The following is a 125,650-nucleotide window of genomic DNA, read 5'->3' as shown; positions in this document are numbered from 1 at the left end:
GAAAAAAACCTTCTTTCCTTTGCCTTTTCAACTTCTTTTACAAATTCCTCCAAACGTTTCTGCTTTAGGGCTCATTTTTATTACACATGATGATTTTACAGTATGATAAAAATATGTGTGTTCCTGAGATGCTCATGGGCACACATTTATAAGACAACTGAGATGCACAGGAGTTATGTGCGAGGGAGGCTGCTTACCTTGTGTGGTGCTCTGTGTCACTCAGGCTTGACGTTTGACTTGAAATTTCTGTTCTTGTAAGGTGTTTTTCCTGTGTGAGTTAATAGCTCATTATGCAAATTTCGGAGTACAAGTTGCATGTGGAAGTGCAAATTCAGGTAATAAGAGCACTCCTCATGTAGAGGAAACCTATAATGATCTAATTGTTTTCCAGGCAGGAATTTCTTAGCTTAATATTTCGGGCTGTTTCTACATTGTTCCAACCCTCAAATTTAATGCAAATTTTTTATTTTAACTGATTTTGCGATCCATTTCTCATGCTGATAAGCTTTGACTCATAGTGTGGAGCCAGCATCGTACGTTTTAAGTTTATAGCAGTATGGTTTGCTACGTTTTGTGAATGCCCAAGATGAAGGTTTTCTGGACTTACTCTGTGTATGGGAGGATTGTTGCTCTTGCGAGGTGATGCATCCAGTATAACGAATGTGATTTGGAATGCGTTATAATTGCATGCAGCAATTATGCTCGTCTGTGTTATAATTGCATGCAGTTTGACTGATACATACTGTATGTCCCACGTCCTTATATTGCAAGGACATCAGTGTTTTGACTCATTTTGGGCTGTAGCTCACAGCATCTTCACTTTTTTTGTTTGTATTGGCATTTCAGTGCTTCTCATGACATGTTAACAGTTGCGGCTTTTATCAGGCAAACGCTGGGAAGACACACCAACAATTACTCTCTTTAAAGTCGCCGAGGCGTCTTTTTATAGCCATGCTATTTCATAATAACCGGGGCTTCTGGGAACAGTGGAACATTTTGCGTGTGATTGTCATGTTCATGGCAACCATGGCTGTGCAAAATTTTTTTCTCTCAAATATTTTAGATGGGATTCAGGGCAGCATAACAGTATAGTTTATTACACAAAGATTATAAACTAACAAATGAAAAGCAGACTGTTTTCATTAAGTCTTTGCTTCTAAATTTGATTTCTAATGTTTGTCAGAATTAAAATTTTAGTGTGAGGTTGATCTTAGGAACAATATGCGGAGGGAGAGAGGGGGTTGCTTAGCAACCTCAAGATCCCACTTTTCATTACCGCTATAAGAAGGACCAGACTCAGCAGGACTGTAGCATTATCTGAAACAAACTATTCTGCTACAACATGATAGTTCATCTGAAGTTAAACGGTGAAGACTGTCTCAAAGGCAGTATGAAAAACTTGGTATCTAACACGACATCATCGCTGGATACTGTGTGACCTCAAAAGAAGGTAGTGGCCTGCAGGGCAATACCAGGTTTTCTAAGTAACTCCGAGGGAATGGCAGTGGAGGACTTGTGCGGACTTTCATTTCTATTTCCCAGTGTTTTTGTCCCATAGCAAACAATGCAAAAACACAAATCGCTTTTCAGTTCTATGTACGTCTCATCCCCCAATAGCCTTACGCCCTGTCTTGCCAGGTTAGGCTCCGGCTCACCCTGACCCCGCTTGAGACAACCAGTTTCAGACAGTGTGTGTGTGTGTGTGTGTGTGTGTGTGTGTGTGTGTGTGTGTGTGTGTGTGTGTGTGTGTGTGTGAGCTCTATGTACAAAACAAGCAAAACTACTAAGATTCTTAAGAATACTACATAGGACATGAGGCAACCCAACCTAAACGTAACATAAAGCCCTCGAATCCTCCTTGATTCTTTAGCATCCATACTCTCCAGAGCTTCTCCAAAATGTCCTTATGGTCAGATCTTTAAAGGTTTGTTCATTTGTTCAGACTGGCCATGCCTGGTACAGATTTTGTCCCAGAGAGCCCACACCTGGTGTGGCTGTGAGTCCTGCCTGCTACAAAAGTATTTGTGAAGAAACTATTTGTTGTTTTCAGCAAAAGCCATTGACCATAACCATGTAGTCTTTAAAGATGCATGTGGAACGAAAGACCTGATTTCATTATCTACTACAGGACGACATAAACATACAAATCCCTTGCTTTTCCAGAGTAAGGGCAGAAAACTAGTCATTACTTAGGCAATCGCTTGAAATGTTTATACAAAAATGTAGTGGTTTTCAAAAAGCCTTGCTTGTGTCCCCTTATTTTAGAGGCTTCAAACATCCACGTTTCTCACTATGCGGGAATGTAAATCAGTTACAACGTGATACTGCATGACTTGGTATCGATGATGAAATTATCTTTCATAGACCATGTTGTCAATGACAACTACAACAGACGCAACTGGAGAAAATTCAAAAGTATTAACATTGTCATATGACAGAATGATGTGAGATGATGAGTACTGTGAAAAATGAATTTTCCACCTTTCTGAAATTTTCCATCTTTGCAGAACTCGTCTAACATGAAGAACATTACAAAGAAATATTAGTGTTAGGTAAAGGAAGCTCAAAAAACACCAAATGGAACCAAAACAAAAGCTTATTTAATGCAATAATGACAGCAATACATCAAGCATGAACAACTCTTTCCGTGTCTGACGTGCAACAGCATCTCAGTTGGGCGTTATTCACAACTTTTGACTTGGCTATTAAATACTGTATCAGAAATGTAGTTTTTGTTGATTTCCTTGTATGTTTGGGACTGTTGTCTTGCTACATGACCCTGCTGTGCTTCAGCTCAGAGACAGAAGACCTAACATTTTCCTTCAGAATTTGTTGATACAGAGCAGAATTCATGGTTTATTGAGTAATGGAAAACTGTCCAGGTCTTGAGGTAGCAAAACATCCCCAGGTCAGCACTCACCCACTACCAAGCTGCACTGCTGGCAGGATGTTATTACTGTCGAATGTTGTGTTTGGTTTTGCTAGATGTAACTTAGCTCATGCTGTCCAAAAACTTCCACTTCTGATTCATCATTCTGCAGAAGATTTTTCCAGGACATCAAGGTACTTTTTGACAAACTGGAGACAACCTTTCATGTTATTTTTGGAGAGCGGCGGTAACCACCTTGATATCTTCATGTACCTCATTTTTGCACATTGTCTGTTTTATTGTGGAGTTATGAACACTGAACTTTTTTGAGCCAAGGGAGACCTGTAGCTCCCGGTATATTTTAGTGTTTTTTGACTCCATTGATGAATTCACACTATGTTAGAGAGATATATGGCATAGCATTACATTTTACCACTCTGCTGCCCTTAAAGTGCTGCATGGTATAGCCCCATGAACCTTTAGCTTGACTTTTGGTGGTAAGGGTCTCCATTGCTAAAAATTTATACTTGACAGGGTTGACCAGAATCAGAGGTCATTATTTATGAAAGTATTCATGCGTGTGACACTATTTCCTCATTAAATTGGGCTGATTTTTCTTGGGGGCATTTCCATAATCCACACATGATCATGTGATCACGTTTGTTTACATTTGCGCATTAAAAAAATAAATGAAGAGAAACGTTGTTATAATTTTTTCTCTATCAGGCTCCCTTGATATACTGCTAAAAGCTAAAAGAAAAAAAAAATCTAAATCAAATATGAGTCAAAAAAGCCAGAAAAACTTGGAAATCAGAAAGGGGGCAAATAATTTCTCACTGTAAGATCAATAATCAGTATTTTATTTGGTTACCAGAAGCCTGAAGGATATACTGTACTCTCATCGCACTACAGCTTTATCTCTAATCGAAAGAACGGCACTGCAATGGTTTACAATTCAGCCAATATCACTTTTTCAGATGACTAAGGAATACATCGTTGAAAAATACATTTCCCATGAATGTGTGATTATTAAAAATTTAGATGGAAATAAAACTGGAAATCCTGAATCACAAACAGTGGTTTAAAATTTCATTTGTAACGAGAGCGTAAGAGAAAGTAGAAAAGGCAATTAATGTTTTAGTTACTAAACCAATAAGAACATTTTAATAATTCTTTGTCTTTAAAATATTTTTTTTTAAATACCGCTTTGTAGCAATATAAAAAAGAGCACATTTTGCCTTGACACATAAGTGTTTGAGGCCTTGCTTAGGCTGGGAAGCGCAAAAGAGAATGCAGTAATTCCCCTTGGAGCAAGTTTGTTTTTTGGGATCGCCCGCGTTTCCAATGGCCGTCTCAGCGCCGCCAGCATGTTGTGCGTCTGGTCTGCAGGGTTTCCCTGCATTTTCACGGTCCAGGTGGCTTCAGAGAAAACGGAGCGGGCACACATGGATCCGTGTTAATGTGTCCTAAAATACTGCATGTGTGCAGAAACCGTACACTCACCGGCCCCGTCGCACAATGCTTTCAGACATAAAAGACAGTGAGGGGGTGGCAGATCTCCATGACGACGAGGTGTAAAAGAGCAGACTCATTTCAGGGGGGGCAGGTGCAGCGAGATATCAGCTGTTTACAGCCCAGGATCTCAGCTTTAGCTGTTGTGGGGATTCATCTCCTGACAGTATGACTTTCTATATGTGGTGTGAACTGGTACACCGATGTACATTACTGCCTAAATGCTGGGTCACTACCTACAGATCATACGAGTGTGTTGGATATTACGGTAGAAAATATCATTTTGTCCTTGCTTTCATAACACGGTTTCAGATTCCTTCCCTAGAAGGAGCAAACTGGTGATGGACTGCGGTCCAGCAAGCTTTCGCTGCATGCAGCACGCAGGAAAAGTAGCGTCTGCTGGTTTTTGCTATTTATTACGATGACGAAGAGGCACAAATCGACTTCTCCAGTGTTTAAGCAGCTTAACAGTAACACCTACCCCGAATTACTGGAATAACACACTCCAGAAAGCTAATAATATGGAAAACGCATTTTTCAGGTCACATCTGGCACGTGGATTATCCGTGTCTTGCATATTAGACTTGTTTCAGTGGAGCTGTGAATGGAAGTGCGTCGAAGAAACTGTTAACACAGGGATGACCACTGCAGTGGTGGACCGCAGGCCACACACACACACACACACACACACACACTTTTCCCACATGTGCACCCGACAAACTTGAACACAGAATCACCTCCCACATACACGCTGTTTAAAACAGATTTATTTTCCTATAGTGGTTGATATTTATGCATGAAACAAATTATGTTGCCTAGTAACCATCAGACGGTCTAATTCTCCTGGCGATAAATAACCGAGGAAAATACGAAGCCAGGTAAAGTCTTGTGGTCATTTATAAAGGATGCCTTGCTATTACCAGAGAACATCGCTGACATTTTTCAACGATTCAGATGAAATCCGGAGGTTTTATCGAGGAAATGCAGACAGTCTCAAGGTATCGGCCCAGTCTGTCACATGACCTCATGTGAGCAAGGCGGTTATATCTTGTGAACCGGCAGAAGCGCTCACCACTATCATTTCAGCTGTCACTGGACGCTAGATACCCATCCTTATCTTTTTACTACTGAGCAACAGCACTGCAGTATTATTCCTCGACCAGCATCCATCTGCAACCTTTTTCTTAATGCCCTCTGATAAAATGTGCAAATAGGTCCACCTAGTGAACGCAGTATGTCACCACATATTCCGCATGGACACACATTTGATGCTACGTACCAAGCCAGTTGCAAATGTCATGATGTCATAAACGCAGTAAATGTTTGCAGAAGGCACTCAGCACAACTCCAGTTAAGCTAACAGTCCCTAAGATGCCTTAGAGGTCACATCACCATATAAATTTACAGCAATTATTAAAAAAATGCACTGAAAAAGAAAGACAAAAGACAATTGATATCAGTTATTAGAAAATCATAAAGATTTCTGGGATTTGAGGAGCACAGCTGGGCTAGGAAGAGTGACCCAGAGCATGCGTGAGACAAGCCCTGTGTCCATCCCCTCCAGGTGTCCCCTCCTTCAGAAGGACATGCAGTCTGCAGGTGAATCGCTATTTACGTGACAAAGGTGTGCCTTTGTTGAGCTTGCTCTGTTCTACTTACAGATAGCACGGATTGCCAACGGAATACCGACCTGAAAGAGTTGATGATTTTACAAGAAATCCATTGTAATGTAATTGCTGCTTATGGCCTGTTTGGACGAGACACTTCTGGCAGCGCAGTAGGGAGACTCCATATTTCACTGGAAACATGATGGCTTTTGTAGATTACGTGTGATTATCAGTTCTCCTGAAGCTACAGACACCAAGGTCACATGTATTTCCTCATCCTTATCAGGACTGAGACTTGTTCCCTCCGTGCTCCAGCTGTGAATGAGATTCAGCAGGCTCGATAAATTTACCGTCAGCACATTCTACTGGGAACAGCGAGACAGTACATTGTCCTCTCTGCTCAGGGGTTTCATCCAGCTTTTTTCAGCATAGTTAGGAATACTGGCATGATTCAGCCACCATAAGATTGATGAATTTAGCCAAAACTAGGATTATTCTTTAGTGGATGCCTCATCCAAGGAGAATTAAAATAATATGATTATAGCAAGACTGAATCAAGGCTTTCAGTATGAAAAAAAACATTTCCTTCACAGATGCTCCAGCAGAATATTGACATGATCAAAAATGTATGAGGGAATGTTAGCTCATTATACTACTACTTCAGTTGTATGATATTGGTCATAAAAAGGTCTGTGATGGCTGTTGAGTTATGCATGAAAAAAAATCTAAAATTTTGTGTTTTGGAATTCACATCTTAGACCTGAATCTAATGTGATCTGAATCAGGGGCAGCTTCCTTTGGAGCCAAAGGTTGCAGGTTTGAACCTCACCTCCAACTGTAGTACCCTTGAGCAAGATACCCTAAATTGTTCCAGTAAAATTAGCCAGCTGTATTAACAGCTAAATAACTCTTAAGTACCTTAAGACTGTAAGTTGCTTTGGAAAAACATCAGCTGAATGAATAAATATAGAGCCTCTGTGGGAGGAATTAAACCAAATGTTTTCTTAAATCTTCAGTGCATTACCAGAGGATGCATTACAAAATAATGACTTAATACTTGATGAAAATTTTGCATTTATGAGTTGCATGTTTGATACAAGCAATACTTAGCCTTTGGGCACTTAAAGCCTAAGCTTTGCACCCTCTCCTCCTCATCTTTTATTTATGAGTGTTTGCTCACCCGCAGATTAAAGTGAACGTCACACAGACTGCTAAAGGGAACTTAGGCTGTCCTGCCAAACTGGAAACCAGGGTTAGGGATTTGAGAAACGAGTGGCAGGGTCTGATAGAGGATAATTATACTGAAGCTGCAAAAAGACATGTTTTAGGGCATTAAGACAACCACTTTAATTAGAATTAATCTGTTTTTAAAGGCTGTTTATAAAACATAAGCAAATTAAGTGCCTTCTAAATCTGAATGACATTCGCTGTTCTGCCTTTATGTCCACTGCCTGCTGTGATATGGTGTCAGGACAGAGGTTAGTACTGGACATCCGTGAAAACGCAGTTCCAGTTGTAGACTTAAGCTGCTAGCGTAGAGATTAATTTGGTCCAGGCAAAGACATTTCAACAAATCAGTAGCATCAAGACTTTGTCACAATACATTTTGAATAATTCAGATAAAAACCACATATTGAAAATAAAACTACTTAAAACATTTATTTACATAATGTTATGCTAGTATGACAATGTTTAACAAAAGGGGATACAAAGTAACAACAGGAAGTGGTATTTAAAAACCAAGCACTGGAAAGTAGACTGAACACAAAGTAAAATTAAAGGCTCATCTCTGACACCATGAGGGCCTATCAGATACTGTTCTATCAGCTGTAACTAACTGACAGTCAACTTCATGGGGTATATCTTGGTGGGAGCTGAGTGGGCTGATGTTCTCCTGGCAAACATGAGGGCTGGTAGTTTGTGCTAGTTTGTTCTCCTGGGGGCTTCCTGTGTTCTCTGCATCCTGGATGTCCACAGTCTCTTCCTCGTGTTTTTTCAAATCATTTCCAGACTCTTTGCCTGAATCGGCTGAACTCTCACTGACTGATTTGCTTCTCTTTTTCTTTTTTTTCTTGCTCTTCTTCTTCTTACTCTTCTTGGAGTGTTTATGGTGTCTTGGGGAAGAATTGCCATTGGGTTTGGACGTATCTGGCTCCTTTGAGCTTCTACTCTCACTTCTCTTGCTCCTTTTTCTTAAGGAATCTTTGGTGTTGGCTGACTCCTTGCTTCCTTCGCTCATCTCTCCATTTCTGCTCCCATCTCTTTTCATTTCCCCACTCCTAGACCACTTGTTGAGCCTGTCCCTTGAAGAGGGATTCCTGTCCTTGCTGCGGCTCCTCTTCTCCTCTTTCCTGTCCTTCTTCTCGCGACTAAGGCTCCGACTCCTCCTCTCCTCCTTCCTCTCCCTCCTTTCACGGCTATGGCTCCGATTCCTCCTCTCCCGACTATGGCCCCGACTCCTCTCCTCTTTCCTCTCCCTCCTCTCGCGACTACGGCTCCGACTGCTCCTTTGCTTCCTCTTGTGGCTACAGATCCAACTCCTCTCCTCCTTCCTCTCTCTCCGTTCACGGCTATGGCTCCGACTCCTCCTCACCCTCCTCTCGCGGCTACGGCTCCTCCTCTCCCCATGTCGTCGCTGCGACTTGTCAGGGCTGTAGGTGCAGAACCTGCGGGATCGGTCTCTGCGTTCTGAGTACCTTTCAGAGTTCCAACCCATGAAAGTTCCTCCTCGGTCAGGTGATGTATTCAGGTCGCGATCTGCCTCCCAGAACTCATTGCCAGGGTTTCTGTACACATGCAGGAAGTTGCAGTGCTTCCCTTTGGGACACTTCCGCCTGTCAAACAATCCTAAAAAGTGCGACAAAATTTGCAGTTGAGAAGTAAACACAAAAAATAGGGGAAAACACCTAGAGCAAATAAATCCTCAATTTTCAAAATATTTCATTTGCCTCTTCTGGCCTGCCTACCACATATGGCTGTTTTCCACCTAGTGACCGGGGAGAATTCACACTGGAGCTGTCTACCAGCATACCAACGTCCATTGAACATCAAAAGGGCTTCCTTGCACTGCTCCTTCCTACAAAAACACATGTCAGAATGACGCACAGGACATATCAGCATCAACACAATTAAGCAAGAACTTGGTACACAATAAAAACAAAACAGACTACACATAAAACCAAAATAAACCATTCCTTGCTTTCTGTTCTTTAATATATAAAACAGTATCAAGCAGTCTTATTCTGCACAGACAAAGGAGAAAAAGCTTCAACAGTCACCTAAAATAATGTTGCAAGGGATTTTTCAAGCATGAAATGCTGCATCCATATATGCAAGAGGTCAACTCCATGACATATCGAAGCTACTGCCCCTTTGGTATAGCATCCACCAGACTAACAATTAATCCAGGGGTATCTCTCTCAGTCAAATGTATGCTACAACTGAGGCTTCCAGGACAAATAAATGCCCAATTTATCTTTTATTCCTGCCTAAGTTTATCAAACTTTAAAACTAACTATAATTGCTCATTTGGTGATATTTTAGTATAAACTGGTATGTTTCTGGTCTCAGGAATGCAGTTTTTTTTTTTAACCACTAAAACTAATGGTAGCAATGTCTTCAGTTTAAGAGAATTCACCTTATGAAAGGTTTTCCAAGGAAAAACTACCTTTGTAAAGCAGGAGAAGACTGTACAATAATTGTGAAAAACATTTTTTCTCCATTTCATTGATTGATTTGTTCAACTTACGTGTCATACTGAACATAGACATTTCCTCTCAAGTGTGGCTCAAAGTTGCAGCTAACCTAAGAAAAACAATGAGGTTTTTTAGCTTCATTTTCAGTGCATCAGTGCCATGAATTCCATCACCCTTAAACAATGATTGGTTTCCAACACCTCAATCTCTTACCTTGAACTGCACTACCTTTCCTGCAGTCCTGAATTCCGGAAGCACATCCTCATAGAAGTCCAAAAATTGTTGATATATTTCTTCTTCGCTGTACTCTAAACTGGCATCTGTGTCGTAGTCATCCCGTCTGCTCTGCTCCATACCAAAGGTAATGAACATCCCCCTGATCATCAAAGTGGTGCTGCACGTTGGGTGAACATGCTTACGCGAGCACCTGATCCAAAACGGAGTGTGTCAAGGGAAAGAGGTAGAAAGCATTTTAGACCAGGAGATCTGACACTTGTGCTTCAGCAGCGACACATCTGTTCTTGAATTTCCTGTTTAAATTCCATATAGTCATAAAAACCATCAGAACTATGAATGCTGTCATATGTATACTTGTCTTCTGCAGAGGATACAACATCTATTGTAAAGTATTTTCAGTAGTTGCGGTATGTACTACCTCACAAGCACCAAATAAGGCCACTTTGTTTGAATAATTAAGAAATATAATTTTAAAAAGGGAAATGAAATTAACAAACCTTTCTCCAAATCTACAAGCTCCAGTCTTCAGGAAGAAAGGACAGTTGGCCTTATCTTTCTCTGTCCCATAGTCAACAGGGGCTTCAGGGTTCTTCCAAGGTTCACCATTCTCTAACTAATCAAAGAAGTAAAAGGCAAATTACACAGAAATCAAGTAATTTATTTCCACACTTCAGCCTGGAAGAATTTAAAAACCGCCAGTGTAGTGGTTATAATTGTAAACAATTCTGTCTATTACTATATATATGATGGGTACCTGGCTCTCAGCTTGGTCCAGCATTCTCTGTACAGCTTCCTATAAATGGTGTAAACACAGGACTGGTGAAAAACCTGCAGTTGGACAGCTGATATCTGTTAGTGTTAGTTAAGAACACATTTTATGTAGACAAAACAGCATGAGCAGGATGAGCACCCCCTCTTTCCACATATGCAAAGGAAACATTAAATTGACACAAACATGCAGACATATTTCCTGACTTGACGCTGGTGTTTAAACAAATAATTTAACGAAACTCAGAACAAAAACCAATTTTTTCTGGCTTTCAGATTGTTGACTGATCACTTTAGCACATAAGATCTCCACAAAAAAGATACATTCTTCTCCTGTGGCAACAGGTAACTGCAGGATTGTCACTCTTTGCGTGTATCTTAGTTAAGGAAAGCAACAACACAGCAAACATCTAACAGAGAAAGCACACTAAAACTAGGGCAGTTAGAAAAAAATATAAACAAAAAGCTTTAAATGTTTGAAAACAGCTGTAAACGTAGGATTCAATTCCAGAAAGAGCAGGCTATGGTGTCCAACATCCAGTTCATATGTATAATTTTGACTAAGACCAAAATCAATTTTTTCTATAGACACACACAGAGTATACAAAACCAATCTAAATGAAGACAATGAACGACCGCTTGTTACACAAATCATTGATCTAACAAAGAGGATATGTTGCTTCTTATGGCTATCCTCCTACTGCATGGATCACCTCTCTCTCTCTCTTCTCCTGCTGCTTCTGCTCCCTTTCTTCTTGCTCTTTCCTCTGTCGTGCCTCCCATTCCTCCTTTATTCTTTTCTGCAAAAATGAGAAAAAAATGAGCAGATGTTAACATGTGCAGCTGATTACGATCGTACAGCATAACAGTAAAGAGAACCGCTCCAGGAGAGGCGAGGGTACTGTAACTAACGAAGGCCTCCGTGGTACCGATGAGGGAGAGCAGCCCTTCCCCAGGAGTCCTCAAGCGCTCCCTCAGCATTTCCTCACCTCCTCTTCCTCTTTCTTCCTCCTCGCTGCCTCTTCCCGCTCTTTTTTGACCTGGAACTCCTCCTGGGCCACTCGCTCCCGCTCCAGCCACTCCAAGTGAAGTCGCTGACTGAAAGACACACCAACGCATCAGCTGCCAGCCTTACGCAAACCAGCTCGGCTGCATATGCAGGAATCCATTTCCGAGGTGTGCTTGAAAATCAGGAGCCCACGTACCGCTCCTCTTCAGCTTTCCTCTCCTCCTCCTCCTCACATTCTTCCTGCGACTGGTGCTCTTCTCCATTTTCTTCCTGTAATTCTACAAAATATTGACATAGAGACACGTTAACAACCCCAAATTTTCACTGCAGAACAGGCTAAGGCAGCGGGACTCAGTGGGTGGCACTGCAGGCTGTTCTGTAGTGTGGAGGAGTATGCTGGTTCGAATCCCGCCCTGCTGTTTCATACCTGATCAAGGCGCTAAACCTTCATTTAATACAGTAAGGATACGCTGCTGAACGAACGGAAATGTAAGACGTTACGTAGTCCGTTGCGACAAGACGCCACGAACACAAACAAAGCGCTAATAATATTGAATTCAATATCAGTAATAATCAGTGGCCTCCTACCCGCGTCTCGGAGCCTTGCGAGCGCTTGCCGCCGTTTCTTCCTCCTTTGCTTTTGGAGAGCCGCGCGCCGCTGCTTCCTGCTGCACACGGAGGACATGATGAGAAACACAGCACTGCAGGCTGCAGCAGCGCTCGATTAGCTTAGCCGCGCGTCGGCTGTACTGCCTAGTATTGCAAATTAGTGACTCCGCCTGCAGCGTTTGTGAACACATACACTAACACTACTCCCTTGAAAAAAAACATAGAATCTATACACATCCATACTAGACGACTAACTCTCTTAATAGTTTGTACTTTAAAACTGACCCAGACCCTGGCTCTGCCGGCGCCGCCATTTTGTGTCGTATGTCGTCAGAAGTTTGTCGTACCAAAGCAATAGAGCAGTTCTGGCGTTATTTAACAAAAACAACTAAGAATGACGGAAGCATTAATAAAATCTATTACTAATAATATGCTATATTAATAAAGCTGTAAAATTGCATGTTAAATGCTAATGTTTTTACTGGGATTCTGTAAAATCATTAAAATATTTCTGTTATGTTTTGCAGCCTTCGTCCGACATATATAAATAAACAGCAGAGATAACAGCTCTGATGCGAAATTTATTGAAATTTTTCGAACAGAACATAATTCTTTTCGAGCCAAGCGTGTCATGGCGCATGCGCAGTCCACGCGTTCAGGCTCGCTAAAGCAATAGGGAAGAAAACGGTTAAGCGAAAAAACTTTTTTAAAAAATGTGTGAAAAAAAACTTTTTCGTGCATCCCGTGCACCCTTTCTGTGCAAAAGTGCGGATAAAGAAGTTACAATAAATACATCTTATTTCCCCTCACATATAGTCTTTCAAGAGGACAAAGATATTGTTAGCCTTGGCTTCTTGTCATTTTATTTTGGCCTATATTTTTACTTACCTCAGTCTACTTATGTATAATGTTATCGTAATCTAAGACTGAGTGAGACAGCTATATACTGTATGTTCAGTGATGGAGGCACACGGCCCTGTCTGTGTATAGTAAAGTCCAGTGTAATACAAAGCTTGACCACATGGCCACTGGCGTTTCCAAAAGCTGCTGAACTGTGGATGACCTTCCTTGACAAGGTTTACCTGGATCACAGTCTATGAAGTGTTTAGGCGAGTCACAGACTATATGTATTTAAATTGTTATGTTATATAATACACTTTTTAAGAAGGATAATTTCATGCAAAGTTCCATTTCCCATTTTTTTCATAAAATTCTGTGGTAACTTCCTCGCCTTTCATTAATTTACATGAATTATGTGAATTCCAGAAGAGACGAAGATGACCATCAAAGGGCTCCGGAACAATAAGGTGGCTGGACTCGATGAGTTCAACCCAGAGCTCCTGAAAGCGGGTGGTCAGCCCCTGGCTGTACAGCTGACCTGCCTATTCAACATCTGCTGGCGCCAGGGGAAAGTCCCCGAGGATTGGAGAAAAGGCGTCATTGTTCGGCTCCCCAAGAAAGGCAATGTCACCGACTGCGCAAATTGGCGAGGCATCACGCTCCTTTCGGTTCCAGGGAAGGCTTTCTGCGCTGTTCTTTTACATTGTCTGCGCCATGCCATCGACCAACGGCTGCGAGAAGAGCAGGCGGGTTTCCGTAATAGCCGTTCCTGCTGCAGGCAGATCTTCACCCTACGAAATATCATCAAGCAATGTGTTGAATATCGCCATGCAATTTATATTAACTTTATCGACTTCTAAAAGGCATTCGATAGTATCCATTAAGACTCGTTGTGAGCGATTCTTCGGGTCTATGGCGTCCCAGAAGCCTTCGTCACCGTCTTTAAGAATCTGTATCTTAACTCCTCATGCTGCGTAAGGACCGACGCAGGGCACACAGCTTTTTTCGAGATCACTACCGGCGTCCGCCAGGGCTGCATCCTTTCACTGATCCTCTTTCTCGTCGCCCTCGACTTTGTCATGAAGAAGGCAACAGCGTACATTGGAGCAGGCATCCCTTGGATGGATCAAGATCGCTTGAAAAAACCTAGATTTTGCCGACGACGTGGCCCTGCTTGCCGAGGACGAAACCCAGCTCCAAAACGCAACCGAGAGATTCGGCCACAAAGCCAGTAAGATCGGCCTGCGTATCAGCTTGGAAAAATCGAAGCTCGTGAAGACCGGACCCGTAGGCGTGCCAGCCAACATCACCGTTGATGCGACACGACTGGAGACAGTGGAGAAATTCAGCTACTTGGGGAGCATCATTTGTCACGATGGGAACACTTCGGGAACACTTCGGCTGTGTTCCATCGTCTCCAGCACATCTGGATGTCAACTTCAGTCTCCCTCAAGATTAAGTTACGACTATACGTCTCCATTGTTGTCCCGACCACAATCTACGCATGCGAAACGTGGAAGCTAACGGTGAACACTGTTCGCAGGATAAGCGCATTCCACCACCGATGTCTCTGGCGGATTCTCAAGATCCGGTACCTCGACCGCATCACCAACAAAGAAGTCTTGCACCGGGGAAATTCCAGCAGCCTTCAAGTTACAATCACACAACGACGACTCAGGCTAGCAGGGCATATTCTACAAATGCAACGACATCGTATTCCCTGGGTGGCAATGCACTGGTGCCCCCCGGAGGCCAGGCATGGCCGGGGCTGTCCCCGCACCACCTGGCTCCGAACCTTCATCAACGATCTTAAGTTTGCTGGCATATCCTGGAACGAAGCTGAAGCGCTGGCAGGGGAACGGAAGCGGTGGAGAGACTTCGTTGCCCGATGTGCCCAGCATCATGGGAGGATCTAAGACTAAGACTAAGATGTGAATTCCTCTTCAGATGACCTCTTCATTCTCTCTCATTAACATATGAATCGCACATTAAAACACATGACCAGATAAACAATTCTACAAAATGCTTTACTGAAAATATACCAGTACATTTTTACAATGTCTTAAAAGGAAACATGACCCCAGGTCTTCCATCCAGTGTAATTTTCCTGAGGTACACTTCTTGTATAACCTGAGGATCAAGCACATGACATCGCAGAAGAACTGATATTTATCATTCAGCATCCTTGCTGAAATGGATTGTTGGTAACAGAGCTGACTATAGAAGTAGAATTCATATTTATACAGTACAAATGTTAAATACGTTCTTGTATCTGCACACAGCCTACCTTATATGAAATGGAATCTCAAAATATTAGCACATATTAAGTGAACACTGAATTATAGTAACAGCTATCAGCGGTTCTCACCAACTGTTCTATCTGCAGCAGGCCCCGATTGCTGTATTTAGTACACCAGAACATCATTTCCTTCTCCAGCTTCTTCATCTAAGATTCAGTTTGTCCAGTGCCATTGTTTTCACTGGTTCATATTACATAAATAGCTGGCTATAGAGTATAGAACTGATGAAAAGCCCCTGCCGTGCTCACATGCCATATTCATCTAATGAACTTTGAGTAAGAAACCAACTCTTCGTCCAAATTAAATTCGCAAATAGGGCACCAACTGTTTTGCTGAAACACCTGTAAATATATACACCAACAAAAAGTAATGACAGAACTTGGCTAAAAATTACATTTCTTAGCGTTAGGGTTAGGGTTAGTACACTGGCCATACATGGCATTGTCTGAAAAGCATATCTACAATATGAGTCCACCTCCCTGGGCTCATATTATTCGGATAGAGCCTGTCTGCCGGCTCCACTTTCTCCTGTTGTAGTTTCTATATTTTGTGGTGTGTCAAGATGTGTCCATTTGCATCTCTAATTCATTGAGTATCATCTAAAAAATGTAGGGTGACTTCCTTGCACTTTTCATCTTACTCGTGAGACCTCTAGGTGTTCTCCTACATGAGACAGGGAACATACACCCTATTTTATGCGCCAGGAATTAATGCAGGAAGTACAACATACACACACACACATTTTCAGAACCGCTTGTCCCAGACGGGGTCACGGGGAACCGGAGCCTACCCGGCAACACAGGGCGTAAGGCCGGAGGGGGAGGGGACACACCCAGGACGGGACGCCAGTCCGTCACAAGGCACCCCAAGTGGGACTCGAACCCCAGACCCACCGGACAGCAGGACTGTGGGCCAACCCACTGCACCACCGCACCCCCTAACCGCTTGTCCCATACGGGGTCACGGGGAACCGGAGCCTAACCCGGCAACACAGGGCGCAAGGCTGGAGGGGGAGGGGACACACCCAGGACGGGACGCCAGTCCGTCGCAAGGCACCCCAAGCGGGACTCGAACCCCAGACCCACCCGAGAGCAGGACTGCGGTCCAACCCACTGCGCCACCGCACCCCCTTCGCACAACATACAATGGTAACTAAATGAGAACAATTTTAGCAATGTGTGCTTCAACCTGAAGGGTTTTACTGTGGTGCTGTAGCCCTCTGCAAAGGGTCTCCAGCTTGCTGTGGGCCAGGACAGCTTTGTTGTGTTCACCTTGCAAGTGGATCTTCAGCGTGATTATTTGTGAATGCTTCTTCTGCATTCTCTTCACCTGCTTCGGCATGTAGCGACTCTCCTCCAGCTGCCAGAAAACAGGCAAGCGGATGTACAATTGGAACTACTGAGTAAAACTTGTTGTAAGCTGTGAAAAACATCTGCCAAGAACAAACAATATGTTTTCACATATAAAAAATCATACCCAAACTGTGAAATCTAGTATCATGAAAGTGTCAAACTCAAAAAGGCAATTTCAGCCTTGACACTAACTGTACTGTCTGTAGTACTGTATGGAAAATATATACAGTAGCACCTTAATCTTATACTCAGCATGTCTGCAGACTTCTTACAGAGAACATCCAGTTTTTCCTCAGGGGTGGCCAACATGCTCAAAGCTTGCATAAGTACAAGAACTTTGTGCACTATACAAATTTCAGAGACAAGAAATTTATTTCTCATCTGAATGTAATCCAATATGAGATGAGAAAAATACTGAAAAAGTTGACACTTTTCCACTGGTCTAATTTTATTCCTCTAGTAACTCATGTTGCTGCAGTAATTTTGGTATAAATTAAAGAGATTCAAGAGATTCAAATGAAATACAAATATAACTAATTTATAATATAATATAATATAATAAAATATAATACACACACACACACACACACACATTTTCAGAACTGCTTGTCCCATACGGGGTCACAGGGAACCGGAGCCTACCCGGCAACAGAGGGCGTAAGGCCAGAGGGGGAAGGGGATACACCCAGGACGGGACGCCAGATATAACTAAGTTATACAAATCTATTCTATGTATAACAATGGAACACAGCTGCCAATATGTTATTACAATGTGTTATTATTATTGTTGCCCAGTTCTTTCTTGTCGTTGTGACTTTCAAGATCATCTCCATTTGGTGGATTATCATGTCCAGCGGTCCTCTCACTGTGGTCCTCAGTGCAGCAACAGACAGGATGTTCCTCAGGTACTCTACTTCAGCAGAAGTCACTCTTCAAAAGCCTTGGCGTTGACATTTCTGCTCCACATGATGCAGTGGCCTCTGTGATCTGCCTCCAAAACTGATGCATAAGGAAACAGTGAGGGCACCTTTAAAATCCCTCCTTGACATGACATGCAGTCCAGGAGAATTGGTGATGCTGAACTGCCCAAAGTGTGTGAATGGGTGAGTGACTGTGTATATGTGTGTGGAGGGGGTTAAAGCATGACTGGTTTAGTCCTCATTTCTGTGTAACTGACAAATAACAACAGGGTCCCACAATGGTATACTGCACAGCTTGAGTTCCAGAGCCCACATGCTTTTTGTACACACTTGCCCATGTCAAAAGCTTGCCGCCTGTTTGTGACTGTCCTGCAGTAGACACAGCAGGCACAATACATAAGAGGCGGATCGCGCAACTGCACAGATTACCTGTGTGCTCCCTGCGACTAGCGTGAGCCTCCCGCCATGTTGTGATGGAAGCATGAGAGATGGGGACTCCGGGCCCACGACAGATCTTGTTGCCCGTGGTTTCATTTTTTAACAGAAGTTAGATCTGCAGGTATGTTTGTAAGATCCTCTACCTAACACAAAGCACACTGTAACCACCTATTTTCAGTAGACATATGAAGCAATAATATGACTTCCTTGCATTTAGTATGTATTGTACATTGTGTAATTTATACATCTAATTTTTTCTTTTACTGGATATATAGTGTCATTGGTTTCTTTTATTTAGAAGTGAAATTAAAAGTAGTTATTTTCTTTTATTTAGATGACATTTGTCAAGAGCAGTTACAATGATAATATTTACAATGAATTACGCACTCATACTTCAAGGTGTTCTTCATTGATTCCTTGTAAGTGCCTTGATCAAGAGTAGGACAGCATAAGTGGGATTAAAACAAGGAATCCTCAGGCTACAAGGTGACAGAAATACTACCTGCTGCCTCCAAGATTGTTGTTAATCATAGTTTACTTGTAGTTTACAAACCACATCACATTGTTTGCATATCAGCATAATCCATACAGCACTGGATGGCATTCTGAATGAGCCACTACATTATGTATATAAGGGCAAGAAGCCATTTAGACTGATACATGAAATGTCCACTTGACTTTTTCATCTCAAAAGTGAGACTTGGTTTCATGTATATCAAAATCTCTCTCCAAATGTCACTGCATGTTTACAGAAGGCAGGTTGACTGCAGATATCCCATAGCTGATGACTGTCTTCAGTTCTTCATCAGTTTTGGGAAATTAAGGTTGAGGATCCAAACACAGACAGCCTAACAGTCTGCCTTCAGCATTTCCTCAATCTCTCTGTCCCAGCTGTCATCCGTGCTTTGAAAGTCAGTCACAACTTCATACTTGTCCAGCTCCTGCTGCAGCTCTCTCTCCCAATCTGCAGTCTCTCCTGGAAGATAAAAAGCATCCAGACTTAAGACTCCACATTCATGCATTCAGATAACTGGTTTAAGTGAACCTCAATTTGAATTTGTAAATGTATAAACTAAATGGCCTATAATATTTTCAGGACTAATCCAGGACTAATCCATTAGATGGCTTCAGAGCAGAAACATGCCTCAAGCTTTTGTGCTCAAGATCAGTCTATGTGATGTGTCATTGTTGTCATGGTAGCCTAGATGTCAGATGAATGAATTGAGCGAAGGAGGCTGAAAAATAGCTTAAGTTAGAATCGTGAAGAAACACTTCTCCTTCTCAGAAAATAAAGAGCAAGTGAGTGCAATTTTAAACATATCTATGATAATGTATGAAACATGGCATTAAAGGTACAGCTAATAAACAGTGAAAATGAAAGAGTGAAATATATGAGGTGTAGAAGACTTTGGACAGTGTTAAAATGTTATTTTAATTTACTTGTTCATAGAGAGAGGGGGTTGGACCCAAGCTGTCAATATTACAGTAGAGATAAACAAATATTTTTCACAGTAAACCAATTTTATTGCTAATGTAAACTGGAAATTTCCACTGCCTTGCATCTCTGCTGTGCTCAATGCCATCTATTTCAAAATCATTTTGAATTTAAACTGACAAATAACTGAAACCCCCTTCTTCAAAGACAATTTTAATATGCAAAATATCTTTTACTAATATTTTTGAACTGCCAGTAGCAGGCTTGGTGTCTGCAGTACTTTTAATGGTGAGTACTAACTCTTCATATAGGCTACTGTATCCTTCTTGTCCAGGACTAGTTGCTCCATGTCCTTCTGCAGGTCCTCCTGATTGATGCTGCATAGGTCAAAGGTATCGCTCACAAATTCAGACATGCCAGGGCTAGTTGAGATGCTCTCATCCAGCTGTCAGAGAAAGGACTTGTCATTAGTACCACTATTCACAAATTTCCAATAATTCGAACAATGCCAGCCTCAGGAAACAAGTTACAGCATTCTCTCAACATATTCCCTTTTCATTCACAGCATTTATAGTGAATGGCACAAGTAAAAAAATATGTACATTTAGTACTGCAATAATATGAAAAACCAATCAGCCTAGTAAAACCCCAAAAACTTTTTTAAAATGGGAAATGTCATTAGTATCACCAGCACAATTTTGCATATAAATATGTAAGCTGGAAACAAATATGAAATAGACAGGTTATTACACTGACCATAATATAAAATTCTTTCTGTTTCAGTATAACATTTTCTTAGACCTTAATGATATACTTCAGGAATCTTTGTAGTTAACAAACTTACACTACACTTACTGTTCAACTAGCTATATTACAAACTAAAATCAGATCAGAGACATGGGACTGTAAAATACATTCATCCAGTTTAGTGCTTATGCCATTCTCACTATACATATTACTGCACACATAGTATTTCCTTACCTCACTGGCATTCTGGCTGTGAGTGGTCATGGGAGGTATTCTCAGTCCAATGTTTTCTGCATTGTAGAAATTATTCAAAACTTTTAAACCTTGGTAAAAAAAGCTATATAGTTAGAAATATCTGCCCCATACATAATATAATAATGTTAAGCAAATAACTACCAATGAGTTGTAAATCTGGAATTAATGGACATTTACATAATGTTTTAAAGGAGAACTTTTTACGCATTCATATATGGCTCTTGCAACAGTACAAACAATTTAACACTTCATGAGTTTTTCGAATAGACCTTTTCATGAGGTACATATACAGTAATGAGGGAAAGTGTTGGTACATCTGTGCAGCCTGGACAATACTTGTATGGGGCAAAAGCAGCAGAAGAGTCAAAGCAAACACTACCCCACAAGTGTACATCTCTGGGAACTGATGCAGAAGAGCTGGGTAGACATGTCAACCAGCATGTGATGTAAACATGTCAGACATTTTTAACCAAATGCCCCGTGAAAAAATTAGTTTCCAACAAGTGAATTCACACTTTTCACAGGTACTGTATGATTTTTCAGTGGGATTAATTTGCAACTGTGAAAGTCAACAACATGTAAGCAGAACACTTCCATCTCAAAATATCCCGTTCTTCTGCCAGACCTGATTACTATTTACACTGGACACGGGTCATAATGACGCATGGTACCTGTGAGGACAATGCCATCCAAATTGGTGTCCTTTCTCCCTGCCTTCTCTCTTCTGGTGGCTTCCTGCTGAGCGGCTAGTTCACTGAGTTGAGCAGACTGCTTGATCAGAGAGATGCGGTAGAAATAATTCCTCCAGAAAACATCTTCCTTCACACTGAAATTAACAGCCAATTAGTTCACCATTAATAATGTCCCAGTATGGGACAGCTGAAAAGAGGGCAAACACTTATTTTTCTGTTTCTTCTGATTTTTTGAAACAGAACAAACACACAAAGCAATATTACAAAGATAACTAAACAAATGAGCTCTCTTTCCTGAGCTCTTTCTGTGCACTTAAATGATGTCACCTTGTCTTAAAGTACGTAAACTGGAAGTTGTATGTATGTAAGAGGAATACAAAAGCGAGAATGTGATGGCCAAACTGCAATTCAGAGGAACACTCACTGCTTAGGAACAAGATCAAAGCGCATCATCCTGAGCAGCTGATCCTCCTGCAGCATCACCAGTGCCACAGGGTACATCTGGTCAAGGTCAAAGTGGAACGGAATTCCAGCAGGGGGGTCCCGCAGGAAGTTCCTTCTGTCCTAAAATAACAAAGCAACTTGAATTTCTAAAAGAAGATTTCATGCTAGTTAAAAAAAACACCATATGTCATTTAATTCCCTCAAATGTGGTCAGAATATGCTTGTGATGGACTGACACACCATCCGGGGTATACCCCCTTCCGCCTGAGCCCAATATTTCCAGGATATACTCCAGTCCACTGCGACCCTGCTCAGGACATGTGGTTACTGAAATGGGATAGGTGTATGATCAGAATATATTGAAGAAAACTGTCATCACTACTCACAGCAGATAAAGCCAGAATCTGTTGCTGAATGGTCTCTTCATCATTAGTTCCCACCCATGGTGGCACTGCTGCACCTGAAAATACAAGGCAAACAAACATGAATAAATCATTATTGGCTTGTGGTGATGTTAAAGCTCATTATACATCGAAGTCATACAGATATCAAGTCAGTTTCTACTAGTTTAATTCTATAAGAGTTTCATTTTGTCATTTGTTTCTGTTCATGGCTAATAGGTTGAATTTGTGTTTTACCTCCAGCTGCAGTGTCCTTGAGCAAGGTACTTACCCTAAATTGCTCCAGTAAAATTACCCAACTGTATAAATGGATAAATAATTGTAAGTAGCTTAACACTGTAAGTTGCTTTGGAGAAAAGGATGTGTTAAATTAATATATATAAATATGTAACTGCCATTGTGTACTTCACCTAATACTAGGATGAGATTTCAAGTCTCATAGTAAAAGTCCCATGCAACAATATCTGCTACAACAGCTTATTAAAACACACAGCCTTTTTTAATACTATGGGCTTTTGATTGAGTACCATGGCATTTTTTGCTTTTATGATGCCATTCTACTTCCACAACAGGTGGATAAAGAATTAACATAAAAACAAGGAAAAAGAGTGTGGGCCATACAATTACTAAAAAAGAAAGCTATTTGTCCGTACTGCATTATTTAATCCAATATAACAAGACACTCTGTGGGTAGTGCAGCTGCTGCACATCTTTCAGGCTGTGGTAGAAGCTGATATAAGGACAACGTAATAAAAATGTTAAAAAGTTACAACAGCAAAAGTGTGTTCTTTAAAAACAGGTAAGACACTTCCAGTGCTTCCCTGTGTTTCCTCTCTTGCAAAAAATATGTCATGCAAAAAATTACTTTTTTTGTATTTTATTTTAGGTGACATTTTCTATCTAGCAACTCTTTATTTTGCCTGTGAAAAATAATGGTAATTTGACCCTCTCAAAACTGGAATAATTTCATGGTATGGTGTAAATTTTAATAATAATAATACACTCACTTGTTGTTCTTGATTTCTTTTCCTCAACAAATCTTTTCTGTTCTTTCTGGAAATCTCCAAGAATTGTCTGGGGAAATGATTTTGATCACAGAAAACTGACTGTTCAGAAAGACTTCCTTTTAAAAAAAAAATGTTATACTGCATATTGGTTACTTTCAGCAGCATTGAATGATTCAAAATTAAGAGAAGAAAAGATTTAAAAATGAAAAGCTTAAACATTCCAAATCATGTGTCAATACTCATTCTGATTTTATCCACAAATTGACAGTAAAAATGTGGCATTTTTACCTTATCAATAATATTATCGATATTCTCTGTATCCACACTTTTCTTGAAGGTCTGTGCCGTTTCTGTGACCGACTCCACTATCCTTTTTGTAGCGTTACTTGCAAAATCATATACGTAACCTAAAGAGATAGTGGTGATTAACTTTAAAATTATAAATTAAAATTAATTTGAAACTATTAATTCAACACAATGTCTCAATTAAATAGTGTAAATAGACAACAAAAGACGAAGACATGATAATTCAATTCACACAACATGAGCACATAAAACGAGTATTGTTTTACAGAGGTTTATTTTTTCCTTAAAAAAAATACTAATTAGTGTGATAGTGAATTACACTGACACAGTGGAACGGAGTTTTTGAAGGGACAGCTGGTAGTGTAGTGGTTACAGCTACTGCCTTTAGATCCAAAGCTTGCAGGTTTAATCCCCACCTCTGGCTGTAGTACCCTCAAGCAAGGTACTTACCCTAAATTACTCCAGTAAAATTACCCAGCTGTATAAATGGGTAAATACTTGTAACCTTAACATTGTAAGTCACTTTGGAGAAAAGTGTTAGCTAAAAAGGAGTAAATCTGAACATTTTTCACTTAATTTGTTTTACATATTTTCTTCTCTAATCTGGGTAACACAGAAATTTGACGGTGAACACAGGATGAGCAATGTTGCATTTGCTTATGTCATAAGTCGTCAACAACTGCCATGTTTATGATTTAATTTCTACTTTCATTAGTCTCAGAAAGTTTTATTTTTAATGCAGCCAGACATCATTAAAAATAATATATACACATATATAATTATATAATGTATATATGCATTGTGCACGTTTTTGCAAAGGTAAACCTGTCTGTTAGTGAGCTGATAATAATGGTCACTTTTCAGTTATGAACAGAACGAGTTACGAACAGACTTCCGCTCTGTGTCCGTTAAGTGGAGTCGTCACTGTCAAAAGGCCGTTCAAAGTTAGTTAACAGACTGCAGAAAAGGTAAACATATCCGCGGTAGCTCTTTAAAAGCAAGTTCAAGTTTTATCTGTCACATACACAACCTAAGTACGACGGACGTGCAAGTGAAATGTTTTCCCGACTGTCCGAGATGAATATGCATATGCAAGCAGAAATTAGGAACATAATGTAGGAACGAGGAATAAATATATGAATAGGAAAGAATAAATAAATAATAAAATAAAGAAGGAGCAGCTGGAATGGCAGTTTATTTACTCCACAAACTACCAATCCGTCACAAATCCATGCAGAGTTACTGTCTGAGGCAACGCTGCTACTTCGCAAGCCGCACGAGCCCAGACTGCTGTCCTACCGCCCAGAGCGCGGGTCCAAGGAGCGGCGTCGAAGCGCGCAGTGTACGCTGTGTATCCGTGCGCGCTCCCCGCCTCTGTCTTCACGCCGCTTCCTTCAGTGTCTCCAGCTCCCTCCGCCGCCGCCGCCTCCTCCTCCTCCTCCTCTCTGTATCCAGGCGCCCTGCTTCCCAGCCACGAGCCCCACACCTGAAACATGGTGTCGACACGCGACGCTACTGTTCAGATACAGCATTAACACGGAGCGAGGATCGTTCCTCCATCGCCCGTCAGCCCTCACTCATCATGACAGCGATGGAGGAACGCGCTTCCTGCTCCCATTTCCGCGTGCGGCACTCACTTCCTCGGCCGCGCGTGCAACAAGCGTGTGCCTCCGCGCGACCCCTGCCGACCGACGGCCCCAACCACACCTGCGCGTGCTGATCACAGCGCAGAATTTTACACCGTCGTCATGATCCGAACGGCGCGATTGACACTCGGGGAACGCAGAGAACAGTTAAGACGGAAAACACAAAATACACTGAACACAAAAGAGCTCATCATGGTCGGAGCATTCCTATTTATACAAGTAAAGAGGTTTCCAGAGGTTTGGCACCATTGATTTCGACTTTTTTTATTTGGGAATACAAAATTATGTATCTTTTAAGGGTAAAAAAAACCGTTTCTGCCTTACTCACACTTATTTAGCTGGTCCTATCCTTCGAAGCCAGTTGCAGTGTTTACTGACCTACAAGTACCAATTTACACACCTTATTATATTGTATTTTTGGCTGGATCAATTTTGGAGTAACTACTTAAGTAGAGGCACTCCAGCAGAAAGGTGGGATTTGAACCTATAACCTCTTGAAAGACAGCACTGCTCGCCACCTGCTGGCAGGTTGTTGCATAAGAAAAACCATCGAGATGACTGTATTTGAAAGAGGGTATTCAGTTAAAAGCAAATTTATTCGTGTTAAAATGTGGGTTCTCAGACTTTTCTGGTTCACAACTCAGACTTTCCGTGTTCGACAGCAAGGAAATGCGGAACCGCGCAATGTCCCGATAGGAGGCGCTCTTGTTCTGTACGTTTTTCCTTCCGCAAAGGAATTGCTGTACTGTACTGTGGTACCGCAAGCTTTTCATTTCGTGGTTTTCAGAATTTGTTCGCTCCGTGTTGGTGTATTTAGCACCTCAGTTATTCTCCTGTCTCACTGGAAGGTGTTACTTGTTGTTACTTGGCGTCTGTGAGAAAGAGACTTATGTCACTCTCTCGTAAATCTGTTTTACATTTACATTTATTCATTTAGCTTTTCTGCAAAACGACCTATATCTCATAGAAAATATGTGCATTACTTTAGGAGAAAGAGACATAGTTGCAGACGTGTGATTCTTAAGTAAAGTTTGTTTCTTTTCACTATGCACCAATGTTCATCACACGAGTAGCTGCATAAAACTCTGACGATTCCTGATCGCCTTCTTACAATTAAGAAAACAAAACAATTTAATATAAACATGCCATTGTCGTGCCAAATTACTTATTTCTATTTACTACTAAATACAGTAATACTATAACGACCCGCGTACTGTGTTTACGCGGGAAGACTTGCTGAAAGTAAATAGTTGCATTGTGGGAAAAATGTGAAATGTGAGCGCGCAACCACTGGGGGAAATGATGGGGTGACATGTTTGCCAGTGTGTTGGGACGCAGGTGCTAACGAGGTTAGGAAAGCTGGCTTGAGGCACAGGTTGTGGAGAAAACAGGGCCCTTGGATGAGAGTATTATTTCCTTGTGTACTGGTGTTCTAATAAAATGTTGAAGATGAATGCTGTGTCCTTCTTCACCCTGTCCAAACCTTCTGGGTGTCACAATACTAACAGTAAGCCCTATGTCAAATTTAGAGTTAAACTCTAGATAAAATTGAGATATAAGATTCTTAGCCAAAACCAAATATTCATGTAAGATAGAAGGCATTCATTCATTCCTGAAAAACATTTGTCCTAATTCAGGGTTATGGTAAGACAGAACAAACTCAGAAACAAAATAACTGATTTGTCTTGAGGAATATCTGATATATGCCTAAGCATTTCTGGTGATGAAATAAATATGTTCTTTGTATTTGATCATTTGATCACTTGTGAAACATTAAATTGTTTGGCTGCTAAAGTGAGAACAACTGACGAAATGATCAAACTGTCAGAAGGCAGTAACATAGCAGGGAGTCCCAGGAGCAGAAGCAGGGCGCGCAGAAACACAGCTGCAGTGCAGTGTTAGTAGAAGGCCGATGTGGTCTGCAGTGCAGTGTTAGTAGAAGGCCGATGTGGTCTGGCAGCATGGTGGCACAGTAATCAGCACTGCTGTTTCTCAGTTCCTGGGTAGTTGGAGAGGGTGTGGGTTTGAGCCCTGCTCAATCTCTCTGGAGTTTGTATGTTCTCTCAGTGTCTGCGTGGGTTTCCATCGGGTGCTCGGGTTTCCTCCCACAGTCCAAGGGCATGCTGTTCAGGTGCATTGGTGGCTCTAAGTCATCCATAGTGTGAGTGACAGAGAGAGTGTGTGTTCCACTGATGTATGGATGAGTGACCCAATATAAGTAGTGTATCTAGCAGTGTAAATCACCTTGGTGAATAAGGTGTGTGGGCTGATAACACTACAGAGTTCATTGGAAGTCACTTTGGAGAAAAGTGTTTGCTAAATGAAGTAACGTAACAAAACAAATTTCAGCTAAACACTGGTGTCTCACTGAGTATTGCTTTATTGGTGCATTTGGGGGTTTTGGAAGTACCATGTTTCACTTAAAACTTTGCTGTGTAAATTCACAGCATATGAAAGCTATTTTAAACTCACAATGATGATAGGTGCTATGGAAACCTTTGCGACCTGATGCAGTTTGATTCAAGATCTGTTTCTGAGGCCAAGTTTTTTGGTGTCTCTGTTCCATTGACAAAGTTCAAAACAAAGTTCTGGCCAGAAAATGTATAGTTCTGCTGAAGAAATATTGTTATAACATATAAAAGACTGTTCCAGTTTCAACAGGAAATTTTTAATTTCTGAAATTAGAAGAAGAAAAGAAGGAGAAGGGTATTTATCTTGCAACCTGATACATAGGGGTTGTGTACAGCATATGCTGTATATCTGCACGGCATGTGGGTATGAAAACAGTGGCACTATATGTGTCCTGTCTACGTGGACTGTAACTGCATTTGTACAATAACGATTTTACACCGTTCGTTCTCTCACGGCTGTGTTTCCTCTTTGCAAAATCCCTAAGAATAAAACAAAGTGCTGTAGACACTTCTGGCACTGTGGATTGTAAGTGAGGGACCGCTTCAAGTGAAAATGTCAGCGGCTCTGGAGCGGAGGCCCAGTGAGCGTAAAGGATGGAGACTTGTGGATGTCCCTCTTGTGGGAGCGGCCCCCTGGGGATTCACACTGATGGGAGGTCGGGAGCACCAAGAACCCCTCGTCATAACCAAGGTAAATTTGTTTTGGTGAGAAAAACACATGCAAGCATACATACAGCAAGATGATCACTTAGGCTTGTTAATCAGTTTACTGGATACGAAGTACACCGTTACCTTCTGTGTTAACTGTATGTTGATTGCTGTTATGGAAATCATAAACAGAACTCTCCTAAATAATCACATGAATTTTATGAAAGATTCATACGTATTAGTTGTTAAATCCTTTAATACAATATGGTGCGAACCACAGACTAAAAGGGTCTGCTAAATTAATAAATGTGACACTTCACCTTTCCTCCATCATTTGCATTTATTTATTCAGCCGACACTTTTCGCCAAATAACTTGTAACATTCATCTACTTACAGTTTTATACAGCAATTTGAGGTACATACCTTGCTCAAGGGTAGTACAGCTGGAGGAGGGAATGGAACCCGTAACCTTTGGGTCCAAAGGAAGTAATACTAAGCACCACGCTAGCAGCTGTCCCTGGTCTGTGTAACTTATTGCTGGGGAGGAGTTAGAGCAGTGGTTGCTGGTTCAAGTCCTAGGAGGACCCTATTACAGCACCATATGAAATCAACATTTTCTCATTACTGTTTGAGAGTGGAAAGAAGCATGTTTATTATAGTATGGGATGCGAACTGTGTGTGTATGGCGTGTGCATGGCCACCTCCAGCGCCGCTGCAGTAACAGAGCTGTAGTCACACCTTGGTCTGTTTCACAGGTGGAAGAAGGCAGTGAGGCAGAAACCGCTCAGCTGCGGGTGGGGGATGAGCTTGTCAGCGTCAACGGGGTGGTCTTGAGCGGCTACCGGCAGGAGGCCATCTGTCTTGTCAAGAGCTCCTACAAGACCCTGTCCTTAGTGGTTAGGAGGTACACCAGCTAATCAATACTGCTGTTTTCTGTTGCTATTTACCCTATTCTGTCCCTCAGTCCACCTGCTGTAGAACTCCCACATGGTCCCCATCACAGGATTCAAAGGTGGAGGACAGTGAGAAGTTGAGGTGGGCTGTGTAGGATGTTCTTTTTTTTTGCTTGATCAAGAATAGGAAGAAACTTTTTCCTGCACTAGAAGGATGGTGCAAGTAAGTTGTTTTTATGTGGACACAACAACACAGCAGTCAGTTTTCTTTGTAAAATAGTATAGAGCTGTTTGTTTACTCAAAACATCAGCTAATTAACTTTATTTTAGAAATTAGTTATTAAAGTCATGAAGATTACAGTTAGTGCAGAATATTGCCTTCCCATCTCTTCATTGATTTTTTTTTTTTTTATCAGAATCCCTGTAAAAAGGAATCTTATTGAGAGAAAATTTGTACCGTTGAAGAATTTATATTAATTACAGTTTTGTAATTTTGATTCTGAGGGCAGCTGGTAGCATAGTGGTTAGCGCTACTGCCTTTGGACCCCATGATTGCAGGTTTGAGTTTTAGCTGTAGTACCCTTGAGCAAGGTACTTCACCCGAATTGGTCCAGTAAAAAAAAAAAATTACCTAGCTGTATGAATGGGTAAATAATTGTAAGTAGCTTAACATTGTAAGTTTTTTGGAGAAAAGCATCAGCTAAATGAATAAATATACTTTTCAGACTGCTGGTAGTGTAGTGGTTAGAGCTTCTTGCCCAAGGGTCACAGGTTTGATTCCCACCTCCAGCTACAGGACCCTTGAGCAAGGTACCCACAGTAAAATTACACATCTGTATAAATGAGTAAATAACTGTAAGTAGCTTACTATTGTAAGTTGCTTTGGAGAAAAGTGTCATGTACTGTAGATGTTTTAGTTTTGGGATTTGTGGCAATGTCATGTGCAGTCACAACCTGAGGAAAGGCCAGAGGCCCCCCCGCCCCTTTGTGGGTAGATGGAGATGAGGCGAGAAGAGGAAGTGTGTTTGTGTTTGCTGTGAAGGTGCAGGTCTGGTCTCACCTACAGGTACCCCTGCTAATACTCCAAGGTCATGCGGATGGGGGGCTGGGGTCAGTGAGGTCACTATGGCCCCTCCACCCACAATCACAGATCCTGAAAATTGTGATCTGAACTTTCATTACAGACGTTGGTATGATGAACAACTTAGGCTCATTGACAGCTGATTTCTTTATACACTTTTTACTCATTTCTATATGTGCATGCAAAGTGTTGGGACTGTGTACACTGTCAATATGACACTTTTTACCACTGTCAGATGAGCAGTAAATTATGACTTGCTTTCAAAAACAGTTGCAGCAGTTTTTATATTTTTGTCTTGCAGTAACTGCCGCGGTGTTACATTTTAAAACAATTTATCATTCTTTTTACTGCCGTATGGTGTGGTTGAATGTCACTTCGTATACGTATACAGTAGACTGTAACCCCGCGTAAGAAAATTGGTTATTAGTTAATAATGAATGAATAGCTGGATGTTTTTCAGTGGTTTATTTAATTCTGTTTTGACACAGAATAGCCTGTGGATGGTACTGTTTGCAAACTGGAGTCACTCAGAAATTGTGAACTTATCAAAAATACTATAATGGCTTACTGTCTGTCCAGTATTTAGGATTTTGGTTATGCTTTTTGAGTAATATGAGTTATGTACAGCAAATTATTTCATTAGAAAAAGAATAATAAAAGATTCCACAGAAAAGTAGCAGTTGGACAGATGTATTGGACTGACTTGTATTAATGACTTACATTTTCCTAGCACTGAAAACTTGATGTAAGCCATGTTGTAGAAGCAGAATTTTCAAATAAATATAATTTTCTTTAGTGCATATCTGCCCCAAAGGGGGCACGGTAGTGCAGCGGACTTGGCTGGGTCCTGCTCTCTGGCGGGTCTGGGGTTCAAGTCCCGCTTGAGGTGCCTTGCAAATGATTTGTATATTAATGTAGTCAAACTCGGAGGAATTGGTGTAACAAGCATTTTAGGAATTAAGTTATTACAGGTGCCTAGTGTCCCATCCTGTGTGTGTCCTCTCCCTCTCCAGCCTTGCGCCCTGTCTTGTCAGGTTAGGCTCCCGTTCACCGTGACCCCGCTTGGGACAAGCAGTTTCAGCCAGTATGTATGTGTGTGTATATCTGTCCCTGGGTACTTTAATGCTCACCATTCGTTTTTCTGTTTAAACAGCAGCAAGGGAAAGCGCCAAGGAGGGAGAAGTAGGTGGTGTGGTGGTTAAAGGCCTTAATGTGTGCACAAAACATTGCTATCTCAAGTCCAAAATGAGGAACTGATATTCTAGACCCCAGAGGACTGGTCTGAATTGCTTAAGTAAATGACATTTTGAAAGGAAAAATTAAACAGTTTGAAAATTCAATTCTGTTGTTTGTTTTAGAACAAGTCTGTGCCCCATTTTTCTTAACTGATTTCTCTTTTTATCTTCATGAAAAGAAATTTTTGGAATACTTCATGGTTTTACAATTTCAAATGATAACTGGGATATGAAAGGAACACCAGGAGGAACAAGGTCTTGCTTTGTTGTGCCATTAAATCACCACTATTACATCAATTTCCATAGTCATGTTACTGATACCAGTTGAACCAAGGTTGTGTGTAGATACAACATTCATTAAACTGCAGGTCATATACCGTCCTGTGTACCTTCTTCAATATACTAGGAGTGACTAATGTATTTAGGCAACAGCATTTTATTTTGTTTTGGCTATACTGCGCCACCTCATCTGTGAAATTTGTTTTGTTCAGGCTTGAATTTGTGACCAACTGTCCTTGTATACTTTTTTTTAAATCAAGTTACAGACACACAAATATGCCCATACCTTAAAGGGTTACATGCTTTGCCAAGCTTGTTTCATACAAAAAGCAGATTATTATGACAATTCTCATTAAATTACAATGGAGTGCAAGCAAAATGAAAGCATATTGGTAAAAAGAGCTGAGAGAATTATACGTGAAGGATATTGCTGTAAAGTGGTGGGTTTAGTTATTATTATAATACGTACAATTCTCAGCAAGGAAACAAAGGCACTTATTTGAAACCATTAATTAAATAAATTGCAGTCCTAATTTATAATACTGTCATTTCTGTCATAATACAATGAAGCATTGCATTATGCCAGTTTAAAGCTTCGTTTTAATATGGTAAATGAAGTTATGGGAAAAGCACATAAAGTATAGTGCTCCTAACCTACAAAAACTCAGAGCAAACCCAAAATTTTATTAGATTAAATTAGATCTTGCAATAGAGTTGTCTTTGTATTATTGTTTGTAGTCATGGACACTGTTGATTCACTAATACCAGTTGCATGCACGAAGCCATATTCTGTCATTTGTTTCAAAGCATTTTATACCATTGAAGTTCTGTTCTGGGATTGTTGCCTTTCTTTTGCAAACTCCAAGAATGTTTTTTTTTCAATAACATTTAATGAACACATTATAATTCTAATAAATATAAAAATAATTATAATTATCATTAAGTTGCCTTACAATCTAATAATGGATATACAGTATTTTGGTGTCTATGTCATTGATAATTCATATTTTCAGTTATTTAAGATGAAATCCAGATTGTTTGAAGAAAGGTCATTAATGTGCTAAATATTCACTGTGAACTGAAAAATACCTTGGCCTTGCAACCTGAAAATCAGATCTGGTTGTATTTTCCCTTAGTGCATTTCTAGTCATTTAAATTATAGACTTCCATTCCCATGCTGTACAGATAACTTGTCTTGAACCTTGTGTACATTTTTGTTTTCCAGGAGAATTGTAAGTGTGAGCAGGCATCACTCCTGTCACCCCACCAAGGTCACAGATAATCAGGCAGAATCTGCAAGGACCCAAACAATGCCCATACCAGTCAGGGAAATGAGATATGATTCCAGGTCAGCTCAATAGCAACACAGTTTATGTGTCATAAAGAACTGTTCAGAGTTTTTCTAATGTTGCTATTGTGCAGAGCCAGAGCAGAGATGTTTCTGTAAGACACATTTTGTGGGATTGTCTCATATTTTCTAACATAATGAAATTAGCCACGATTTTATAATCCACTAATATACTGGAGTACTGAGTATAAAGTAACTAACAGTCAGTTACTGTTTGAAGATGAGTAAAACTATTGCTTGTGTGATTTATAGCAGCTCTGATTGGAAGCGCCCCGGTTGCTGGGATCCAAACATCGTGCAGCAAGTGTCCAGCTCCCTGAGCAGCATGGACTATATAGAGCAATCCTCCCATGGATACTGCTCTAAAGGCCTTAGGAATTCCACAGATAACACAGATTCTCTGGTGGGCAGCTTGTATGGCTCTGCCTACAGCTCTTTCTCCACCTGTTCCACTGCAATGAATCAGTCTTTGACTTCAGAGAACATGACCTACAAACCAAGCCAGTGGGACTCGAATAGTGGAGTCAGCAATGTAAGGCTTCCTCACAGGTCCAACACCAGCCAGCACGTGCACGAATGGCCAGGGTTCCAGCAGTTATCCATCAACACTAGAAGTCCAGAAAGCTCCAAGACTCAGGATCCAACAGAATACAACAACTCCAGTTCTGAGAGACCTCCCTTGGGTCCAGTATGGCACATCCCCATTAAAAAATCCAAAGCCCCATCTCCACCACAAGCCTCAAGTGACAGTTTTGCACTGACCAGGGCTCACGAGAAGGGATGGACACTTGACGTGCCTGGAAGCGATGGGCTTGACTTTCATGTCAGTCAGAAGTCTCAAGACCAAGGTCTGGAGAAGGGACTCTCACAGAACAATGATATAACCCATATAGGCCATATTAACAATAGGAGAGGAGCTGGAGTTAAGCCCTCTTCTACCCCACCATTTAAGAGTGATACAATGTCTCCTTATACTTCACCTGATAGCCATAACAATGACCACCTGATCCGGAACAACCATCATTCCTTAAACAGCACTGATCTGCAGCAAGGCAAACCTGTCTGTAACCCTGTGCTGCATGATCAGCACAAAGTGGGTAATGAAATCACCCATTTTCCACAAACCAGTTATACATCAGTGTCAAAACCACATAATTGGAGCAGCAGTTACAGCAATGTAGAGGAGTTTCCTGCTGACAACATCACTCCACTCTTCAAGTATGCCCATGTGACGTCAAGTGCAGCTGTGTCCAGTACCAGCATCAGTGAAAACTTAGACCACAGTAAGCACAGCCAGAACTGCTTCATGACAGCCCAGCAATCTGTACATTCCTTAGCAGTGCCCCAGGCATCAGTGAAGGTGGGGGACATAGAAAGAGGAACAGGCCACAAGATGGGTGACCACAGTTCTGTGGATTTCCAAAACGTGAATAAAAAGAATTTTCTTCTGTCTCAGGAACAACAACTGTACCTTGAAAGTGATGAGTATGAACATAACAGTGGGCAGGTTCGCAATCAGTCACCACATTTAGGTGTTATAGTAGAAACTCCTCCAGAGAAGCCCAAGACAGAGAACAGGAAGAGCAGTGGCAAGAGTGGAGAAATACAGGAGACTGTGGATCCTCAAGGTCGTAAAGAGATGCAGGCAACACAAAACTCACATTCAACAGGGAGTGAATGGTTTGTCAACAGTCTGAACAGTGAAGTGCAAACAAGGAGAACACAGGTGCAGAAAAATAAAATTATAGCGACTGTAACAGACTCTAGGACCAAAGAGGATGAGACTGTCTGTAAAGATGAAGGCAGCTGCACCCCTTTGTCATCCCCTGAGGGCTCCATTTCCTACAAGAACCACCTTAAGGCTGCTCAAGCCCGAGTTCTTAGAGCTACATCTTTCAGCAGGAAAGACTTAGACCCCATGTTACCTGACCATCTTGGGGGTGATGTGTCAGATGGGGACATTGTTCCATATCTCATGCACCAAGACAAAACATCCATGCATGCATGCTCAAAAGTTTTGCAGGATGAACCCAGTCCTGCAAATGTTCAGGTGCCTCGGCTGGGCGGTCGTAAGCGCTTTCCAGTTGAGCAGAAAATGCATTCTTTTTCAGCACCAGACAGAATCAATGAGGTGGGAGTAGAAGACGAGATCTTTCATCCTGAAGCTGATCGATCATCTGTAAATGAACACAGAGAATTAGAGACAACTGACAAACCAGCTCTTCCCAGGTCAATGATGAGGTCTGCCAAGCAGAGTTCCCCTGTGGATCACCCTGAGGTCAAATCTGGCAGGAAACTTCACCCAGGAAAGATGGAGGAGGGCTATGGCAAGACCAAAGCCCCCTTTAGAGGACACCCACTAGGCAAAAGCCATAGCAGTTTCAGTTCTTTCGACAGAGTTGGCTTACAGGGTTCAAAGTGGCAGAGAGCTCCAGCAGGGCACCAGAACACCCGGAATATTAAGAAGAACCCTCTGGAACTCGTTACTCCTGGGACATCTTTGTCTACTGACAAAGTCCAGGATAAACATGTGGATAAATTGAATAAACCCTCATACACCTATAAAAACCATGATACTTCAACATCTGAAGATTTCTACGAAAAGGTCAGAGCTAAGTGGTGTAATACTTTAATTGTATTGGATGATGACAGTTAAATTTTATTTTTTCTTATAATTTTTATTAATGTTTTTTCTCATTGCATTTGAATGATAAATGTTAGTGCTAAGTGGTGTAATTTTATTACCTCTTAAATTATTATTAAAACTTACTTGCTCCAGTGATCATGGAATAATATTGTAAACATAGAAAACAGTTTTTTTTACATGAATTAAACAAGCTGTATACAGCACACAAAGGCATACTCCCTCATATGCAAATATTGAGTCAGTTTGGCAGTAGCAGTTTACAGTGCTGGAAAAAAGATGAAATTGTTCTCCTACGAGTGGAAGCATTCAGATTATGTGTTAATGGCTGGCGTGGGTATTTTCCTTTCCATCTAGAACCATCCAGTCCGAGAAAGGGGATTTACAGACAGTTCTCTGCCAGAACCTGCTAGACAGGAAAAAGCAGCAAGGTGAGAATTTGAAGCATAAAACTCCATGTTTATGTACTTGAGAGTAAGACCATTTTGCACCATAAGGGTGTTTTAGTAAAGGTACTTAAGGAATCACTGACACTCAGACCCCCAGAGGTTTATTTTTCTCCTTTACCTTTCGGTTGGTAGTTTTTTCTTTTCTTTTCATCTGTTGCCTTACTTATAGCTTTAATACCTACTATAATTATTGTAGTAATTTAATGTATAGCTAACCTTTTATTTGTTATATCTCCTGATCCTTTGTTCAGCGTTCTGTCAGTGTTTGAGAAGAGTGTTCTGTAAAAATCAACTAAATTGAACTTAAAGCATGCATGAAAGTGAATACACAAATGTTCTACGCAGTTATGCATATGAAACTTGTTCACATCCAATGAATTTAATCTGAGGTTTTGATGACAGTTAGGACATGAGTAGCAGTTAAATGAAATGACATCTGAACAAACAATGTGACAATTGTTGAGAATAAATGGCTGAGGTATCCATGTTGGACTAAGTTAGTTTATCTGATGAGACTTTACCTCTACGTGGTGATATTCCCCGGTTTAAATGCAAAAGAGTAATGCAGCCTTACTGTCACCAGATCCTTGAAAAGCACTTTATCAGCTCTTTGGGGACTCTACATCTTTTCTGGTTCCTTTTTTTTAGGCTCTATGACCGAAGACACAGTGATAGTACTTCACCAGATGTCTTAGAGCCACCTACAGAGAACACTCCTATGGATGACCCAGAGAAGAGGACTTTGTTCAAACATCCCTACCGCCATCCAAGTGAGAAACCCCACTTAAAGGACCCAGAACAACCAAGTGGATGGTCCCCCAGCAAAGTGTTCCATGAACACTCTGCTCACAAGAAGAAAGGACCCCTGGAACAGAAGCAGTGCCAGTCTAATCTGGATGGACTGAAGGCCACAGCACCACTGAAAGACCCCCAGGAGTCCTCACATGGTTCACGAAATGACCAGGCATCTAAGCACAACTCACCATGTGCAGAGCTGCCTCTAGACCTTGTCGTTCCTTGGGGATCACTTGCTCCCTGTGAGAACCCTCATCAGGGCATAGGGCCAGAAGATGAGCTGGGAGCGCTGGAGAGAGCCCGCGTTTCCTCTTCTTCATTCGTGGAGTGTAGACTCAAACTTCAGCTGCACACTCGCTCTCAGCAGTTTTCTTCTCACGAGATCAAGGTCCAAGTATCTGTCACCATACAGGATGAATGCAGGTAATGCATCTCAATAAGTTAGAAGGGGAATGTTTGTTTAAATTCCATTAAACTTGGTTTTGTCTGCAGTGTTTTTAAAAAAAGAAGCTTTTGTATTGGACACTGTAATGTGAAATGGACAAAATGTCCATTTTACTCTATACCAAAATCTGAAAATATATTCATTTCAGACCTTTCTCTGTCAGAAGTTATATACATCAGAACATGCTTAGGTATTTAACTCTCATACTTTTTACTGGACCAGTTTGCTTCAGTGGAGATTTTTTGGTCTTATGTTGTTTTAGCTGTGCTAAAGCACCATGTTCCTTCTTCAGTGGTGTTCGGCAGAAATTTCTAATAATATACTAATGTATGTCTGCATATGTGGACCCAGAATGGACAGCATGTTGGAGAATGCCACTGTAGAAGAGGCTGCCATCATGGCTTTTCCTGCCAAGGACATGGAGGAAGAGCAACACCACCACAAGCTGCCCAGTGAAGTATCCTCCAGCCACCAGCCGCTTGCCCCCAACATGGGGCAGAGGGGTTTGGAGCATAGGGCTGCTGAAAGTGGGGTCCCAGGGGTGAGTCTGCAAAAGAGGCCGCACCACTTCCAGAGGGGGTCGTCACAACCAGGACTGAGTAGGACAACAGAGGAGCGGTGAGCAGTGCACAAACTCACAATTTAATTTTTGAATAAATGTTTCTTACAAGAAAGGGGGTGCAGTGGCGCAGTGGGTTGGGCCACAGTCCTGCTTTCCGGTGGGTCTGGGGTTCGAGTCCCGCTTGGGGTGCCTTGCGATGGACTGGCGTCCCGTCCTGGGTATGTCCCCTCCCCCTCCAGCCTTACGCCCTGTGTCACCGGGTAGGTTCCGGTTCCCCGTGACCCCGTATGGGACAAGCGGTTCTGAAAGTGTGTGTGTGTGTGTGTGTGTGTGTGTGTGTGTGTGTGTGTGTGTGTGTGTGTGTGTGTGTGTGTGTGTTTCTTACAAGTTTTTTAATGCATCATTTCAAGATATTTAAACAGCAATTCTCAGCCTAAAACCCCAAGGAATTGTCAACATACTGAGATTCTGAATGAATCATTTTTTTTGGCCCTACATAATACTCATCTATGTTATTATGCAGACTGCATTTAACTAGAATCATGGTATATTCATTTATATCATGACTGTATCACATGCTGCCACACATCACACCAGAATGTTACAGAACCCTCACAAGCTAAGAATACAGCTGCAATTCCCTAATGCAGTTATAAAACAGTAACTTCAGATTTTTTTCAGCTCAAAATTTTATTTTGCTAAGACAACACTGACGATGGAGTATTTCTGAAAAGTGACATGTAGGAACAGTTAATAATAATCTTGTTTGCCTATACAATATTGATGAATTGATTGAAAATGTTGTGGTTAGATGAATTACACTTAAGTTCTTTCTACGTTGTACCTATTCCCTGTTCATCATCTCTTCTGACCAGTGTCTCTCATTGTCTCAGGTGGGAGAAGGACATCAGAACAGATGCAGCCTCCAAGGTGACAGACTCCATGTTCTCAAGTTCCACGGCATCTGCAGAAGAGTCAGAAGAGTTCCAGATGGGGACAAAAGGGATGCAGGACTCAGAGGTGTCTAGATGTCTTGATGTGAAAGCATCAATTCCCTTCCTTGAAATTCTTCCGCTGATGTAGGAAAACAGGCAAACAACATGGTGCTCTACTTTGTTGTCGTTGACTAATTTCTCTCCTAATCAGGGTTTATTGTTGATTGATTAATTCCATTCAGCTGTGCATTCTTACTGACATCAACAGGCTGCATGCTGAAACATAGGTTGTGTTTGGTCATCTTCTAACAGCCGTTTTAGAAAATAAATCAGTGAAGAAACTGATCTTTCTTGATGGATGGCCCTTTGTTTTGTACAGCTGATTGGCAGCCTGACCAGGAAGCTGCAGGTACTGCGAGAGGCCCAGGACAGTGTGCAGGAGGACATACGAGCCAACAATGTACTTGGGGAGGAGGTGGAGCAAGCCCTCCGGAAGCTTGGCAAGCCCAGCGAGCTGGACAAGTTTCGTATGTTTGTTGGTGATGTGGACAAGGTGGTCAGCCTGCTGATGTCACTAACCAGCCGCCTGGACAGGGTGGAGAAAGCCCTGAGCAACCTTGGGGAGCAAGTATCTCCCAAGGAGAAGGTAGGGCTTATGAGCTAGAAATGATAATGAGGTTAGTCATTGTGGTTTATAAAGGTGACACAGGCTGTGGTTTAAATTTGTTGTTTTTTTAATGTTTGTTTTGAAAACATTAACTCCAAAAATTCCTTCTACAGACAAAAATAACACTGATGGAATTTCAGAATTTCTGAATAACAAGAAACCAGCAACCTTTAAACTCCAGATAAATTTGTAATTTTTATATGTAGTAGATGTTTCTTAATTAGGTTAGGCATTTTTTAACCTTAATTACACCACAGATCCACGTTCACACATGTGCCCTATTGGCTACTGGCTGTACTTGCTCAATAGTTGTTCCACTAGCTAGCTCCCTCTTGCCTCTTGTTAGTTGTTGATCCATCAGCTGGCTCACTAAGAAGTGTCCTTGCTTTGGCATAGCACTCCCTGCTGGAGAAACGAAAGCAGCTGATTCGGCAGCACCAAGATGCCAGAGAGCTGAAGAAGAATCTGGATCACCGAGAACATCTGGTGTACAACATCCTGGCCAATTACCTTAGTGAGGACCGATTAGCCAACTACGTGCACTTTGTCAAGATGAAGTCTGCACTCATCATTGAACAGCGTAAGCTGGAGGACAAGATCAGACTGCGGGAGGAGCAGCTCAGGGTTCTGATGGACCGCCTTCCACTAGAGAGCAGATACACTTCTGACGAAGATCTCCTTTTCCGTCCAGACCTCCTAATTTAGGTAGTATAACAGGTTTGCAGCATGCAACAGAAAGGAGGTGTTCTGTCGAGATCAGAGTAATAGAGAACTCGTATCTGAGTCCTGAAGGGTTTTTATCATTTCTGAATTGGCAATAAGAAGGAATTCTGGGAGAAATGCAATTTAATGGCCTTACAAATTCTAAAAAACTGCAGGGGGCAAATAGCAACAATTTTTCTTCATATTTATTTTAGATGTAAAACTTTAGAAAAATTCTCTTAAATTACAGAATGCTGTTTTGCCATTTTATTGAGGTATAATTCTACAGTTTAAAATATACTACTACATACACTGAAAGATCATCATATGGGATGCACTTCAGATAACTGCTTAATATGCAAATTAGTTGACTACTTGAGCTGGCACATCACAGGTTCTCAGTTTTGAGCTTCACATTCTCATTTTTAAGGCAATTTATTTACATTACAATTAGTATACCCTTGTTGAGCTATTCACTAAAGTTGTGTACTTGTTCTTATAACCTTAAGTTTATATGTTGAGTAACTGTAACTGAGAAATAAAGATACATTTTTCATCATGAAAAATGCAAAAAAAGTTAATTGATGGTGACAGGAATGCATATTTTCCATTCTTAAGTTTTGAGTTAAATAAATTATTTGAATAATTCAATGTGTTTCAGTGATTTAAATTAGACTAAAAAAGGGTGAATGTACCATTATTTTCCATTTGATCCTTTGTCCCCTGAAAAGTTCTAATTGTTGCTGCAACGTGGATGGAAAACTGAAGTGTGCTAGTACACTAAAAGGTAAAATTTGCCCTTTCCCAGGCATTTGAAAGATCAAGGAGAGGCGTTTGTGAAGTTGTGAAGATTGCTCGTAGATTTGTATTAACAATGTGCATACATCTGTGCATATGTCTGTGTAACAAATTTGATATTCTCAATTCTAATGCTTATACATCAAAATTAATTACAAACTCAAATTAAAAGAAATTATTGAAAAACATTTTTATCCTAGCCAAGCCTTCATTCTTCATAGTTTTTCATCTGTTGAAATCCAGGTAAACAGGGCTTTTTATTTTAAGATGAATTCCATCTTCTCCATAACATTTTGGCAAATAGAATTACAATTATTCATTTAGCTCATACTTTTTTCCTCAGTGACTTAAAATGTTAAGCTACCCACAAAAGTATGTACCATTGTTTATACAGCTGGAATTTTTACGGAGGAAATTTAGGGTATATATCTTACTCAAGAGTTCTTCATCAAGAGGTGGAATTCCAACCTGCTACCTCCATATCCACAGGCAGCAAGCTATGGGTGCACTTCCAAGGACTGCATTACCATGGCAGATAGTTTTTGTCTAGGAGAATATTACTGTCATTTTACTGTGCAATGTATACACACACACACACACACACACTGGCTGAAACCACTTATCCCAAGCGGGGTTATAGCGAGCCGGAGCCTAACCTGGCTACACAGGGTGCAGGGCTGGATGGGGAGGGGACATACCCAGGGCGGAACACCAGGCCATTGCAAGGCACCCCAAGCAGGACTCAAACCCTAGACCCACCGGAGAGCAGAACCCGGCTCAACCTACTGTGCCATCGCAACCCCCCCCTTGGAAAAAAATACACACACACACACACACACACACACACACACACACACTCTTTCAGAACCTCTTGTCCCATACGGGGTCACGGGGAACCGGAGCCCACCCGGCAACACAGGGCGTAGGGCCGAAGGGAGAGGGGACACACCCAGGACGGGACGCCAGTCCGTCGCAAGGCACCCCAAGCGGGACTCGAACCCCAGACCCACTAGAGAGCAGGACCTAGTCCAACCCACTGCGCCATTGCGCCCCCCCTGGAAAAAAATAATTAGGCAAATTTCATTGTGATTTTTAAAAAACTGAAAGAATGTGTGATTACACAAAGTCATATATAAATCATTCAAAATTACTACACAGAAATTGTAACATCTTCAGAAAGCATTATGAAATTTTATGTTTTGATGATAAATACATTTCACCAGTGCATTAAACATAATTTAAAGCTTTTAAATATACTTTCCATCTATTTTCTCTCTATGTGCTGTTTTCCTCTCTCTCTGGCAGGTAACACTAGTGTTTGTTTTACCAGGTCTCCAGGAGACAGGGAGCATTGACTGAGAGTGTTGACTACAGACTTTACCCTTCATGGAAACAAGATGTGAAACCGATACCCTCTTAGGAAAAACAGGACTCATCCTTCATCATATTGCAATCACACCACGCCTCCCTTAACCACCACTTTATTTATTAGAACGTCTGGTCAGAAAAAGGCTTTTTCGCTTGGACAGTCGAGAGGATAATTACAGAAATATGCTTTACTTGGTTCACACATCTCATCTGCAGTTTATGGGATTCTGTGTTGGAAGTGTAGGGTGGATTCTATCTGCAGTGACCACTGGATTGATCCAGTGGAGGGTGTGGTATGTGGCTGACACCTCCGTCATCACCTCAGGGGTGGCTTGGGTTGGAATTTGGAAGGTCTGCTTCTACAGTCGCCTGCTGGTGACCTCGGGCAACGAGTGGATATTCTGCCAGTCTATGAAGACCTGGGAACTGTTTGTACCACCAGAGATCTGTGCTGCTCAGGTGCTCATGCTGGCAGCTGTGATAGCAGGTGTCTGTGGGAGTTCTAGTGCAGTGTACGGCTTGAGGAACATCTACTTTGGCATGGAGGAGCAGAAGCCCATCCGAACGGCATTCAATCTAGCTGGTGCTCTGTACCTTTCGTCAGGGGTGTGTTCCCTTGTGCCACTGGCTTGGAACATCTGGTCAGTGGCATGCAACGACGCTATAGCCTTCCCACCCAGTTTCCACATGCCCTCCACCCCAGTGAAGCAGGAGGTGGGGGAAGGCATTGGTGTTGGGATCATCTCCTCTGCACTGATGCTAGCAAGTGGTGTTGTATTCCTCTCGTACAGGTTTCCTGTCTACCCATCACAGGGTGAGCACCCTCTTGGGCCACATAAAGGTGAAGCATGTGCTCCCAGTAATGGCTCATCCTTCACGGGAAGGTATGTATCAAACAATATTTGTAACAGTGAAGCTGGCCATCAGGTCTGTGGGAACCCGACATTCCAGTGTCATGAAAGTCTACAAGATGTATGAACTTTCAGGGATTTTAACCCTTGGACCTGAATAATATAATATGAAAGTTATCATTTTCTTATATAAGTACATGTATTGCATTTAAAACTGCCGTACCTAAAACAACTTCTTTCAACCAAAAACAGATGGCTTCACAGATTTGTTTAGAATGAATCCTATCAAATATGCCAATGTACAGTTATTGACATAACATCTCATTATTGCTGATGTACTCTATTTCTAGGGATGTACATTTTTAAGGCCTTACATCTTATAGCCCCTTGAAAATGTGTTTTTTCATGTAATATAGCAATGAGCATGGTTTTTCAAATGCTATGTTTTTATTGAAAATGAGATTATACTGTTCATAAACTGTCTCTAAGATTGCTTTGTTCCAGTGCATTGATTCTAATTGGTTTTGCACTATACATATACAGAGCTCCTGTGGGTTCAAATCATGTGATGTTTGTAGCACTCATTGCCTTGCAACTGATCTCCAAAGACTGCAGGCAGGTTATGTTAAATGTGGCTATATTTTCTATACATTTTTCCTTTTCTGCCATCACTCTATCCTATAACAATGAAGGCTATTATTATTATTATTATTATTATTATTATTATTATTACCTCATAGTTTCCCATATTTACTGCCCTAACTTTTCCTTTTTTGCTATAATGTTTTGATGTGATATATGTAAATGATTCTTTTTAAGTTTATTGAAGTTTGATGTCCAGGGGTAATTACTGTATGCTGGCCCATTAACGTTTTAATGAATATGTTTCCTGAGGATTCTTGCTCAGTCAGAATATTTAAGATGTACTGCACTGTGTTCTATGATTATTTTAATAACTGAGTGTGGATTCCCTCCAATTGGATGACATCCCATCTGGGGTGTGCCCTGCTTATCCTGGGGTCCTATGCTTCTGCAATAGGCTTCAAATCACTATACAAAATATTACAAATAAGGACTTGACATATTCAGATAGGCTTTTCTTGTGTTTGTTTTATTATGGTGATCACTAAATATTTAATTATAAAGGCTGATATCAGTTTTCTCTGAGGGCTGAATTTGCAATGCACAATCTATTAAATGAAACTAGAGTAAAGCAGTATGAATGCCAGGAATAGCGAATGAAGATAATTTCCTAAGATCCGCCCATTGTTGTTGGCCATCCTGATATCCAACAGCCAAGAGAAGCAAAGAATTTTCCCCTGCAGGGAGTACTATGGGTAACTAGTTTGTTATCTAACAGCGCCCTGTCTAGAGTACCGTGGGAGGATACTTACACTTATCAGCAGATATATACTGATCAGGACCCTGACCAGTGATTTTCACGGGGGCCTTTCCATCTCTTATCTGGCCTGGAAGTTTATTTATGCCAGTTTATTGTTTTTTTCTTATTTCATAAACAGACAGAGGGTTCTTTTTTGAATTGTACCCGCTTAAGTGTGTTTTCCAAGACCCTATACTAATTTGTAAGGTACTGTATTTTATATTGCCCAAACAGAGAAATATTTAAGAATGACTGCTTTTCAGTTTCCTGTGTATGTTACCATGCCCTGCATACTAAGCAACATCTGCAATTTAGTGTGTGTGCTGTAAAGAGAGTGTGTGTTCCACTGATGTATGGATGAGTGACCTATTGTAAGTAGTGTACCTAGCAGTGTAAGTCACCTTGGTGAATAAGGTGTGTGGACTGATAACACTACATGGAGTTCACTGGAAGTTGCTTTGGAGAAAAGTGTCTGCTAAATAAATAAATGTAAATTAAAAGTACTGCTACTTTGAAATAAATACATCACAGTGTTATATGAATTATGCTATTAATTTAATTTGTTTTGTGGTCTCATCTTTTTCTTTAACTTATCGTACATTTCGTAATTCCGGCACCTTTTACAGCTTGACTTGCATTTAGACATTATGTTAGGTTCTGAGACACTATATTGTTTCCCATGACATTTCACACATGTATTTAGTATGACAGCTAGTAAAATGACACAGGTGGGGAATAATGAATTACATTCATTCTACGACTTCAATAAATTCCTGGAAAAATTGTGCTTTTCAGATTAATCTTTTATCCATTTATTAAGGTACGTGTACATGTCTTTCACTTAAGTATTGTTTTTGAATACCCTATCTACCGCTGTTGCACAAAGACTGGGGGAGGCATATAGGAAGAAAGTGTGAACAGTCCACTTTGTTAGTCCATGCTTGGGATGACAAAGAGTATATTAGCCTAGACCTTTCAGGTCTCCAGAAAGCTCATAATCATTAATCAGTATATTAGGCAAGAGGAGGGTGTGGTGGCGCAGCGGGTTTTGCCGGGTCCCACTTTCTGGAGGGTCTGGGGTTCAAGTCCTGCTTGGGGTGCCTTGTGATGGACTGGCATCGCCGTCCTGGGTGTGTCCCTTGCGCCCTGTGTTGTCAGGTTAGGCTCTGGTTCACCGCGACCCCGCTTGGGGCGAGTGGTTTCAGCCAGTGTGCAGGTGTGTATATATTAGGCAAAGAAGAATGGTCACACTTAAGGTCTTCTCAGTATAGGGCAGAAACACCTGTAGCTGTTGAGTGATGAAGAAATACATACGTAAATTACTAACATTTCACTTCCCAGGACTCTACACAGTATTCTGTGGCAGTTCTTAAAAAACAGTGATGAGAACGCAGTCACCTTACACCTACAATTAGAAAACACACACATTTTCGGAACCGCTTGTCCCATACGGGGTCGCGGGGAACCGGAGCCTAACCCGGCAACACAGGGCGTAAGGCCGGAGGGGGAGGGGACACACCCAGGACGGGACGCCAGTCCGTCGCAAGGCACCCCAAGCGGGACTCGACCCCCAGACCCACTGGAGAGCAGGACCTGGTCCAACCCACTGCGCCACCGCGCCCCCCCAATTAGAAAACAAATACTTGTATTTCTCAGAATAAAGTCAAAAGACAAAAAAAATGTGCTTCTTCACATTGATTTATTGTACAATTTATTGCTCAAAATATATTAAGGCATATACTGTGATATTTAGTGTAGTATAATAATGTATATTCATTTACATTTATTCATTTAGCAGGCAGCACATGATGCAATGAAGACAGTAAATGTTTTAAACATTTATACATAGTCATGTTATGTATGGTTAATATTTAATTTCATGCTGAAACATTTTGTCAGAGAAGAAGTTCTGATTTGAGAAGACAGGTTGGCAGTGCAATAATCTCTGGCATGTAACAGGCTCTTTTATATTCTGATAAAACACAGAACAACCACATTTGTCTTCTAGGTCCCTGGCGCTGCCCAATGCATTTCTGTATCTTTTTGTTCATAATACAATACACACTATCACTTCGCATAGAATTATATTATTAATTAAAATTGCACTTCAGCTGTCAATTGCATTTATTTTATAATTCATTAGTTGGACAATCTTGCTTCTTCCGACTTGTTAGTAACAATTGCATTGCTTAGAAGCAGCAGTAAAACAGTATATATCTGCATTTGCTTGTGGATTTAATATTAAAAGTCAATACGGTTAATATTTCACAAGACAGAATGGACCTATATAAAGATATTGCTAACATTTTCAATGTGCAGGGTCATTTGTCATTTTATTTTGATTTTGACCTCATTTTAATTTTGAAACTATTGTAAGAAAAAAATAAAACTAACAGGTCACATTAATTTGTAAAATATTCTGGGCTCTGATTATGACATTCAAAATCTTTGCTGTGGTAAATATGCACAGTATACTGGGCTGTCTTTAAAATGTGTCATATCACTTGTGACATTTCGATAAAGTTTGCAGGGGATAATGGAACCATTTCCATGACCTTATCTGCTATTTGCCTATCTATAGCAACTTGTTTTAGAGGAAACAACTTAGTTTGCTTGTCGAGCTGCAGAACTTACATAGAACGCAGTGCTTGGCTGTGCAGATAGCTCGCTTCCCACTGCAGGCGGCATAAAGCAGGAGGCACAATGTGCTGTCCGGCCAGGAAGCTGCCAGTCTCTAGGGTGTGGCAGCATTGATATGCTGTGCTGAATGATTCCCGTTGTAATTTTCCCACTTTCATCAGGGAAAGAATTCAGGTGACAGTTTTTTCCTCTGATTTTCCCCTGTTACATTCTATTCAGTAGTACATATGTATGTTACATAGTGTGTGGCAAAGCAATTGATGAACGATCTAATCTTTAAAAAAAAAATTAAGAAAAAAGCAGTTCTGAAGAAAACGGGGTAGCATTTCTATTGTTCCCTTCCAGCGCCATTCAACACAGCTTGCATTAATGTACCATCTAGAGGCCCAGCACTTCTGTCCACTGTGACTCCACTAACCCACAGTTACATGCTTTTACCATATAAACTGTACATGTACATTATATTTTGTTTCTCTATCAGTCTAAACTAAGGAAATGGACTTCCTTCTTACATTCCTTTCTTTTACAGATACCATCTTAAAACTAAATGGAATCACAAATACATATATTGTATGTACACATTCTCTATGATAATGCAGATAATTTGTTTTTAGGTAAAAACAGGAAATATTTAGGCTAAGCTGTGCTTCTGCAAATGTTTTGATTTGATAAAGGCAAGTAGTTTATTACTGTTATTGTGCTGTTGATTCTATTACTAAATAATCAAAATTATATGTGACTAACTGAGCAATATTAACATTGGTTTAGACACACTAAAGTGGGATTTATGCCACCAAATGATATATGCCTGATATTTTTGTTTTCGGAAATCAAATCTGCAAAGACAAGAACAAACTGTATATATCAGAACCAGGCTGTACAAATTCTAGTAAACAGAAATCCTTAATGAAAACTCTAATGAATGCTACAAAATGTTAAAGCATTCCAATTCATAGCTTGTGAATTATAGCTAAATAGCGAGTAGTAACTATTACAATAATCATAGCCTAAATTAAACAAATAACTGATTGTGCTATTCTGTCCATAATGTTTAATATTCTGTGGGTAATACAGAAAGTAGGTACAATACTTAAAAATTCCAAAAAAACTAATGTGAAAGTAATAGAACTGCAAGAGTTAAAACAGTATTCAGAGAAGACTACAGAAAATACAGTATTGATACAGTCTTAATAAAATCATAGTTTTAAACAGAATAAAAGCATCCCATGTAATACAAACAAAACAAAATGGTTTACTTTTGTGAAAAAGAATATTTGAAGATAATCAAAATTCGTCCTGAGCCATCCAGGTAAAGTGGTAATTAGAATATGGAAAGACATTCTCCATCCAACCTCAAGAAAGTTGTTAAAATGACTTTGCAGCTTCAAATTCCTCCAGAAAATAATTCTGATGCTCAAATTCAATGCAGACAGAGCAGGGACTACTCACACATACTCTGATGTACTTTTGGAGGAGTAGGCAATGGCTTTCACGCACTGTCTCCGATGGGGCGCAGGATCCGACTCTCTCTTTGAACAGAAGCAGGAGCTCACCAGCAGCACCCCAGACACCAGGTGGAGGAAGCCAGCAACCCAGCCGCAGAAGAGCGCATCACCAAACTCTGGTCTCGACAGCATTTCTGACATAGACTCGTCAAAGAAGTGCTCAACTGTTTTATGGGCAACGTAAGACACCGGTATCAGTACCTCCACTCCAGTTACAAGGCAAAAGATGCCCCCAAGTATCTTCATGATTCTTTTGGCCCGCTGACCCTCAGGCCCCTTGCAGCAATTAATCAGGTAGAGTCCTGGGATGGGCAGCAACACAGCCAGAACACCGGTGGTCAGACCCAGGCACATGAAGATCTGTGCCAGTTTTATGTCTTGCGGCAAGCCCAGCAGGGTGTCATATGCTCTGCACTCCATATCGCCGTTGTCGTGCATCACACAGGACTCCCATAAGCCCTGCTCATAGCTCTCAGTAGGCAGCAGCTCTGTAGAATGGGAAATCCAAGTGGGCAAGATGGTGGTGGCGAAGGAGCAGAGCCAGGCTACAATGGAGGAAAACATCCCCAGCAACTCCAGAGCACACATGCATGCATGCATGATTATTGCTGACCTTACACTATTTCACCTTCCTATGTTCTATGCTCAATGTAGGTTTTTTTCTTACAAGCTACTTTTCACTGGGAATCTTTTAAAACCCTGGTCAGTTAGATCTGATCACCTCACCAAAATGATGGCTCCTTCACAGTCACTTTGAATTAAATATCCCATGTGCTGTCCTTCTGATGTTTTACCTTCTCCTTTGGTGCTGCTGCCGAGGTACCAAAGCGTAGAGGAGAACAGGCAGAGAGAGATAAAGAAAGACTTCTTGATTCCAGCCAGACTCTAAGCAGTTAGTCATGCAGGATGCCACTGAAAGTAAACAGGATGCAGGGGTGGCCTTAGACCAGCTGAATTTATTTTATGCAATGGGGCCCTGTGCACTCATGGGGCCCTTCATTAGGGTTGCAATTTCCAGATCTGAAAAGTAAGGAACAACCTACAAAAGAAGCTGGAGTGAGGAGGGGACAGAGATACTGCTTTGTTTTCAGTACAATACAATAATACAGTATACATTCCTTATATCTAATCTGAAATTATCTGAAGTCCAGGAGGTCAAACCAAAATGGTCGAAACTGACACCCACAATTGCTATGGCTGGTCCAGAGAAGGTACATTTTAAAAATAATGACTTGATCATGTCAACATTTTCCACCATTTTCCACCATCCCCAATTTACTAATTTCTAGACATAAACATTCACTTTTTTCATGCAATATTAATACTTGTTACTATAATTTACATTTGTTAAATTAAAATGTACCCTTTACTCATGTGAAACTTCTAAGCAATGTTGTAAACATGTTGACTGACAGACTTTGCCAGGCTGCACTGAAAGTTTGGTAGGCTACATTGCTGCAGTGAGCCTGTAAAAACCCAGACCTACTTGAATTGTTTCTTAGAGTTACTGTGACGGAAAAAAAACACTTAGCGAGGTGAAGCTGTATTTGTTGGGCTTTATTTAGCTAACTATGCAAATGGACAACTCAACAACGATTATCCATTATATTTAGGGTATTGTGTCAATTCAGAGCCTTGATTAAGGTGCCACAGGAGTGGGATTGAAACCAGGGACCTTCAGGGCAAACACAATAACCAAACTCCTGTCCCGTTAAAATAAGTGCACAGTCATGCATAATGTAGACATGACACAAATTTATTACCAGCTGCAGTTCTCATATTTATCTTTGCACTGTGGTAAAGTAACATATAATTAAAAATAATACTATACTGTACCATCAGCCCCTAGAACTATTTTTAGTAACAAAGGTCTAGAAAAATACTCTTTATTGACCGCATACACGTCTCTTCCATAGCAGTCTTGACACACAAAAAAAAAAAAAAAAAAAAGGTCTCAAACAATACAAAGCAAAGTTCCCCCACGACGCGTCACTCTAAACCCCCTTCTTCTCCGCACAATGGTTAGGAGGTCACCCCTGAACCCCCCAGAATTCCCCTGTGATAAACTAAGAATAAACAACATAACAGCCAATCAGAAAGGAACGCAGGACTAGTATGCACAGGAATACACAAACACCAACTATTTACATAATCCACATAAGCCCTCCTCAGCGCCGTTATTAAATTAATGTTGATATTTCGATATGCCACACAGATCATCATCATGTTTGTTCATGTTTTGGAATTTAGTTACTACGGAAAGCCGCAATCTAAAAACAACACAGAGAAATGAAAAGAGCAAGAAATACACAGTGAGATAAAGCAGCGCGCCTAAGCTAAAAGAAAACGACAAGCGCTGGGCGTTTCGCAGCTCACACTTCCACGATCGTACACGCGTCCCAGGAGACGCAGCCTAGCGCACCGCTCCGCTTCGCGCTCTGGCGCGCGCGCGCCTTGACCCGCTGCGCGCGGCGCATGGCTGACGTCACATGGCCTCGGGCTGCTGTCACAGGGCAGGTTGTGGGCGCATTAATATAAACAGAATCCCGCATCGTGCAAAGCAAAATAGATAAATAAAATAAAGGAAAAAAAAAAAAAAAGCTTTAAAATTATACGCTTCCCCCGGCGGCTGAAGGACGAAGAGGGACGGGAATGCGCGCGGCGGCCCGCGGACAGAAGGTGCACGAGCGGTCGCTGTGACTCGTCGGGTGCGGGAGACGGGGGATGATGATGGCAGCCGAAGGTGAGTCATTGCAGAAAAGAAGTCTCCGTAAAAAAGCGTCTTTAACGTTGACTTATCATGTGTGCGTCCCTCCTGTTCGCGAACGCCGTGGCCGTGGTGGCAGCGAAAGCAACATTAATGCCCATTTTTCCATAATCATGACGACATTCGACGCCTTGGCAAAAAAGTGAGCTCCCTGGACCCTGCTGACTGAGATCGGCATCACAGATCTCGTCAAATGGCAGTCCTGAAACATGTTGTATTTACCCCCCGTGTGTATTTTGAAGAGTTGTGCGAGAAGAATTGATGATTGATGATGTGTGTGTTCTTCGTCATCGACTTGTCCCCCTCGAGGTGTGCGCTGAAGCCTAATGCCCCCCCCCCCATGTGTCTAACACTCCTTAGTAAAACATTTGGCCCTAATACCTGGCAAGTGAACAACGAAAGACAAGTTAGACTGCATTAACCCTCCTTAGTGTAATGCCTACGTTTTGGTGCTCGTGCCGTGCGCACAGTGACACTTTGGACGTGTGTCCTCCTTGTCTCTGGCCCTGCAGCGGAGAGCAGCCTGACCCCCGGCGAGGAGATGAATGGCTCCGGGAACCTGATGGACTTCCTGGATGAGCCCTTCCCGGACGTGGGCACCTACGAGGACTTCCACACCATCGACTGGCTGCGGGAGAAGTCCCGTGACACGGACCGCCACAGGAAGGTCGGTCCCCTCGCTTATCACCCTCCTGTATCCTTTCTGTCCGCCTGTCGAATTCTCCTCTCTCCAGGACACGTTCAGCGACGCTGTTAGATTGAGAAAAGCCTGCTACTGGGGTTGCTGTTTCAGCATTATGAATTCACACACACACACACAAACACAAACACACAACCGCTCATCCTAAGCGGGGCTGCGGCGAACCGGAGCCTAACCCGGCAACATAGAGCACGAGGCTGGAGAGGGAGGGGACACACCCGGGACGGGATGCCAGTCCGTCGCAAGGCACCGCAAGCAGGACTCGAACCCCAGACCCGCCAGAGAACAGGCCCCGGCCAAACCCGCTGCGCCATCGCAACCCCCGCGTTACAAATACCGCGATCTTATTTGAATTGAATTGAATTGAAGACTTTGTCATTTTACTGTTGTGCAATACAACGAAATTATAGTGGTACTCCCCGAGTTCTTCAGACAACAATATAAAACATAACACTTAAGTATAAAAATAAAAATTAAACAGTTTAAACCGATAACACAGTAAATAAATAGATATATAGATAATACAGTATAATACAATAAAAATTAAGCAGTGTTCAGCTGTTTCACAACTCTGGGGAAGAAGCTGTTTTTCATTCCTGCGGCATGTGAGTGAATTGTCCTGTATCGCCTTGCAGAGGGGAGAAGTTCGAAGAGATGATGTACAGGATGAGTGGAGTCCTTGATCATTTTGGAGGCTCTGCTCTGACATCTGGACAGATAAATGTATTCGACTGCCGGTAGCTGTGTGCCAGTGATGTTCTGAGGTGTCCTGATGACCTATTGCAGAGGCTTCTGTTCTTGTCTTGTGTAACTGGCGTACCATGCTGTACTGCAGTACGTCAGTACACTCTCCACTGTACATCGGTAGAAATTCATGACAAGATCTTGGGGCAGTCTCGCTCTCCTCAGTCTTCTCAAGAAATAGAGTAGTTGTTGTGCCTTTCCAGTGACAGTAGAGGTGTGTGTGTGGCCCAGGAGAGGTCTTCTGTAATGTTCACACCCAGGAATTTGAAACTGGGGACTCTCTCCACAGCCTCGCCATTTATGAGCACAGGACTGAGGTCAGTTCTCCTTTTCTTCCTGAAGTCCACCGCAATCGCCTTTGTCTTCCTGGTGCTAAGAATGAGATTGTTGGTGGAGCACCAAGCTGTCGGGTTTCGTTCCGCGTCCCTGTATGAGGTCTCGTTGTTTGTAATCAAACCAATGACTGTTGTATCATCTGCGAACTTCACAATGGTGTTTGTTGCGCGGGCAGGTAGACAGTCATGGGCATTATTTCTCATTAATATCTCAATAATGGCTTCCTAGATTACTAGCAAGAGTAAGGAGTCCATCTGGGAGTTTGTGAAGAGTCTGCTGGATGCCTGGTCAGGATGGGTGGTCATGCTTCTGATCGGCCTTCTGTCAGGTAAGCACTAGGAGGACTCTCATGATAACCATTTGACTTTGTTGCTGTTAATCTCCAAGTTGTATGTTGCGTTGCAGACAAGTGAAAATTAGCAGTACTTGTAAAATTCTGATCAAAACAAAACTTTTTGTCTTGATCTGAATTCAAAATAAAATAAAATAAAGTGTCTACATTCGGAGCAGCAGGTGTCACATTCTTTGGGGCTGTCACCTTATAATCTGAAGGTCCTGCACTAGCCCTAGACTGATACAGTAAGAATACCTTGCTGTATACAGTAAAGTGGTAAATTATCGCAAGAAGCTTGGTATACAAACATTAGACGTTGAGTCATCATGGTTAAAGGCATCAGCTTAATAATTGTTAATAATAATTATTTAACTAAGTCACTGAAGCATGAATTCATTAGAACAAAACTGTGTTTTGCTCCGTGTGAAACAGGCGAACCTCTTTCTCCTTGGTAGGAACATTGGCCGGTGTCATTGACCTGGCTGTGGACTGGATGACAGACCTAAAGGAAGGGGTTTGTCTGTCGGCTTTTTGGTACAGTCATGAGCAGTGCTGTTGGACCTCAAATGAAACCACCTTTGACAACCGGGATAAATGTCCGCAGTGGCAGACATGGTCTGAGCTCATGACGGGCCACACCCAGGCAAGTATTTCCTTTTCCTTGGCTGAAACTGAAAATGTTATCCGTGGCCTTTCCAATTTCTAGCCGGTTCTCGGTAATGTCGTGTAAGCCTGAAATTACGTATGATGACAACCACTTTGCTTTGTTCCATTTCTCATATCAGGGCGCTGGGGGATATCTCTTGAACTATTTCCTGTACATCGTTTGGGCGCTGTTCTTTTCTTTCCTGGCGGTGTCTCTTGTGCGCGTTTTTGCTCCATACGCGTGTGGGTCAGGAATCCCTGAGGTGAGCGTGACGCTTTATTCGGACAGTTATAATACTTCTGTGTCATTTAGCTGACGCTTTTATCAAAAACACCTTACAGCGAGACTGCAGCTATGGTGAAAATGACTGCAAGCTCAAAACACATGAATGTTTCTGAATGTTGTCTGAATGTTTCTTGCCTGGTATGAGGTGAAGACATGGTGGATTTCTCCCAATGCCTTTTTTCAGATAAAGACTATCTTGAGCGGGTTCATCATCCGCGGCTACCTGGGCAAGTGGACCTTGCTAATAAAAACAGTTACACTTGTGCTGGCAGTGTCCTCTGGGCTCAGTCTGGGAAAGGAGGGCCCGCTGGTGCATGTGGCCTGTTGCTGTGGAAACCTCTTTTGCAGCCTCTTCTCAAAGTACAGCAAGAACGAGGGTAAACGCCGGGAGGTAAGCAAGATAATATACCGCGAAGGCTCGCGTTTACATCTTACTTCAGCCCTAGGGGGCTGATAAAGACTTGTAGCTGTCAATGTCAATACCAATTCAGTCTTTATTTACACAGTGACTTGACATGTAGTAGTGTCCCGCAGTCTCTGCATATGTATTTTTTTATGGTCTTCTTGTGCAGGTGCTGTCTGCTGCAGCTGCAGCAGGTGTATCTGTGGCTTTTGGTGCTCCAATTGGAGGAGTTCTCTTCAGCTTGGAGGAGGTATGGATGCTTCCAATGCAGTTGAACTAAGGCGTATTTGTGCTTTACGGCGTTTGCCATTCCAGTTTACTGCGTTGCAGTGTTCCTTTTTTGTGCAGGTGTGCTGGTAAGATTCAGTGTCTTTTTTTCTGCAGGTGAGCTACTACTTTCCCCTGAAGACACTATGGAGGTCCTTCTTCGCAGCCCTGGTGGCCGCTTTCACGTTGCGCTCTATCAATCCTTTTGGAAACAGCCGGTTGGTGCTGTTCTACGTAGAGTACCACACGCCGTGGTACATGGCAGAACTTGTTCCCTTCATTCTGCTGGGGGTATTTGGCGGTCTATGGGGGACCCTCTTCATCCGTGGCAACATCGCCTGGTGCCGGCGGCGCAAGACGACACAACTAGGGAAGTACCCAGTACTCGAGGTGATAGTGGTGACAGGAATAACAGCAATTTTGGCCTTCCCCAACCCTTACACACGGCGCAGCACCAGTGAGCTCATCTCCGAGCTCTTCAACGACTGCGGGGCACTGGAGTCTTCTCAGCTCTGTGACTATGTAAATGACCCCAACATGACAAGGCCTTTAGATGACATCCCTGACCGGCCTGCCGGACCTGGGGTCTACACTGCACTGTGGCAACTGGCCCTTGCTCTGATCTTCAAGATCATCATTACCATATTTACTTTTGGAATGAAGGTCAGGGGCTGGGTGTGTAATGTGGGCAGGTGTCTTTTACTGGGGGGTCATTTGTAGATGAGATGTAGACCAGATCTCTTTGTTGGTGTGCACAGATACCCTCGGGGCTATTCATCCCTAGCATGGCTGTAGGGGCCATCGCTGGCCGCATCGTGGGCATCGCTGTGGAACAGATGGCTTACCACCACCATGACTGGATCATCTTTAAAAACTGGTGTCGGCCAGGAGCAGACTGTGTCACACCAGGCCTCTACGCCATGGTGGGAGCAGCAGCGTGTTTGGGTCAGAGTCTTACACACTTAAACCCTATTTGCTTAGTTTAAAGGGGTCGTCTTTTTCTGTACTCACCTTTGAGTTGTGGGCTCCTCCTGGGTGGCCTGTCTGCAGGTGGGGTGACACGGATGACTGTGTCGCTGGTGGTCATCATGTTCGAGTTGACCGGCGGTCTGGAGTACATTGTGCCATTGATGGCAGCAGCCGTCACCAGCAAGTGGGTGGCTGACGCCTTCGGCAAAGAAGGCATCTACGAGGCCCACATCCAACTGAATGGGTACCCCTTCCTGGATGTGAAAGACGAGTTTACTCACCGCACACTGGCCACGGACGTGATGCGGCCACGCCGTGGTGAGCCCCCGCTGGCTGTGCTCACGCAGGACAGCACCACGGTGGAGGATGTGGAGGCACTCATCAAGGAGACGGACTACAATGGCTTCCCTGTCGTGGTCTCCCGAGAGTCAGAGCGCCTCATCGGCTTTGTACAGCGCAGGGACCTCATCCTGGCTATCAGTGAGTTTTCAGGGTATCAGCACACACATGGTCACCCTGATAGTTTCACATCCACCTTTCTCTGTCATTCTCGTTTTCATACTTCTGTTTGTTTCCCTGCTTTTCACAATCCTCAAGGGAGTGCCAGTTATACTGGCTAACTTGTGTTTAGTTGTAATTGTTATCAGATAGTATAATTATACTTCAGTGTTTCTCATTCTTAATGTTGACAGGTAGTTCTTTAAGTTATAAATATGCATTGACTGTGTTTGGACTTTTGTGAGTAATCATAGTAATTTAGTGAAATTACAGCTGAATTTATTAAAAACTGAGCCATAATACCCCTTAATGTGTGTTGGTTTTTTACTGTCAGCATTATGTTGCTCTTATTTTCCAGAAAATGCCCGTCAAAAGCAGGACGGGGTGGTGAGTAACTCGGTGGTGTACTTCACTGAAGATGCGCCCCAGCTGCCTGCCAGCAACCCTCAGCCCCTCAAGCTGAGACGCATCCTCAACCTGAGCCCCTTCACCGTGACGGACCACACGCCCATGGAAACAGTGGTGGATATCTTCCGCAAGCTGGGTCTCCGGCAATGTTTGGTCACACGCAGCGGGTAAGCTTGTCTCGAGAAATCCAGCACCTTCCCCATCTCAGCCCGGTAGACCCTTTCTTAATTTAGTCAGACTGTTACACATTGTTGCAAAAGGCACGATTGTCATGTTATGTTTTTGTTTTTCTAAATTCAGGCGCCTCTTGGGGATCATTACTAAAAAGGATGTTCTCCGACATATGGCCCAGATGATGAATCAGGACCCTGAGTCCATCATGTTCAACTAATTATTTTTCAAGGAGGCCGCTCCTGCTGTAAACTAACTAGGGTATCGAAGGACCCTTTCTGTTCAGACCGTCATTTGTAGACCATGCAACCCTGCAGTAAGCCTCGAAGGTTTCTCCTAGTGTTACTTCACTAGTCGAAAGATGCAAATATAGATGGCGCTAGAGAGACGGACAAATTCCAGGTAGAAGGAAGAACAGAGAGATTAGCAGGGAATATCTGTGTTTATGGTACTGCTGCCATATTTCTTACTTCAATTTCACATCTGCTGGACTCAGGTCCCTATGGCTGGGCAAAGTATAAAAACTAACTTGTTTTCTAAAATCAGTGTCATGCTCAAGATTGTTCAAAGGTGCATAATTATATGCTTTGTGGACTAATGAAATGTGAGCATGGTTTAAAGTATTAAACTTGAATCTGTCATGGTATGTTTGATTATGAATAACAGGGTTGTTCATCTCTTAGAATCTGTAAAGGATTCAACTTTGCACTTTGGAAGAAAGTGTGCACTGATGTGTTAAAGCACGTTGCCGTCATACTGTCATGGTACCAACTGTTATCCGCAGTGCTTGGAATATAGGTTCCATTCACCAAAAGTACTGAAGCATGTACACTGTTTTGTGGTACCTTTTACAAGTTTGTCACACACTGCTCCTCGTGCAGTGCCAGTGCGTTCGTGTTTCATACGATTAATTTTGGTTTAACTTATAGTTTGATTTGAAACACTCCATCTTTCCAAAATTGTAGCTTTTTCTCTTCCGATGATCCTGATGGTGCAGAGTTCTCAGAAGGAAAAAAAAAAAAAAATCACAGTTTTATTAAGAAGTTCTCCCAGAATGTGAAGAGTTAGGGGTTGTAAATAATTGCACTGCAGTTTCATCCTCAAATAAACTGTTATAGACTTCCCATGGTAACTGTGTCTCTATTGTGAAAGTGCCATTCCTAAAATATCTCTATTTATTGTAGCTGTTTTAATTCATTTTGGTCTTGGGAAACTTCACATTTGATTTATGTTTTTACATAATGAGGTCTTTTTGTTTTTGTATTATACTATGCTTTGTAATAGTTGTTATGAAACAAGTTTGCACTCAATTTAAGATGTCTTAACAACATAGAAATCAGTTGATTTTTCTGAGATGAAATAGTTGCAGTATACTGTGCTAACACTGAATTAAAAAGAAACATTTTCATAAAGGATATGTATTCTACCATAAATTCTTCACCCCACTTTTTATTCTAGATCAGGCTCTTTTTTCTAGCATTTGACAGGTTTTTTTTTTTATTTCTTTGCTGTTATCCTACATTCAAGAAGTAGTGAACAATTATCTCTGTCATCACTTAGGCCCTTTTTGATAACGCCTGCATTCCATTAATAAATTTGTCACTAATAAAAATTATAGCTACATTTATGCATTTGAAAAATTAATTTCTCCAAAGTAATTTGCATTTATTAAACTTGTGGCTTTCAGTTGCCCCTGTTCAAAGCAATTGTCAGATTTGTACACACATGCTTCTAGAACTACTGCTCTTAAATTTAGCTGGTGTTGATAAACACACCCTTGCACTGGAAGCACACTTGTTCATAGGGCTAAGATTCAAAGGTTAAACACATACCACAATCACCATTAATGTCATACAGTATTTCTTTGTGTCATAAAATACCTCAAGGTGTTGCTACAGGAAAGTTCTGTAAAATGTAGAGATTAATAGTCGTTTAAAGGTAAACAGAAGCATGCCTTATTACATGCCTTTCTTTAACAGTAGATTAACTCGAGCAAAAAAAGTTATATACTGAAGAACACAAACTGTTACAAGAATAAAGTACTCACTACATGTAGTAGAACAGTAAACATGCTGTTGGGAGCACATTAACCAAGAGAAATTAACTACAGTCCTGCTGTACACTACAGTGATGGACTTACAGTACACGTGACTCTTCTTGCAGGTAGCCGGGTTGAAAAAAAAGCTGAAAAAAATCTTTCCAGAGGATGACAAGCAGGCTAAAACCTCCAAATGTCGAGGAAGTGTTTTTGAGGAGTCAGTGAGGCCACTCTCATCATCCCTCCCAAGTTAATGGGACTGATTTCCATTGTTGGTGATTTCTATAAATACATATACATATAACTTTTACATTAACTTACTTGTACTCATTTGTCAGAAAATAAATAAAACTGAAGAGCAGATGTATCTGCGAACATGTGCCATGCACGCTAGACAAGTGTACTGCGACTGTAAGTCAGCATCGATTACTACCATCTCCATGATTAAAATGCATGTAATTAAAATCAATAATGCATTGATGCAGTAAGCTGTAAAAGGTCATCTTTACTGAGTAATAATGCAAAGAATGTCACACAGACAGGTTAGCATTTTAAACAAAAGAAAACCTACAGGAAACTAAGCAAACCACTGCATAATACCACAATTACTGGTGCTTTTACTATAATTATAGTGAGATGTTTGTTGTAACACGTTTGAACTGAGAAGATGACAACACCTGGTTTTATCACATACGTTTGATCTGTCATTTGCAAGAATATTTTCCGTAACAAATCGCGTTTCTTAACATGTCCTTATACAATGTGTTTGGGTGGTTTTATACAACAAAGTAATATAAATCATATGAATACTATACCAGATAAACATTTTAACACAGTCAAATATGGACACAGAAAGGAATATGTCTTTCATTGTATTTTGTCAGAATGGCAAAAATGTGTCTCAAGCCCCAATCCCAGCGTAGCTGTCACCGGCCACCACCCATCTGCAGGGATGCTGTGTTGGCTGGCGCGGGAGGACGGGTGGAGCGCCTGGTTGCTTTCGCTTAGCGCTGACGTCGCAGGGAGAGTTGTCGCCGGGGCAGTCGGTACTCATCCTGCTCTGCACAGAACCAAGGCTCTCCCGATTTTGCTCTGTCACACACTGCGGCCACGCTGCTGCTGCGAGCTCGTTCAGGCTCGGACTTTTTCGTCTTCCCTTCCCTGACCTTACGACAGACAGGAGTAGGAACAGTTTACCTGCAGGTCCAGCTAACCATCAAAGGAGATATACATAGTGTATTTTTCACATATCATGACAAGTAGACATAGGTGTTTCTACAACAAACTTGAGTTTCAGCTTTAATCTGGTGCCGAAGATTGTTTTCGGCCTTACCTCTTTGTGGGACCAGTGGTGACAGTGCAGCTCTCTGCCTCCGCCTTTACCACCTTTCACATCTTCTTGGCACAGCAGACACATGTTCTCCACATCATTCTGCAGTGTAGGTTGCACATGTACGGCAGAAAAGAAGCACTGTTAGCATGACCACACGTGTCAGGGTCATTGCAAAGAGTGCTTTCTCATGACGTTTTAGTTCTACAAGTTTTATACATTCCCGGGAAGTAGTTTGTAAAAATGAAGAACTAGTAAAAGCTTGTTATCCTCTTAGATGGGCTCACAGATCACGAAAAAGGCAGGCGAAATGTAATGGTACAAAGAGCACTGGAAGCTAAGGAAAAGAATGGCTATGAGGCAATGCGTGATGCCGATCAAACGGATTTTTATGAGCCCATTATACCAATTTATTGCATCTTTATAAATAGTATTTCAAATGAGTAGCTCATGTATTGTAAAGGAAATGAATGAATGAACCACACGCCAAACTTAAACAGTGCTTCCCATTAGACCTTTATACTTTATATACCAATCAAGCAGTGCAACACAGTTTTGAACTTCCTCAAGCTTCTCAAGTCTTTTTCTCCCGCCAAACACACCAGAGACATGCCGTTGTGACTGTGGAGGCACATCTTCCTCCGAAAGCTGTCTGTCAGCTCAGGAATGGTAGCGATGCGCTTCTCAGCCTGGTGGTCCTTGCTGCGGCTGGCGTCGTCGGAAGAGCTACGATGGGGCCACTGGTGAGACCGCACCTCCTTCTCATCCCGGGACTTGGAGTGGGCAGACGTGGGCATGATGGTGGCATTGTGGAAATGGTGCAGACACATGGTGTCCAGCTGAGCCTCATAGAGGTAAGAACACTGCATTTATTCGTTCATATCATATTCATATTTTACCAAAAATACTTTAGTCCATAGGTGTGCGTGGTGGTGCAGCGGGTGTGGCCTGTGCCTGCTCTCTAGTGGGTCTGGGGTTCGAGTCCTGCTTGGGGTGCCTTGTGGCAGACTGGTGTCCCCTTCTGGGTGTGTCCCCTCCCCCTCCAACCTTACGCCCTGCGTTGGTGGGTTAGGCTCCGTCTTGCCGCGACCCCGCTCGGGACAAGCAGTTTCAGTCAATGTGCGTGTGTACTTTAGTCCACCAATTTAAATATTATGACCTACTCCTGCTCGTTCCCTATGCACATTAACACCACACTCCCACACATGCTATACCCAGCTTTATGATTAAAACATTTAGGTGACTAAAGGCTCAATTATAATTCAGCAGCCCAGTTCCACAGTAATTAATAGATAATCCTTGGTCACTAACCCCCAGCTTATGGTGAGTATAAGCAATACTCATTCTGTTAAGTATTTTTTTTTGTTTGCATACAAACAGCAAAATATTATCATAACAGTATGTCGGAGATTCTTGACAGGTGACAGTTATATCTTTTATCGCTGCAGACCAGCTTTTTTGGGATGACAAATCCTCTCTATTCATTCCTTTGCAACAGACAGTAGCACTCTCACGCTACACTCCTTCTATGCGGCATCATCCTGCGTAAACATTGGTGCACTTTCTTTTCGAAAGATGGTCAACGAACACCATTTGTACACAATGGCAGATCTCTTGCCAGTCTCGGTGTATATCCACAGACAATCCAACAACGACTATGGTAGACAAAACTCGTAACTACAAGGTTCCGGTTTATTAAATTTTGTTTGGTCTTTTTAGATTCAGCTTCAAGCTCCAGGTTCCAGTAGATGAAAAACGCATGTCATAGACTATGTGTAAGGAAGTCCGATGGAGCACTTTAGTTGGAGACATTGATCCAAACCAGCCCTGTCAACATTTACGGTTCAATGCCTCCAACGATTCTGGTTCAGCTAGCCTTCCAAACGCAGCTTGAATGAACAGGACGCAATATGTGACCGTTCTTCCCCGACTCGTTGGTGGGACAACTGTTCGCGCAGAGTGGTATTCTGAGAAATCCCGTAGGATCAGATTTGACTCCCTAGAAACGATTAGCGTTCCCTACATCACCCTTAAAGGGCTCCGTAACTGTGGGCATTGTTCGCAGCAGCTTTGTCTTAACCTTTCATAAAACAATAAAAGGCATGTCCCTAGTCTCTCTGCTAGTGTATTTCTCTTTTATGCTACAGCTGGGACAAAAAGCTGCTTTTGTTCCCTGCTTTTTAACAAGTCCAGTTAGGAATAAACACAAACAGTGGTTCTTGCACTATAAGGGTGCTTTCAATGTGTTTGCCTGAACTAAACTCAAATGAATAGACCTCTCAGGTTACCAAGTTACCACAGAGACTGTTTTTTTTTCCTTCGAGGTCACAATAATTTCTTTATTTACCCGCAACTTTCCCCCAAAGTCACGTCCAGTGTGAGGTTTTCGTACCGAGCTACTAGCGGCGACTTACGCACGCTTATGCAGCTGTTATTCAGCTGGAGGATTTTTAATGAAGCAGTTAAATACCTGGCTCAAGGGTACTACAGTGGGAACAGGAGTACTTTGGTTCAAAAGAAACATAAATAATTAGAAACTGATTACAATGTCGTGATAATCTGTTTTGCCCACTGTGACTCTTACTGTATTAAGAAAATATTAATATATATATTGCCAGCTGTGCTTACCTGACAGGGCAGCGAGGCTCGGCGGTCCACGTTCAGGCGGGCCGGTCTCCGGAAACTTCGCCTCCTCTCCCTCGCCTGCTCCTCACCGGCATTGTGGCCCCAGTAGCTGCTCATCCACTTGGTGAAATTGCCATCCTCATCCTCATCGTTGTCCACGATGATGGCGGGGTAGAGCCTGAGCGACAGCGTGAGGCCGGCGGGGGAACCCTGACTGGCTCCAGGTGCAGGTGGAGAAGAAATGAGCGGCAGGGTGGGCTCGCGGCGTGCGCCTTGCCACAGGACGCGCTGCTGTGTGAGGAGACCCAGCTGCTATTCCCGAACGTACTAAGACCCCCCCCCGTCTTGTTAGGGCCACCCGTGTGTTGCAGTGTTGCAAGCCGCCCCGAAAATACACGGTACAAATTCTGCCAAACAAAGAATTAAATCACCCCAGTAATATGTTTGCCTCTGGAAACGGAAGCAGAGAAGAGCTTCAAGAGCTGGTCTAGTGGGTAGAGGATGCGGGCGTTGCTTTTAAGCTTTCCATTATGCTCGACACAGGGCCAGTGGGAGCAACCAGAGCCTGGGGGGCCAGGCAGTCTGCTCAGGCTCCAGTGCCCTCATACTTTCCACTTTGTGAGCACATCAAACTTGTCAATAATTATGGAGTGCTTGTTGCTCTCTTTGATAGCCTACGGAGGGGCACGGTATGCGGGGGTGTGCGGCTGAGGGTATCCCGACGACTCCTATGTAGGCCTCAACACTAACGCCAGCAGAGGTCAAATGATTTTTTTTTGAAAATGAAGAGCAGAAACTGAAGTAATCAAGAAATTCCTTACAGACCAAACCCAAATATTTGGGTATTTTCACAAGGGTTTATTTGGATGAGTTTTATGTAAGGCTAAGAGATTTCGATGACATTGTGTACTTGTTCTGGAATGCATTCACTGCCATAAATATAAAAACACTAATCAAGCTGAAAGCAAAAAAAAAAAAAAAAGAAAAATCATCATCCACTTTAGTGTAACTGCAGTAACAGCCTTGCTTAGAACACAAGTTCAGGTAAAACAATGATTAACAAGGCTGAAAAATGTTACTCATTTTTTTCAGCAGGATATTCTTAGTGCTGTAATTCAGAGTAAGTACCTTGATTAAGGGTTCTTCAGCACGGCTGCTACTCGAACCAGGAACCTTTGGATTATAAGGCAATTACTGTAACATATTGCTTTGTTTCTGAAGAAAGAGAAAATGATTTATGATCCAGTATTATGTGAGTGCCCTCTTTACAATGGATGTTTGTGGGCCGGATATGAACCCCTCCAGCTCGTCTCGCCCTCCTGTTCCGGCTCTTCAGCTAACGAGGCCATGACCTGACATAGTAAGTAATAGCTGTTTGTTAAAATATTGTTACTGGCTGCCGATCATCTATGCACTCGCTCTGTCTGGTAGACGAGAGCACAGGAAGATCGACCAGGACTGTCTGGTAGGAATCTGTGACCCCTTGTTTGTTCTTCAAGGGGAAGTCCTATGGCGTCACTGATCCAGATATCAGTGGCTAGGAAGGACACTGACTGTCCGCAGTCATTACAGAGGTCATTTTCTCCAGGGATCACACGAATACAGGCGAAACCAGAGCTCAACAGTGATGTTTTCAGCATAGCCCCCACATTACAGGCTACAGCGCAAGGAGTTCTTATTGCTTGAAAGAAAGACTCTTGCATATTGGTTTTTATTGGTCAGAGTATTGGTAAGATTTCAATTTATATAAGTACTTCATGACACGATAGAAAAAATATATTCCCCAATTTACAACCCCTCTAAACTGATGATTGTGTGTAGTTTAAAAATGTACAGTGTACTTATATAGGAAACCTATGTCATAGTACCAAGATTTACTAGTCCTGGTCCAGAGAGATGCAAAATATGATAATTCCGTAAATCGTACTTGCAGAGAATCGGAACCCAAATATTCCCTTTATATCTAAACAGGCATTTAAACTGAAAAATCCTCTTAAGGGTTACCCTGTTATTCTAACTTTTGACATCTATACTGACCTTTTCGGGGGTGGAGAGGTGAAAGTAGCAGTAAAAATAGTACTAACATAGTTGGTATGATTGGTCTTTATTGATCACTAATTATAGTTGAGAACGAGTCACACAGTGGCAGATGAGAGCCAATGTAACACAATCAATGTAAATCAGCACGAAGCACAGGCGCACTGGGCGCCTGGCAGCAGCTAAAGCAGGACACAGTGAAGAATCACAGAGCTGCTGCTTGGTGTGTATGGAAAAGTGTATAGAAAAGTGCTGTGAGAAAGTAAAGATAATATGGAACTGGAGCAGAGAAATACAAAACACTGGAAACAAATGCATGTAAAACTGTGCTGGATGTGCCATCATCCAGCTGCTGTTTCCTCCTTGCGCTCGCCGGGGATCGGTCCTGCCTCAGGGCTCCGTACACAGTCCTGAGGTGTGCGGTGTGTTTCCAGCGCTTGGCAGGGGACCACTTCCGTCTGGAGCTCAGTGGCCACAGTGTACTTACAGGCTCCTCGGGGAGATGGTATCTACCTCTGGGCTCCACTGCCTGCCTGTATGAGTATCAGAAGAGCGCAAAGAAATGACTGGAGTGTTACCCTACGCACAGCGGAACGTGACTGTGTACAGGCACACTTTCAGACGAGCTGGTACAGACAGCTTCGTAACAAAGAGCTTCATAAACGCGGAACTTTAAGAGTACAGAATCTTGCAAAATGGGCATTTGTGATTTTTTTTAAAAACATTCTGATTGCAGGAAGTTCAGATTTTACCATAAAAAGAATGACTGAATTTGCAAAATCTATTAGATAAAATGGACTTATTAATGTAAAGAAATTATAAAAGTAGAGGTAAGACTAACATGGGGGATTTGGGCTTCACCAGCACCTCGCTGTTTGGCAGGTGGGGGGTTTAAGTCCTGCTTAGGTTGCACGGCGGCTGTGTTTCTCCCTGTGTGCCCCCCCCCCCAACATGCAGAAGAATGCACTGGCAAATCACCTCTATTCCTCCCTTGCCGTGAAAGCCACGCGGGTGGTTGCTATGGGTCAGGACTGACTCAATGGTACGACAAGACTAATATAATATTTTACATAAGGGTCTATGGAATCTACGGCAATGGGGAAAAAAAAGATTTAATCTCATATGAAAATGTAACAAATTTATGTTCACCCACAACACTCTGACTGCATAAGGACATACTGTATATTAGTGGTGTGCCCTAAAACTTAAGAGGCCCTACCATCCATCGGTTTGTAAAGGAAAGCAAAGAAAGTGTGCAATTCCACCAACGGAGAGACGTGCAAAATCAAGTCAAAATGATGGGTTTCCTTTCCTCGCATGTTTATTACGATCGGCCTCAGTCGTGGCGTCGCTTCATCAGATGGAACGGCACAATTAGAAATCGATGTTGCTCTGCGCTCTCCACAGCTGACCGGAGCACTGCCAGAGCTGAATGTGCGCACCAGTCTGCATCAATATTCAGCCGTGGGACCACACGGCCGTTCATAGTCTGTGCTACACTTGTTTTATTACAATCATACTTTTAAGTGATACTCAAACTTATTCACATTGACTTCGACCCAGTGGGGAAATGCGCTCATTTTCTGTTTTGTTTACAGCTCAAAATATATCACCATTAAACAGACATTTGACATGTCAAATAAAACACTCACTCCAGATTTTGGTTCAGGACTTGAATACTAATCAGATTTTAAGACTTAACCTGTATTCCCAACAAAACTATACAATGTACACAGACAACAACGCAACAGTTAAGTGGTTTCCATTTTTCACACATTCATCTAGAAAACACCTTTCCATTTCCTTTAGATGACAAAACAGTTACATTATTGTTATAATATTAAAAGTTAACTGAAACAACTTGTCAGTTATAAATTTAAAGTAAAAATAACTCCTCTTTCTTTGTTATATTGACCACACTGCTTTGACCTTTCCAAACTACTGCTGCAGGTGAAACGTGCAGGGAAAGCAGGCAACACGGGAGTTAAGGACGTGAAGGTGTAACCTGAAGGGTGTTGGTTCCAATGCCACTCCTACTCACACTGAACGGACTCAGTACGTGTCCAGCAGGAGCTGCTGTGTTTCGTCACCGGCGTCCCGGGGCTCAGTGACGTCATCCTCCTCGCGAAAGGACCCCAGGCATTCGTTGCCCTGCAATGTGCTCTTCCGGCTTGGGTCTTAGCAGCGCACAGCGCCACCTCCTGACTACACTCATTATCGCAGGAAGAGATGCAAACCTAGACGGATTATTTATTTATTTTTTTTAATTTGTCAAACGAGAACTCGTACATTTTTTTAAAATCCATAAACAACATCATTAAATTCAAATATACTGTTAACTGGACTCAAACCCCAGTACGCTTCACACTTATATGAAGATTCGGATTCCCATAAGGAACACGCGCCTTACACGAAAACAACAGAATGAACACCTTTTTTAATGCGTTAATTTACTGCTTCAGTAACAACAATTGTATAAACAATTATACTTGGCATAATATAATAGCTGAGCAAATGCAATTTAGAACTGGATTCAATGCAGTCGGGTGCACGGAACAATAATCGCACGGCACACTGAGCAAGTCCTAGCGGTCTGGTTGTTAGTTTTTGTGTGTGTGTGTGTGTGCGAGAGAGAGAGAGAGAGAGACCCAACGTTACGTGCGTAGCTATTGGTCTCCAGGTAGCAATAAAGCAGAGACTAGTACAGGTGCTGCTACGTCTGATGGACTAGCCCGTAGAAACAGTTCAGGTTGGGCTATCATCATATGGTTAAACGTATGAAGTAACGAGTAGTCCATAGGAAAGATACCCACTGATTGAAAGTTATCGCTGAGGCGCGCTGAATGAAAGTGTCTAATATTAACCAGGATTATACTGTGGTTAGATGCATTGAAAAGATTTCTCTAACAATCGAAAAGTCGTGCAAATGTGTACATAGGATTTTTATTACACTGCCAAAGTTGTAAGTAACTTTGTGCACGAACGAATTTGGTTAATTGTGAAAATGAAGTCAAACAGAGCCTCGTTCGCTTGAAACACGCACACAGCGGGGAAGAACGAACGGGACTCAACAAGTGCGAGAAGGAACAAAGCGTCACGACACTGCGCTGCGGTTTACGGCAGCTCGCCCGGACGTCGTCGTCAACAGCGATGGCGCGTGCCGAAGAACCGCTCCCGACGAGCTGGTAAGAAAGCTGCCGAGCAGCAAAATGTCGGTGGAAGTGAGTGAGTGAGTGAGTGAGTGAGAGAGTTTAGAGGATCGCCGTTTATTAGCGTGTGTGTGTGCGCGCGCTGGGCTGCGTTATTGCGCACCTAGTTAGCGCAAGGTGCTGTTGTGTTGTGGACGCCGAGCGAACCCGATGAAGCCAGGGGGGGGGCAGTGCTGGTGCTGATGCCCGTTTGGGTAGATCGATATGTTCCCAAGTATGAACACACACTGAACATCAGTTACGATTTCCGACATTACTTACCCACGACTCCTCACTTACCAAACCGTACAGCAACATTGATTCAAGTGGCAAATACAGTAGTTGTGCAGTTCCAGGACACGCTTTCCTAACTGCTGCACGGCTCCCTGTTTTTCGCCTCAGAGAGAATCCGAATTAATTATCTTCTTGTAGCGCTCTTTGATACTTTTTCTGATTTAAATGTCAAAAGTGGTTCTTCCTTTCCTGTGTGTGGAGCTCCGGCACTCGGGCCATCATCAGTGACACTGACTGGCCGCTTCACATATATTACCGTATAAAAAGTGCCAGTCTTCATGTTTGGACGAACATACTGTGTGTGTGTGTGTGTGGAGCTGTTTGAAGGGATGCTGGTTGGGATTGCACACGATCAAAGTAATCCCAGTACAGTCTGAATCGATACAGTAAGAATACCCTGTTGTATAAATAGGTGAACCACTGTGAAGCTCATTGCTTAACACTTACTTCAACAAAGGTTCAAATGAAAGTTCATCCAGATCCACTTAATTTACCCTACCAAGAACCAGAGAGTGTCTTGTATCAATGTCTTTTTGCTGCAGCGTCATAAAGAAGTCTTAAATCGCTTTTTCAACTTGCTTTCTGTCCGTAACTGTGGTGAATGTTGTCTCTTAAGTGAAAAGATGGACAAGCGGAATCCCACCTCAGGCTGTAGTGCCCTTGAGTGAGGTATTTACTCTAAAATTGCTCCAGTAACATATGTATGGTAAATACAACGATAAGTTACCTACAATTATGTTTATTAATTTAGCTGATGCTTTTCTCCAAAGCGACTTGCAGTGTTGAGGTTGCAGTTATTTACCCATTTATACAGCGGGGTAATTTTACTGGAACAATTTAGGGTAAGTACCTCGCTCAAGGGTACTACAGCCTGAGGTGGGGATTAAACCCGTGACCTTCGGATCCAAATGCGGCAGCTCTAACCACTGCGCTACCAGCTGTCCTGAGCTTTGGAGAAAAGCTTTAGCGAAATGAGTAAATGTAAACTGGCTGCACAGTGGTCGGTTAGAAAATGTCAGCCTTTAATTCATGTTTTCGCGCAGGGTTCGAGTGAGTGTCAGCCGGCGACGCGTTAGGGAGAATCCTTTTTTTCTTTAATAGCAACTTCTGGTAAGGGTGTCGTCAAGCTACCGCAGTTTCGCAAACGTGACAGGATCGGGATCACCCTTCAGCACGCAGCGACGCTTCAGCATCCGTGTTCCTGCCCCGGAGCTTGGAGAAGAGACGAGGGCTGAAATGTCGCTGAGATCGAGCACAAAAGCTGTGCCGCGAACGCCGCGTATCTCTCGTGGAAGCGGAGAGCGGGCGTCACGTAAATGGAAATCTCGTCGCGCAGCTCCGAGACGTGTCCGTGCTCATCCTCAAGATCCGTCCGGTCGCTATTGTGCAAGGTTTATTGCCATATCTTCTCACAGAAGGGCGAGCGCTCTCCCCAGCTTGTGATTTCGTCATTCTGACAAAACGGACATATTGCTAATGTCCTGTTTACTAACTTACTCTAGTTGTTCGAGCTGGAAATGGATTAAATGAAGACTCCGTCATTTAAATTTCTGTGACCATGGAGCATGAACCTGAAAATAGTGTTACGCTTTGGTAGTTAATACCCTGACCAGCCCCAGTCTTCATACTGATGCCATAGTTCATACTGCAAATCTAAATTGCAAAAAAAAAAAAGTCACTACATCCTGTGGATCACTAGATACAAAGAAAAGAGCTCCAAAGTCTTGCTGCAGAAGTGCTAATTGGGTGTTCCAGTGAAGTTTAAATTGGGAAGAGGTAATTGTAGTTCACATTACGTTTATTTACCTGACGCTGTTCTCCAAAGCAACTTACAATGTTAAGGTTAGTTTTTTACCCATTTATACAGCTGGGTAATTTCACCGGAGCAATTTAGGGTAAGTACCTTGCTCAAGGGTACTACAGTCAGAAGTGGGGATGGAACCTGCGGATCCAAAGGCAGCAGCCCCAACCACTATGCTACCAGCTTGGTGCCTAAGGTGGCTCAGACCCCTCATTTCTGCCCATCAGGGAGCAGGATCTGGTGGATGCTCTGGACCAGGGGGGTTGTGACCTAGAGATGGTGAGGAACATCATTCAGGGCCGTGAGCTGCCAGCTGATCTCCGCTCTCAAGTCTGGAAGGTGAGTAGCAGTGCTGTTCCCGGGGTATCCTGGGTAATAAGTGTTACTTCTCTGTATCAGAGACGTAACCGTTTTATCCGATCCCTTTTCTTAAAAGCTGAATTGGCACTACAGGAAGCTTGGTAAGATGGAGGACATTGTTGAGCTCCAGGGTAGTTGTAATTTGCTGGACTGCTAACTTCAGAGTGGTGTGCTGGATCTCTGACTGCTGTTTCCGTTTCTAATCGCCACTCCTGTTTGTTGGCAGATTGCTCTGAACGTGGCAGGAAAGGGGGATAGCTTGGCATCATGGGACGGTTGCCTGGACTTGCCACAACAGGAGCTCATTCACAACAGGTGCCAACAGTTGATTGGTGAGTGTCCTCCTTCCCTCCCTCTGCTACACTTTTTGTAATGTGTGACTCAGGCCATCAGCTATGATCTTCCTCAAATTGTCCCAAACCTAACGGGGATGTGAGCTTAGTTCTGAATTTTTAAGGACTGTGGACAAAAGATTGAGTACATTTCTGTGATACAGATCGGTGAAGAAAATCTACGTAAAAGGCTTTGTTTTGATGTCATTTCATTTGGTTCATGTGCTTCAGCTGATCTTTAACAGTTATTGTTGTTGCTCTGAACCAGATCAAATGGAAATGCCCAAAGAGGAAGGGGTGAGCATGATTGTGGATCTGGAAGCAGTGATCACGTTTTACTGCAAGTCTCGGAACGTTACCTTCGCTCCCGAGCTGTGCTGGCCGGACCTGTTCAAAGCCCTGCTGGGACTCCAGCTCCTTCCCAGTGACCTCTACAACTGCTTTTACGCCATTATGAACAAATATGTTCCCAGGTGGAATATTGTCTCTCTTTGTCAAATACATGTATACAGAGACTGTATTTTAGTCTGTCGTGAACAAATGTATATACACACTCCGTTTCTGTGCCATCACGAAGGAGTAAACACCCTGTTTTTCCTTAGCTGTGCAGAAGCACCTGACATAGGCCCATTGGAATACGGTCGAATGCTAGGGAGGGCAGCCAGTGATGCTTGGACGCCTAGAAGTTTATTTTTCTCCCACTTCCTTGACCTGGCAGTTTTTAGTGCATTCACAATTCTCCTTCTCTGTTTGTTTCTTTGCTTTCTTTTCAGTTTTGCTTTGTGTCAGTTTTATGTGCTGTTGTTTAGAGGAGCACTATATAAAAATAAATTTTCTCTTCCTATAAATAAACTGGTGTGCCACTCATTTTGTGTAACTGTATACAGTCGCAGACTCCGGCTTCTTAAAAAGTCATCTTAGGAGACCGTTAATCACTCATACAATATTGATAACTACTTGTCCAGTGCAGAGTCATAGTGGTCTGGAGCCTTCGCCAGATGCAAAGGCTGTGAGAAAGGGTACACCTTGGACAAGACACCAGCTTATCGCATGGCAGCTGGACACGCATTCATTCGCATACTTGTGTTTCAGGCAATGGTTTGAGTGGTTAATCTCTGTGTACTCTTCCTTGTGTGTGTTTATGCTTTTACAGGGACTGTGTGCAAAAGGGTCGACCGTTCCACCTCTTCAGGCTTCTGCTGCAGTACCACGAACCTGAGCTCTGCTCCTTCCTGGACACCAAAAAGGTCACCCCAGACTCCTACGCCATAAGCTGGGTGAGCATCTAATGTTCTCATGCGAGATGGTGGTGCGGGTTCTCCAACTGATGTCTCAGTTCTGCGGCCTTTGTCAGCCTTCTTGTGTTAAGCTGCTGTTGGTGTGCTCTGGTCTCACCCGCAATGTGGGGTCTCCCCAGGTGAGCAGCTTGTTCTCCAGCCATTGCTCTCCAGCTGTGACCCAGGCAATGTGGGACGTCTACCTGCAGCAGGCCGACCCGTTCCTCATCTTCTTCCTAATGCTAGTCATCCTTGTCAATGCCAAGTAGGTTTCCAGACTGGCACACCAAACACAGCCCTGCTGGTGTTAAGAAGTAATAAAAAGGACACACTGATTGGTCAGAATGCTGTAAAAATAGAGAAGTACAGTTTTATCGGTGTACTTATGTGTAGCTACCGTACATAGTTTAGAATTTAAACTTTACATCAGCAGTTTAATTTTTTTTTTTTTTTCTCTCTCTCTTCTAGAGAGAACATTTTTTCCCAGGAAGCTAACAGCAAGGAGGACATAATCAGTAAGTGTTCTGCTTTTTCATACGCTTCATAGCTTTTGCCTAGTTGTTTTTGGTGATGATTTATATAAGTGTTTTTGTATGTAATAGAGATGCTGCAGGACTCACCTGTCTACCTGGAAGCTGAGGACATCGAGGATCTCTTCTCCTTGGCACAATATTATAGCAACAAGACCCCACTATCCTTTAGGAAGGTATTGCTCAGCCATACTTCTGCTCCTTTACTTGTGCAGTTGCTTGAAAAATAAACTTTCATAATCATTCCCCCCATGGGTCATGTTTCAGTCTAAATTAATTCAAATTCACTGTTCCATGCAAAACCTGGTTGGCCCTTTGTGTCTCCTTTGCCTGTGTCTGCATGACGATCCTGTCTTGTTAGTCTGTCTCATTCTTATATGTGCACTTCTTGTCCTGGCAGGAGAACCAGAGCTTATTTGGCAGCAGTCTGGTGGCTCTGAAAGAGGAGGACATGGACCTTAGCCAAGTGTTGTGCTTACCCGTGTCCGTCCCTGAGCTCCTGCAGGCCAGCCAGCTACAGACGGTCAGTGCTGAGGGAACTGTCTCGTGTGTCATGAAGGGGAGGATGATTTGGAACACAATGCAGCCCAAGGACCTTATTTAAGTCCAGCAGTTCAAAGACTGTGGTGAAGGATTCCGTTTAAGCCAGTTGAGCTGATCAAAATAATGTTAGGTTAAAACTGAAGGAACACCCATGTGTATCTGGTACACATATCGTGTGCTTAAAACTGGTAGGGCCACATGATAGAGCTGAGATCTTTTCTTCCTTCGGTGGGAACAAAAAGTTCTAGCCTTTAATTGCAGTTTCACACCATATCTTGTTTCTTCCACACTGAACCAAAGCTGAAGATATGATTCCCATGAGGCTAGTTCTAACCCAGACCTTTCCTTTAGAAGTGTGAGCTCTTGTTTTAAAGGCTTTGATTTCTCTGTTTTTCAGGAAGGGGTGAGGTTCTTTGTGGTAGACTGTCGTCCAGCAGAGCAGTACAACGCCGGACATCTTTCCACTGCCTTCCATCTTGACTCTGACCTGGTGAGAAAAGAGTCCCCTTGTTTATTACTGACTGCCGGTAAAGACTCTGTAACCCATATGTGAGTGCTTCCCCCCCTTCCTGGGACACCTGTAATTTTTGTCCCAGATGCTGCAGAACCCGTCGGAGTTCGCCCTGTCAGTGAAATCCCTTCTGGAGGCACAGAAGCAGTCCTTGGAATCGGGTTCCGTTGCCAGTGGGGAGCACCTGTGCTTCATGGGCAGTGGGCGGGAGGAGGAGGACATGTACATGAACATGGTGCTTGCTCACTTCCTGCAGGTAGGCGGAGATGTGGCCAAAGACATATTAGAGGGGATTACTGGTGAGGCAGGAGCACAGGGACATGTAGAGCTACTCAGAAACCCTCTTCTTATAATAACCTGGCTGTTTATTGCTGGACCATCTGTGTATTTTCTGCCACGACAATCTGAGCATTTGTCCTGGCAGTTTAGCGTGATGTATGCACTTTAATGCAAATGTTTTGTTGATTCTTCTGTTGCAGAAAAACAAGGAATATGTCAGCATTGCAAAAGGTGGTTTCATGGGTAAGAAATCTGAGATGGTCATTTTGAAGTCATTCAAAAGATTGGGGGTGGGAATGGTATGAGTAGCTCTGTCTTCCTGCTGAGTGACTGACTGACTGTGTGCATGTGTGTCTGTGTCTGCATACTTGTACCTTCAACCCAGCGCTGCAGCAGCACCTAGCTGACGTTAATGTCGACGGTCTGGATAGTGGGTATGTCCACTGGATCATCAGCACGTCCGGGACCCAGGGCAACCTCAGCCCTGTCGCTGTGAGTGTTATCGGCTTGGGGACATGGGAGCAGGACATGCTGTTTTCACTATTTCAGATACAGTAAGAGCTTGAGGTGTTCCTGTGAGTTTCAAATGGCCCATTTCCCTTTTGAATTTAAGTGATTTCAGCTTTAAACTGGTACTTCCTTGTACATTTCAATTGCTTTGAGAGTGTTGTTGAAAGACATGATGCGCATTCCAGTTATTGTACTTTTTTCAAATACCTCACATTCAAATTGCTTCAGTCCTGTATCATCAACTTTGGCCAACTGTTTCCTGTGCATCAATGGAAATATTTTTTTTGTGTTTCGTTTAGCTGGCTTACAGTGTGATGTTTGTGTACTAAGCTACTTACAATGACCAATCCATTTGTATAGCAAGGTGACTTTTACTTACTCAAGGGAACTGCAGTTGGAGTGGATTTAAAACCCAGGCATTCAAGGCCAAGGCAGGGGTTCACTGTCCAGATATATTCATGTGGTGACTTGGATTATGTCACTGTGCTGTGATGCTTGTGGGATATTCAGTGTCCTGTAGTTAATCTTGCCCCCTACTTCTTTGTGTCCAGGAGGATGCTGCCAATGGAGAAGATGGTAAAGGAATGAAATCTCTAGTGAACAAGATGACCTTTGCCCTCAAGTCCAAGTCTGTGAACGTGAAGGAAAAAGTTATCAGCTTCATTGAGAACACCTCGGCTCCGGTGGACAGGTGAGGGGTCGCTTCAGAGCCGCACAGCACACTAATCCTCCACGCTCACTTTTGTTTGACTTACCAGTGTTTTTCACTCATCATTCACAAAGCTAGACTTGATTGCTTACCTATGTTCATTACCCCTTGTTTATAATCCACTACCCTTCACCCCCACCCATGATGTTTTGCCTTGTTCCATGATAGAATATCTTTCACTCTGCCCTGGCCGGACAAAGGGATTCTGGATCGGTAAGGCTCACCCAGGGTTTCTGACCTGGCAGGCTGAAACATGTGTGCCATGCCAACACACCCATACTGAGGATGGCACTGCCACTCCGGGGACTCTGACGAGAGCTACGCTGCCATGACATACAGTTACATTCTCCCCCAGATGCTCATACATGCAGGGCACTGTTATCCCTGTGTCACACAGTAGGCTCAGCCCATTTAGTGAAGTGGACTGCCACGCTATGTCCCCGGGGTGGGAAGCCATCTGGCCTCCTTTCACAATGTCCTTGTCGTCGCCATCATCACTAACACAGTACTCAGCCTTCCTTTACAACTTTAACAATTGTTGTGCCTGTATGAATGTCTGTCGGTCATCGTTAGAGAGAATAACACCATGATTAACCTGCGGAGCTGCCCAGGATGTGCCTCGTCTAGTTTGTGTTTGTCTTCACATTAATACTTTTCCTTTGTTGCCATTTTGGCATCGCAGCTGAGCTCGGTCCTCTCTACGCGTTCAGCTGTTTTACTGTAGCTGGCTCTGTTGGGAGGGGTCCTCCCCGCCCCTGCATAATAACAATGTCTGCATTGCATTGGCTTTTATTTGACCTCTTGCTCATATATACATCAACAATACTAACTTTCTGCAAAGGAACACAGTTTCTTCCTCTTCTCTGTCATCCCTAGCAGATGAGCACTCACAGATGTCCCTGTTTCTCTTTTCCTGTGAATGGCACCTCATCTTGTTCTCCACTCTGATTTGGTCAGGGTGATACCCATAGACTGCTTCTGTAGAAGAGGCTGACTGCCATGTTTGTGTCTGCTCTGCTTAGCGACTCATTCTCTACCTTATTCTGTTTGGAATTCTGCATATGTGGAATTATGATTTCTGAAGTTACTGTGAATAGCTTTAGGAAGAGCCCCTGCGGGTCTGCCACTCCCCTCTTCAGTATGTTTGAGCGAAACGGGACACGTCTGCGAACTACAGAACATTGTGGTGTTTTCCAGAAGCCTTTACATGTGTGTCAGGTGACACAGCTGTGTTAACATTAAAAGTCTGTGCAATTTCATCCTTTCTGCTGAGACCCCAGAGGGAAAAAAGCCTACTGTAGTACCTTATCCTCCACCCTACTCTGCTTCTCACTGTATACTCTTCCTTCTTCTAGACATGTGAGCAGCAGTGATAGGGTAGGGAAGCCCTACAGGGGGGTGAAGCCTGTGTTCAGCATCGGGGACGAGGAAGAGTACGACACAGGTAAACGTGCTCAATTGCATTGGTCACTGTTCTTGGTAATGAACTGCTGCATGTTTCTTAACTAGGGCCAGCTCTACTGAACTTTTCTGAACACATTCTAAGCAGCAATAATCACACATATGTTGATACAGATCTTTACTTTAAAAGCAGCTGGAAAAGTCTTTCAGGCATGTATGTTAAATACATGCTTATGTATGTGTGACATTGATTTGAAGTGTAGATGTTTGCAGTCTCATCTGCTCCACAGATGAGATCGACAGCTCGTCTGTGTCTGACGACGACCGCCGGGAGGTTGTCAACATTCAGACCTGGATCAGCAAGCCAGACGTGAAGTACCATGTGTCCTGCAATGAAGTTAAGGAAACCGGACACATGTTTCCCAGGTGAGCTGAGTGCAGCAGGCTACCAATACAGCCATGTCATCTACTCATTCTCTCATTTTCCAGTCCTCTCTATAATCTCATTCTGATTATTTCACAGTGCTGAATGGCTTTTTTGTCGTTTTCTGTCCAGCCATCTCCTGGCTACGGCCACACACATGTACTGCCTGCGGGAGATTGCCTCACGCAAGGGCTTTGCGTACATCCAGTCTAGACAGGCTCTCACCTCAGTGGTGAAGATCACCTCCAAAAAGAAGCATCCTGAGCTTATCACCTTTAAGTTCAGCAGTAACAACACAGAGGGTGTGGAGGTCCAGGCAACAGAGAGGTAACAGTGCTTTCTGAGCTCACACACAGTACAGCACTAACGCTCACATTGGCAACCATATGGTGTATCTGCTGTTTGTATGTCAGCATTCTCTAACTCTTTAAAGCAACCAGTTTCAGGGTTTAGTGGGGGCGTGGCCGCACAGTGGGTTTGACCGGGTCCTGCTTTCTGGTGGGTCTGGGGTTCAAGTCCTGCTTGGGGTGCCTTGTGACGGACTGGTATCCCGTCCTGGGTGTATCCCTTCCCCCTCCAGCCTTGCACCCTGTGTTGCTGGGTTAGGCTCCGGTTTGCCATGACCCTGCTTGGGACAAGTGGCTTCAGACAGTGTGTGTGTGTGTTTGTTTCAGGGTTTAAACATTCCTCAAAACCTTATTAGAAAGGGGTTGCCTAGGGTTTTTTTTTTTTTTTGAAAGGATTGTGAAAATAAGAACAATTGTTCATTTTCATTTTGAAAGGGATGGTGAGGTAGGCTTGAACAGTTAAATCATATACTTATAGTGTCATTATTCATATTCAGGTATCTGATACCCAACGCGGGCGAGGCCACCAAAGCCATTAAGCAGCAAATCATGAAGGTGCTGGACGCCCTGGAGAACTCCTAGTGTGCGAAAAGGTTGCCCTGTTGCTGATATCTGGATCTGCAGGAAGGGAGAGTATCTGTATGTCCCTCCTCCTTCTCCCTTGGATAGGCAGCCTAGTGTGGATCGTAACCCCAGCAATCTGCAGGAGGGGATCCCAGTGCTAACCCTGTGCACATGTGCTGCTTTTGGGTTGTGTGCAAGACACCAGACCAATTCTCATCCTTCTCCATCACATTTTTCTATACAGTAACTGGCACATTATTACTGTCCAGCTTAACTTTTTTTTTTCCCCTACCTTGACCATTAACATGAACAGGTGTAATAGTTCCTGAGCAGTTATCAGAAGAAGCAAGGGTTGATTCGCAAGGCTTGGAAACAGGAGGATCAGTAATTGCCCAGTTGCTTTGAACTGTTACCACTGGGTATGATAGGCCGGTTGCTGTCAGAAGCTGAGCTGTGGACCTGACTGGTTACTATGAATCGGACCAGTATTGCAGAGACTAGTGTTGATAGAGCCTAGTCCCTTCCACCAAAGTGTTTATGTTGGGACCATGGACCGAGCAGTGGTGGTGTTACTGTTGCGTGGCCACAGGCTTAAGTGGAGTAGCGTACAATGCCTTGAAAAGGTGTTTATGGTGCTGACTTTGCGTTACTGGAAGGAACATCTTTTGAGAGATCTGTAGTGAGAAGCTCATTTAAAGGATGCTGTAATTTTGCCACAGCATTGTTTAAGTATAAACCAAGATTCTGCACACTTTGCTCTTAGCTGGTTAAAACTCAGCTTAATCTCATATTTAATGCAGTTTATATTTTGATACTTGCCCCTGAGATTTCTTTTCAGCATATGGCCTTAACAGTATTGTACTTTTTAAATATGTAGGGTGTAAGCCACAAACTTGTAATGCTATAAATAGCATATACTATTTTATGACTGCATTTGGAGGCCATCATGGTGTTTACTGATCTGTATATAACCTGCAGTTCTGGTGTAAGAAAAAGCACAGTTTGTACTTTTTTCAGGCATCTGTATTTTCCCATTTTCAGAAAACTCTGTTGCTTTTATGGCACAGTATAGGTGGTAATTACCAGTTTCCCTCCACCACATTTGTTCTGTAGGTCAGTTTAAAACAAAAGGTTCCAGGAAGAAGGAAGGGGGGAATTTTCCTGTATCTATCAAGCAAACTATGAGAAGAACACAGTAAATACCAAAGCGCATGGCAAAAGGCTGTATATTTCCAGTGATGAGCAGTAGTGTTTGGTAGGTGTTTTGGACATAGGAATGTGTAGGCTGACTTTTTTTTTTTTTTTTTTATTTTTTTTTTTTAATTAAAATTGACTGAAATGTGTTTATGGCAAATATAAAAATTAGGTCTTTCATTATATAATGCAGAATACTGTTAAATGGAATGTTTTTGGATGCAGTTCAAATAAACTTTTTCTTTTTGGTAAAAGATAAGGTTGCATTTCTTGTTTTTGGATTTTTACTTCAGGTATTAAATGGCTCCTCACTTATTTTGGCTTTATGACCTTACACAAACAATTGGAACTGAAGTTTGTTCATAACTTATGAATCCAGATAATTTTGCCCTGAAGCACAAATAAAAGCCTAAGGGAGATGTTTTTTTTATTCATGGGGGGAAATCAGCTAAAGCTACATGCCAAAACACATTTTTATAAACTGGAAATAAGTTGATGGTCTCGCTCCTAATTAAGTGCATTTTGCTGCCAACTAACTAACTGTGTGCTGGATACAGGTTGCTTTCACTCTGAAAAATGTAGAAATTAAAAAAAGGGATTCCTTAAATTTGCTCCATAAAAGTTAAATTTTGTACCGGGTACTAAATCAAAGTATGTTCAACATTTACACAATATGGTAAATAATGCAATTTTAATTTCTTTGACCTTAGTTCGCAGTAAACCAGAGATATTTTGAATTTATATAACACCATATCAGTGACAGCATAAAATCTTAGTTGAATGGGATTAGGGTTAAATTATTTTGTACAATGTTTCACAGACAAAAGCACTGGAACCTTTTTTCACTGAGTATGCTTTAAGCAGTTTATATTTCTTTTACCTATTCACCTTCATAAAACAAATTCAATAAACCTTTATAAATTAAGTCTGAATAAAACAGCTTTTCTAAATTTTAACCGAAAAATGTTTTTGTGTTCTTGGTTATTGTTACCATCACTTGTTCAGTAAGTGCTCATTTAGCGAAATGACAGTCTGTGCCAGCCGACTCTCTGCCACAAAGTCCCCTGCAACGATGTTGATGCACCCACCGCTGGGCCCTGGTCGCTGAGCCTCCACCCATCTAAGCAGCACTGGGTACGTGGACATGACCAGGTCCTTCAGAGACTCAGTAGGGTGGGAGCAAATGTACTTCAGGTCCTCCGTCAGGTTAATACCGGCGACAAAAAATCCATCTGTCGAATGACACAAACATACATCGATCACTGAAGGTTGATCCATGATTAATGTCCACTAGACATCAGTCCATCGCAGGGCAATCACACGCAAATACACATGCTAAGGGAAGTCCAGAGCCACCGATTCGGGAGGAAACCCACATGAACGTACGGAGAACATGCAAACTGCACATCGATTGAATTGATTCAAACTCATGTGAGAACCTACAGCCCAGGAACTGAGATACCAGCGCTACTCAGTGTGCCATACTATTACCAAAGAGTTTAACTGTTTATTATATAAATCAACGCTGGTGGATATTCATACATCATTTTGCTGACAGGTGTTTCACACTACATATCCGGCTTTCACTCAAAGCCGTAGCTACTCATAAAAATTCATTTTCACTGTTGGATTCAATATGTGAAAAGGTGCAATCAAATGTCAGGAGTTTTGCTTTTCATTTGCTCGATACCTGGCCGACCCCGTCCCTTCCGACGCTCAAACTCCTCAACCAGTGCCTCCGCCTTGCACTTGTTAGCCCACCAGTATGGGATGTGCATCCACAGGTGGTCATGGAAGCTCACGATGCCATGTTCATATGAGACGATCACCTGGTAGCCCTTGTTCCACAGGTTCCTCAGTGTAACTGACTCCTGAGGGTGACAAAGCCACAGAAAAGCAAGGCAATGCAGTGCAATCACTTAACCTCATGAGCATGTTAAACACCATGTCTATCTGTAAAGCAGACTCATGATGCTGCTGAGCAAATCATAGGAGAATGCAACCGTATAAGGAGACTAGGAGGTTATACCGTTCTGGGACACAGCTTTGAGACAAACACATTCTTCATGGTCTCTACGAGGAGGTTGTGAAGCTCTTCATCTAAATCCTGGAAGTGGCTGAAGGACAAGATGACAACCTCTCTGGGATGGGCATCCAACCACTCCCTGATCTCCTTGAGAACAGTCTGCTCAAAACATTGCGAAATAAGTCAGCTCTACAATAAAAAACTGTTGTAATCAGAAGAAATGTCTTCGCTGTGCAAGTTGTTTTGTAATATTTCAGAAATGTGACATATTCACCATAACGCATATAGAATGCCATTTTATTTCTGAACATCTGTAATATTCTAATGTGTGTATTTACATAACTTGCTAACTTGAGAATTTACTAAAACATCGCATTGTAATATCTCACGCACTGCATAAATCATTATAGAGACGTAGGACGTGATTTTGATTTAGTATTTTACCTCCACGGTCACAGTGGTGTAGACACCATGGTAAAAGTACAGGTCTTTGGAGTGGTTTCGGGGTCGGCGTGCGATCCTCAGGTCACAGTACCTCACCCCGCTGTCCAGCTGCTGCTTTATATTGGACCCCTGCAGACAAAAGCAACAGCTGGTGTCCACAAAAAGGTCCTTAAAAAAACACTGCCAACTTAACATCAAATTATTTCATCTTCTGACACTGTATGAAAGAATGAGCAGACGGGAGAGTGGTCACATCTGTTGCCTTGAAGGTCTCATTTCAGTTACACTCTTGGAGTACCTACTCTTGATCAAGGTATTTACTCTGAATTGCTCCAGTACAAATACCCTGTTGTATAAATAGGAAAGTCATTAAAAAGCACTTATCTGGCACTGAAAGTCACCTTGGGGAACAGAGTCCAGTAAATCAAGGTCAATAATAACATTCCACTGAAGTCCTTTTGCGTTTTCCATTTACTTCACCGCAGCTCTTTTTCCATTTGATTCAACAAAGTTTGTTACATAGAAAAAGGGATTTATATTGATTGGAGCAGAATTAGCATAATGAGAAATGACAATTCAAAACACTTTGCACAACATGAAGATTATGGCTTTCACAGAACTCTGCCTGAGAGGTGGCACAGAGAAATGTCCCCAGGGCTACCTGTGTCACTGCCCATTTGTGCACAAATGGGCGAACCACTGGCTTCATGTACTTGTCCAGCTTCTTTAACACATCTGGCTGAGTGAGATCAACTGGGGACCTGATGCTCTTATCCAGACAGTAGGTGACGGTGTTGTGGCTCCCTGTAAATGTGCGAGACGCGAGTCGAGTCAAACCTGAGATCAGTCCCACGAACCAAACGAAATTCCACCAGGAAGCTAAGAAAAGTTTTGATATGTCAACACCAGATTTTGCGTTTCGCAAAAAGGGTTTTTCTTATTTTTTACCAACATGTAAACAAATGCATTTGGTGCTGTGATGCTAAGGCCACGGAGAACACGTCATTTTGCGCTGAATATTAGGCCAGTTGGAGGCACAGTGCCGTAGTACACTCAAGTTACTAATGCTCAACTTCTCCAGTAAGAATACACCACTGTATAAATGGGTAAATCACAGTAATACTCCTTTTCTAACACTCTAAATAATCTTGCGCAAAAATGTAATGAGTTAATATTTTAGACAATCGACTAAGACGCCGAGGAGGAGGCTCTAGTGTAGTACGATGTCTTACCTGGGATGGCCAGGTGGAACAGAGGCACCTCCTGCAGAGCCTCGGGAAGGTGGGACATCCAGCTGTCTGTGGGCAGCTCACCCAGGGACCTGTTCACCTCTGACATCTTTGTGCTGGACCTTCACACACCATCACAGGACAATCACTCAGTTATTGGTACCCAGTGGTGCAGAGCCTATCCCGGGATCACAGGGTGCAAGGCTACTCAGGGGACACACACACATACACACACACACACACACCGCCTATCTTGAACGGAAGACTCACTCGCGCTGTGAACATCACTTAAATTAAACAAGAGTCGTAACTTTCTCCTTAAACACACTCACCAGCCCGGGACGGTGCGGCAGGACGGTACAAAGACGCTTCTTAGCTACAAAAGAGCTGGAGTGAAATGGTGAGTTTGTAACTGAGCCGGTTTTACTGGAGTCTGTGCAGGGAGGTGTCCCAACGTCAGCGGAAGGAATTCACACCATTCACACATTACATGCTCTTACCTCATTCTCATTCTCTCTCTCACTCTTTACATGCGCTGATAATAGGTGACATTACATACATGCACGGGCTAGAACACCTCAGGAGTCATATTTAATAATTATCTTACCTTCTCTAATCGTGATTTAATAGCTTTCCCTCCATTTCTTAGTTACATTAAAAATTTAATATCAAGTAGCAGTTAATGTCCTGGGGTGTTTGTTTAGATGCTGTTTGAACATTACGGCTGCTTTCCAATGACAGCTGGAAAAAAAACTGTAGAAAACACGTAGAGAACTCTACTGTAAAAGTTACGCACCTGCAATTACCACAGAATTTCACTATTTCCTGAAAGGGATTTGTATATTTTATATTCTTTATTGCAGGTAATATTAAGGCTACTGTGTCACTTTAAGAGAGTCCTCTCTCACTTGGTAGGTGGGAGTCACCTTTACAAGATTACTATACACGTATTGTTACATCCAAAACACATTCGGTAACAAGTTTATGATGCAAGTTAAGCAACTGTTTAATTAAATTGAGGATATAAATCATGCAGTAGATTATCAACTAGAGTATGTCATGGGCAAAGAAGGCAAAATGAGAATGTACCTTTCCGAAGGGCAAAGTTACCGAAGGACAATCATCACTAAAGAACAAGACTCCAGGAAACATGACACGGTTCATCCAAAGACTGCATCTCAGCTCTGTGTATTAGAGTGAGAGAGGTCCAGGATATATCCATCGCTGCTATACCAGGTTAAATTCAGATCTCCAATGTGTAGGGTGTTTGTGTGGAATGATTAATACCCTTTCAAGATGTAATTGCCAAAAATAACCAGTATATCTATACATTTTATCCAGATAAAGCAACCTGTGTTAGATACCATCTTCTGTCTTTTTTTTTTTTTTTTAAATTAAAAATCTTCTGGTCTAGGGACCCAAGCCCATTACCACCAGCTGGAAAAACATCTTTCATTCTAACATTACCTACCTGTCTGCAGTAGAATGTGTTACGCTATAGTAAAATGAAATCACACAAATGAGCTAGGATTTTCAACATTTAATGAAAAATGTTCTCTAAAAAGAAACACATACCTGGATATCCAAATTCAGTACCACCATGTTAATGTAGGAAACAGTATAAAATCAAGATTCCTTTGGCTTTGCTCTGAAACAAAGCAAACACTTTCCCTAACAGCAGTGTTTTTCATAATTTCAATAATTTACCAAGCTCATTCAACACACAGAGATGTTTACTACAAGCCTTCGAAAGAAAGTGTTGCACAACATGTAAAAAATGCTCTGGACTGCATGAATCGTGAAATGTGAACATGATATTTTGTTGAAATTCAGTAATTTCACAAAAACTTTTCATTGTATGTCAGCAGGGATGAACTGAACCAGATCAACCACCAGTTTTCCATTCACCTCAGCAAAGATGCAGCTCTAAGTACAGTACAGGCTGATTCTGTCATTTGTGAGCTCTACAGTAGAGCAGTCCACCAAAGAGTGCCTGCATTTTTGCAGCACATGTAGAACAAAAAATCGAGAAATTTTGAAAGGTCATTTGGGGCTGCAAACAAATTACACCAGAGTTTCTTAGGCTTTCTTTTTTTTGCATTGATCAAACTGTTCCGAATTCCAGAAAGTCTAGAAAAAGGTTTTTTTTTTTTTTTTTTTTTTTTAAACCTTGATTGTACTGTTTTGTATTTTGACTGGCATTACAGCTTTGAGGAAATACCAGTCTGACCTGTTGCATCTCTAGATTTAGTAATAGTGATGCACCTGTATTCAGCTTGAAGGTTTGAAAAATGCTCCCATTCCAACATCACAGATGCAAGAACTTAAATATTTAAGTCTGGCTTGCTAGTGTTCAAGTAGAGGTTTTAGTGCCATTGGTCAAATCCAGGTGAAACTTATACCTCTGTGTAACAGGGACGTAAATGGTGAAATGACAAAGCAGCCACGTTTTCCTGATGGTACCTTCAACAGTGATCATGACACCTAAACAAAATACAGCACTAAAGTTGGACACAAGAACTGTCAACTATGCTTAGTCTGTATAGTTGGCATGGCCACCACCTGAACAGACATCAACACATGATTCTCCGCAACAGAACCCTAGCCTAAAGGTACCTGAAGCATGACATCTTTAATTTTTAAAATAAGATGATGAGCTCAAGGTTATCTCAGCTGCTGCTCCCTGTACTTGTTTTATTGGGTGCAAAATACTTTTGCTTTCACTTGGGACTAACTTGGAATTTATTACATTGAGCCATACATGTAAACACATTTTGGTAATGTTTAGATGTTTCTAAAAATTGGAGAAAGAGAAAAACTCTAACATTGAAGCTGTCAACCCTACAGAATCTCCAAAACAATTTGCTGCACTGAACATACAAACAATTCTCACAAGGAGATAACACAAATTCGCACGCTTTCCTAACCCTTGGGTGGAAGTACTAGTTCACACAGTTTTTTACATCCTCCTTTATCTGGACAAAAAAAGCACCGAGAAGGGAACCCAAGGCAGGAGAGCAATGGCGCGTGGCACACAATGGCTTCTGGTTCTAATTAATGCCTCCAGACCAATTACCTGCTATTCATCAGCAAAATATTGTCTTTATTTTCTAGTAAAAAAAAAAACAAAAAAAAAAATGAATTTAACAAGTATTTTTGTTCAGGCTCTCCTCCGCAGCTGCCAGGAGTAAATATTTACAATCTATAAAAATGTAGGCTTTATTTAAATATTCACAAGTGGTAAAAGGCAGCTCTACATCTGCGCCACATGAACGTCACCAAGGTCTTAAATTAAATCATTTTTAATTGCTAAAACCCAGTTGTGTAGAGTTAGGGAGAGGCAAAAAGGATCAAAAACATAAATATTTCAATCTCATCTTGGTTAGAAGATAGCACGGCCCCCATGGGTGAAGACCACAGTGTCCTTCGGTCACACTGAAACAGTGAGGGAAACATCTACAGAACCTCAGTTTCAGCAGCTCTTTTCCATGACGCTGTGGTTGAGTCATGGCTCCTGGGAAGCCCCACAGCACAAGCATTTCCTTGGTATGACACGTGAAGGCACAGGACAACTTGGAAACACTCCAGAGCCCAGGGGAGAAATGCTGTGGTTGAAGGAGTGCACAGGCAGCACAGGAGCTGGAGGTCAGGACCTTTGCACAGAGATTCTGGACCCCAGTAACAGTTTGCTCCTGTTGCCACCTTTTCCGCCGTAGTGCTCTGTTGGATACTCCTCTGGGCTGCCCCCTGGGGCTCTGGCCCTCCGTCTCCGGCCCTTGGCTTCGGGCTCCGAGTCGCTGTGCTCCAAGTCAGGGCAGTATCCATCGCTCAGAGCTGCTTGTCCCTGCCGGCTCATCGAAACCCGGGCAGAGCCCTCCATTCTTTCTCTCTTTCCACCCAGATTTTTAGGGGAGCCACCTTCATCAGTGATATAATTAGGGGTGTCCTGGTCACCAGAAACCTGGCAAGAGTCTTTAACTGCAGACTTCTTCATGACCCCATTGGATTTAGCGGACCGGCCTTGCTCCTGCTCCAGCCTACTGCTCCCATTGGCTGAATGACCATGAAGAGCAGCCTGAAGAGCCAGCGGTTTACCTGATGGTTTGGTGAGTGACATAGGACCAGGCCCACCTTCCCTAACAGCTGGAAGACCATTGCTGAGGAATGCCCTCTGGCCCCGCCCCGTCCTGCCACTGCGCTTGTCAAAAACATTCTCACTGTTGTCTGGGCACAGGGGCTTGTTACCTGACTTGAAGCTGGATTTGCCATTTCCCAGTGTCCCTTTGGGCATCTTCAGTTTTAGCGTTATCCTTGGAGGTGAACTGAGGGTCTTATCCATAGGACGAGAAAGAGATTTACCTACAGCAACAGAAAGATGAAATCACTAGTTACAACTCTGCTTTACCAGGCCCTTTTGCTAACACTAAACTCTCAAGACTGAAGGCCTGTGTAAAAACAGAACTTCTGAGTTCTGAACAGCTACTAAATAATGGTGTCAGTAAGTAGCACAGGTCCCAGATGTTCAAGAATGACTGTTGCAGCATATGAAATACAGCTTCAGAGCACTGTATGAAAAACACAAGTCTATGTACTTGACAAGAAAGGAAAACTTTCCCAGTAGTGGACAGACCATACGGCTGCTCACCTGCAGACAACTCGTGGTCAATGAGCTGCACCTGCAGATTGAAGACCTGTTCTTGAACTTTGCTGTGGGACAGTTTCAGTTTCTCCCGTCTGGTCACCATGTAGCACAAGTTCCTCACCTGAAACAGACATCAGGGCGAAACATAATACGCGGTGGCCACCAGAGTCATTATGCATTGTGCATAAAACCAGTAATTTAATAAACCAAGTAATCTGCACTAACACCACCATGGTACATAACCCACCCTCTCCAGATCCTGCCGCAGGTACATGAACATGCGCATGCGTGTGCGGATGCTGTCCTCCTTGGGCTGTACCAGAAGGTTCTCCTCCTCCTCCCTAGGTGGCAACAGCACCTTGTTGAAGTTGCTCTTGCGCTTGAGCTTCCAGTACTGAAAGACAAAGTCCAAGAGGTGCTGGGGGAGGCCTACATCCTGGGCCAGCTCCTCAGGTCGCACCATAGCGTAGAACTCCTCCTCCAGCTCCTGGAGCTTCTGGGCACGAAGCCCAAGTTTCTCAGTTTCCGTGGGGGGCTTGTGTCGTGCTGGACTGTGGCCAGCCTCGCCTGCTTTGGGCTTGCTGTGTTTCAGGCAATAGGATTTGAACTTCACCTCATCGCCCTCATCCAGGATGGTCTTCATCTCCAGGCTGTGTTCAAACGCACAGGTCACATGGAAGGGGATGGTGCAGCTTTTCACAGAGCACTAGGCAGAGGTGGGGAAGCAAGACGGACACTAAGCACTCTCCACAGCTCATCCGCGACAAATGCACAGCAAACCACACAAACACATGCCAGAGAGTTACTTCCTACCATTAGTTTTGTTAAGATCACAAACCACACCTCCACACACACCCCAAGAAAGCAGCTCTGCCAAGTCACTAGGGCTGTCACGATTACTCGATTAATTTCAAGTACCCGGTTTAAAAAAAAAAAAAAATCCTTGAGTACAATTTGCCGTGTCGAGTACTCTGCAAAATGGTGGAAAGGTGGCGATGCACAGACGAGGGTCCGTGCAAAAAAACGGCAAAAAATGTCAACGGTCTGGGAACACTTCACGTTAGAAGAATAACATAGTTGTCTGCAGTCTGTGCAGAAACCAACTTAAATATAATAACAGCACATCTGCAATGCTACAGCACCTGAAAAGGCGACATCCAGGTGTAACAGATCCTCCGCCAGCACGGTAAGTTCACTACTAGCTTTACTTTAATCATTTCGAATACTCAATTTGCATGCCGTTTTAAACACAAGACCGAACATGATATATGTATGATATATTTGCATTATAAAGAGTTTCACCACTTAAACACCCGCCAGAGAGCACAATTCAATGGAATGTAGATGATGATAAACTCTGACGAAATGTGAAGTTAAGGCGTGAATATATCTATGTTTCAAAATGTTCACATTACTTTTCATCGCGATTTCATAACTCAAACTCCCGCTTGGGTTAGCACGTCTGATGGTTACTAATCACACAAATCAAGGAATTATAACCCTTACAAAAATTAACCATGGCTTTACTACGGTAAACATAGTTTAACTATGGTATTTGCTGTAAGATCGTGAACCACAAATTTTATGACATGCCTTTTATATATTTTGATGCAGGATTAAAAGGCTACAACATTGTTAGCACTTTCAGATATACTGCTGTTTAACAGTATGGTTAATATTATGACATGCCTTTTATATGTTTTTGATGCAGGATTAAAAGGCTTCTTGTTATGTTTGTATTTGAAGTCTTTTTAAAGGCTTCTTAGTAATTTTCTAATAAAGTATTTTCAATTTTGAAATTCAAAGCATGATCTGTTATTGTTCACTTGATTCCATTTTTATTGTGAATAAAAAACAATTACTCAAATACTCGTCAAAATTGTCTGATTACTCGATTACCAAAATAAACAATAGTAAGACTCGATTACTCGCCAAAAGAATTGTCCGATTACTCGATTACCAAAATAATCGATAGTGACAGCCCTACAAGTCACACGACAGTTGTCCTGCTTCTCAGACACCCACCTGGATGCATGCGCCAGTTTTAAGCTTACAGAGGCTGCAGATCAATGACCAGCGGCTGGGGGGGATGTGAGACACTTTGGTGATGGGCTCCATTCTCTCTGGACAGGCAATGCTCACCTACAGAAGGGTGAGTATAGGAAGGGGATAATGCATAAGGAATTTAAGGCTAGCATGTTCTTTCAATGAATAAAGTGTGACATTCCATTACCTCAGGTATCCACAGAGCACAGCTGACATGGGCCCATTTGGTGCCAGCCCGCGTGGCCTTCATGGCACCACCCTTCTTAGGACACAGGATACATTGCGGGTTGATCCCCAGTACGCATGTCCTGCACAGCCAGCAACCTTCCGGCACTTTCACGATGCCATAACATGCCTTTGGGATAAAGTACTGGGCTCGTAACTGTGACCATTTCAGCAAATCAAACTCACACAGACATTGCTTTACTCTATCATTCTGAGCAAAAGCTTATAATGCTTGCAGAAAACCAAATACATTGTGAAACGCTAATGACAGTTCTTGTGAAAATGCTGCACTTCACAAGCAAGTAATTTAATGAATAGCCGTAAGGTCATACTTCAAGCCTATTTTAAGAGGTAAGGTCCTTTACCTGATGCACACAGATGTTGCACTTATCACAGAAAACCATATCGTTGCCCTCTTCACTATCAGGCGAGCGGCACACGTCACAAACAACATCCTCATCGTACTCAATGCCCAGGCCCTCCTCTGTCTCGATGGCATGGTTCATGTTGTCATGACACTGGCGCTCCAGGGCCTCCATAGCACGCTCCAAGGTCAGCTCATCCATCATGACCTCGCCTGGAGCAGAGAAACCACACATATTCGGTGAACATATATGGCAGTTGCTCTTTCTATGAAACTTAGAAGCAACAGGTGCCAATTGCTGCCAGTACTTGCATATTTGTTTATCAAACCACAAAACTGTACGCAAACCGGCATGTGTGTTAAAGCTGTACAATGTACAAAAGAAGGAACTAATAAGAAGAAAACAAGTGAGATGATCAATTTCTATGTCTGGCTGAAAAATAAGCAGCACATATAAACACAGCACTATACAAAAGCAGGATGTTCTTTAAAAGCATATATTTACCAGTCATTTTAAGTTTATTTCATTTGAAAGTTAATGCACACACAAAATAAGTAAGTTTTTATAGCAATATCCAAGATTTTTACAGAACTTAACCTGTAAATATTTAGACGGATGTATTATCAAGATTTTATTAGTTGTGATAATACTGATTTTGGATTTACAAACAAAAACTATGAACAGACACTGTATACAGAAACAGAGAACTACAGTAATGTCAGATGTAAACCTAGGAGAGGTTCTGTTCAAGGTTTGTAAATGTTACTAATAAGCAAAGACAAACATGCTCTCCCCATCCAGTGTACTTTGGAACTGTCTTACCCATATCCCTGAGCTCTGCGTTGAGCTCCTCGAGCCAGTAGAGGTCCATGTCGTCCAGGTCGTAGCGGCACATAGCCTCGGCTAGCTCCAAGATGTTAACATATCCGGGTTCCTGGGGCTCCTGGCTGCAAACCTGGATGTACTTCCTTGGCCGGGAGAAAAGGATCTCTTTGGGTTTCTCTGCAACAATCCTGCGCACATGGGCCAGATGGGTGTCGCCATTACAGCACAGAGGGCTGCAACAAGTTAACTACATGGACACAAACAGCTTGAGTTTGTTTACCACTGCGGCCTGGCCTCTCTGTGGTATGCTCTGGTCTGCTGTGCCATTTCTGGTTCCACTCTTTTGGGAAAAAAAAAAACTGTACTGTGTACAAAAACAGCAAGTTTTTTTTAACCTTACTGATTTTATTATCCGTTATAATTACATGTAAACATTAAAAAAAACACAGTATGTCCAGCCAAAAAATGTCTTAAAATTCAGCATTTTACAGCCTCTGAAAAGAAATGCTGTGAGGATTTTTTTGAGCACCAAATCATTTTTATATCTACATTTCCCAACTCAGTATGATAGCTGAAGTGAGGTGATATGTTAGCCTACACTGCACCACCAAGCTATAAAAAGAATGACAAATATAGCTGTATATATTTTTTTTTCCTCATGGGCAAATCACATTAAAATTCTCAATCAGATAGTGTTCTGTAACAGTACTTATCTGATACCCCACAACTGGCACCAAAATCAGGATCTTGATGGATAGTAGGAAGGAGCCATTCACACAGGGACAATGTAGGGGAGCTGGGGACAGCTACCTGACAGAAGGCTGGGGGATACCATCAGGATAGGCGGGCACTTGGACCCCCTTCTCCCACTCCTGTTTCCAGGTGTCCATTAGCAGGTAGTAATCTTCTGGAGGGATGTGGTGAGAGTCCGGGAGCTTCATGGCACTGATCAAGTCTTTTCGGAATACCTGTACCAACACAGGTAAGGCTGGCTCATAATCAATTTGAAGACACGGTGGCATAAACTGGCAGAATCACATTTTTATGAGGGGGGAGGGCACTTTAAACTGAAGCACAAGCATAAAAATCAGGACTGTGGTCTCCTACCTCTGCTGGTTTCTTTGGTGCAACAGCAGGGGTTCCGCCTTTCCCTCCATACTGGCTGGAAGAGCAGAACGAGGTTGAGGGACCTGTGGGCATTTGTGTGTGAGAAACAGTGCTTTCAGTAATTGCATCAGCAATGGTACTAACACACCCTTAAGGAACATACGGGTTCACATATACAGAGCATAAAACACTGACACATAAACAGAGTTTAAGGGCAACTAATACAAAAATAGAAAGAGGTTAAGTACTTAAGATGTAATGTGACAGACTCAGACACTTTGCTGCAGACCAGCTCTGTGCAGCTGGAGCCTAAGTAAGTGCATTAATGCTCAACCATATTGAAGCCTATGAAGTCAAAATAAAACCTCACAAGTGCACAGTTGCAATAAGAGACAGAACTGGTGGGAACAGACAGACTTCATACTGTGACAGATTCATTTACAAAACATGCTCATGCAGCATCCAACTAGCAAAGAGCAGGAAGCCAGGCTGCAGTCACTTTCCATTTTGTTCAAAAGCACGGGATGTGTACTCAAAGCAGCGGACAGTGCTGGAGTCAACAGTGTCTGCCACTCCGAGGAAAAGACAGCGTTAAAAATTCTCCCTTTAGCAGCAGGTGTGCAGTACAGTGGAAACAAATTGTAACGGTCTTCAGAGATCAGCACAGGACAGCCATATATATGACCAAAATACATCCTGATGGTGTGTGTGTGTTCATCAACCATCTTCAACCACTGCAATTAATTTACATCAATATTGAAAGTATATAATGTTGACATTTGTTATAATAACCTAGTATTGCAAGAGCAAATGATTTGTATATTAACGTAGTAAAACTCAGAGAAACTGGTGCAACAAGCATTTTAGAAATTAAGCTATTACAGGTGCCTGGTGTCCCGTTCTGGGTGTGTGTGTCCCCCCCTCCTCCAGCCTTGCGCCCTGTGTTGCCGGTTGGGACAAGCGGTTTCAGACAGTGTGTGAGTGAGTGTGTGTGTGTGTATTACAGACGCTCGTTTGCACTTCAAGGCTACAAGGACAACCTCAAGAAGGGTCAGACCCTCTGAAGCTCCCACAAGAAGTAAGGCATCAAAAGGCAAAACACTCACTCTCATTGTCAGAACTGTCACTGCTGCTTGAAGATCTGTGGCGTTTCATACTGCAGTTCCTACAGAAAGAGATGAAATCAGGTCAGATACTAAGGAACAACACAAGCTATTGACATACCATGTTCGGTAAGAAGACAAAGCCAAAAGAGGACATAACAGCCAGCTCTTTACAGAGGTTACCAGATACTGGTACCTCACAATAATGCATTATAACAAGCTAAGGTAAAGTGAGCTCTGTATATGGTAACTTTGGAGAGAGCTTGCTTCTCTGTGCTACTTACCATAAATTCCCAGTTGCAGCACATGCTAGAGTATTCTTCTGCTGTTCTGGTTATTTTCTCCAGTCATTCCTGCAAAGATTGGTAAAAAGGAATTAAAAAAAGTTGATGAAAATAATATAATCATGACAAAAGCGGCTACTTACATTTCGATGGACGAAATTATGAGGAAGTTGACAATGCAGAAGAATCGGTGTGAAAGGGGTAAAGTAAGAGTGCTTAAAAGATATAGTGTTTGAACTTGGTTCTGGTTCAGATACGCACATTTCGGACTGGCGAAAAAAATTCTACTAAAATTTTCTGGCGGTAACTGCACATTTTCAGAGTATTAATCCGGGAAGTGGGGGGACGAGGCAGACACAGCTGAGCTTTGAAAAAACAAAAACTACATGTATTAACCACCTTTCATTTTCAGTCTTTCAGAATGACTACACATAATAATGAGCATAGCTCCACATGTCCCAGATGCACTTGCTTTGTAAAAAAAAAAAAAAATAAAAAAGACTAGCCATAAACTATAAAACTTCTTCGCTGGGACTTACAACCAGCACTAACTTTACTAAGGTAAAAAAACAACAACAACAAAAAAAAAAAAAAAACTGAGCTATTTTGCAAACTGTCTGTTACATAAAGACTGGAAATAGAATGACTGAATGTGGCACCAGTCTGCCTCATTACATATATAAATAATTGCATGCCAAGAACCAGATCTTTGCCTTCTGCGCTCATCTTCACGTAGCCTTTAAAGGCGATATGCATCACATAAGAAGGATGCCCATCCACTACAAACTAAGGCTCTGGCATAAATAATTCACTCGGACAAAAACAAGTCACAACTTGACAAGTGGTATTTTGGAATGCAGTTGAACACACACACACACAAAAAAAATGCTTTATACGGAATTTTAAAATTTGCTCCTGAGAGGTTTTTTCCTTTAAACACAACTTTTAGAAAAGTCAACGACTAAAATTACATTTACATGTCTTAAAAAACATTTAGTATATATAACCACTGGAGTTCTGCTGTACTGCCAAAAATGTTTATTCATAACACTACAACTTCAGATGCAAATCTGGCCATTTGCTTCCCCTCCTCCCCTTAATAACCCAAGGGAATGCTTTAGCTGAGCTGAATGGTCCATTCAGTATTCATGCTGAAAAAAGAAATGTTAATACATGCCACAATTAATAAACTAACATGAGAGATGCAAAGCCTCCAGGTGTGACACTGTCAGGGTACTAGCGTCAACAACAAAGTTTTTTTTCCCCCCCACTTTGTATTGTGCTGCTTAGTGCCCTTCTGGTGTGGCACTTCCCCTTCATCCTCATCTGAAGAACACCCATTTTTTGCACTGGGAATGAGCCATTTAAAAACAACTACCTTAAAATACAGGAAATAGATATTACACTTATTAATTTATTCACAGCAACTTACAATAGGAGCTTTGTGCACTAAGCTACCAACAAATATTTCCCCATTTATACAACTGGGATTCGAACGTGGGTCTTGCAAGCGTGAGGCCCTGGCTCGGATCACAGTTTTGCCGTGCGCCCCTACGTAAATTCTGTCGGGATACCAAGAAAGAAACAAGGCTCAACTGCCCTCAACTGCCCCAACTGTTCTCCCCAGCCTTGTTTTTGTAGTTAAGCGGCGCTGGGTCGACGCTGGCCTTACATAACGGAATTACAAGCGCAGGGGGTGTGGAGGAAGTGCGTCCTCAGTTAACAAGCGGTGGAGGGCCCAGGGGCACTACACCCCATTGCAACGCTTTGCTCGTGCGTTCAAACGTCAGCAGCAGGGCACCCGCGTCATAATAGTGCCGTAGGGAGAAGCTCCTCGAACCCAGGCCCGCGAAGGTCTGTAGCTGCAGCACCGCTGAACACAACCTGAGGCAGGAACACACTCGTTCGCTCTCACACAAGTGCTTTTACGTAACATTAAAGCACTTGATCACCTATTCTTGCACCAAACTTACATTTTAAAGATCATTTTCTAAAACAATTTCCACGTGGAGCTTTACAGATTATACCATTACGGTTTCATAAGATGGCTCTGCTCACCACAGGTTCTCTCAGCACAAATGTCATGACCAACTAGTTTCTATCTTCCTCACAAATGCTTAACATGCGGTGCCTTGTTAATACCTACATACAGATTTTAATACTAACTTCACTAAAACATAAAACTAGTGCTGCAACAGGGGAAGCTGGCTAAGAAAGACTGCTGTTTGTTTTGGGTGATGAGATAAGCTGGGAAGCCTGAGGAATAACATGGAATAAACCGGAATAAACCGAAATAAACCGTAACCCACACGCGGAAGGCTCTCAATTTCTAAATAAAAGTTAGGGAGAGAGGTGGGGGGGAATCATACAGCCCTGCCTGTGGAAATGTGTGGAACGAAGCGCTTGTAGGTGGTTTAAAAATAGCTGATACCGCCCAGAGGAGCGGAGGTCTGTGGCCTGCGGAGGCGGACGGATCTCCGTCGTCAGGGAGCCCGCTGCTCGGGGGGAGGGGGGGTTAAGCCGGGAGGGGGGTCAACTGCGCCAGGTAACGAGCGGTTATCTGCACCACCGTACCGGAAACCGGACAACAAACACACGGAACCGCGGCCGCGAGCCGGTCTTCTTCTTCTTCTCGCGCTCTGACTTTGTTATCCGGGTACTTGGCGCCAAATGTGAGCGGGACTGTGTCAGTGGCGCCGCCGTCGAGCACAGGAGGAGTAGCGGCACAAAGAATATCGCTCCAGGTTGCACACCGCTTGCGGCTCGTACTTTCGGCGGTTTCGCCGCTGCACCCCCGCACACAAACACCACCTCTTTCCAGTGTTCTTTCGAGCCACTGTCGAGGACAGTGAGGCGAAGAGCAGTAAAGAGCAGGAGGCCGCGCCACTCAGGCGAATCCCGGCCCGCTCTCCACTGGACAGTCCATCCCAACACAAACATTATTGTTCCTCCGTCGGCCTTACCTCGGATCGTAATGAACGATGGCTGCCGTTCGGCACCAGGGTTGACGTTTACACAACTCTCCACCTATACAAATATTAAATTGTGAGCCAAAGAGTGTATATTTCGTGTCTTATTTCGTGTCTTTCGCCGCTGGTTCCCAGCGCTGCAGTATCTCCTCCGCCATAGCACAACGGCCCTATTGTACTGACATAGCTCCCGGGTCCTGGAGCCCGCCCGTTTCCGGCCGCGCTTCACTGTTCTTCCTCAGCGCTCCTCATTTACACCACCATGTCTCCTTAAAGGTGCACATTCGCGCTAACGTTTCGTGCTCTCTTCTTCATTTAACTGGTCAGTACGTAAGTGTGTTCTTCGCACTTAAATTAACCTTTAGTGTGATTTCCATCTCGCAATATTCATATTGCGTACTTCAGTATTACATTACAAGGGTACTAAATACATGAAAATCGTTGCTTAAAACATTAGAGAACAATTATTTAAGGGAGAATCAATAACTGCTGCTTGTTCATCCATGCAGGCTCGCTGTAAACTGGAGTACACCCTGGATAGGATACCAGGCCATTGAATTTGAAGGGAAATCACACACATCCATTTACAGTCGCCAGTTAATCTGAAAAATGTTTTTTCCTCCACTATGTGAGGAAACCAGAGCACCATATGAACATGAGAAACATGATGAAGAACATGATATGTTCATGGGGAAAAAAAAAAAAAAAACATGAGAACACAAAAACCAAACAGACCAAGATGTGACCAAACTCACAGCCCAGGCAGGCTACACTATAAAGAAAAATCAATAAATGCTACAGAAGTGTAAAATGAGCTAATTTTGTATTTAAATAAGTTAAGAAGAATACACAATTTTAAATAGGTGTCTGGGTTAAAGTTTTACAAAAACGCTCATGTAATTTAAAAAAATGCTCAATTTTAATTCAGTTCCAATACCTAAAAACAGACAAATTTATTTTGTAATAACATCTACATTCATTTGTTCTAAAAGCAGCAAATAATCTTGAAAGTAGGCATAATTATTATTTTTTTTTCCATACACCTGCCATCCTACTTCTTTTATTGATCATACTGGGACTTTGAAAGATACCATAGCTTCACTGTTGTAGTATTCCAAAATTCTGCTCTAAAAATATTTCTATACATATGAAACATTTAAAACACACAGTAATCCCCCCGACAGGTTTACAAATGCAAAAAAATTACTATTGGCCACTTCCTCTTCTGGCTGCTAAAATCAAATTGAGACATACTTAATTATTTATCTAAAATACAGTCAGAAAAATGCTGATTTAGAAAATACTCATCTTGATTACTTAAAATGTAAATCTCAACAAATAAATCATACAACATTGTAATACTGCATTAAATCACTACTTATTACACATACAAAGTAACGAGATTGTAAAATATAAAGTGATGCCAATAAAAAAAAAATCTATTTCAAAATAACATTGAGAGTGAACAACCTGTTACAGGTATAAATCTCCCTACATTCACATGTTAAGTATTATAAAACCAGATCCACTCACAGATCTGAAGTCATGGTGTCCACATAATTAAAAATAAATAAAAAGACATGACTGCTTCAAAAAGCCAGTGTAAAATTAAGGAATGGCTCAATTTTTACAAATTTCTAAACAATTCTGATCACCTTTGTGGGGCTCATAATAAAGTCATGATTAGGTAAGAGTTTTACATATATACCGTGAATACAAAATACTGTCACTTCAAAACGACACATACAAAAACACATTCATCTGTGGTGCATTTTCTTTTCTCTTCTCACTTAAGTTTCACAGTCCCATTTGCATGTCAGCAAAGTTGAAGAAGTTATCCACATCTTTTGAGGATGAATTTTTGTTTTCCGAAACAAATACCTGGTGAAGAAAAATATATGCATATCACGGAGTTAGTTGCATGCAGCTTTTCACATGATGTATGTACAGTTTAGACAACAGGCCATTTTTACCTTGGTTCCACTGAATATATCCTCAGCGATGCTGTGGCAGGCTTCAACTACACCTTCTCCATTCAGTTCTAGAGCCACAACTGGGCCTGGAATAAAGAAGGAAGCTTTGTTTAAACAGACAAATGCAAGCAAAAAAGTACCATAGGACAGTTGGTGACGACTAACTGAACGTAATTGTAATTCATTCATTCATTTAGCAGACTCTTTTCTCCAAAATGAATTACAACTCAGAGTAAACACATTCATGTAGAGATGGGGAGATGCAATGACTCAAGACACACAGACAATTAGTCCAATACCATTGTTTTTTCCAGCATACATGTATTACTTAAATAATGAACATAAAAGGTATGAGCCTTATTGTCCTTTTTTTTTTAAGTTACCTTTAGTTATTAATTCCGTGAGGGCATCTGCATTGTTCTGAAAGACTCTGTTGACATCTTCAGGACGCATCGAAACCTCTTTGGTTTGGATCAGAACAAAGCCCTTTGCTGTTGCCTGTGTTGGGACAGAAATTGTTATGTTACATGCATACAAAACAACTGTTGAGGTGTCCGGTCTGCTACTCTGCCTGCTTTGGCAAGTGAACCAGTAGCACCATACGCATTAACCCAGGGTGAGGTGTCACATTCCATGAATACATTTCGGAGCTTGTTTGTGCATGTCCAAGTTATCCCTCTGGAAAACAGCCAAAAAAAAAATATCTTATGGATGGTCAAATCAAAAACCAAGCCAAAAACCTGAGGATGGACTGTGACTAACAAAACCACCTACAGAATTCAGCATCGTCAAGGCTGAAGCTGTTGGCATCTAGGATCCAGTGTTATATTTTGTAAAGCTGTCACTAGTTACAACATAAGAGGTTTCCATAGCAGCAGCGAACCAAGCTGTTCTCTATGTGTCCTTGATATTGATTTGTGGTCCACCTGGCATCAAGGCAACCAAAACTCTTATGAAATCAAGAAAGAGGAAATGACCACAAGCAAATCAAAGTAAAAATGCTATATTTGGAAAAACACAGGCATAGCTGTTGAACTGCCATCACACCCATACAACCTATCATACAGCAGGAGAGTTACATTTATTCACTTGGCAGGCACTTTTCTCCAAAGCGACTTCCACTGAACTCTACGTAGTGTTATGAGCCCACACACCTTATTCACTAAGGTGACTTGCATTGCTAGATACGCTACTTACAGTGGGTCACTCATCCATACATCAGTGAAACGCACTCTCTCTGTCACTCACACACTATGGGGGAACCTGAACAGCATGTCTTTGGACTGTGAGAGGAAACCAGAGCACCTGGAGGAAATCCACACAGACACAGCCACGCAAACTCCACACAGACTGAGTGGGGATCAAACCCACATCCTCTCTCACCACCCAGGTGCTGTGAGACAGCAGCGCTACTCACTGTGCCACCGTGCTGCCTACAAGTCTTGGGGTGCGACGACTGCTAGTGACATAACTCCAGAGGATATTCGCTCTCTCACTAAGAAGTGACAGAAGTGCTAAAAGTTCCCCATTCTGGTTCTCTCTCTTCTCATCAGGAAGTGAGTCAATTTAAACAAATAGTGTCACAGCAGGGAACAAAGCCACCATTTCAGGCATAAGCAGTGCATGAAACTACGAGTGTCTAGATAAACAGCGACTTCTGATTTTACCTTTCAGTTCAAGGTAGCACTTCAAGCTTTACACATCAGATTGAATTCTCTAAATCATACACCAAGCAGTGTATTTGGTTAGTGTAACATAGTACCTACAGGATATTACCTTTCCACAGTATTTTAGTATCACACACTGAGGTTCAGTGTTGCACAGAATGTCTTTGGAATGTGAAAGTAAACGGTGGTCAAAAAATCCAGGAGGAACACATGAATAACATGAAATGTCATCCATCACATAGACCCGTGGTTCAAACTCAACCTTGAAGTTGTGCAGCAACCACCATGGCACCCAGTATCACGCAATATCTTAAAAATGTTAGTTATTTATACAGTTAACACTTTTCTCCAAAGCAACGCACAATATTAACCTACTTATAATGACTTAGTAACATAGAGATGACTAACTTTTACTTGAGCAATTATGGGTAAGTACCTTGCTCAGTGGTACTACAGGAAGTGGTAGAATTCACACTGGTATCCTTTAAGTAGAAGGCATTGGCTCTGACCACTACAGTACCTACTGTCTTTTATAAACCTCGGCTGGAGTGTCTACAGACATTTCTTTCTCAGGTCTGTACAGCACTACCAAGTTCTCACCTCATCAATGAGTTTGCGGGCATTAGCCGTGGTGTAGTCCCCTGCAAAGAACACAAAAAGGCAGGATTCATCGCTATGCTTCCGCCTCCCTCCATGGGTCAATGGCACAATGCTCCTCCCAAGCTCAGTGGAGATCCTAATGGATTTGAACTCCGAGTCGGAGTCTGGCAGTTGCACGTAGTCAAGAACCTTAGCTTCCTCTGGCAGCAAGCTCCAGTTAGTCTCGCCAGAAACCGGGGTGAAGTCATGAATGTTGCTCCAGTTGTTGTTGAAAATGCTCAGGCCAGCATCTTTAAAGTGGTAGGCAAGCTCAGGGTAGAAATACTGGTAGCATCCAAACTTCATGCCCGTGGAGGACTCAATGATGGGCTGCGTGGCACAGCATAAGAAGACGTCCATCTTTTTGCAGTCCCGCGTGCGGAACTGTTGGCACGCCACCACACACTTTATGTCCTTGCAGTCCCGGAAGAAGACGCTGCCCTTCACCGGCCCCAGCATAATACGGCAGTTTATGCAGTCGTCAACGGTGACGGCCGCTGAATGGTCAAACACGTAGATATTGCAGTTCTCACAGTCCTGGATGACAAACTGCTGACCGTTGAGTTTGCCAGGTAAACGCCCGACCGTGGCATCCTTAATCCCTGTCAACATGTAGTCCTTAGGATCGACCTGAGAAATGAAATAAGGGACTCAAGATGAAGCATGAAACAACGACTCATAGAATCAGACCTTATATCTACCATAATTTTGCATTTTTAGACTTCTAAAATGCCTCACATTAGATGCAAGAGCCAGGCATACGACGTAATTCAAATGAGGTGGACACTCGGTCAACAGAGCCTTGATGTACCTGATCACAGGCCTGACCTTTGGTGTCCACCGTGACCCCGACGTACACGATCTAAACTGACAAAAGATATTGCAAAGGGGAGGGAAGGTTTTTACGCTGCCTGGCCAGTTCTGTTGACTGCTGAAGCAACTGGCCTTGGGAGCAGTCATCTTCCTACAAGTTACGAGACAACAAAGAAGTCTGCTGCTCGCTCAGCGGGATGGGCAAACTGCAGTACACGTATGTCAGCAAAACAAGGGGTTGGGCGAGGCTCTCGGAGGGCACTTTCATAATTTCTGCACGGAAATGGGAGAACTGTTAACGGCCGGGGCTGAATCTGCTGCAACAATGAAAACCTTTACGTTTTAGAGGTTTTCTGCAGTTACTTGCGCGATGAACGCCGGCACAAATGGTGAAGGAAACTAACTGTACTTAATCACATGTCTGCAGCTATGTCTTTCTCCTAACGTAATGCACCTCATTGTATTTTATATGAGATGTCCATCGCTTTGCAGAAATGTAAACCTGGGCGTATCTTTGCATTGAAAAATGAGTTCATACAGAGGACGTGTCAATAAATCTCAAGTGATGGAAGCAAATTATGTTTACATATGAACGTATTGAAGGGGCGTGACTCAAAAGTGGGAAGAGGCTGACAACAACCGTCAACGTAAACTGTGGTTTGAAGGAAGGGGCTGTGGGCATTTCCTGTCCTCTAAGCACTTTCACCTAAGGCCTTCTTTACAGTTACTCACTTCAGATGTCAAAAAGTGAAAGAGCAAGTTGCTCAGAAAAACACCACTGCTGTCCAATGCTCACCAATCAAAAACGCGTGGCCTCGGCAAAATGAACATGCAGAAATTTCTCACTCTCACACACACACATTGTCTGAAACTGCTTGTCCCAAGTGGGGGTTGCGGCGAGCCAGAGCCTAACCCGGCAGTACAGGTTGTAAGGCCAGAGGAGGAGGGGACACACCCAGGATGGGACCCCAGTCCGTCACAGGGCACCCCAAGTGGGACTTGAACCCCAGACCCACAGAGAGCAGGACCCGGTCAAACCCGCTGCGCCACCGCACTCCCTGCAGAAGTAATTCAAGGTTCACCTGAATAATCCTTATATTATATATAGAAATTTAATTACGTTTATTGATTCTAATCCCGAAGGGGGCGCGGTGGCGCAGTGGGTTGGACTAAGTCCTGCTCTCCGGTGGGTGTGGGGTTCGAGTCCCACTTGGGGTGCCTTGTGATGGACTGGCGTCCCGTCCTGGGTGTGTCCCCTCCCCCTCCGGCCTTACACCCTGAGTTGCTGGGTTGGGCTCCGGTTCCCCGTGACCCCGTATGGGACAGGCGGTTCTGAAAATGTGTGTGTCTGATTCTAATCCCATAAAGAGATTTAACAAAGGACTTATTTTAGCAACAGGATTTAACTAAATGGTTTGTAAGTGATTTGCAGACACACCACCGGCGGCATCCACGTCCGGACAAAAAATTATAAATAAAACGGCGACTCCCGCACGCTCCCCATCTTTTAGATCGGCGTCAGTCAAATAATCAAATATAATCAGTTTTGAGCTTTTTTTTTTTTTTTTTTTTTTTTTTTTGTTTACAACCCAGACCGCGTCCCTTAGCGGACACTAGAATAGAAATCTCATCTGTGACGTGAGAAATAAAAATCCCTTCCACATACTTCGTCTTCATCCTCATCGCTCAGCTACATTTTTAATGCCTTTTTTGTTCTATTGTAGGTATGTATTTATTTATTTACCTTACTTTACTGGACTAGAACAGTCCGTTCGGTCGCCAGCGCAGCTCCTTCCTTGACGGCGTGTCCCTAATCCTGTCTCTCACTCTGAGATCTGATCCCTCACTCGCTCACTCACTCACTGCGCCCCCTCGTCCACCTCTCCGCCTGTCTGCGCTGTGCACCAGCAAACTCTTGCCCATGCTGCGTAATTAAAATCAAAATTAATGAGCTCGGCTCGTCAGCGCTGCAAACCGTGACTCTGGCGTGTCTGCCTTCTTCTTTTTGCAGCGATCAATCGATCGATCGCTCGCTTCGAGACGCGCACCTTCTCTCGTTTGTCCCAGCTGTACTGCTTCGATCCTTCCTCCTCCTCCTCCGCCGCCGCGCTGGGGCCGCCGTCCCCTGCCGTCGGCGTCGCCTCCTTTTGCGCCCCTTTCCTCTTAGATTTCTTCGAGAAGAAGCAACCCATCGTCACTAATCGTCGCCGCTCCGCAGGACGCTAAACTTCGGACAGCTCGCCGAGTGAACCGGGAAACACGCCGATTTGTCGAATTGCTCGCTAAGTATTTCCTCGCTTCTGCTTCGAGACCATAATAACGCCAACTGTACGTACTTCCTGTTTCCTCGCGAACATACACACGTTAATCTTTACAATAACGTCCGTTACCTAGGAACAGCGAATCAGTGCGAAGGAAAAAGACAACGTGACGACAAAGAGCCAATCGCTATTGATTCTGGTAAAGGGGAAGAGCGATTCTGGCTGTAGGGAGGGTAGGGCTGTGGCAAAAAAACGTGACTGCCTTATTTAGGTGATGGTTCAAGGCCCATGTTTATTGCAGTTCGCTTCCCTATACACCGGCTCATCAGACAAAGACTTTCCATAACCAGTAGTCCTCCTAACTGCTGTGTCACTTATACCGCGAAGGCACACCCAATAAAAGCTTGATAATACACATTTCATTCAGTTTGTTCTCGGTTAGGTTCTGAAAAAATCTTGCTTGTAGTCCCACTATGAACATCACTGTATTTTTTACATTTGTTTATAAATAACATCATGCATCGTTACAATTAAAATGAACTTGATGAGTGAAACAAAATATTTTGTCCCCGTGAACTATTAAATGACAATTGATTACTCATCGTCTTACGAACTACAAGACCTCGGGAACCCAAGCTATACGCAGCTGTAAACCCATTGAATGAATGCTGACCTGCACTTTACTGCTGACTGCACATTTGAGGAGAGTAAAACAAGAGTGGTAAAACAAGATGTCACTTAAAAGCACAGGTGGTACTATTGAGACATCACTGGTCTTTGAACTAGGGGGATGTGGTGGTGCAGTGGGTTGGACGGGGTTCGAGTCCTGCTTGGGGTGCCTTGCAACGGACTGGCGTCCCATCCTGGGTGTGTCCCCTCCCTCTCCTGAGTTGCCGGGTAGGCTCCGGTTCCCCGCGACCCCATATGGGATAAGCGGTTCAGAAAATGTGTGTGTGTGGTCTTTGAACTAAGAAAAAACTTTACTGGGTAAACCTTCATAACATCACAACTCTTCTCCTTTGACTTTAGAACAGCCTGTAGTCACCAGGACACTGAATCAATAAGGTGTCAGTTGTATATCTCAGGGATTTTTGGCTCTGGTCCGCTTTATCTGTATAATTACAGTACACTGGCTGCCGGTTGATCCTTGCTACAAAGGTTGCTCCATATCACTCCAGCGATACTCATCTGGACTGAGATGTAAGGACTGAACAGGTCACTGGTGTTAATTTAACCCATTGCCGTGTTCCTGGGGCATGGGGGTTGAGGTCCTGGGGGATCATAGCTTTGTAGCATGAGATCCTGTCCTGTTAAAATGTCTGTTCTCAGGTGGAAATGCTGCTGCCAGGACCTTAGAACAGTATTCCATACCATTTGCACATCATCTCATTTCATAGCACGCATTGTGTGTTACAAAGCCTTTGCTCACATCTTCACACCCACACAGTCTGAACTGTTTGTCCTATATGGGATTACAGGGAGCCAGAGCCTAACCTGGCAACACATGGCATAAGGCTGGAGGGGACACACCCAGGACAGGATGGCAGGATGCCAGTCTGTCACAAGGCACCCCAAGCAGGACTCAAACCCCAGACCCTCCAGAGAGCAGGACCCAGTCCAACGCACTGCACCACCACACTCCTGTCTCTGCATTCATACCGTGTGTCTGAATTATTCATTCTTAGCATTTTAAAGATATGAGCTCATAGATTTTTTCTGGCCAAACAGAGATTCATGAGACCTGGAGAAGTTTTTCCAGTGCTCTAAATGTACAGGGTTGGTTTTTGGTGCATCCAGAACCTCCAATTATTCAGCTAGGTATTTTTACTGGAGCAATTTAAGGGGAGCACATTGCTCCAGGGTACCATAGCAGTAGTAGAGGTTTGAACTGCAATCTTCTGGTCCCCCGGTAGCAGCTCTAACCACAACGTTATCATCTTTTCCATAGTAAGTGATGAGGGTTTGTGCGTTCTGATGTGTTCTTTAATACCACTGCACTCATGACCATAACCAGTCTGTTACTCTGAATAGGCTGTGTGAGATGGGTCAGTTACAACACTGCTGCTGCCTGGATGCTTATTGTGTAGTGGACATCTTGGATGAACCTGAGATAGTTTTTAGTGTAAGAACCCTAGAAGGACCACTCTTTCTGATGACCGATAGGTCTAGAACCCTGTTCAAAGCCAGAGATATTTCCTCTTCCTTTCTCTCTCTGAGCTGCATAACCACAGGTTCCTCAGGCTACTTTTTTTTCCTGCTGTAAATAGCGTATCCCGAACATGTGATGATGTCACTGGCAGGGTTGGTTGCTTTAGAGAAATGGGTGCTCCTTTCTGCTCTTTTAGTTCATGTACTTTTAAAATATCATATTAATAAAAGTAAATTTAACTAATTTAAGAGCAAAAAACTCCTTGTTGTGTTTCATTGCGATTATAAGAAATACATCTGTACAATCTTGACTTCAGTAACTCTAAGGCTTTAAAGACCATTGAGGTGAACTTACTTAAAACTCTTCCTATAGCATGGGTTGTTGTTCTCCTGACATTTGTTATTTTATCCTATTTGTCATTTGCGTAATATTCCCTTTAGTTATAAAAATAGAATTAAGAATACCTAATAAAAAGACACAATATTTCTGGTTACCAGGGCAACTAGTCTACACATACAGTATATTCAACTTGCCCAATGTGCCTAACATTCTTGCAACATTCCACTGTGGGAGGACTTTTAGAGCCAGGAAAACTTTCTGCCAAGAGGGTGCAAGTCCTATGTTTTTTCTCGTCATATTTCAAGTGGTTTCTATTGCAACATATTCAGCACATTCTCTATAGTAATAACATAATACACTATTGAATGTGTTGCATTTTTCTTGAATGGTTTCTTTTTTAATTACTTTTCTAATTTCCTACCCTTCCAGCTAAATTATTTTTGACAAGGCTGTATGAGGATAGCATCACTTTTTGTGCATATCCAATTAAAAACCATGGTAATAAAGAGAACAAGTGTAGTTGTTTGTTTGTTTGTTTGTTTGTTTGTTTACTGGTGAACTGATGGTTGCTAGAACCTTGGGATGTTTTCAGTTTTGGTAACAAAAACTGAATTGACTTCCAATGAACTCTGTGTGATCTCAATAAATGTGTACCTGACATTTTTCTTGAGCATTTTGTCATGAACTGTAATATCATCTTACATTTACATTCACTGATTTAGCTGACACTTTTCTCCAAAGCGACTAACAGTGTTAAACTACCTTCAATTATTTCCCCATTTATACAAAGAGATATTTTTTGGATATATTGTAAATGTCATTTTTTATAATGGCTCATGTGAAATTTTACTTTAAGTGTGATTGAAAAGGAAAAGCCATGTTCCTCTGCTCCAAGGACAGTTCTGGAAGGCTTAAAAGATATGGATATCCAGCTCTGCCTTCTTGCATACCTAAAATACTGCACAAATGTGTTAGATAGTGTAGCACAAGGATATTCCAGCACTGCAGGTATGCACTAGGGCTGATGGGTGATGGACTGGTTTCCGCTATTGTCCAGACAATTAATTAATACTGTCGCTGCCTGCTTAGAATGGGGGGTGCACTTGGTGCAGCAGGCTTGGCCAGGTCCTGCTCTCTGGTGGGTCTGGGGTTCGAGCCCTGCGTGGGGTGCCTTGTGACAGACAGGCATCCAGTCCTGGGTGTGTCCCTTCCCCTTTCAGCCTTGCGCCCTGTGTTACTGGGTTAGGCTCCAGTTCCCCGCAAGCGGTTTCAGTCAATGTGTGTGTGTGCCTGTTTGGAGAACAGTCAAAAAACACAATAAAACTGAACCTTCAGGACTCCACAATATCAAACTATTTATCATTCTGCTAAGAAATATTTTGGAACTTGGTGTGAAAGTTGGTGAACACTGCAAAAAATATGGAAAACTATGTTACAGATTCAGTTTACATTTACATTACATTGATATGTTTTCATATTACTATATACGTTTTTCTGAATGTTTTGGTGAACTCACAGGTACAGTAGGAGAGGTGTTCCGAAGAATCACTGAGACGAGTACATCTTCTTCACAGAGTCCCCAAAAGACACAAAGAGGTAGGTGAACAAACTCAAGGTGAGATGCCTATACCCTTGCTTGCTGGGCTGCTCAGTCCCCTTGGATCAACTGAGAGGAAGGATGTGTTTTGAGGATATGGAATCAATGAAGCTTTGCAGTTAAAATGGGAATAATTTACATCTTTTGCATCACAGGGGAGTGCTGCTTTGCACTGGTTATGTTTTTATCCCTTTTAAAAGTCCTGCCTGCCATGTCGGGGTTGCGTAAGGAAGTAGTCGGACTCAAGTGCGGAGTACACAGGGCTTTTATTTGGGAAATCCAAAGTCGGAGTCAGAGGGCAAGTGAAGTTTTCCGACGGGTGAACGTCAACAAAAGGGGAATCCAAAAAGACGAGGTCGGTAAACAGGCGAGAGGTCGGTTATCCAAAACGAGCACAAAGGGACTGGGAGAGGGAACAGGAAACAGGGCAAAGGAAGGAGCAGGAAGGAGGGTGCAATAGGCTGGGTCAGGAGTCGCTAGTCGGTAGGCTGAACAAGGATTTGCACTCGCTCCTTGCCTTCCTCAGCCTCTTATGCGTCTGTCCAAAAGTGGCATCGGTTGTGCTTCGGTGTTCCGGCGGCGAGGGCGTGGCGCTGCCTGCATAGTTCTGCATCAGATGTAAAATATGGAGGCCTAAGGGGACCAATGTTTCACAAACATCTATTGCAATACGAACCACAAATACAAGCCTTCCACCACAGTGCATTGTTTTTAGATACTGGCAGTGCTTTTATGCATTTTCCCACAAGAGTACAAAGAAGGGGTTTTGTCTTTGGCTGATGTAAGTAGGGGAAAAGGTGTGTGGTGCAGTGGTGTGATGGATTCAGCCAGTGCCTGTTCTGTAACAGGTGTGTATGCAGTGCCCTTTGATGGCCTGACATCCTGCCCTGGGTGTTCTGCTGAGTGAGGCTCTGGCTTGCTACAACCCTGCTCAGGATAAGCAGCAGTTGTTGATGATGGATGGCTTCACCAGGTGTCAGAGTGCTCTTTGCGGTTTTGCACAATGTCATTAATAGTGACAGCAGCTTGTGCCCTGCCAATGATCCCCGGCACCCTACTTGGTTGGTTGTTGTAATAAGCAGCACTTATTCTTGCTTAATAACTCTTAGCTGCAGTCACATCAACCTTACAGGATGAACTGGTAAGAGGAAAAGTTCCCACTTAGGTCCAGGAGATGGCAGGAAAGACTCCCAAACACTTATTTATTCATTCAGCTGTCACTTTTCTCCAAAACCTCTTACAGCTACTTACTCATTTCTACAAATGGGTAATTTTGCTGGAATAATTTAAGGTACATACCTTGCTCAAGAATACTACAGCTAGAGGTGGCATTTGAACCTGTGAGTCCAAAGGCAACAATCCTAAATGCTACACTACTAGCTGCTCCACTTGTAATGTTAGGCTTATATCAGGAGCTACTTACTATTATTCACTCATTTATGAGGCTATGTCATTTTTACTGAGTTCATTCAGAGTATGTTTCGTGAGTGGGAATACTGCAGCAGCAGTGTGGTTTGAGCCAGAACCTTCAGATATATAAGGCAACACTCTTAAGGTGCTATGGCACCTCCTGCCCTGTAAAACTACTACAGTAGGTTATGTGTCCCCAGATTTGAACTGTACCATTCATTTATTAGATAAATAAACGGCTCAATCAAGGCTAATTACGTTCAAGGTCTGTTTGAACAAAATCCAACGTACATAGTCTTACATGACCAGGACTGAGAACTAATGTCTTCTAACTATTTCTGTTCTACATCTTGTAGGAGATAGATTAATATATTCTGTTAATATCAACTAATGTGTTTCAGTCTAAGATACTTATGCTGCTTTGTTCCTATTATGTACTTCAGACTCCTACAGAAGTGCACATGTAGCACTTCTCTATGTTCTACTATTGGAAGCACAAAGGTCAGGCAGCACTGCCTCTGTAAGGTCATTTATATTTCGTTAAAGTAAACCAGAATGTTGACTCCAGAAATCATGGCAGAACTGTGGATTATTGCTATTATCACTGTTATTATTATAGTTCATATTTGTAAAGCCAGTCATTTTCCTCAGCATCAAGATAATGTATTCTGGAATGTGACAAATTGACTCTGCTCTAGAATCATGTGTCTGCATCCAAATCTCTCCCTGTGTTGATGTAATTCCCTCTTTGTATTTTTCTCTAAGATGTAAGTCGCTTTGGAGAAAAGCATCTGCTAAATGAATAAATGTAAATGTGGTAACAATAAGCCCCTTGCTGTTGGTGGGCTGTATTCTTATTATAGTTGTAACGTGATAGTGTTGTGTTGTAGAGTGTATTTACTCATTTAATAGAGGGTGGGGTGGCATGCATTGTGTGTAAAGGCTAAAAAATGTAAAAAGAAGTGAATACCTGTAATGCCAATGCAAGAGAGTTTCTGTACATGAAATGCAAATCGCATGCAAAAAAAGGTGACAAGGATCAGGTGCCTGTCCCTGACTAACATCTGATATCATATCATCGACCTACATGAGTGGACACTAGTACACGAGTACAACTATTACACTAAGTATGGTCTCGGGGTGCGGTGCGTAATTCCCGTTGTCTCAAAGGACTTGCACTATATGACTCCAGCATTACAAATTTATGAAGATGAGGTCTGGATGAAAAGAGAAACAGGTTGTGATGATGCTTACTCTGTACACCATTATAACAACAGACAATGGTTCCATTCATGTTTGAATTTGCATGGGCTTATCTCTTTCTCATTTTTCACTGCTGCTTTTACATTGCATGCAAGGTCATACTAAGTAAGGTCTTGAATATTTATCCTTGCACTCTGAAACCTGGCCGTCTGTAGATGTTTTTTAATGTCCCGTTGGGTTTTGTTCTTTCCTGCACGCTCATCATTCCATGTACTGCTCTCCTTCCTGAGTGCTCCTGCTCTCTTCAGAATTGTAAACACAGCCAGAGATTCTCCCTGTGCCTGTTTCTTTCACAGTCTGACTTTGTCATTGCCTTTGTTTGGAAATTGTGTTTGGAGGACATATTAATAGTAGGTTCTCCTCAAGAAGACCGTGTTGTGTCAAAGAAGGGTTATGTGGCCACTCTGTAGTTAACAGAACATTTTTAACCCTTTAAATCTCCTTTTCTGGCCTTCACATTCCAGCAAATATGGATAATGATGGTTTCAAACCCCAGACAGCTGTACTGGAAAATGTAAGAAACACCTCTATAATACAAAAAACCTTTCTCAAAATAGTTCAGTTTTGGATGGGGTAAAAAAATGTTCACTTAACATCAGATGTTTGATCAATGAAGTATTTCTGCTTGGAATTCTGTATCTCAAGCTGTAGTGCCCTTGTGTTTACCCTAAATTGCTCAGTACAATTACCCAAATGTATAAATGGGTAAACCATTTTAAGTGGCTTAGTATTGTGACTTGCTTTGAAGAAAGGTGTCAGCTAAATGAATACATGTAAATGCAATGCTTGACTTTTTAGAAATAATTCTGAGTTTAAGTCTTTCATACCTATTGCCTTTTTACAGACTCATAACAAATAACATACAAATAACAATAAAGTCACATACCAGTATAGATCATATACATTTGGTTTTGCAGGGGTATCTTCCCAGTGATAATATATGCATTATTTTATCATTTATCTTTGTGAAATAATAGAAAATAGCACTCACACAGATAAGATATGGAGTTTAGTGGAAAAAAGTGTAACTTCAGATGGGATGGTGCAGGGCTGAACCTGAGCACGGAGTGATGCAAGGCCACAAAGGCAGAGCTGTTCTTGATATCTGGGTTACGTAGGCCCCTTGCATGCTGAAGCAGATTTAGGAGGATTATGCACGATGAGGCCGCATGTCAGGACACCGGCCAGCTTCCGGCCACACCCTGTGGCCTCTACTTCCTCCTTTTACAGCGAAGTCTAATAACACTGGAGGGGAAGTGGAAAATATTTCCCAGTGGGTCGTTTATACACACACACACAAACACACATACTGTATATGCGCACTTTGTCCAGCTGAGCCTCAGGATTGAACATCTGACCATGACCTTTGCCTGACCATGGCCAGGGTCTGTGCTGCAGCTTCTCCGTGCCCAAGTGCCCCAGTTCTCTGTCCCAGCGTTCTCTCATTGCATCTTCCCCTCTGCTCTGACTTTCGTTCCTGCACGTGATACATTGTTTTCCACTTTTAATTTCATTGTAATGCACTTTTCATTTAAACAAAGAAGAAACTTTTTAAAATTAATTGTACATATTTCCCGCTCGCAGTATGTTCAGATATTGCAAAACAAGCACCAGCATTGCTCAACTTTCCAGCAACAATACCGGGGTAAACCTGGTACAAAAGTTGTATTAAAAGTTGGTATTTTGTAAAGCTGAAAAACACTCTTAGTTTTTCTGAAAACATGACCATGAAATTCTGGATCTTATCGTAATAATTGTGCTGTACCTCTAATGTGCCCCAGGGCGTGGCTCTTCGTATTTGTTTCAGAGTGAGTGAGTACCAGACTCGCTTGTTTTCACAAGCATCGTTAGGGGACTTCCTTAAAATAATTTCTACCACTTGAAACCAAAAGCAGAGAGGTACTATCCAAAGACCTTTCCTGCAGTTACTGAAGCATCCTTTTTCTTTAACCCTCTCATGGCCAAATTAATACTGCTACTTGGAAAAATAATTACTGACTGATGCTAATTTGCAACATCTGCCTGGAAAGGGTTAACCTTGAGTGCTGCCTACTGCTTTAACCACAACAGCAATAACACATTTACTAATTTAGCAGGTGCTTCCCCCCCAAAGTGACTTAGAATTATTTACCCATTTATACGGGTGAGTAATCTCACTGGAGCAATTTATAGTATGTTGCTCAGACCTACTACAACAGCAGGGGAGATTTGAAACTGCAACCTTTGGAGCCCCAAAGGCAACAGCTTTAACTACCATGCCACCACTTGTCCCCTATATGGTGTGTATTAAAATATAATGTAATTATACAACAACAACAATAATAATAAGAAAATAAGTGCAGCTTTACAATGATGTTTCCATTTATACAGGAAGTTATCCTTGCTGTATGAGGGTGCGGTGGCGCAGTGGGTTGGACCACAGTCCTCCTCGCCGGTGAGTCTGGGGTTCGAGTCCCGCTTGGGGTGCCTTGCGACGGACTGGCGTCCCGTCCTGGGTGTGTCCCCTCCCCCTCCGGCCTTACTCCTTGTGTTGCCGGGTAGGCTCCGGTTCCCCGTGACCCCGTATGGGACAAGCGGTTCTGAAAGTGTGTGTGTGTGTGTGTGTTATCCTTGCTGTTTTAATTCAGGATGAGTATCTCACTCAGGTGTATTACAGTACAAGGTAAGATTCAAACCTGAATCGTTCAGGTTACTAGGGGACAACACTATCCTCAGTAGGCCCTGTGAGAGGGCCTTACCTGAGATCCAAATGTACACTAACAGTACAATACAGTACAATATAGAGCATGCCTAAAGCTTAAGATCACCATATAACCTTACATAAATTAAAAGAGTAATGTGTGTGTATATATATATTTATATATAAAAAAAAAAAAAAAAAACCCGAGGACTCCATCCTACTCAGCTGCGTTCCGTGGTTCTGGCTGAAGCTCCTCTAACCTTCTCCCACGATGACGTTCTGGTAGCCGAGGCTGCGCATCACCTGTCCGCAGCGCTGCTCCACGAGGCTGATCTGCGCCACGCTCAGCCCGTTCCTCCACGCGAACATGCTCTCCTTCGCGTCTCTCGACGAGATGAGGAAGGGTTTCTTCAGGCTGTACTTTTCCCCGTGGGTCATGTTGAACGCGAACTCTTCGAGAGCCTGCGAGGAGCGGAGGTTGGCGAAGCGGTAGAGCCTGCGCAGCTCCTCCGCCGCGCCGAGAGCCAGGTCTTCGTAGCGCACGAACGCGTAGCGGCTCTTCACCCACGCGGGGGCGTCCTTCACGAAGCCCATGTCCTTGTGCCAGTGGTCACAGATGAGCTCTATGGCGTTCCCCACGTACAGATCGGCGCGTTTGGTCGCCTTTCTGCCGAGGGAGATCCCCAATGTGCCCTGGTGGCGCCTGGTCCTCAGGATCTGGATGCTCTCCTTGAGGAGCGCATGTTTGGACACGAGCCTGGAGCAGTGCACGGCGCGGGGGTCGCGGAACAGCTGCAGCACGTGGAGGTTCAGCTCGGGGTCTCTGATCAGAGGGAGCAGCGCCTCCAGGTCCACGATGCGCACGTCTTTGATGACCACCACGGGGTATTTCCTGCACTCCCTCTCCAGATCCGCCAGGTTCTTGGGGGGACACTTGGCGCACACCTGTTCGTCCACGAGCTGCACGTCGCACTTGCGGTAATGAGCGCACAGGGGCTCCGAGCAGATCACCTTGTTGGTTTTCCACCCGAAAACGGAGTAGATGCTCAGATTCCTCGTGCCCATGTAAAGTCTGAGCGCCGAGAAGTCGCAGCGGAAGAGCGCGCTCATCATGTCGCGGACGCCCCCCTGGAGGCTCCGCGCGTCCCCGGGGTAGAGCGCCTGCCAAACCTGCCACATGGGCTCGTACAGGTAGAACACGTCGGGGTGCTGATTGAACAGCTCCCCCAGGAAGGAGGAGCCGGTCCTCCACGTCGCGTGCACGTAGATGTGCGTCTTGGAGCGGCTCCTCGTGACCGGGCGCTCCTGCCTTGGCGTCGCGTTCTTCAGTTTGTTGTAATCCCAGAAGGGCGCGTTGACGTTCTTCAGGGCAGGGCTTCGTCTCCGTTTCTCTTCCACCTTGCTTTCTGCCCCGTAATCCAGCAGGTGTGGACCTAACACAAGTAGCAGCGAGGAGGCCAAGAGAAAAAACACACACACCCGCCACACTTTTCTCTTCATGTCTACGGATTGCCCGGTGCGTCACTCCTTCTGCCCAGCGCAGACTGTAGAGCTCCGCACCCTCCCACAGCCTTCTCCAGCCTTCCCCAGTCCAGTCCCCTGCAAAAAGTGTCTCCGGCCAGGAGGACGTCAGTCCTGTTCAGACTGCCCCTGTAAAAATGTGAAAATGAAAGGTGCCTGCGATGCACCTGCTGCGTACAGTAGAGTTTTGCATTGGGTTAGGATTAGGTTTAGGGGCCTCTAGGGTATTTAATACAGTGCGGAGTCACAAATCGTGTATAACTGGTCCAAGCAAATGAGATATGGCACACAGACACATAATACGATAATACGTGCATATTAAAATACATATCAAATATTCATAGGAAGAAATAGTGCGCAGTGCGAATGTGAAAACTCCCTGTTTCACTCTTTTACACTTTATGACAGAGAGATGCTGAAGGGGCGTTGGGGGCATCATGAAATACTCAGGACAGGGTTGAGGAAAAGCTCCTTCAGCTGTTCTTCATGCTTCAAAATGTAGTTTTCCTTATTTTTCCACATTTTTGGAGGGAGGGGGATGTATACACACTGAGACTCAGCTGTAATAAACAGGTAAAATACTTCATCCAGTTTATTCAGTTTTTCTGTATCTTGCTGTTCTTCATTTGAGTTGCAATTAAGGTAGGGATTTTTTTTTTTCCCCTTATTTCTTAATTCTTAGATTATGAGAAATCAAATAATGGTTTCATTTAATTTCATTTGACAACAAACTTTTTAAAAGTAAAACCACATGATGACTGTTTTTCTAAATTTCTGCATTGTCACATGTCTTTCAGGGCAGCAGGAAGTGCAGTGTTTAGAGCAGTTTTAATGTGAATGTTCTGGTTCGAAACTTCCTGCTGTAGTATCCTTCATGAGCGTAGTTAAGATCAGTAAGAATACCCTGCTGTATGATAGGTAAATCATTGTGAAGATCATCCACATGGTAAGTCATTTTGGACAATGTGGGCATCTGAATCTGAAAAATAATATTTGCTCATGAAGGATAGTTAACACATTTCAAAAATGCATGCAGTTTTATCAGCTGTCTGGCAAGTCTACTGCTCTGCTGAGGACCGTGGACACCAACCGATAGGCACACAATCAGTTCTAAACAACTGATGTCCTCGAGAAGGCAGCCGTTTATATCCTTGCCTGCAGCCTTCACGCCTTCTCTCAGCCCAACATCTAAACTGCTTTTCCAGAAATTTTGAAATTTGTACCTCCAATGCATGTCTGACCAGGAACAGTTTTCCCAGAAGTGAGTGTGCTGCAGGACAGTGAGACAACACTGTAACCGCTCAGTATCAGGCATTTGTCCTCAAAGAGAACCCAAGTTCAATGAAAAGCCTAAGCGATGTCTTCACTGGCTTGGAACTCGGGTGCCTTCCAGTGCTTCACATGAACCCAACCCTAAGCAAGTCTCTAATTAACTTACATGTCTCACCATTTTTCACCACTTTGAAGAGTTTTGACAGACTTTACCAATACTGGTTAATAGTGTATTGAATTATACTGTATTTTGTTAAAATTTGCTGCATGACTGTTCACAGAGCCTCCTGCATGTTAGTAGACACGCAGCAGACCATAAAATATGTAAAACATGACCACTGCAACTTTTTCTCTGTGTTGGTATACTATAATATGATTTTTATGAGTCAAACTATGACTTATGTTATCATTTCAAATGCATGTGGTTGTGGATGGGTGGGACAGTACACATGAACTGAAATAATACATTACTGTTTTTTGAAAACAGAAGCATCTCTTACTTTATATGTAAAGATGGATATTCTACAAAACACTGAACCTCAGCTTTTGTTTTTTTTCAGTTTGTTGCATTATATGTTGGGGGGGGGGGGGGGGGCTGGCACAGTGGGTTGGACTGAGTCCTGCTCTCTGGTGGGTCTAAGGTTCGAGTCCTGCTCGGGATGCCTTGTGATGGACTGGCATCCTGTCCTGGGTGTGTGTGTGTGTGTGTGTGTGTGTGTGTGCGCATTATACATAAAGATGCAAAGGGTGTAGAATGCAAAAACTTTTCTCCTTTTCCTTAGTGTGGTCCAACAAAACATATGACTTATCATTGCAAAAGTCAAATGTAAAGTCTTCACTAGCTGAACAAATGTTTGTTGTGAGGGAACTGGTGATCACTTGTAATTTGTACCCTAAAATGTGCATAAAAAGCTGTCAAATTATACTTATGAGAAATACCTTATGAGAATAGAGGTTTCAATTCAAACATCACTTTGGTACATCTCAGTTGTCTCTGAGTATGCTCACTCAGAAACCTGTCATATAAAACCACAATCTCTCTTTTGCATTTGTTTGTTGAAAGAACAGGTGAAGCTTTTGTGGCTCAGGAAGGCATTGTTTGTTTTTCCTGCTTTGCATTTGTTTATTGAGCAGATGCCTTTCTCCAAAGCAGCTTCCAATGAACTGTATGTAGTGTTATCACCCCACACACCTTATTCACCGTGGTGACTTACACTGCTAGATACACTACTTATACTGGGTCACTCATCCATACATGAGTGGAACACACTCTCTCTGTCACTCACACACTATGGGTGAGCCTCAACAGCATGTCTTTGGACTGTGGGAGGAAACCAGAGCACCCGATGGAAACTCACACAGACACGGGGAGAGCCCATGTCCTCTCACACCACCCAGGCGCTGTGAGACAACAGTGCTACTCACCGTGCCACTGTGCTGCTGGTTTAAAATAATGTTAATGAAATTTGTTTTTTGAGAATTATTAGTACATTTTCAGGAACAAATACTCGTTATGCAAAGGAAGCCTATATCAGATAACTTGTGTTTTTGCACAAATGTAAAAATGATAATTTTCTGCAGATGCACAGCAGATGGCAGCAACTGTCTTTTTTCTTTCAAAGATGAAACTACTCCACACGTTATGGTGGAGGAAGCTATTGAACATAATGAATAAATTAGGGAAGTAATTCCTAACGAAAGAGAGGGAGAGAGAGTAATAATAAAAGGAAAAAACTATTTTTGAAAAGGATGTACATAAGTCAACATCCTGAGCAGCTGCATCACTGCCTGGTTTGGAAATTGCACCATTTCGGATCGCAAGACCCTGCAGCGGATAGCGAGGACAGCCGAGAAGATCATCGGGGTTTCTCTCCCGTTCATCACGGACATTTACACCGCATGCTCTGCAAAGCCACCAGCATTGCGAATGACCCCACACACTCCTCACACAAACTCTTCATCTTCTTGCCATCTGGCAAAATGTACTGAAGCACTCAGGCCCTCACAACCAGACTATGTAATAGTTTCTTCCTCCAAGCCATCAGACTCCTCAATACCCAGGGACTGGACTGACACCAACCCACACACACACACACCCATACTCCACTGAACACCATTCCAGTCCCTTTGCAATTTTTGCACTCTTCTTCTTTAAATTGCTGCTAAAACACCATAAACAAAATACTTCACTGACAACTGTATTTTTTGCTGCAAACTAGTATGTTTACATTTACAGCGCTTATTATTATATTCTAATATCTTCTTGCACTTTACACTAAAACTGCATACCGATCGGTGCTGAACTGTCCTTAATTGTGCCTATTGTCCTGTTTAGTAATTACTGTACTGTCTTGCACTCTTTGCACACGTTTTACACATGTGCACTTTATGCAGTCCTGTAAGTAGCTCTGTGTTGTTTTATGTAGCACCGTGGTCCTGGAGGAACTTTGTTTTGTTTCACTGTGTACTGTACCAGCTGTATGTGCCTGAAATGACAATAAAGCCACTTTGACTTTGACTCAGGTTTCCTGGATCCTGTGATCTGAAAGTCAATCAGTTTTGTATTTGTAAACCCTATATCAGAATCTGTGTTTGACATGCTCCGTGCTTGAATCTGTGCTCTGACATGGCTTTCCATGATCTGCTACCTATCCAGTGTTTTGGGCTCTGCTTGGAGTCTAACTGTGGAAAGAGGGGTCTGGCAGAGGTGGAAGACCCAAGGATGCTCCAATGCCAGCCGTCAGGTCTGCGAGGAAGTGTCAGATCAAGGGAGGCCCCCTCCCAGCAGTCTCCCTGTTGAGAGACGATGCATTATGTATTAGATACTTCATAAACTCACAATCAAAGTCTCTAGCAGCAACCCATCTCCATCTCAGAAAGCACCAGCTTGGGGTGTGTGGAGACCCATGTCCAGATTAGACGGTCCAGCGACCTTCAGGCAAGGCACTCCTCTTGGAAAGTAACAGGAAAATTTCACATATTCTTCTTTATATCTGTCTCCAGAGCCTGAAAAAAATCACTTATTGTGCATTTCTGGTCATTGAGCAAATGCTTATGAGTCCAAGTCAGAAAAGATGCTGAAATGTGTGTATCTGTGTTTTTGCATTTGCTGCACCTATAAATGAACAGTATCCATGGTCAAGGTTGAGCAGTACCAGATAAACCTTGAGACACACCAACAAAGCTGTAGCAGCCCCCATTTAGATGTGTTCAGTCTTACCTCACTTAGGAGACAGTCTCAAAAAATTGTATTCTTACATGAATTACCCAATTATTTAATGATTAAAAAATCACCTTAATACTTCTCAAAGTCTGCAAGTTCTTACTGCCATCTTTTTTCTGAACAAAGGAGTTGAGCAGTTTAGGAATTTCAAGCAGTTCCTGAAACAAACATCTTTTGAAGCCTCGTGTGTGTTGATGCTGTGATCCTTTGTGTATCTGACTTCTTAGTATCCGTCTAGGCCATGGGGAAAACATTCCGCTTGCATGCTGTGCCACATTGCACATCTGCTGCATTTTTATGTCTGACGCTGTATTTTAGCTTTTTTAAGGATTCGCAGTTTTTTGTATATTTTGTGGTATGATGTTTTGGCTATTCGTTGAGTTTTTATGAGCTACAGTTTATTGTGGCCTTCCCAATTTTTTAAGTGTCTGTTGGTGTCTTTCTTGTGCAGTGTCTGGGTTGTAGACTATCAAGAGGCAATGAATAAGGTGCTTATGGGATACCTGGAGACCATCTGTAATTATACCATTCACCTCATGTGTTTGGAAAGGCCACTTAAGCCATCCAAAAATAGGAAATATGATAATGTGGTAAGGGGAATGACAAAATCTCTCTGTGTGTGAGTGACAGAGGGAGTGTGTTCCGCTGATGTATGGATGAGTGACCCAGTGTAAGTAATGTATCTAGCAGTGTAAATCACCTTGGTGAACAAGGTGTGTGGGCTGGTAACGCTACATAGAATTCATTGGAAGTCGCTTTGGAGAAAAGCATCTGCTAAATAAATAAATGTAATGTAAATGTAAAATCCATGGGCAGAATGTACATTTTCATTGGAACTCCTGTGATTCTTAAAATTCCCAGCAGCTGGTGGAGTTTGTGTTATTTACATCAGCAGGATGCAACCCTGTAATAAATAGAAATCAGCAGCCCCGAACTGAGGCTCTTGGGACTGTGGAAAACAAACTCAGCCTGATGGCAATGCTGGCAGTAGAAGGAGGTCTGGGGCTGCTGGAAGCCGGTGTGTTGTATTATTCATGGGAACTGGAGGCTTCTGAGAGATCTCCTCTGGCGAAGTGTGAGTCCAGAAGATTGCCTGCCCCTCGGTTCTGAGAACAGCCGCTGGAACTGGAACACCACATGCTGCGCTTGCCGAGACATCGACGCTAACTGCCCAAAATAACCTTGAGCTTCTCCAGTGAATTAAGCTGAATTTCCCAGACCCAACCGCTGTCATGGAAGCTCTGGAGTCCCCTCTGCACCCCATGCCTTTTGTGGGCAGAGTTTCCGGTGAATGTTCATGGCCGACAGAAAAGCCTCTTGGCTGCCATCGTGTTTTATTCCTTCTCATTTTTAAGTTAAAGTTAGCGCACTTTAGAATTCATGTGCTTCACACATCCTCTCCCATGTATTGTGGATGTCATCTGTCTGTTTGTTCATCTCCTTCCTTGTATGGTGAAAAGGTACTGAATGCTCTTCAGTTTCTCTTTAATTTTTGCAAATTGGGGGACTGACAAACTTCCCTTTTTCTGCCTTCAGAATTCAAAGCAGGACAGGTCTGCTCAGATCAGGTGAGCTTCTGAGGTCAACATTTAAATGTGTTTAGGTGTGCTGGAAGGTGAGCGGTTTATAACACCTGACTTTTGTAGAGGGTGAAGATTTATGAAGATTTGTCCCTGAGAGTCACAATGCTGCCAACTATCGGTAGTGGTTCCTGTGCCAGGAGAATACTGTTGGAAGGCTTGTATTATTATTTCCAAAAATAAACTTTGTATTTACTGGGGGAAATATCCAACCTTTTGATGATTCTCCAAATTAATTAAACCTGGATCTATTTTACGGGTGTCATGATACAGGATTGCGTAACACTTGCCTTTGCTGCCGGTTGAAAGACTGCAGTTATTGAGGATCTAGCAGTGATGACAGGTGCCCGACATTGCCTGTCTTAACATGTACGTGTCTGTCTTCTGCTATTCCTTTGTCTCCCCAGTTATGAAGGGTCAGCTCCCTGGCTTTCTGATGAGAAGAATGTGTTTTGAATGAGCTTGTCTGTCAAGCACAAGGACATCTTTCCTTTGGGGAAAGAGGTACTAGGTCATTATCTGGCCTTTTCTTATTTTATTCCTTAATCTTCTTATTTATTTTGCAACAATAGTCCAACGGAGTGGAAGTAAAGATTTGAAATAAATTATTTCTTAGCATCAAATCCTTCATTTAAGTTTAGAATGTCTGATCCTTTTAACCCAGGGACAGCTTTGTTAAAACTGAAGCTTGTCAAAGAGTTTGTCCCAGTCTCCTTTTAGTATGTGAATGTATTTTTTTCCTTTCTCTGAACTGCAGATAACCTTCCTTTAACTCAAAATATCCCTGCTGTGAAATATTTAGCACACCTTAAATTATACTGAATTGTGTATTTGCTGTTAACTGCTGTTCTTTTTACATTGCTGAGATTAAGCTGTTGCTTCGTTTTTAGAGCCGAACTTCTGCTTTGGCAGGTTTGTCTGTAAAAAGTTGCTTACTACGTATTTCTTCATTGAAAAATTGCGTTACCGAGTTTTGGTCACATTGCTTTAAATAAAGTGGCGGGTTACAACAGAAGATAAGGAAGTAGTTTTGTTGTCAAATTTCAAATTCAAAATGTAGAAACACACACACACACACACACGCAGAGACACAAAAGCACGCACTTATTATTATTCCCCTGACATATAGCGCGAGTGTATTGACATGCACTGTCATTCCCTACATAGCATATCAGCAGGATATATCAGTTCATAAAAGCAGCAGGAAAGCAACTGCAAATAGAGTTTTGCTGTGCAGTTGATCCTGATATGAAGACCACATGCAGCGTATGATATGAGCTCAATATATCTCAATAGCACCTCTGTCTGCCTGATGCTTTGATTCTCTCATTCTTTGACACTTCAGCATCACAATTATTTAGAGCCTTTCAGTCCCACTTCTTTTTCTTAAAGCATATCTTTTGACTTTCTGGAGTGCACAAATTCACTGCTGATGTGTTCACTGTGTGTGTGTGTGTGTGTGTCAGTGTGACACAGATTGTGTGCATGTATACTGGGACATCCCGTGTGTGTTTGAGTGTGCTGTGTATACCTTTCGCCACTGTGCCTGCCAGTGCAGAAATTCATATGAAGACGATTTGTGGACTAATTATTGATATAGTGCAGGATTTTTTTCCCCCTCTAGCTGCACCAGCTCTTTCCACATTAGCTCATCTTCACTTGATTGGAATCCAGGATTGCAGCTGAAGTATTGGTTTTCTAAATGTTGGAAATAAAAAGGCATTGTAGATGTTTTTAATTATTATCCTGCAAACCACAAGAAACAGGGAGGCAGTATTACAGATAGTTTCATTTGACAGCGTAGTTTACCATCCAAAAGCCTTAGTGCTTACAGGAACTTTTAAACTATTCAAGTTTAAGCAAAGTACTGTATCCTCATCTCTGTCTGGATTTTTTGGCCCACACCTTACTTAATAACAATACATGGACTGCTTAAATCCATGTCTTTCTTCAGTTCATTTTCAAAGTTCAAATGTGTTTCAGTATCTTTTTGACAACTTCACAAACACGTTTTGATATAAAAACTGGACAAAGTCCTTTTATTCGTCCCTTAAATTTCCCTCCATGGAGGTTGTGATTACCCACAAAATACACATCCATGCTTCACTTACCTCGCAATAAGGATTTACTCAAACATTCAAAATATTATTTGGGATTAGGAACTGCAACATCATCATGAATCAAGGGTGGTAAAGGAGAACTGAGGATGATGCTGAAAAATTGTGTGGTTTTAATACATCTTTACAAGGCAGTGCTACAGCTCTTATAAAATATGTACACTGTTTAACTTCTTACATTTTTTATGGTTTCTTTACCACCATCCGTAAAATGTATTTATTAAATGTACTGTTTGTTTTCATTCTCTATTTCGGGACTAACTAATTAAACTAACCCCATTGCAAAGAAACAAATTGTGCAGGGGGCCTGGCTGTCCCCCATTCTCATCTTATAATCACCACGCATTTCAGATTAGGGCACTGCAGAGGCGTATGAATAACTTAGTTTCGCTGAGGTGTATAGACACTGCATTAGTAAACTGGAGTGAGTACCTTAAGGGCAATTTAGAGTTACCAGTGACCATGAAACATGTACTTTGGACAGTGGGAGGAAACCCATGTGAACATGTGGAGAACATTCCAACTCCACACACACTTAGCTGGACTCAAACCCACATCTGAACCCACCAGAACTATGCCACCATGACACTTTTGTACCATATATCTCACAAAAAGCATTTATATCTTATGAAAATTGATATGTATAGCTCATGGGGACAATAGTACTGTGAAGAAGAGGTATGTTTGCTTGATCCATCGTCTGAAGTGTACTTGAATCAAGTACAAAAAGTTGATTATTTTTCTTCTGTCAGTGGCAGTTTCTGTCACATGTAGCTCAGGTTAGAATGAGAAAATGACTGATTTCACATTCCAGTCGAGAGAGACAAAATCATGACTTGCTCTCTGTTGGATTGGTTAGTCCAGCTGTTGTAATATAACAGTGAGACTGAAAACGTCAATTCTTGCTGTGTCACCACACAGTTTGTGCCACTGAAAGTAATTATTCTTCTCCGACTCAAACGGAAATATTATTTGTATGAATATTACATTGATATTCTGATTTAAGGCAAGTTTAACACACTTTGCTGATCTAGCAAGTAGCAAAAATAACATTGAAATGTTTTTAAAAAAGACAAAATAAATCTTTCAGTGTTAAAGAGGATTGATGGAGGACAAGAATTTCCCAGCTGCTTAGGGTAAGAGTTTTCCAGCATTGCATTGTTTGACCGGGATCCAGTCAGACGTGCTCATGCTGCAGAGGTTCCCGAAGGGTGGTTGGTGTTGTGACAGAGCTACTGTAGGTGTCTGTCCTTCAGGGTCTCAGCACACACTCATGTAAGGACTTTGGTGCTGGCAGCTGTACAAGGGTCTTCATCTCCAGCCTGGCTTCCCAGCTTCTTAAGTGTGCCAGTGTGTAGAGGGAGCCAAGTGCTGGAGACAGTTGAAGGAGCTGCGTGAGCCTGAGTTGTGGCCACAGGGAACGTAGACTCATGCTCTTGGAGGTGGCTGTGAAGCAACAGACGTGCGCTTGAACTCCATCCCCTGCTGACAGACAGGTGTGGTAGCCACAGGACAGTCTTGTTCTCAACTTCTGGCATCCAGCTCCGAGAATCTGTGAAAACTGACACGGGAGAAAAACTCCTGATTAACTGGCAATACCCTATAGCGTGCAGAGAAGAAGCCGCTTTTATTCCTCCCCCTGACATTTTTCCTTATCAGTTGGCAGAATGATTTCCAATGAACCACAGAGCAGAGCCTGGCTTATTGCAGGCTCAGGGTTTATTGAAAGTGTGTGTCAACCGTATGATGAAGACTGAATTAAAGTTTGCGCTTCACTTCTGCTGAACCATAGCTTTTCATTCTCTTCTTGTTTATAACACTGGCATATAGTTAAATTTCAGTGAAAACTGCAGCTGAAGATAGGATTTTTATTTAGATAAATTGCACAGAGGAGTTGTCTTGTCTAAAAAGTATTTACCATTTCATGTGCAGATTTCTGTACCTATCTTTATATACCTACCCTTACCAACCTGACCTGATTCAAATATACAAGAGCAAAGATAAAAGGTACACTTTTTATTTTAGTAACCACAAATCCTAAATTAGCACCTTCCTTTTTTGAACTTTCACATTACTGTACACATCATAAAATTCTATCTGAACATTTAAAAGTAACACAAGTTGCATAAAACAAAGAAACCCACCCTTTATTTTTCGTAAGTATGGTTTTATTGTAATAGGATGAACACTTTTTCAGCTGATACTTTTCATGAAATGACAAACAATTTACAGAAGACACACTATGTTCACAAAGCATCTGAAATCCCAATAGATCAGTTTGGAAGTATACAGTGACTTGTACAAAACTAGAAATTTTATTTGACCTCTTGAG

General features: G+C 42.6%; 11 protein-coding genes across 21 annotated transcripts; 3 read left to right on the top strand and 8 right to left on the bottom strand.

Moving 5' to 3' along the window:
* Positions 1–7,321: 7,321 nt before the first annotated feature.
* Positions 7,322–12,620, bottom strand: zrsr2 (zinc finger (CCCH type), RNA-binding motif and serine/arginine rich 2). Of its 3 annotated transcripts, none has more exons than XM_018729185.2 (11): positions 12,592–12,620; positions 12,286–12,365; positions 11,894–11,975; positions 11,678–11,786; positions 11,402–11,488; positions 10,675–10,713; positions 10,418–10,533; positions 9,897–10,110; positions 9,737–9,792; positions 8,955–9,064; positions 7,322–8,835 (listed from the first exon to the last, which is right to left on the bottom strand). In XM_018729185.2, exons 1-11 carry the CDS (start codon positions 12,618–12,620, stop codon positions 7,772–7,774), a joined length of 1,986 nt encoding a protein of 661 aa, XP_018584701.2. In that variant the 3' UTR covers positions 7,322–7,771. The 3 variants fall into 3 exon arrangements, with proteins under 3 accessions (XP_018584701.2, XP_018584703.2, XP_018584704.2); XM_018729187.2 differs by having other exon boundaries at positions 12,286–12,362; XM_018729188.2 differs by having other exon boundaries at positions 12,286–12,362; positions 12,598–12,620.
* A 5,847-nt stretch (positions 12,621–18,467) lies between these two features.
* Positions 18,468–25,078, bottom strand: LOC108920574 (synapse-associated protein 1-like). 2 transcript variants are annotated; one of them, XM_018729431.1, is made up of 9 exons: positions 24,743–25,078; positions 23,426–23,544; positions 23,138–23,204; positions 22,116–22,189; positions 21,710–21,849; positions 21,265–21,419; positions 20,573–20,661; positions 19,892–20,036; positions 18,468–19,132 (listed from the first exon to the last, which is right to left on the bottom strand). In XM_018729431.1, the coding sequence occupies exons 1-9, from the start codon at positions 24,936–24,938 to the stop codon at positions 19,005–19,007; spliced, it is 1,113 nt and encodes a 370-aa protein (XP_018584947.1). In that variant the 5' UTR covers positions 24,939–25,078; the 3' UTR covers positions 18,468–19,004. The 2 variants fall into 2 exon arrangements, with proteins under 2 accessions (XP_018584947.1, XP_018584948.1); XM_018729432.1 differs by having other exon boundaries at positions 20,573–20,628; positions 24,743–25,072.
* Positions 25,079–25,174: 96 nt separating this feature from the next.
* On the top strand, positions 25,175–40,563 carry LOC108920573 (protein Shroom2-like). Of its 3 annotated transcripts, XM_018729429.2 has the most exons (11): positions 25,175–25,235; positions 27,986–28,191; positions 28,905–29,053; positions 32,863–32,985; positions 33,238–35,590; positions 35,987–36,060; positions 36,727–37,296; positions 37,670–37,936; positions 38,774–38,900; positions 39,195–39,461; positions 39,879–40,563. In XM_018729429.2, exons 2-11 carry the CDS (start codon positions 28,054–28,056, stop codon positions 40,185–40,187), a joined length of 4,377 nt encoding a protein of 1,458 aa, XP_018584945.2. In that variant the 5' UTR covers positions 25,175–25,235; positions 27,986–28,053; the 3' UTR covers positions 40,188–40,563. The 3 variants fall into 3 exon arrangements, with proteins under 3 accessions (XP_018584945.2, XP_018584946.2, XP_018584943.2); XM_018729430.2 differs by lacking the exon at positions 25,175–25,235 and having other exon boundaries at positions 27,901–28,191; positions 33,241–35,590; XM_018729427.2 differs by lacking the exon at positions 25,175–25,235 and having other exon boundaries at positions 27,901–28,191.
* On the bottom strand, positions 37,839–50,659 carry LOC108920575 (putative claudin-24). Of its 2 annotated transcripts, none has more exons than XM_018729433.2 (3): positions 48,672–50,659; positions 38,725–38,844; positions 37,839–37,913 (listed from the first exon to the last, which is right to left on the bottom strand). In XM_018729433.2, the coding sequence occupies exons 1-2, from the start codon at positions 49,325–49,327 to the stop codon at positions 38,829–38,831; spliced, it is 672 nt and encodes a 223-aa protein (XP_018584949.1). In that variant the 5' UTR covers positions 49,328–50,659; the 3' UTR covers positions 37,839–37,913; positions 38,725–38,828. The 2 variants fall into 2 exon arrangements, with proteins under 2 accessions (XP_018584949.1, XP_018584950.1); XM_018729434.2 differs by having other exon boundaries at positions 48,678–50,659.
* Positions 50,660–50,709: 50 nt separating this feature from the next.
* LOC108920403 (H(+)/Cl(-) exchange transporter 4) lies at positions 50,710–58,567 on the top strand. The gene is made up of 12 exons (XM_018729135.2): positions 50,710–51,470; positions 52,007–52,161; positions 53,503–53,602; positions 54,064–54,251; positions 54,394–54,516; positions 54,724–54,930; positions 55,112–55,192; positions 55,327–55,872; positions 55,968–56,154; positions 56,260–56,658; positions 57,035–57,251; positions 57,385–58,567. The coding sequence occupies exons 1-12, from the start codon at positions 51,452–51,454 to the stop codon at positions 57,473–57,475; spliced, it is 2,313 nt and encodes a 770-aa protein (XP_018584651.1). The 5' UTR covers positions 50,710–51,451; the 3' UTR covers positions 57,476–58,567.
* Positions 58,568–60,297: 1,730 nt separating this feature from the next.
* On the bottom strand, positions 60,298–64,888 carry LOC108920474 (uncharacterized). The gene is made up of 6 exons (XM_029258149.1): positions 64,664–64,888; positions 63,857–63,922; positions 63,252–63,560; positions 61,175–61,468; positions 60,627–60,725; positions 60,298–60,459 (listed from the first exon to the last, which is right to left on the bottom strand). The coding sequence occupies exons 1-6, from the start codon at positions 64,886–64,888 to the stop codon at positions 60,298–60,300; spliced, it is 1,155 nt and encodes a 384-aa protein (XP_029113982.1).
* A 3,520-nt stretch (positions 64,889–68,408) lies between these two features.
* LOC108920407 (TBC1 domain family member 23-like) lies at positions 68,409–79,446 on the top strand. Of its 2 annotated transcripts, XM_018729143.2 has the most exons (19): positions 68,409–68,470; positions 70,796–70,907; positions 71,155–71,260; positions 71,529–71,733; positions 72,414–72,537; positions 72,678–72,802; positions 73,006–73,052; positions 73,140–73,243; positions 73,468–73,590; positions 74,008–74,100; positions 74,207–74,377; positions 74,601–74,643; positions 74,786–74,892; positions 75,462–75,601; positions 75,788–75,832; positions 76,975–77,063; positions 77,311–77,446; positions 77,577–77,771; positions 78,289–79,446. In XM_018729143.2, the coding sequence occupies exons 1-19, from the start codon at positions 68,436–68,438 to the stop codon at positions 78,371–78,373; spliced, it is 2,085 nt and encodes a 694-aa protein (XP_018584659.1). In that variant the 5' UTR covers positions 68,409–68,435; the 3' UTR covers positions 78,374–79,446. The 2 variants fall into 2 exon arrangements, with proteins under 2 accessions (XP_018584659.1, XP_018584660.1); XM_018729144.2 differs by lacking the exon at positions 75,788–75,832.
* A 522-nt stretch (positions 79,447–79,968) lies between these two features.
* On the bottom strand, positions 79,969–83,661 carry LOC108920512 (PI-PLC X domain-containing protein 1-like). Its single transcript, XM_018729293.2, has 7 exons — positions 83,581–83,661; positions 83,252–83,370; positions 82,681–82,823; positions 82,020–82,148; positions 81,579–81,734; positions 81,240–81,420; positions 79,969–80,781 (listed from the first exon to the last, which is right to left on the bottom strand). Exons 2-7 carry the CDS (start codon positions 83,355–83,357, stop codon positions 80,543–80,545), a joined length of 954 nt encoding a protein of 317 aa, XP_018584809.1. The 5' UTR covers positions 83,358–83,370; positions 83,581–83,661; the 3' UTR covers positions 79,969–80,542.
* A 1,162-nt stretch (positions 83,662–84,823) lies between these two features.
* LOC108920594 (protein Jade-3-like) lies at positions 84,824–96,981 on the bottom strand. 3 transcript variants are annotated; one of them, XM_018729472.2, is made up of 13 exons: positions 96,809–96,981; positions 93,846–93,914; positions 93,565–93,623; positions 92,459–92,541; positions 92,162–92,319; positions 91,632–91,691; positions 91,349–91,539; positions 90,527–90,738; positions 90,124–90,291; positions 89,916–90,032; positions 88,138–88,596; positions 87,894–88,011; positions 84,824–87,607 (listed from the first exon to the last, which is right to left on the bottom strand). In XM_018729472.2, exons 3-13 carry the CDS (start codon positions 93,611–93,613, stop codon positions 86,895–86,897), a joined length of 2,328 nt encoding a protein of 775 aa, XP_018584988.1. In that variant the 5' UTR covers positions 93,614–93,623; positions 93,846–93,914; positions 96,809–96,981; the 3' UTR covers positions 84,824–86,894. The 3 variants fall into 3 exon arrangements, with proteins under 3 accessions (XP_018584988.1, XP_018584989.1, XP_018584990.1); XM_018729473.2 differs by lacking the exon at positions 91,632–91,691; XM_018729474.2 differs by lacking the exon at positions 91,632–91,691 and having other exon boundaries at positions 91,349–91,494.
* Positions 96,982–97,731: 750 nt separating this feature from the next.
* Positions 97,732–104,255, bottom strand: LOC108920413 (protein XRP2). 2 transcript variants are annotated; one of them, XM_018729151.2, is made up of 5 exons: positions 103,955–104,255; positions 101,055–101,723; positions 99,171–99,285; positions 98,788–98,873; positions 97,732–98,695 (listed from the first exon to the last, which is right to left on the bottom strand). In XM_018729151.2, exons 1-5 carry the CDS (start codon positions 104,096–104,098, stop codon positions 98,612–98,614), a joined length of 1,098 nt encoding a protein of 365 aa, XP_018584667.1. In that variant the 5' UTR covers positions 104,099–104,255; the 3' UTR covers positions 97,732–98,611. The 2 variants fall into 2 exon arrangements, with proteins under 2 accessions (XP_018584667.1, XP_018584668.1); XM_018729152.2 differs by lacking the exon at positions 103,955–104,255 and adding an exon at positions 103,651–103,945.
* Positions 104,256–108,506: 4,251 nt separating this feature from the next.
* LOC108920412 (carbohydrate sulfotransferase 7-like) lies at positions 108,507–115,171 on the bottom strand. The gene is made up of 3 exons (XM_018729150.2): positions 113,827–115,171; positions 111,917–112,402; positions 108,507–108,885 (listed from the first exon to the last, which is right to left on the bottom strand). Exon 1 carries the CDS (start codon positions 115,103–115,105, stop codon positions 113,861–113,863), a length of 1,245 nt encoding a protein of 414 aa, XP_018584666.2. The 5' UTR covers positions 115,106–115,171; the 3' UTR covers positions 108,507–108,885; positions 111,917–112,402; positions 113,827–113,860.
* Between the last annotated feature and the right edge of the window lie 10,479 nt (positions 115,172–125,650).

This window comes from Scleropages formosus, chromosome 14 (genome assembly GCF_900964775.1).
Source record: "Scleropages formosus chromosome 14, fSclFor1.1, whole genome shotgun sequence".
Lineage (NCBI taxonomy): Eukaryota > Metazoa > Chordata > Actinopteri > Osteoglossiformes > Osteoglossidae > Scleropages > Scleropages formosus.
This window is presented reverse-complemented; position numbering and strand designations above follow the sequence as displayed.

Bases quoted from the DNA above. Each gene is read 5' to 3' on its own strand.
- zrsr2 (XM_018729185.2), bottom strand. From the start codon at position 12,620: ATGGCGGCGCCGGCAGAGCCAGGGTCTGG. The intron at 12,366-12,591 runs GTCAGTTTTAAA...CTCCGTGTGCAG, and splicing joins CCGGCAGAGCCAGGGTCTGG to CAGGAAGCAGCGGCGCGCGG. The intron at 9,065-9,736 runs GTAAGTTGAACA...GTGTTTTTGTAG, and splicing joins GTCTATGTTCAGTATGACAC to GAAGGAGCAGTGCAAGGAAG.
- LOC108920574 (XM_018729431.1), bottom strand. From the start codon at position 24,938: ATGTTTCAGGTGTGGGGCTCGTGGCTGGGAAGCAGGGCGCCTGGATAC. The intron at 21,850-22,115 runs GTGAGTAGTGAT...TTGTTATTTTAG, and splicing joins AGATTCTGGCTTTATCTGCT to GACAGAAGGAACTTCCTGCG. The intron at 20,662-21,264 runs GTACCATGCGTC...TTTTTTACCAAG, and splicing joins GGATGGCATTGTCCTCACAG to GTTTAAAAGTTTTGAATAAT.
- LOC108920573 (XM_018729429.2), top strand. From the start codon at position 28,054: ATGTCAGCGGCTCTGGAGCGGAGGCCCAGTGAGCGTAAAGGATGGAGA. The intron at 36,061-36,726 runs GTGAGAATTTGA...CCTTTTTTTTAG, and splicing joins AGACAGGAAAAAGCAGCAAG to GCTCTATGACCGAAGACACA. The intron at 37,297-37,669 runs GTAATGCATCTC...ATGTGGACCCAG, and splicing joins ACCATACAGGATGAATGCAG to AATGGACAGCATGTTGGAGA.
- LOC108920575 (XM_018729433.2), bottom strand. From the start codon at position 49,327: ATGCATGCATGCATGTGTGCTCTGGAGTTGCTGGGGATGTTTTCCTCC.
- LOC108920403 (XM_018729135.2), top strand. The intron at 56,155-56,259 runs GTCAGAGTCTTA...GCCTGTCTGCAG, and splicing joins GGGAGCAGCAGCGTGTTTGG to GTGGGGTGACACGGATGACT. The intron at 57,252-57,384 runs GTAAGCTTGTCT...TTCTAAATTCAG, and splicing joins TGTTTGGTCACACGCAGCGG to GCGCCTCTTGGGGATCATTA.
- LOC108920474 (XM_029258149.1), bottom strand. From the start codon at position 64,888: ATGCTGAAAACATCACTGTTGAGCTCTGGTTTCGCCTGTATTCGTGTG. The intron at 61,469-63,251 runs GTAAGCACAGCT...TACCTCTATGAG, and splicing joins GAGCCTCGCTGCCCTGTCAG to GCTCAGCTGGACACCATGTG. The intron at 60,726-61,174 runs GTGTTGCACTGC...CCTACACTGCAG, and splicing joins GCTTGAGGAAGTTCAAAACT to AATGATGTGGAGAACATGTG.
- LOC108920407 (XM_018729143.2), top strand. From the start codon at position 68,436: ATGGCGCGTGCCGAAGAACCGCTCCCGACGAGCTG. The intron at 74,893-75,461 runs GTGAGTGTTATC...CTTTGTGTCCAG, and splicing joins GCAACCTCAGCCCTGTCGCT to GAGGATGCTGCCAATGGAGA. The intron at 77,447-77,576 runs GTGAGCTGAGTG...TTTTCTGTCCAG, and splicing joins ACCGGACACATGTTTCCCAG to CCATCTCCTGGCTACGGCCA.
- LOC108920512 (XM_018729293.2), bottom strand. From the start codon at position 83,357: ATGTCAGAGGTGAACAGGTCCCTGGGTGAGCTGCCCACAGACAGCTGG. The intron at 81,735-82,019 runs GTAAAATACTAA...TGTTTTGAGCAG, and splicing joins ACACCACTGTGACCGTGGAG to ACTGTTCTCAAGGAGATCAG. The intron at 81,421-81,578 runs GTATAACCTCCT...TGTCACCCTCAG, and splicing joins CAAAGCTGTGTCCCAGAACG to GAGTCAGTTACACTGAGGAA.
- LOC108920594 (XM_018729472.2), bottom strand. From the start codon at position 93,613: ATGAAACGCCACAGATCTTCAAGCAGCAGTGACAGTTCTGACAATGAG. The intron at 92,542-93,564 runs GTGAGTGTTTTG...AAATGCCCACAG, and splicing joins TGACAGTTCTGACAATGAGA to GTCCCTCAACCTCGTTCTGC. The intron at 90,739-91,348 runs GTAAGACAGTTC...TCTCTGCTCCAG, and splicing joins CGCAGAGCTCAGGGATATGG to GCGAGGTCATGATGGATGAG.
- LOC108920413 (XM_018729151.2), bottom strand. From the start codon at position 104,098: ATGGGTTGCTTCTTCTCGAAGAAATCTAAGAGGAAAGGGGCGCAAAAG. The intron at 99,286-101,054 runs GTGAGAACTTGG...GTCCCAACACAG, and splicing joins CCCGCAAACTCATTGATGAG to GCAACAGCAAAGGGCTTTGT. The intron at 98,874-99,170 runs GTAACTTAAAAA...TCTTTATTCCAG, and splicing joins CACGGAATTAATAACTAAAG to GCCCAGTTGTGGCTCTAGAA.
- LOC108920412 (XM_018729150.2), bottom strand. From the start codon at position 115,105: ATGAAGAGAAAAGTGTGGCGGGTGTGTGTGTTTTTTCTCTTGGCCTCC.